This window comes from Dipteris shenzhenensis, chromosome 12 (genome assembly GCF_047967505.1).
Source record: "Dipteris shenzhenensis isolate YYH24624 ecotype China chromosome 12, Dip_SZ_1.0, whole genome shotgun sequence".
In the NCBI taxonomy this organism is placed as follows: Eukaryota; Viridiplantae; Streptophyta; class Polypodiopsida; order Gleicheniales; family Dipteridaceae; genus Dipteris; species Dipteris shenzhenensis.
The window spans coordinates 12,073,917-12,216,508 of NC_141607.1; the positions used below are offsets into that span (position 1 = coordinate 12,073,917).

Genomic DNA, 142,592 nt, shown 5'->3' on the forward strand with positions numbered 1-142,592 from the left:
TAGATGCTAGAAAACTAATTTTAAAGGCTACACCCTATCAACTCATTGCAGGACAACTATACAAGATGGGCAAGGACCAGGTATTAAGAAGATGTGTAATGCCTCATGAGATCATGCCAATCCTAAGTGAAGTCCATGAAGGCATTGCAGGAGGACACTTCCAAGGGGAAACCATAGTAAGAAAAGTCCTTGCAGGCTACTGGTGGCCAACACTATGGGTAGATGCCTATGAATATGTAAAAGGCTGTCATGTATGCCAACAGACTACTAAACCACAACACAAAGAATTCACTCCCCTAACAACAATTGTTGCACAAAAGCCATTTGAAAAATGGGGGATTTTTTATGTGGGTCCCATCCATCCACAAGCAGCAACAGCAAAGGGAACACAGGCATGCTACATCATTGTGGCCACTGATTACTTTACAAAATGGGTTGAAGCTAAATCAGTCAAAAAGGCAGATGCCAAAAGCACAACAAGATTCTTATACGAGAATGTGATCACTTGATTTGGATGCCCCATTGAAATTGTGTTAGATAGAGGCACACATTTTGTCAATGAGGTAATCCAGGAACTCTTGTCTGGCTTTATAGTAATCCATAGAAAAAGCACACCCTACTACCCCCAAGGGAATGGACAGGCCAAATCCATCGACAAAATATTATGCATTATCCTCACCAAGGTAGTAGAACCACAACGTTCTGATTGGGCAGGGAAACTGAATGCAGCCTTATGGGCATACAGAACCACACTCAAGGTTAGTACAAGAAACACACCTTTTCAATTGGTGTATGGCCTTGAAGATGTGGTCCCACTAGAATTTGTAATACCAAGCCTGTGCATAACAATACAGGAACGCATGGGAGACTAAATCCTTGAAAGAAAGACTCTATTAGTTGGAGAAGCATACAGAGACAAGACTAGTCACCTACCATGCCATGACAATAGAAAAATGCAGAAGCAAGGCATGGTTTGACAGAAATCTTAAAGCTAAAGACATCAATAGAGGTGACTTGGTCTTGGTATACAATGCCAAAGTACACAAGGGGAACTAAAGTATCTAGGGCAAGGAACCTACTAAGTAAGAAAGATGAATCCCATCAGAGCTGTGCTGCTAGAAACATTGGATGGAGTCCAATTCAACAGTCCAATTCGTCCAATTCAACACAACAATAAATGGGATTTGCGATTGAAGCGCTACTACTTCAACACGCAAGCCATCCCCGATAAAAACAAAGATTTTGCAAACCCAAGTCTTCCTTAGTTAGGATTAGATTGTATCACGAGCACTCACTTGCATATGTATGTCTTTGCACATATAGGTAGCATCAATCGATTTTAACCTAGGGCTCAGAAGTGATGCCTGAGTTCTAGCTGCCCTATGAAATCCCAGCAACAAAAAAAAGCATATAGTTAGTCCCTACCTAGCTACTAGGTCATGTGCACTCACACACTTTCGCTTAGACACACATATGATTGCATGAATAATTGTGCCACACACTTTCATTCCACACTCTCAAAGCATGTATAAAAATAAGGTCTCTCACAAACTCACACAAAGGTCATACCTGCATGCCAACTAATCTAATGGTCAATGGTACACCACATGCACATGGATGCAGGTTCATAAAAAATGCCGCCACTAAAGAGTATGTGCAGAAAGAGCCCACCACCTCAACCACGAGACCCCCTCTAGTTCGCAGCCATCTACATCCTCTCAACTACGGCGATCACAGGAATTTGTGGTCTAGAGCGATAGCTCTGAGGAGGATTTAGTGCATGACCAAGAAGAACAAATTCCACCCCAGTCACCACCGACCTACACCACCCCAATCCCCACCAACCTACACAACCATTGATGGGGCCTAGTCACTGGAACTTGTTTGGCCACCTACATTGACTTATGCGCTTTCCAAGGAAGCAACATCTTACTTAGAGGAAAGGGGTCTAGGTAGTTTGCATGAGAGCCTAAAATCCTTCGAGGATAGCCCTACAATGACCACATACATCAAGGAGAAAAATGTAAGATTCCACACTTATCAGGCCAAAAATGTAAAATTCCACACTTATTGTGCTTCCATCAGTAGAAAATGACACAGTATTTGATTTTGAATATCAGGATCTGGATAATCCAATTCATACTCCCATGCCAAGTTCCAATGGACAACTTCCCTACCAACCTTCATCAACGTCAAATTAGTGAAGATTGGATAAGCAAGTTGGATCCACAACTTGATTGGTGCCATCCCAAGCTCTTTGATGTAATCTTCTTGAAAGAGTACCTATGTGCACCTCCATGTCTCAGATTTGTTTCTTCTTCGACTTGCTTTTGTATTTGTGGAGTTGTCACTTTGCTATTTATGCTATTGTTATCAGCGTGAAGTAGCATGAACCAGAGACTCTAGGAATGAATGTTGGGAGGATCGCCAAATGTGTTCACAGTGCATTCAGCTAATGAAAACACAGAAGACACGTCAACTCAAATGCAACAGGTGCAAGGAGTTGGACAAGAGACTGACAGGAGTCGAATTGCATGTAGACTAGACTAAACAACGAAAGAACAACAGAGAACTTGTGAATTTGCAAAAACGAATATTTTGTATTATGCTTCAGCAGAGATAAACAAAAACTCAACCTCAAAATGGGTTGTTACAGGACTTTTATAGTTGTCCAGATCCCTTCCGACTATTATAAGTCTATAGTCAATTATATCTTTTAGTAGCAACCCTTGTTACAAAACATCATACTATTGCATTAGCCCACTACTTATCAGTTACAAGTAGTGGTATCCACTACATGCTTAGTAACTGCCTTGTGCCATGGGACTGGCTTATCCTAACCTATGCTAACCCTGGGTTATTGGCCATGTAGGTGGAGACTAAGTCTTCAACAAGATCTCTCCATTTATTTCATTGCTTACTCCTTGATTTCCCTTATTGTGCTTATCTTATCATGTTTCCTTCATTTTTTGCCTTGGTTCTTACTCGTATTTACAAATATTTCTTTATCTTTCCATGTCATTTTCCTTGTTTCATGTGATTCATGTCTCTAATATCTCCAATTGAATTCGGCTTATTTAATATGCCTACTAATATGGCTATAATTTAGGTTACAATTTGGGATAAAGGGTGAAAGTATATAAAGAGGCACTCCTATTGAAAATTTTCAATAGAATTAACTATTTAGATCATTCAAAACTTTTCGTACTAGAGCCATTATTCTAATTATTTTTACTTCTCGTCTTCATTGTTAATTTTCAAAAGAGAATAGAGTAGGTTGGCCATTGGATACATTAGTTTAGCTTGGCACCTCTCAAACAAAAAATAATGCAATCTTAACATTTTTTATAGCATAGTTTTCTAGGATGATTCTTTGAAAACCATGAGAAGAAAATTTAAACACAATTGACCACCCACATTCTTGATGCAAAGAGAAGCATGGCAACTCTCCCAAGCTTATTGGTGTAGGTCTGGCAAGTGTCTTTGCCTCTACATGTGCATGCATTCATGCCTACATGTGCAAGTGCATGTGTGATCTGTGTGTGCACATGTGCATGAGTGCATGTGCATGTGCATGTGCATCTACATGCATATGTGGATGCATGTGCAAGTGCAAATGCATATTGAATACATAACCACCAAAGTGGCAAAGAAATGGAATCATATCTAACAACCAACCCAAAAACACAACCCACAATGGAAGCACACGCCATCCAAATGCAAGACTTACCTAGAATCGGCGGATAGTCCACATAGGCTTTGAGAAGATCGACATGGAGTCACACTATAAAAGACACTTTAAGGTAAGCATATCAGAGTACATAAGAGCTACTGCAATTTTCACACATACCAACTTTTGAATACTCTACCCAAAGTGAATTTCAAAGACTCTATACACACAATGAAGAAGAAGAGATAGATAGCCGTATTGGCCATACAAATGTATACTACTCTTACACTAGAAATTACACAACACACTATATAGAGAACACTAAAAGTTTTTCCCTAAGTCCATAAGGATTATTCACATGAAGACTTTGGTCCCATATAGGATTCCCTATAATCCCTAAGCATCTACCCCATGTATAACATATACACCATTTATCCCACCATACGTATCTTGCACATGACTAGTGATACACTTCCCAATACTTGGATGATATTTGTGTCATAGAAAAAGAAATAGGGTTTGAATTTTTCAAGATTGTCACAAGGTAGGGATTTTGTAAACAACTTTGTAGCTTAATCTCAAAGAAACAATGAACTAGCTAGACAATTCCTTCTTCCACTTGATGTCAGATGAAATGGTATCACAAATGTCAAAGCACTTTGAATTTTCATGATCCTTAGGGTTCTTCACCAATGTAATGGAAATTTGATTGTCAAAAAAGATCCTAATAGCACTATCTTGGACTCCACTAAGATCCTTCAATAGACATCAAAGCCAAATGGCTTTAGATGCACACCAAGCAAGTGAGTGATACCTAGTCCAAGATGAGGTTACAATACATTGCACTTGCACATACAAAGAATACAAAGGGATAGCCATGTTTGATGACAAAATTAGGGATGGGAGAGAAAATGAGACAAAGTGGAGGATCACGTAATATATTTCTGGTTATGCAAACATTTGAGTTTGATTTAATTATTGCAAGGTGAATGATGAAACACCACACTATCCAAATTTATCCAACTTTGATTATCGACACTATTTTTAACACCGTGTACTCTTCCAGAGGCATCTCCGATGCTAGCATTGACATTAATATCAACACTTTTTCCAACATTCACATTAATATTGATGAAAATATCAATGAAAATTACGTTACATTTTTTGGCACAAATATCAATGGATAACTTTATCACCAAAAATTTAAGTAACAAGCATCAAAGAATAACATCAAAGTAGGTAGTGAAATAAGTGACAAGAATTACTTCTTGAAAAAAGTGCCAAATCTAGCAATGTATCTAGCAATAGGTGGTGCCTTATGTTCCTTGAAGGCAATCTAGGATGGATTGCTGCACATTCAAGGTAATGGTGCACTTGGAGTATCTAGTCAACATTGTGTAATACCCTCTCCTTTGGTAGCAACAAGATCAGTGCAAATTGCAGTAGTGGGTAAGGAAAAGAGAAAGACACGTCCAATCTAATGCCCGTTTAGAAGCTATAGTTGTACCTAAAAGAGGAGAAAAAAGTCCTTCACCTCAAAGGGTGGTCAAAAGAGCAACCAAATTACAACAAGGTGAGACATTGAATAGTGATGATGACAATGATAGTGAGGATGAAGAAGCTGCAAAAGCAACCATTACAAATTCTTGCTGATGCTTTTATAACCACAAATATACACATTGAAGGTAATGAGGTCTACATATGGATAACCTCTCAATATTCTATGCTCATATTACACATCTATCAAGCTTATTTGTTTACCAATCAAAGAAATCTTGATGAAAAGTTTGCACAAAAATTATACGAGGATGCAAGGCAAAGTAAAACACCAAACCCTCATAGTATTACTTTATGCCGATACCCTTCAAGATGATTCTAAGTGAATCAAATAATATAGAAAGTGTTGGGATCAAGGGATCACGATGTCACAAGGGGGATACTTGTGACCTCACAGATGATGTCACACAGGGAAGAATCTAATATAGATGTGTCAAATAACCCTACACACTCAGAAGTGGCACATCCAAAAAAGCCACATTCACACCCAAAATGAAGGAATTTTTTAGTGCTAGTTTTCCCACACCTTAGGCTACAAAATATCTCAACAAGACCATTGTTTGAATAAAAAGGTGGTGTGCATGAGAGAAAATCAAAACAAGGCCTAGCATGGTCTCTAGGTTGTGCCATGATAGAACTAGACATGGTTTTCATGCCAACTCAAAGGTTTAGTTTGATAATGGTTCAAAGGTTGCATTAAGCACTCTCATGGATTTACATTCAAACATGAATTAGAGGCTCTAAGTCAAAGCATGGATGCATGACAACTCAGAGGTCTAGGAAACCAAGGCACCAACATCTTGGTAATTCCCTCCTAGGCAATCCATAGGAGCTCCATCCATAGCCATAAATAGGTTTTTCCACAAAAACCCCTTGGCTCCTAATAACTGGGTACAAGGAATCTCTAAAGCATGGAACTAAGGCTCACAATAAATAAATCAATAATTTTTGGAGGGCTATTGAAGGCAAAGAACCATTCTTTGACTCAAAAAACATTCATTTTATGCATAACAAGGGTCAAGAACCCACTCAGATAAAATAAAAAGTACATCTCTTGAAATGTGAGATGTCCCCTATACAACTATTGCAAACAAGGATATGCACATCCTACATCTAAACATTGATGGAGCACTAGACATGAATGTCCTCAAATGATGTATCAAGAGTAGTTGCTTGGGGCAATCAAACCATGACTCTCAAAATGTTGGGCCAAAAGTCACCAAAGGTGGAATGTGGGCTAGAATTCAACAATTCTACTTAAATGGGCAAAACCCCCAAATTAATGCATAAAATCAAGGGCAATTTCACACTAATGCTACAAAATCCCTAAATTTTACATGCTAGAGGCTTCAATTTTAACCCTAGGAAAAAGAAAATGAAAAAAGCCTCAAAGCTTTTTAGAGGAGCTAGCTCATCTAATATGTCTTGAAAGATGATGTTTTTCTTCCTACTGGAAGAAAGGAAGGTGAGCTGAAAATGTAAAGTGTATTTACGCTATTGTAATCTTTAGAAAGGTGACTTTAGGAGTATCATGGCATACTAGAAATAAGGATGGACTAGAAATAACAAGGAACGTAGAGCATATCTTGCTGGTGAAGATAATCTTGATAATCAAAAACAATCACGGCATTTGGTCGAGCATTAATGGAATAGTGGATGAATTCTCCTTCAGCCAAGCATATGTGTCTTTGTAGAAAATGTCATATATGTGATCCCATACTTTCTTTTAGTCTTCCCTCTACTAATAACTTTAGATGTGACAATAAAAGCACTTGCTCCATTTCTTGTGATTGGTTTGGCCTACCATTTTGGTTCCATGATCTATTGCATTCTGCAATACTTTTGAAGCACTAGTCATTGATTGCCTTGCTATGTGTGGAGATAGAGTTTGGCAAGGGTCTCACATCCCTTATTCAGATGCTTTCCACAAACACTTGGAGGCATGAAAAGCATAGCTGTCAATGAGGCTCAAATAAAGCCACTCAATGGTTACACGCAAGAGCTAATCAAGCAAAATGATTGCTTTAGGAAAGTGTGGATGGAGATGCAAAATCAACATCTAATATAGCATGAATTAAATAGCTAGATTTAATGGTAGGAGATCAACACACGACCCATAAAAAGTGCTTATCTTAAGGGCCGACAAAAAAATATGCATGGGCTAGAGGCAACACCATTGAGAGCTGGTCATATCACCTACAAAATTTTGATGTAGTAGCTTAGGCTACATAAGCCACCATAGTTGTTGATTCTTCTACACATACACTTCTTGTAGTAGGTTAGCATGGGTACACAACATGAAAGGAAACAACATGACAAAATTCTCATCAGATCCCCCTTGGATATGGTAAAACTTGGTGCAGCTATAGCATTTGATACAAGTAGCAAAAGTGACACATCTCAGAAGCCATTTCTTTTAGGAAAGAAGGTGTAGATTGCTTCAAGAAGATCATGGCAAGCAAGACAGAGAGAATGTCAAGGTGCAAGGGGATAGAACCATGGTAGTTTTGAGATATCAATATGCCAGGGTGACTGTTGTGCATTTATGTCATCGACTTGTTAGCTATAGATGCGGTTGGTACACTACCCATGAATAATAACTAGATGATAGCTATCTTTATGTACTCTAGTTAGTGGCTCAGTTAATATGCCACCTAGGTTAGCTGAGTTTGGTTTGAAACCCACATATAGGGTTCATCTGTTCCTTTTGTACAAAAAGAGAGAGTTCTTTTGGCTTTCACAACTAAGAATAGGAAAACTGTTTTCAGCCTCCACCTTTGTGTGTATTCCCCCATTGTGTATGCGAGAAAGCTGCAAGTGAGACCCCTTACTTCTCTCCCACTCTCTTCACATGGTATCAGAGCTCCGGTTCATGGTAAGGAGCTCAAGAAAGCAAACCAAGTTCACGGTGTCTTGGTAAGAGGATCAGTGTTGCTTTCCTTTTTCAAGTTTGGGAGCAAATCTCTACAGGTAGCACAACCAAAAAGTGCAAGAGTGCACTGTCTCAGATTGGGATGCCCTTCATAGTGCGGTGAGAGGGCAATATATGCTGCCCTCTCAGTGACATTATTTTTTTGATTCGAGACCATTTCGGTGCCCATTTTGGTGGTGAAAGTTTTCCGCAAGCACTTTGAAAAGTGCCTTGTTTTTGCTATACGACCACTGTTCTACAGATCGCGGTGAAAAGTTGCCACAGAGTTTGCATCGTATGCCTGTGCGTAGAGATATTGGGAGTGACAGAATCATTCTTATTCCTTGTTGATGCAAAATCGTCACTAGGAAGTGACTGTGTGGTCAAATACCACTTTCGTCGATTTTGCAGATTTGCCCTTGTCAGGCAGAACTTGTGTTTTTTGCAGTGACAGAATATTTTTGCAGTGTCCTATAATGGCGTCTGATGCTCTTTCATAGATAGTCACTGAAATGCTTGACAAGAACAACTTCCCAGCATGGAAGTTTAGAATGATAAATTTCCTTAAGGGAAAAGGCTATTGAGAGTTCATTACTGGAGTTGAACAAGAACCAGTTATTCCTAATGTTCCCAATCAATAGGAGTTGTAGGCATTTGAAGGCTGGCATGAGAGAGCCAGGAAAGTTATGTACTGGCTGTCTATCAGTATTTGAGATTCTATGATTGTGCATATTCAGGATGCAAGCACGTTGAAGGAGGCATGGGATACTTTGACAAAAATGTAGAGCACAAATACGCAAGCCAAGAAAATGTAGCTCAAGTAGGAGTTGCATAATGTGCAGAGAGAAAATATGAGCATCAATGACTACCACATGAAGATGAAGAAGATTGCATATGCACTTGCTTCCATTGGGTCGCCAGTGGAAGATGATGATTTAGTTTCTATGACCTTGAATGGATGACCTTGAATGGTCTACAAAAGGATTATACAGAGTTCCGGACATCCATTGCCATCCATGAGAATTTTCCTGATTTTGGGGAGTTGATTGCTCTTCTAATTTTTGAAGAGCGGAGAAATGGTGGTGCATTTTCTTTTGGAGGAACTTCAAAAGAAACTGTCTTTTACTCAAATGCTGGAAAAGGTAGAGGCAGAGGTAGAGTAGGCCGATCTGGAGGCCATGGTAGAAATCAGAATATGCAGCAAATTCAAGAAAACCAGTCCTATGGAGGAGGACGTGGTAACCTTAGAGGCAGGGGGAGCCAAAGAGGTCGTGGTGGATGGCAGAGGCCAAAACGCAAACAGCAATGTTGAATGCTACTACTATGGTAAAATGGGTCATATGGCTAAAGAATATATAAAGCGCATAATGACATCATGAATGGAAAATTACAACAAGGCAATTATGCATCCTCTAGTAGACAGGGTGATGACAGAAATGAGCATCTGTTTATGGTGCAGCACATGACCAATTCTGTGATAAGTGTAGAAGAAAGCAATGATGTGTGGTATGTTGACTCAGGTGCATCAAAACACATCACAGGTCATGCAAAATGGATGCAAGATGCAAGGAAAATGGAAAGACCAAGATTTGTGAATACTGGTGATGATATTGCACATCCTATTATGCAGATTGGTAAAATTTCTTTGTCTATGCAGGATGGGAAAAAGAAATATCTGTCTGATGTATTTCATGTCCCGAATATCACCAAGAACCTGGTTTTTGTTGGTCAAATGGTTGAGCAGGGCTTGCACGTTAGATCTAATCCTCATGGAGGGGTTTCCATTTTTCAAGCAAAAACCCCCGAGCGACGAGCGGATAAAAGGTGGAAGGGGTCAAAATATATATGCTCAAGTCATTTTTGGGGAGCCAAAAATTCCAAATTATTTCAAGGAATATGTAAGTAAATATGAAACATTGATAAATAGATATAGATATAAATATACCTTTATATAATATGCATATATAATGTGCAAGTGGTGACATTTTATGACTTTCAAAAATCCTTTCTTTTGCTTTCACCATTGCTTGGATCATGAACTTTTCAGTAAATATCGTCTTTACAGTTCCTCAGGATGACCTAAGAAAAATAAATAGTATCTTTTTAATAGACCCTCTAAGTGTATTTTGCCAGAGGAATATGGTTTGAAGAGCTTGTCCCAACCCTATTCCACCGGCAAAATACCCTTGGAGAGCCTACGCAGAAGAGGTCATAACTTTTGCTCCTTAGCTCAAATTGAGGAGCTATAAAAAGGAAAAATGTTCAAAATTTTATTATCTATGCAATAGTAGGCTTAAAATTATACTTTTTATAGTTATAAAAGAGAAAAATTAAACATTTCAAGATATATATGAGAGTTACAACTTCTCCCTAATTCATATTATGGTAGGAAGGAGTTCAATAGAGACCACATTTCCTTAAAAGTACTTAGGTTTAGAGAATTGGGAATATTTTTAAAATCCCTACCTTGCCTTCCCATATTTGACAATGTATTAGAGATTTATTTATGATTGATTATGATGGCTTCAAGTATGAGGTTTCCAATATCTTTTTCCCGACTCATCCAAGGAATATGGTATACATTATTACATGAGAGCTTCAAATATGGGATTGCTAAAGATTAGGGAAACTCTTTTAAATTGATTGAATTACCAAAATCCTCAAAAGAGAGTATGGTAGGGAGGTATTCATAGGAGTTTCTAAAGTGTTCACTATTTGTTCATATATAGATGATGTTCTCTAAAATGAGGGTTATAATGAAAAATAAGTAAGTATATGGTTCTATAAATGAGAAACTAAGAAAGAATTTATATTCCTTTGAGAAATATACAAGCATGGTTGGTGTCAAAAATTATCGCTCGGACTTTTCTGCTCGTAGGTTTTTGCTCGAAAACTGTGCACATCCTCATCATGGATGCTTTGTTGAGCATATGAAAAATAAAGGTTGCTTGATAGCAAAAGGGAAAAAGAAGGGCAAGATGTTTACGTTGGATGCAGACATGCCTGAATTGAGTGCAGCAATGTTTGCACATGGGACCGGTGTAGTTGCAGATATTGATATCTGGCATAAACGCATTGGCCATGTTAATGTATAGCGACTTAAATTAATGCAGGCCCAAAATATTGGTACAGGATTGCCTAAGTTCAAGGTTGCAGAAATGCATGAGGTACATGAAGCTTGTCAATTTGGAAAACAGGCAAGGAAACCATTTCCTAGACATGTTCAAGAGAGTAAGAGGCCATTGGAATTAATCCACTCTGATGTGTGGACTACTAAATTTGCATCTGTTGGAGGCTATCATTATTTTGTCACTTTTATTGATGACTATAGCAAAAAAGATTGGGTGTATTTTATGAAAAAGAAAAGTGAAGTGTTTGGGCATTTCAAAGCTTTTAAAGCTATGGTTGAGAAAGAAACAAGCCTCCAAATACAATGCCTAAGGTCAGATGGAGGGGGAGAGTACCTTTCAAATGAGTTTGCAAGGTTCCTACAGGAGCATGGCATAAAGCGGCAATATTCATGTAGTCATACCCCACAACAAAATGGACTTGTAGAAAGGAAAAACAGGCATATTGGAGAGGTATCTCGTGCCATGATCAACGAAAAAGACCTGCCAGATTATTATTGGGCTAAAGCAGTTGCTATAGCAGTCTACATAATGAATAGGACTCCCACTGTAGTGATACATGGCATGATGCCAGAGGAGAGGTATACTAGTAGGAAACCAGATATTTCTCATATGAAAGTTTTTGGTTGCATTGCCTATGTTCATGTGCCAGATGAGTTGAGATCCAAGTTGGATCCAAAAGCTGAGAAGTGCATCTTTATTGGTTATTCTCTGCAGCAAAAAGGGTATAGATGCTATAACCCTTCTACTTGTAAGTTTACAATAAGCAGAGATGTTGTTTTTGATGAGATGAGCAGCTGGTATAAACCAGTAAATGTGATTGATGATATAGATGCACAAAATGGTAATGCTGCACAGAATTCACAGGAGCAATCACAAAATATTAGTGGACCTGTAGTGTCCTCTAGCAGTGGTTCACATACTTCACCATGGACAGGCAGATTGAGATCAGGAGAATCTCCTCAAAGCAATGCAGATAGTGGTATGCAAGTATCACGAAAGGGAAAAGAGAAAGTAGATCAGCCCATGGTTGATGTGAATGCAGGTCACTCTTATGTGGATGGTGAATCCAGTGGCTTAGAACAGAGCCGGGTCGAGCGATGTCAGACAAATCATTGACCAAGACGAATTCATTCTTGTACTTGGTGTCATCAACTAGCAACACCTCATATGTTCTCCACTCAGGATGCCTCGCAATCAAGTCCTTCACATGTTTCATGAAGACTGGCTTGTTGTGGTCCTTTTGATCCAAGACTGACACTTGTGCAAGTGTGAAAGATGCCTCCATACAAATCTCATGTGATGATAGGATATCGCTCCACATACTTGGATGCAAGTTCTCAAAGCAATCTTCCAGTGTGCATTGAATATTATTTTTCATGCAGGATGACCATAAGCATAGAATAAACTCGCTAGAGCAAGAACAAACAAATTGTTCCACATTAGGCCGGATGATGTAAGTGAAGGCATGACTTGTGCAAAATTTCTTTTTTACATGGTGAACCTTGTATTTAAGTGTAGCTACCTTGAAATCAACATTCTCCTTCACGCCCCAAATTTGTGTGTACCTTAGCAAAAGTAAACCATTCATATCTAGAACTAGCACCTTAGGGGCTGCAATGTGAATAGTCTTTTTGAGAGAAGAAAGTGTTGTAAGAAAACAATACAACGTTTGTGCTCAACAAATAACAAGATCTCGTATGCAAGAGAGAAAAGCAAATAGTATGGAGAATCAAAAATTTAATTACTGTAAAACTGATACAATAGATGGCGCTGCCTCCCACAACCGTGCGCTCCTATGTGAGAAGCTTCAATGGCATGCTGGAAATAGTAGAGGATGGAGGTTGGATGCTAAGGAATCAGGGTTGCTGTAGCCAGTGATGATGATGGGCTTCACGGGCTTGCTCTTATATAGCCACCAGTCGTAGTTGGTTAGAACCAATTGGGAGACCGATCCAGTCAGCCCAAAACGACTGACTAGAGGTCGGTCTTGAAATAGGCCACTGACCACATGTTAGAACCGTGGCACAGAATAGAGCAACTAACCTACGGGGTCCACTCGGCCCAGAGCCATCTGGGATCATTTGGGGCTCCAAACGAGCCTCGCAACCCGAGAGTGGGCTACCCCGGGAAATGCTTCATCTACCCTCAATGCGGTTAGTCATGGGATGCCTTCCTGCACTTGCATGTACCCTAGTTGGTAGTGTGCCAACTCTATCTAAAGCCGTCTAGCCATCAGGCCACACATGGCCTACATCTAGTGTCCAAACTAGGACCTACCGGATAACCGAGCTACTTAAATGCCTTCTCCTCATATGGGGGGCTTACAAGTAGAGTTAGCTGGTTCCTACATAGTTACACGAGAGTGGAGCATTGATATCTAACAAGTGTTGCCACACTCTGCTCCTAAATTTCATCGGCATTCGCGATATGAGCAAGTCTCCTTTCCACAACTGCAAGTGGGCCTTGTGGGGAATCCTGATCACTTGCTTCTCATTTACTCTTTTGTGAGATTTCTGGGGAATCCACAATAATTGCTTCAAGTTTATTCTTTGGCTGATATGCAGCCTGCGTCCCCCTTGCGTGCATGGCGGATCACACCCAACAGCCACAACTTTTATGGAACTGAGTACATCCCTGCATTCCCGCAACATGTGTAAGCCAAAAACTTGGTCCTTGCAAGAGTCTAGGACCATTGCCATGCCTCTCTATCCCCATGGCAACTTCCAGGAAAATTTTGGCGCAAAAATCTATGTGCCTTCTAAGCAATCCTCAACACTCCCCTCTTGTTCATTGCTTTGCTGATATGCATCCTTGCCTTCCTCTCGTGCGACATGTGTATCACACCCTACTGCTGCAGCTTTTATGGCACACAGTACATCTTTGGTTGCATGATGCAAGTCCAAGCCAAAACCATTGTCCTTGCAAGTGTCCAGGAGCACTGCCATGCCCTTCACTCCCCATGGCAATTTCCAGCAGTAGTCCATAACATAAATCTCTGTATCCAGACACATGACATTATTTTACAACTACTTGTACAATCAAGGTTACATATTCATGATGTACAGGATAGGGAGTACAAGGAACATATGTCAAAGTGCTACATTACAATGCACAAGACAGATTTATTGGATAGTGGGCTAGAAAAAAAAACATTGAAAAACACGAAATTCCATTGAAAATGATTGTCGGTGGGATATTAAAAAGCCAAAACGTAGCCATAGTCTTTTGATAGAGATTTTTTTTACAACACTAGCTTTTGACAAAAACAACCAGGAAGGCAAGCATTTTTTGGCCTTGGAAGTAGCGTCACCTTCCCTTGCATCTTGACTAGTGTCATTCTTCGTGGTAGGTTCAATTGTCATGGTAGTTTCTCCTACAGGAACAATCAACTAGCAAATGGACAGAAGACACGTCCATCATTACCAAAGAAAGGAAAAGGCCAACTGAATTCACCTCTTCCAAACTTCAATTTTGTTGTTTTTCACAAGAGCATCAAGGTCTCTACAAGTGTAGGGCTCCCCTCGCTTCCATTTCCCGATTTTGAACTAGCAAGTGTCTTCTCAAAAAGCTGAGGGACCCGTCACTTATATCTCTTGAATTTGAACCACCCAATGTCTTTGTCACATTGTCTCCCAACACCCCCATGCTGTCGACAAGAGAGATTGGATTTGGTGCATCCACTTCTACTCACTCCATTTCACTAGAAGTATGATTGCCATCTACCTTGTCTAGAGAATTCGGCTCAATTGAAGGGATTTCATTTCTCAAGTTTTTGAGAAAATCAAGCAAATCTCCATCAACAGTAGCAGTCAACAGTAGCAGTATTGATTGATTCACCCATAGTTAGATAGCCAAAAACAAAAGATGTAAGGACTACTTCAAGTAACATTTGTATACATTCAATCATGCTATCAAAAAAGAAGAAAGAATAACCAGTCATGTCTTATACCATTTTGAGGACCCTCATCAACAACAGCTAGTTTTGGCTCACAAATTTCTTTTTTAGGTGTCTGTAGTTCTACAATCATGAAGATAGTTGTGAGATATGGAATTAAAAAGTATTACACAAGGTACTAGTTAGACAAAAATCTACTTGCCAACCAAATCACGAGTATGAATGTAACAATGTCATTATAGGGAGCTACAGCTATATACAGAATCCAACACTAGTAGACCTGCACAAAATAGGCTCACTACCAAGTGCTCTCAAAACATCCCTTGTCTTCCTTACTCCAGGTTAACAACAGAAGGAATACCCAACTCATCATCAATGGATGATGAGCAGGACCCTTTCTTCCTCACCAATGCTTTATTGCCATGGCTACTTAAATGGAAAGAAGTAGAATATCGAAGAGCATATGTGCAGTAGAATATGCTATGTAATGAAAAGGATATGGAGTCCATGTATGTAATGAAGCATTGGCAGGACTTCGAGTCATGTTGCAATGTAACGAAAAAGCTTGCAATCTGTTGATACTTTTTGTAATTGCTTTTTGATACACCCTTCTAGGGACTATGTGATCCAAGGCAATGTATTTCACTTATACATAAATGAATGGTGCTTTTTTAGTATTCTATCGACATGTGGTATTTAATATTCTCTCGAAGAAAGTGTGTGTTGCATGGTTATGCACAATTGATTAAAAGATTGAGAATTCTAGAATCTTAGGATTATTTGTATACATGCCTTTTTTGGAAGGGGTTTGAGTTAGTCAATAAATTAATTGGCTACTAGATACCATCATAACAGAAAGCTAAATTTATGCCAAGTGGTTGCTAGTGGTCTAGTTGTAGGTGCTACCATCATAACAGTGAGCATAATTTTTGCCAGGTGGTAGTTACCACCACAACAGAGAGCATATTGCCAGGTGGTAGTTACCACCACAACAGAGAGCATAATGTTTGCTAGGTGGTAACTACCAACATAATAGGTGGTAGCTACCACCACACATAATTTTGATACAATTTGGGGACTATGTGATCCAAGGCAATGTATTTCACTTATTAATGAATAAATGGTGGTTCTATAGTATTCTATCAACATGTGGTATGTAATATTCTCTTGAAGAAAGTTTGTATTGCATGGTTATGCACAACTCCTTGAAATATTAGAATCTTAGGATTGTCTGTGTACATGCTTTTTTTGGAAGGGGCTTGAGTTAGTCAATTGGTTAATTAGCTAGTAGTCACCATCATAATAGAGAGATGAATTCATCCCAGGTAGTTGCTAGCGGTCAAGTTGTAAGTAGCTACCATCATAATCGTGAGCATAATTTTCCAGGTGGTAGCTACCACCATAGCAGAGAGCATAATGTTTGCCAGGTGGTAACTACCAACATAATAGGTGGTAGCTACCACCATACATAATTTTACCTAGGTGGTCAAGCCATAAAATAGCTGGTAGCTAGCATCATCTGAGAGATCACCTACTTTGGGGGAAATTGATAGCAACCACATACAATGACATTGCTGACAATATTAACCCTCTTCTTTGACACTAGGGTAGCATGAAACACCTTGACTCCATGCACCTAAATGTGGACACCTAGTCATCACAAATGTGTAAACCCATTCTGCATTAAGGGCCCCATTTTCATGTATTGCAAATGAGATCAAAGTCATGAAAAGAACCAACCAAAATAGAGAAAAAAATGTATTTCATTTAATGGAAGTTATCAAGAAAGTAAGCGGTACCCTACACTTGTTCCTATTTTTGATCTCTGCTAACTTCTCAGATTATGTGATAGCATTGTGTTACATGATGCTTGTTCTACATATCAAATGGAATGCTATTATAAATAGCTTCATACACTTCAAAGGACAATACATATGTTCTCACATGTCCTTCTCGCTCCATTGGAAACTCGATAGCTCTGAAAAGGTGGGACTCGATGAAGACTTCAAGCTCCAACCTTAAAAGCATGTACTCATATGCATTTCCTTGAGTTTGCTTGAACCAAAATCCCTTGACTACTACAAATGAGCCTCGACTACAAACATTCCCCCATGCGTCTTTAAGTGGAATGTCTGTCTTTTCCTTCCCCTCTGTGCATTTTAGAATATAGAAATCCACAAGCTCATCATTGTCAGGAGGAGCTATAATAACAAAATTATCACCAACACAAAGTGCATCACTCAAGGCATCATGGTGTCCTTCAAATGCTGGATCATCAGTTTCGTCCTCATCTTCAATGATATTCTTTGAGGGTTGTAGGGTAACATACTCCCAAAAGGGCACGTGTGATGTATTGGAGCCACCTCCTCCATTTGCCCCCTGCATGCAGGCACTACAAAAACACAAAATTTTCCTATGCCTTAAAGCTATTCCATTTGTTAAAGAATAGCCCAACACACAATGCAACTCATGTGAGTTAGGCACGGCTTTACAATCCCAATTCTTGCTTTTGTCCATATCACCTTCCTTGATTTCCCAAAACACTCAGGTAACGGGTCGAGCCTTTGATGGGTATGTGGCATCAGCCCCTTGATTTCCCAAAACACTCGGGTAAAGGGTCGCACCTTTGAGGGGTATGTGGCATCATCCTCTTGATTTCCCAAAACACTCGAGCAACGGGTCGAGCTTTTGAGGGATACGTGGCATCAGCCCCTTCGGATAATGTCTCTCTTTGAAATTACACTACTTCCTTTGCACATTGGAGCTTTGCACCATTTGGCTGTGAAGAGAGTGGGAGAGAAGTAAGGAGTCTCACTTGCAGCTTTCTCACATACACAATGGGGAATAACACACAAAGGTGGAGGTTGAAAACAGTTTTCCTCTTCTTAGTTGTGTAAGCCAAAAGAAGTCTCTCTCTAAGTACAAAAGTAATAGATGAATCCTATATGTGGATCTCAAACCAAACTCAGCTAACCTAGGTGGCATACTAACTGAGCCACTAACTAGAGTACATAAAGATAGCTATCATCCAGCTATTATTCATGGGTGGTGTACCAACCGCATCTACAGCTAACAAGTCGGTGACATAAATGCACAATGGTCACCCTGGCATATCACGAGTGGAGCTCGATATCTCAACACTCCCCCTCAAGCTCAATCCCAATTCCTACACACCAAGCACGTCTCTAAACTTGCGCAGCTTCTCTGCACCCAATGCCTTCATGAATATGTCAACTACCTGATCCTCTGTGCTGACACAAACTAGATCAATAAAACCTACTAGAACCTTCTCCCACACATAGTGATAATGCACCTCAATGTGCTTTGTTCTAGCATGATAGACTGGGTTATTTGCCAAGTGTATACTGCTCATGTTGTCACAATAAATGACAACTAACCCACATCTATAGACTGATGCATATCATAAAGTAGCTTACGCAACAAAGCTACCTCACATGCAACCATTGCTGCACCCCTGTACTCAACCTCTGTGTTTGACACAACACCTATAGGTTGTTTCTTGCTGCTCCAAGTGATTGTAGCACTCCCAAAAGAGAACACATATCCAGTAGTAGATCGTCTATCAAAAATACTACCATCCCAATCAGCATCAGTGTATCCATGCAACTATATATGAACCCCAGTCTCATAAAATAGTCCATACTACAATGTGGACTTCACATACCTCAGTATGCATCTAGCCACATCCAAATGCAATTTCTTTGGAGCCTGCATAAACTGACTTACCAACCCAATAGCATAGCTCAAATTTGGCCTGGTAATAGTCATATAAATCAAACTTACTACTATGCGTCTATACATAGTAGGGTCTTCCAGAAGCTCACCTGCATCTACACTCATCTTTACATTCTGCTCCAAAGGAACTAAAATAGGCTTACAGCCTGTCATCCCATATTTGGACAGCATGTCCAATCCATACTGCCTCTACAAAAGCCATATCCCACTTGTGGATCTAATCACCTCAATGCCCAAGAAGTAACATAGCTCTCCCAAATCCTTCATCTCAAACTTCTGCTTCAATAGCATTTTCACATGAAGGATATCTTCATCACTATCACCTGTGATGATCAAATCATCAACATAAATGACAAGTAGGATAATACCTTTCTCTGTTTTTCTCACATAAAGTGAGAAATCTGCCGTGGAAATCTGAAAGCCAATAGTGACAAGATATTGTCCAATCTTGTCAGACCATGCTCTGGGTGCTTGCTTCAAGCCATACAAGGGTTTCTTTCACCTGCAAACAAACTCAGGATGAATAGCATGCACATAACCTTTGGCAGCAGAGGATATGGAGCTTATGTAGATGGATGTCAAGATAGCTTTCTTGCATGGGGATTTGCATGAGGAAATTTACATGGTGCAGCCGGAAGGCTTTGAAGAAAAGGGCAAAGAGCATTTAGTTTTTGCAAGCTGAAGAAGAGTCTCTATGGTCTTAAGCAAGCACCTAGAGAATGGTATCAGAAGTTTGATGCTTTCATTCAGTCCGAGGGTTTTAGAAGGAGTGAAATTGCTCACTGCCTCTACACTAAAAGGGCTAAGGATAATAGCCTAATAATCTTGGCACTATATGTGGATGATATGCTATTAGCTAGCAAGAATACTTATGAGCTAGATGCATTAAAGTGCAAGTTGCATGAGGCCTTTGATATGAAGGATTTAGGACTAGCACGTCATATTCTTGGTGTGCACATCACGCGTGGTCGGAGTAGGAAACTCCTTTGGCTTTCACAAAAAGAGTATGTTACAAAAGTATTACAGCATTTCAATATGGAGGGGAAGAAGGCAGTGAGTACTCCATTACCTCCATATGTGAAACTAAGTCATACAGATAGTCCCAAATCAGATGAGGAAAGGGCCATGATGGCCAAGGTTCCTTATGCATCACCAGTTGGGAGTCTTATGTATGCTATGATAGCTACTAGACCAAACATTGCATTTGCAGTGGGAGTTGTTAGCTGGTATATGGCTAATCTAGGAAAGAGGCATTGGGAGGCAGTTGAGTGCATCATGAGGTACATGAAGGGTACCAAGGAGATGTGCATCTACTTGAGCTTCATGCAAATGGGTTGGAGTAAGAGCTCAGGAAGCTGTTGGGTCAAGAATGAAAGCGCAGTGAAACCTGCTTAATTGCCTACAGCCCTACCGTGGAACTTACTTCAGAAACGTTGAGGTGGTGGAAGAATAGTGGAAGGAGCAGAATGTAGTAAGAGGGAAGAAGCTGTAGAGCTTCATGCAAATGGGTTGGAGTAAGAGCTAAGGAAGCTGTTGGGTCAAGAACACACTTCAGAAACGTTGAGGTGGTGGAAGAATAGCGGAAGGAGCAAGGAAAGCACGTACCAAATTTGTGAGCTTTACTAAATTAGGACCTCGAACTAAGGCCTCTGTTACCTTTAGCAATTAAGGATGGCATTTTCTTTGGGAATACATGCTCATTGTGCTTAGGGTTGGTTTGTTTGTGCAAAATAAGTAGGCGGTAGCATCAAGTGTATAGGTTGTTAGCATATGGAATTGATCGTTGTGATGTTTTGTTGTTCTTGTGTGTTTGTTTTGAGATTATTTATCTTACCGCATGACATTGGGAAGTGGACTATGCATTTGGCATAGTCCTAACTCCTTCTACAAGATTATTTAGAATGGTTTCCTTTGTCGAAGAACCAAATCATCCATATGTAAGGTAATTGTATCAGCCTCCAATTATAACATCTAGCACTCCAAATGGAAGGTAGTGCACTTGTTTAATAGCACATAATTCCTTGACTATTTCTACAAGCAATCTTAATATATGTTCTTGTTCGATGCTCCAAATGGAAGATAGTGACTTGTTTAGTACCATCTAATTCCTTGAAAATATATGTTCTTGTTCTGTGCTCTACACTTTTGAAAGTTATTGATGGCATCTAGTTGTTCATATTTTCTTGTAGTTGAGGATCTTTCTTACTAAAGAGCTTAAGTACATATGGTTGTCATTTCTGTCAAGGTTGCCTAAGGTGAGCAAACCTATGTTCTAAAATTAAATCAATCTATGTTCTAAAATTAGAGCAATCTTCCAAGTTTGTTATAAAATTAAATCAATCTTCCAACTGGTTGTCCTTTCTATCAAGGTTGCCTAGGGTGAGCAAACCTATGTTCTAAAATTAGATCAATCTTCCAAAACTGCACTGCAACTTTTTCAACCACTAACTAACCATACTTGTGATTCAATATCCCTAATAACGACACAAGTAATTTAATGATTACTCGCTCAATAATTTTAGCAAGGGTTGCACTTGTAGGTGTTTACTTAATCCATCTTATCATGTATGATGTACACATCTTGGGCATTCAAAAACTTTATGTACAAAGATCTAAGTGCCTATAACTAAATCACAAATTTCACTCCTAATGGTGTCTATGCAAGTTTCAATTGTCGATTGGAAAAAGTCTCTACACTAGACATAGGGTAATTGGCTGATGCAAGATCCTCACCACAATCCCTCCACAGACACACATGTGCATATGTGTGTGCACATGAACATTCACATCCACATGTGAATGTGTGCATCTTGCGGCATGTACATACATGCTTACACACACACACACGTGCACGTGCGCACACACACACACACATGCACATGCACATGCACATGCACACGTACACACACATGCACATGCACATGCACATGCACTCGCACACACACACACGTGCGTGCACACGTGCGAAAACACACACATACAGTGGTAGGGAATGGCCCATAAATGTCAACCTTGATGACCCCACACTATATATAGCTAGATATATTATCTCTTAATGCATCTTCTATGTTTTGATGTCAAGAATGTGACACACTTATAGTGGATTAGATCTCAGTATTTGTATGGCCTTGAGCATCCCACTTTAAGCCCTCTTGAGTAGACATGTGGTTGGCACACTAGTTTAGACAATTTTTTTATCGATTCTTTTTTATCTAAAATCAATAAGTGTTAATATGAGCATGAATAATATCTTTTCTAAGATGAATTGTGCTTGCAAGTTGATCAAAAGGCATACATATGTCTTTTACTTTAGCAAGTTTTCTCCACATTCCAATCATGAGATATTCAACTTTAATTGAGCCCACATCCCATCAAGACACTTATTATTAAGATGTTCACATATATATGTCCCAAGGTCAAGATATTCAAAAGAAACCTTCTCAAATATTGAGACGACAAAAATGATCACATCCATGATGTATAGAAACCATAGATCTCACTAATTTGCTCAATGCAAACTATGTATAAGTTGTTTGGTAAAAGAGTAAAAGCTGCAATATAAGCATGGATATAAACAACTTTGGGTGAAAGAATGGATAGGTGGTACTACCTTTTTCCATTTTTGAAGGCTTTCACAATTGGTTTTGGGGTTTAAAAGAACATATTTTCCAACATGTGGGACGAGGTTTGAAATTTCAAAAAATGATATTATGAGAAGTGGAGGGCATTCAAGACATGCGACTTCACTGCACTCTCCACTTCACTCTGCTCTCACTTGAAGCTTTTCTCTCTCTCTCTATCTGTAGTCTCTCATATTGGTAAAACGTCATGGAATTTGTCAGCTTCCCCCTCCTCCTCTGCTCTCTCTCTCTCTCTCTCTCTCTCTCTCTCTCTCTCTCTCTCTCCCCCTCTCCCTCTCTCTTCGACTAAGGTTCTTATTCTTCCTTGCCTGCAAATCTCTCTCTCTCTCTCTCTCCCTCTCTCTCTCTCTCTCACACACACACACACACAAAGGTAGCTGTACAGAAGAGAACTCCTTAGAGAAAGTGTGGTAGCAAGTATTTACACCTTGATGACACTGGTGATTCTAATAGAGGCACGCAGCCCTTATTCAATCATGAGTCTTCATTTTGTTATATGGTTTTCTGTGCAGGAATTTCTAAGTGATTTGAATATCCTCATCTCACTCGATTTTGCTATACATCTGCTGATAAATGAATGTAAAGTAGGGACTGAGGTTGTCAAACGAGCTCCTGATACATATAAGTGAAACTAATCTCCCTGAGACTCAGTAACACTGTATTAGGGAATTTGGGAATTTTCAAATAGTTTGGAATTCTCAATATGGTTAAGATTTGGCTACATGGTCAAATCTAAACCCTTGAATCCATCCTAACCACCATATTAGGGAATCCTCTCAAGGTCCACTTTCAAATAAGGGTTCAATTTTTTGCCATATAGTCAAATTTTAACACCTTACTTGAAAGTGGGACTTGGGAGATTCCCAAATTCTCCAATATAGTGTTCAATGGTTGACAGTGTTCACTAGCAAGCACATAAAGGGTAACAAAATTTTCCTTAGCATGGTTTACTCTTAGTTTTTGGATGAGTGTCAACTACCTTATCAAAGAGTTTACCATGGGATTTTGCCCAACAATGAGCTTACCACCAAGTTCACAAAGTGCTTCATCATTTGAAAAATGCAAAGCAGCTAAATATGACCTAGAAATGCACCAAATTGCCTAGGCAATTTTTGGGGGAAAATATATTGAGGTGGTTATGGCCCAAGAGGCTGGCCTTGATAGGAAGCTAGACAATTAGAGGAAGGCCAATGGGCCAATAAAATCTTACTCTAGTGCAAGGAGGTCAATGCCCATGCAGAAGGCTCCAAAATGCAAACTTTTCATGTTAAAGAGAAGAAGCTCAAACCATCTTCAATAAAACATGTAGAGCTCACGGAGGCAATACTGGTGAGTGTCAAACTCATCTCTACTACAAAGAAAGAAGCCTCAAGGATAGCAAAAGATGAGTACAAAGAAAAAAGAGATGCTCTGCTGCAGTTGGAAGGTGCTTCCAATAAAATAAAATTGTTCTTGTCAAAGCTAGAAATCTTGAAATGCAGATGGTTGCAACACACACATTGTTGTAGCCTGACTTGGTGGCATCCAAAAAACTAGAGGCATAAATTCAGTCGTGTGAGAAGGGTTTTGCGGGGTTGACATAGACAGCCACTCACAAGTGAAGGAAATTCTTGAGTCACTACAAGTAACCACACTCACAGTGCTTATCTCTATTTTGCATTAAAGCTTTTAAAAGTAGCACTTTTAAGTCCTATAAATTGGAAGTGCTTCCAGTAAAATGTATGGGATTTTGTACACTTGAAAATGCTTTCCAACACACACAAAGTACTTTCAAGTGTTGGAAAGCACACTCAAGAAGTAGAAAGAGATGACAGACATCTAAAAGTCTGTCCAACCACTTGAAAGTGCTTTCATGCACCTCAAATTGCTTGGAAGGGATACCAGTCACTTGAAAGTGCTTTCAATCATTTGAAAGTGCTTTTTCTTTATTGTTCATAGCACTTAAAAGTACTTAGATTAGCTAGCGAGCACATTTTAGAGCATAAAAGCACTTCAAGGTGCTTTACTCATTTGAAAGTGCCTTTCCAATGTGCTAGAAAGCAAATTAACTCGTTTCAAAGTACTTGAAAGTGCTTTTATGTACCTCAAATTTCTTGGAAGGGATTCCAATCACTTGACATTGCTTTCAATCACCTAAAAGTGTTTTTTCTTCATTGATGTTCGTAGTACTTGAACGCACTTAAATGTGTTGGCAACCATGTTTTAAGGCTTAAAAGCACTTCAAATGCTTTTCCCTAATTCTAGACACTTGAACGTACTTTACCTTTTCAATGTGTTGGAAATCACATTAACGCATTTCAAAGTACTTGAGAGTGCTTTCATGCACCTCATATTAGTTGAAAGTGCTTTTAAGTACTTTAAAGCACTTCAAAGTACATGAAAGTTCTTTAGACTCACTTTAGAGTACTTCTTCAATGTGCTGCAAAGTACTTAATGTGCTTCAAAGTACTTGAAAGTGCTTCAGCATACTTTTTGAATGTGTTTCAAGGTACTTAACATGCTTCAAAGTACTTGAAAGTGATTCAGTCCACATTGAAAACACTTTAAAGAACTATGTAGGTCTCATCACCACTTTTCTTGATTTTCTTTCTTTATTTGTTCCTTCTCTCTAATAATTTCTTATATTTAATATGCCCATGGAGAAAAGATATGAAGCTGCTATGACCACAATTGTAGATGCAGAGAGACAATGTATGTTTATAGAGGCATTACTCCTACATCTCAAGGTTGGTGATATGTTTAATAAAGAGCCCACACCCTATAATCTGTATGGCCTCAACAATATTACTTTCTATGGGTAATGTTACCATTTGAGGGTAAGGATGTGGTTAGTGTCTACGTGCTTGCATGTAGACACCAATACTACCCTTTGTGCATCACTAGTGCAAGTCCAGTCCAGGTGACACCTCTAAAGCCTGGTTGTGTAGCCAGAGAATCCAAGAGCTTGCTTGGTTAGTTCCCCCCCGCCCCCCCCCCGGGTTTTCTATGGACTCCTCTACATGCAAGGAACGTTTTGAATTCAAAGGGATTGAGAGAATGCAAGGGAAGGGAGAATGAATGTGAGACATGAAGGCCGGTACTATGCTTTCATTAGTGGCCCTTGGAATCCAAGGCCCACATACCCCATTTCACCACCCTTGCCTATGATTCATGAAGAGTTCATGAATGCCTATCATTCATATGCACCCATGCATCCTACCCATTCCTACTCCCTAGGACCTACATGTGTGAGTTCTATAAGTATTAAAAAGTGGAATACAGAATCCCTTGCTCTTTGCCATTATGCCTACCTAGCATATCTTCTATTAATATATTTCATCTAATAGTCTAATACAATCTAGACCATAAATTTGTCGTGATAGCATGTTGGTACCTCACAAATGTGAGTACAGTAGATAATAATGCTTGCATGAAAGAGCTGCACATTTGATGTTTCATATATGTTTGAAGAAATATGAGACACTCTATGATATATGTTGATACATTTAAGTGATGAACATTATATAATGTGATACAAGTTAATAAATGTTAAACTCACTCGGGATTGCAATGGATTTTCTCCATTACAATGACAATGTAAATACTATAACTTGGTGGGTATATAAACTGAACTCTTATTAAGTGCAAAGTGAGCAAAGCCTTATTAATAAATATTGTGTTGCATCTAAGGATCTACCATTCTTACAGAGATTGCTCGTACTTTAATCTTCACCTTTGTATACATGGGAAATTGCAAATTTGTATGTATGTACATGGATACATGCATGCATACATACATGCATACATACATACATACATACATATATATATATACATACATATTTGATGCATATGTTTGCTCACAAACATATTTCTGCACAGAAGTGAAGAGAAGAAACGTTCAGGAAGTAAGAAGAAAAATACTTTTGCGCAGGGGGGGCGCGAGAGAGAGAGAGAAGGAAAGAGAGAGAGGGAGAGAGAGGGGGGGGAGCTCTTCTAGTTTTGATGGAACCCTTTCAAAAACTGTAGTGCACCCCTCTCCTTCCACATGGTTTCCTCATGCTCCTCGCTCTTGGAGCTTGAATTGAAGACAATCTACTCACCGATCTCTTTCTAGGGATATGCAAGGTCATGGGTAGCTTCACCTCTCCAAAAGCCATGAGCATACTCTCATGCAATTCTCTTCGTTTGCTGCATCGCTATACCGTGGGCAGATAGATTGAAACAATCCTTTTGACATAGCCAAATTACCATGCATATTGGTACTTAGCTTGCAATTGGTGAGATTCCACACCTTACAATATAGTCCCAACAGCTAGAAATGGCGATAGGTTTGGTTGTTGCAGGAGAGAATCTCACGCAGCTGACCCAGCTAGTGTGAGCATCGTCATCGTGGATGGTGTAATTGCAGTTGCCAAAGGTGTTCCACAGCTTGATGATGCAGTCTCTAGAGGTAGAAACAATCTTCATATTATCGACGACAAAGAAGGCAACGCCAAGCACATCGAGCTATATTGTAGGTCCTTCACTGCGGTTTACCCCCTTTGAAGCTATGCTGGCGCAATTGGTAGAGAGAGATTAGGGCAAGGCCATTCACTCACCACACCTCCCGCCACCAACATGAATTGGAGCTTCGAGTCCGAGAAGGGAGTTGTGTTTCTCAAGCTATTGGAGAGGTATCCTCGAGTTCATACTTGCCCATGCTACCTAAGTGGAGGATCCGATTGCAAGTTAGATGGGAAACTTATATGCTATTACATTATAGACCTATTGGGAGAAGGCAACCGACAAATCATTTCATGGAGGAGGTTCCAAAGATGGAGCTCGCTATCCCAGGAGCTAGACAGGCTCTATCTATAACTTCGGAGAACTTGAAAGGCTCCCGAGATATGCTTCTACCGTTTCACACAAATGTGATTGCATGATGTTCGAATTCAACGATGCTACTCTCTTTTTGTAGTGAACCATGAGAATTTCCCAAGACATCAGGATTCATCGCAAGTCAAAATTCCCCATGAGATAAAAGATTTCTCCTTCTGAGTTCAGATGCAAAAGAGGCGTTTTCTTTCGAGTTGAAATTGGCGTCAATAACTCTGGAGAAAATAAGGTCCGTCTATCAAATTATCTTTATGAGTAAAGAGATAATTCCGCTCCATCACGCATTTTTTATTTTGATTTTAGAGCTTCTACACTTCTATCTTTGGAAAATTTTGGCTGTGGGAGTATAACGGACTGCTTACAAACCAAACTGAAGATTGTCAGAGCTTTCTATAGACTCATTCTCCACATCCAAAGCAGATTTGAAGATTGAAAAGTTTGGGGTCACAAGTATTTTTTGTAAACTCGACTAATGAAGAGCTAATACTTGCATTTCCTCCCGAATATCGTGGCAAGGATGCTCTACTAGAGGAAGACGTATTCAAATCCTCTTTCACAACGCGAGGAGTAGATTGGATTGCAGGGTCGTGGAAGTGCCCTAATTGAAACGGTCAACCTGCCCGTGCAAGGAAAAAATGCGCATTTTGGATAGAGAGACCTCGGCCTCAGAATCCAAAAGGTAAGTCACAAATCCAAAACATGTGGATCCGCAAGTGTCGGGGCGGTCAAGCTGTTCTCAGATCTCTCAGTCAAAAAATTCACTGCTTGGGATGGTTAGGCTGTTCTCTCAGTATGTACTAGCCCGCTTTAAGTTGAGATGCAAAAGGGGTTTTCTATCATGAGTTGGGAGTGGCTTGCAGGATGAGCATCAAGTCTCCCAAAACTTTAGAAATATATCCTCTTTTGGCAATGTAGAGCTCAAGAACGTCTTCAGCAACCCTTCGTTGACTCCCAAAACTTTAGAAATATATCCTCTTTTGGCAATGTAGAGCTCAAGAACGTCTTCAGCAACCTTCATCAACGAAGGGATGCGACAACTTGAGGATCTCTCCATCAAGTAGAGGAAAGAGTAGCATCGTCAACTTCTACATTGCAAAGCAGCAGTAGCTATGCATTCATCATTCTTCGGAATTCAATTGATCATGGATGATTGTCCGGAAGGCAGCTTCCCTTTGAGGAGGAAGAGCTACTGCAAGCTAGCCACATTGAGCAGAACTAGCCATTGGGAGCTCCATTGTCTCCATTCCATGGTCTCTCCCTGCTCCCATTGCTTATACTTCTATTTTTTCCCCCTTTTTTTCATGTCTACTTGGTTTTGACACCATAGCAAGGCGACACCTGCCTTTTGGCAGCTCCCATACTATTTATATCTTCTATGCATTGTACTCTTTTGGCTGAGAGTGGGCTTTTCATCAAAGACTCTTGGGTTGCTGCTATGAGACTACACCTTTCCTTAGTCCTCATGACAGACATTAGGTTCTCTACCCACATGAGAAATAACTAAAAAAGCTGTAATTGAGATACCTTTCTTGGGTTTGGTGCTCATCTGTATTCGTTTTCATATATAGCTAAAATAGTGGTGAGAAGAAAAATATCTCCGGATGAAATATTGGCAAAGGACACTATAGGTGTGCTTTATCCAATGAAATCTATATGCAATGTTGCAATGCAACATCTACAGAATGTTGTTCAAATCAATGGATTTCTTTGACAATTAGAACCATAAGGCTTTTAGCAAATTTTTAGATTGTTTCTTTATTTTTATATAAGCGTTCTTTGTATGTATAATCAAATCCATCTGATTGTACTGAAAGGATGTAGAGCTAATTGGCATTATTACAAGAAGTCCATTTATGATCAATGTCCATGGCTGCAACATGGAGGAAGGGGGAAGCAAGAGCAAGTAGGAGGAAAGGTTTGATGTGATAAGGTCATTGATTTCATTGAAAGAGACTCCACCTCACATGCAGAACATAAGATGTGGATCTATTCGTATGGCAAGCTTTTGTTTGCCATTGGTGGAGATTTGGCAAAGGGCAAAGAGTAGTTCTTAGTTCTACTTCTTTGATGCAAAAGAGTATCATGACATGATGGAAACTCTTTTAGGTAGAGATCTACTTGAGCAATTGCGAGATGATTTCTATTAGGCATGTGGAGAGTTTACAAAGAGCACTTCAGAGGTTTACTTAGACGCCATAGTACAGCATGCACGAAGCCAAGAGAAGATGGGCCGATCCCTATGATTCCTAGAAAGACAAGAAAAGCAAGGTATTATTCTCGATAGCACTTTGGTGGGTGCCAAGCCTCACCTCTGCCTTGAATTGATTTGTAATCATTTAGAGAATCTATGTTACTACATCTATTGTCCGTTTCTTTTTTCCTTTTGAATTACGTGATTGCTTATATATGAATGTAAGCATCCAAGCATTGTAGCTTGAGCTTACATTATACTTGAGATGCATACATTGAGGTTGAAACAGTTGAGAAGTAGCCGAAGCATTTGGAAAGTAAACACCTCAGCCTCTGCACAACCCCCTGTTCTTGATGTGAAGAGATGTGGCCCTTACATTGAGCTTCTAAATAAACAATACTAAAATGGAATCAAGTTTTTAAATAAATGTACATGATGTGGTGTAGTTTGAGCTAAGAAGAATCTAGACAAAGCAGCAACCTTGGGATTAAGGTTGTGCGGTAAGCGTTCAAAGGTTTTGGCCAACTGGACTTCAAATTGTGGTAGGTATTATCATTCACATGGGGCATATCTTGGAGGATGGAGACAAAATGGTCAAAGCCAACATAATGGCACTTGAGGGGTTGAGTACCATCACAAATTTATTCTTTTAATAGTGATGAGTAACCTGACCCGTCTACCACGGGCTAGCGACCCAACACAAATTGCATACAAATATATATAGCCCGTGTATTTAAAATTGCAAATTGAGTGAGCCAAGCCAAGCTATGCCTATGGTCGAGGGGGTCTTGAAACTTGAAATATTTATTTCTTTAAATTAAAGACATTTTAAGATCCCATCCCACCTTGAGACCCAACGGAGTGGGTCGCTAGCCCGTCGTAGATGGGTCAGGTTACTTGTTCTTTCATTATGTCCCTTAATGGTCCACTTTGTGAACTTGATCCTAATGAAGCATACTAGTGGGTTTACTAGGGTAAGTTAGGAGATTCTCTTAGATCTTTTAGAGTATATTACCTATATCCTAGTATTAATTAGGGGCATAGTGGTCCAATATGGGTAGGCATCATTCATTTTAGGGGCCTTATTCCATTAAATAGTATTAGAGCCCATTCACAATATGGTGGTCTCTACGGTAATTCTGTATCATGTTCCTGGCCAAATATTTGTAGCGAGGGGGAAGGAGATGTACCCCCAAATGTAGTCACTAGGCCATATTTCTTTATAAGGGGATGGGACAAATGGGATAAGTAAAATATGAATGCTCTTCCGTCGAGATGAAAATGAAACACATCAAGTGTACAATCCCCAATGCTAAGGTTCCCAATGGGGAGGGGTGTGTGTGTGTGTGTGTGTGTGTGTGTGTGTGTGTGCGTGCGCGCGTGCGCGCGCGCGAGAGAGAGAGAGAGAGAGAGAGAAGCAAATGGATTCCTATGGATCATGATGTAGTGGACACAATAAAGATTTGATTTGATTCCTAGGCTTTGTTTGATTTGAATTTATTTTATAAATATTCTGATTTCTATCACTAAGTTAATAATTTTAAGGAAATACTAATGATCTCCTAATGATTTACTTATTGCAATTGTCAGGATGCATCAAAATTGATCATTTAGGGACGTTCCAAGCACCGCTACTACAATATCTATGAGAAGTGAATTCATGACCACAATGGGGCATGCCTTATAATGAGTATTATTTTCTTTTATAGATCAAAAAGTTAAAGATTAAGAAGTTATTGGAAAGGCACATGGATGTTATACTATCTTTCATTGAATGGAATCATTCATGTACATTGGCTAAAAATGATTTGATTGAATATACCAAGAAATTTTTATACCACATTGGATATCTATATTTTGTTCTTTAAATTATCGTATTAATTGTTTCAGAATGTATTACTTTAGGTTAATTGTTGTATTTAGTTAGCCAGGACAACTTTGAATTACTACATGAATCAATGATGAAGAACAATAGGTTGTGCATGGATGAGAGTAGCTAGGTTGTTTGTGGGATCTTGTCAATGAGGTGTAGATGTAAGTCTTGAAAACAACTAATGGGGCATGGATTCCTTTAGAATGAATTCCTTTGTTATTAGGTAGTAGGTTGTCTTTGGGATCTTGTGGATGAGGTATAGATGTACGTGTTGTGTTTGGGATTTTAAATCAACAGGTATATGGTCTTTGAAAATGTACTACTTTTAAAGATTATGTAGGTTCAGTTAGATATGAATCTTTATTTACTTAATAAATCCCAATGGTGCCAAAATTCCTCCTCCCTCCTCCTCCTCCTTCTCCTCCTCCCTCTTCCTCTTCCTCCTTCCTCCTCCTCCCTTCTCCTCCTCCTCCTCCTCCTCCTCCTCCCTCCTCCTCCCTCCTCTCTCTTCTTTCCCCCATGCTCTTACACCTTCTTCCTCTCCCACTCCTATGCTCCCCCTAAACCCTTAGTTTCTCAACCCTTAACCTTCATGATCTACAAGGGAGGCGAGCTCTCCACCATGTACTCTACCCTGAAACTTGGAACCTCTTCTAAACTCTGGAACCTCTCTCTAAACCTTGGACCTCCTTCTAAACCTTGGACCTACTTCTAACCCTGGAACCTCTTTCTAAACCCTGGAACCTCTTTCTAAACTCTGAAACCTCCTTTTGGAACCTCCTCCCTTCTCCTCCTCCTCCTCCCTCCTCCTCCCTCCTCTCTCTTCTTTCCCCCATGCTCTTACACCTTCTTCCTCTCCCACTCCTATGCTCCCCCTAAACCCTTAGTTTCTCAACCCTTAACCTTCATGATCTACAAGGGAGGCGAGTTCTCCACCATGTACTCTACCCTGAAACTTGGAACCTCTTCTAAACTCTGGAACCTCTCTCTAAACCTTGGAACCTCCTCCTAAACCTTGGACCTCCTTCTAAACCTTGGACCTACTTCTAATCCTGGAACCTCTTTCTAAACCCTGGAACCGCTTTCTAAACTCTGGAACCTCCTTCCAACCCTTAAACTCCTCCTAAACCCTGTAACCCCCAATGAAGATGAAGGCTCATTACCTCAACCATGATGATACACGTTCCTTTTACACATGCATGCACTATGTTTGCTTACCACACTTAAGCCTACATCTCTCACCGGAATATGACTCGAGGTCCTAAGCTACGCGTATACTACAAACGACAACCTCGATATATCTATAGGTGACTAAAATCCTCAGAACCCTGCATATACTGAGAATACCCTGCTCTTCTTGCGGAAGCTGTGGGAAAGAGCCAACATTTGGCATCACTGCCGGGGAGACTAGCGTCTCAAGTAACGAGTAAACATATGCAGGTATATGTAAAAAACAAACTACTTCGAACTTTCATGAACATATCACTCAAGAGCTAGGAGAACTAAATTTTCCAACTCAAGTAAAAATAATAATAATAATAATACTTTCCTAACTGAAACTCTTCATTATCGGTTTAGAAAAACGCATGAATCCAGGAAAAACAGCACCTAAAGAAATAAATTAGACCATGTGATGGTTGTCAGAGTGTAGAGCTTGAAATTTTGAACATTTCTCGTTTTTACAGAAGCACATTCTAACACAACCACCAAAAGTTATGAGCAATCGATGATTAAAAGTTCTAAATGCCATAACCCAAAAGAAAAATTAAAACCACCTCCTTACTCAAACATGGACAAATTCAAAGGTGCACATGTGTTTGACTAAATCCACATCCCCCCTCCTTCCCTATAAAAGAGCACCCATCCCTCTCATACTTTTTCTTCCACATCTTGCCTCCATCCTCTTGCCCATTCTGAGCCCTATGCAAGACACTCCTCCCTCTCCATCGACCACCACCCTACTCCCATCCTCACATGGTAAGTTACTTTGAGCCCATCTCGCAGCAATAACCTAGCCATCCACCCACCATCCATTGGTTCTCAACAATCCCGTTACATCGAGAAAGACTAGAGAGTGTTCAGGTGACCATATGTTCCTCCCTTTGGATTTTCGTCAAAGTTTTCCGTCCGTCAAGTTTTTTTCCTTTTTTCTTTTTTCCCCTCCCCCTCCACCATTCCCCCCTCCACCACCATCCCCTCCACTTTCCCCCCTCCCTCCATTCCCCCCCCCCCCCCTTTTTTACCCCGCCCCCCCCCCCCCCCCCCCCCTTCCATTCTTTCCCCCCCTTCCCTCCCCCCCTCCCATCTCCATCCCCCCACCCCCTTCTCTACCACCCTCCCCTCCATCTCCACCACCACCCCTTTCTTCACCCCCCCCACGCCCCTCCTCCATCTCCACCTCCCCCCCCTCCATCTCTACCACCACCCCTTTCTTCACCTCCCCCTCCTCCTCCATCTCCACCTCCCCCCCCTCCATCTCCACCACCCCCTCCACCCTCCAACACCCCCCCTTCCATATCCTCCACCCCCCCTCCTCCATCTCCCCCTCCACCACGTCCTCCCCATCTCCCCCTCCACCACCACCTCTCCCCCCCCCCCCCCCCCTCTCTCTCTCTCTCTCTCTCTCTCTCTCTCTCTCTCTCTCTTTCCCCCCTTCTCTCTCATTCCCTCCCCCTCCCCCCCCCCCCCCTCTCTCTCTCTCTCTCTCTCTCTCTCTCTCTCTCTCTCTCTCTCTCTCTCTCTCTCTTTCCCCCCTTCTCTCTCTCTCTACCCCCCTCTCCGGCCCGCTCCAATTACCACAAAATAAATCCTAATAGCAAGGGCTTAAAGCCCTTCTGCTGCTAATGCACGGCACCCGTCGGTAAGGCGACGCGCGTGCGCAACGCCTGCCAAGGGTGGCATAGCCCGTAGCAATGTGCCAGCAAAGCCGCCAGCAACGGTGCTTGCCCGCACCTCGCCTCTGCCTCACGCCCCTCCTCGAAACCATGCCCCTCCCCTCCTACCCTCGCCTCTGCCAACCTCCCCTCCTCCCCACTCCATACTCCCCTCCCTCCCCTTTCACGAAAATGCCCTCCCCCCCCTCACAGACTCCCGTCGGCCGCAGCACGACCCCCCCCCTCGAATTTTTTTAAATTATTTATCTATTGATTATTATTTATTTATTTTTAAATTTTTAAAAAACCCTAACCTAACTTGACCCTAGGACTAACCCTAGCTAGGTTAGTTTTACCTAGGTCAAGTTAGCTCTAACTTATGTTAGATTAAACCAATCTAGTTAGTTTAATTGTAGGTTAGTTAGATGCAGTTAGGTTAGTTTAACTTCTAATTAGTTAGCCTAATTGGACTGTTAGGTTAGGCTAACTAATTGTGGTTAGTTTATTTAATGGTCCTAATTTTAACCCACAGTTAGGGTTATAGGCTAGTTAGACTAACTGGAATTCAATTGATTCAAACCCCTCAGTTGGACTTAAATTTCATTCACACCAACCTTAAGACTAAGCCCCCCCCCCCCAAAAGGCCAATTTTACCCCTACTTCAACACTTTGTATCGCGCCCCCGTTTGGGACCCAAACTAGACCCCGTTTGAACCAAAATTTCACACATGGAAACCACGCTATGGGGCATTTTTCCAGCCCATTGCACACCATTTTTGCATCCCTAGCACTTGCTCATTCACACCCCCGTGTGGGCCTCGTTTCGCACTAATTCGCTCATATCTTTACGCTGTGACCTCCGTTTGATGATCCGTCTGCACTGACACATTTCCCTACACATGTAGGACAATCTTAGGCACATTATTAACGTGACGTTCCCTACACAAACTAACACCACTCTAACCCTCCCAACAAAACTACATCAACACCTGCACTTGTGGGGCAAAGATACCCTTTGCAAATCTCTCCCCATCTGCATGCAGCTACGTTCCGCCGGCCAATGCCTCCAACCCCAATGCTCGTCGAATCCACATACAACTCCACTACAACCACTGCCCCCGACAATCCTCTACCCCGAATCCCCCCTTGAGATTCAATCACTCCCTTTAACTCCTCCACGCCACAACATGGATGGATGCCATTGCGACAATGATTGGGGATATCGACCTCGATACAGAGGCTGACAATTTCTTTAATCAAAGAAATAATAACAATCAAGGCAGGCATCCCTTGGGAAAACTAGAACTTCCCAAATATAATGGTAGGGGAGATCCAGCCCGATTCCTCCAGCATTTTGATGCCACATGCCGAGCAGGTGGAGATCAATCCCATGAAACCAAGGTGGCTTGGTTTCCCATGGCCTTAACTATTGCTCTGCTGATGAAGCATTTGAATGGTACCAAAACCTTGTAGTGGAAGAGCGCACCACATGGGACCTACTTCAAACGGAATTTAAAAGACGCTTTCAAACAAAGAGGCTACAAGATGATCTTGCTCTTCAATTAAGCAAGATCGAACAAGGCCAGCAAGAAGATGTATGCACGTACTTGGGTAAAATGAAAAGATTAATTGCCAAATATGACCCATGCCCCGATGCAAAGTACCTCACAGCCTGGTTCATTGCAGGTCCAAGAAAGAAAAATCAAAAGGATATGAAAAAGATTAGCCATCTATGAAACATTTAGTGCTGCTCATGCGGCAGCCATTGACATCGAGGATGGCATGACCGACTCTGACATTAGCAATGATGATGGCAGATCTAGTGCACGAGATAAGCGCTCAAAAAAGAACAAATCCAAGTCCACTACCGAAACATCAAATGAAGATCACCTAGAGGCTATGACCATGAAGCTGAAAGAAGACATGATGCAGGCCATGGAACAAAAACTTCACTTGTCTCAGCTGTCGTCAACTCAAATATATCCACGGCGAGAAAATGTCTGGTGTCCACACTGCATGGCCAATCATACAAAAATGAGTGCTCGGTCCTAAGAGCCAGGATCATTGCACAAGTAAATCCACTGCCAAGGTTATGGTGCCATATCTGTGTCATTGGCGACCATGATGAAAATAGTTGCATCTTCAACATGTGCAACAACCCGCCTCGACCTCAACAATACCAAGTGGCACCCATGCCAATGTACAGGCAACCGACACTTGCACAAGCGCCCCCAGCTCCGAGACTAAATTATGTTCCCATTCGGACACATGTCCCACAACTACTCAGGAATCTGAATCCACAACCATATCTAAGAGCACCAAATCTAGCTCCTCAAGTAGTTCCAATACATCAATTACAAGCCGAGGAAGTAGACTCATCATTTGAATATGAAACAGAGTACCTAGTGTACTATGTAGAAGGTGCAGAGGGTCTAATACCAGTTTATGCAAATCAAGTACAAGTGCTACGGTTGTGGAGAAAATAACCGGATCACAGAGTGCCCTCATTGTGATAGCCCCGCTACTTTCCAACCACTCTGCAGAGATTGTGGCATAGGACATGCCTATATGGATTGTCCCATGAAAAATAAAGTCCCACAACAAATAGAGGTTAAGCCTAATGTCCCAATCAACATCATTGGGGCAGACCATCAAAGTCTGGGTCCCCGGCAAGTGTAATATAACAACCTGTGAATGTAATTACACGCCAACAGAAAGAGGCCACCAAGGACCCTAACATTCCAATCCAACCAAAGCGACTTCTTAAAATAAAGCACAAGTACCTCCACTGTCATCACCAAGCAATGTGAGTAGCCAAGCTCTGTCCACATCAACTCCCGAGACTCAAATAAAAGAAGCTCCATAGCCAAATGCAGAGGTGGAGAAAGCTCGTTTTCAAGCACTTCAACAATGGGTACAAAAGGAACAAGCTCAATTTGAGGCTGAGAAGCAAGCTCAATTTGAGGCTGAGAAACAAACTCAAGACCCAATCCATGACTTGGCCCCACAAAGTATTGATATTGTACTTGAGCCTCTGTTCCAACAACAAACTCCACAACATAATGTACAGCCACATCAACTTGAAGGAGCCGCTCTCTAGCATCCTGAGTTGCCTTGTGTCAATTCCCATCGGAATCCTCCTACGGAATTGTCCCAATCTCTAGCAGAGTTTTAAAGGATGGGTTGAACTCGCAAATCCCTCCCCACCTATGAATGACATCGAAGATATCCTTGTGCGGATGGGTGAGAGAGATGACATATGCAACATTACTGTGCCTTTGATCCACAAGGCATATAATGAAGTCCAAGCCATAGTGGATGGTGGAGCATTTGTAAATGTCCTATCAAAGGGCTCTACGATGAATGGGGTCTCCCACCAATGCAAAAGGCTAATTTCAACATATGCCTTGCCAATGATTCATGGGCTAAACCTTTGGGAATAGTAAATGGAGTGTCCACAAAGGCCGCAGGAGTTCGCTTTTCCCTTCAATTCACAATCTTGGATCTCCCCAAAAAATCCTATCAAATCTTACTAGGATGTCCTTGGTTACGGGAAGCATCAGTCCTCCATGACTAGGGAACTGATAGACTGACAATCCAGACTCGTGACACCGCAGTCAAGGTGAATGTGGGAATAGAAGCTATAAAACCAATTGTGCCTAGAGCATTGGATGACACATCTTCAATGACAATCTCAAGCAAATCGGCTCCCTTACAACAGCATGCCATAGCGGGCGATTCACAAAGCAATGTCAATAACTGGATACAAACATTGGTAACCATTGACAACTGCCATTCATTAGACCCCATCTTCTCACAGATAGATGCTAAGGTACTACAGGTAGATCCTCCACACACATGAAGAACCAATCGATTAAGAGATGCCATTCTTTATGGCTGACCTCAAGTGGGATAATGAACCTGAAGAAGGTACCCATACCAATGATGACTTAGATTTTCCTTGGGACCTTGAAACTGAGGCTGAGAATGCCGAAATCGAAGATCAAATCTTTGATAATGACTTAGCCATTCTGCATGCCCTAATGGCACTCGAGCTCCCAAAAGTTGAACCTCCAAAGTTGAATAATAGCAGAAGATCCTGTAAGAAAGTTGAAGGAGCCTAATAAATTGGTAAATGCAACTATGCGACCCAGTACACATGGCACATGTCAGGCTAATTCAACACCATCAGAGGCCGATCTTCAAGAAGTGCCAAAATACTTCAAGAATTACACAAGTGGCAGTGTGCCAATAGCAATGCCAAGACCATTAAGAAAATCTGAAGTTCAAGAAACTGATAGCATTGGAGAAACTCCAATCTATGAGGGACTGGCAAAAACATGCACAATAAACCTTGCCCTTGAAGGGAAGGAAGAAAAACTAGTTTTCATTGGGAAACAGCTTCGACAAGAAGATGAAACCAAACTCAAAGCACTCCTAATGGAATACCATGACTGCCCAGCATGGTTATACAAAGAGATGAAAGGAATTTCACCAGAAGTGGCAGTACACACGATACCTATAAGGGAAGGTGCTCACCCTAAGGTATGTGGACCTTATCACACAAATCCTAAATATGGCACCATGGTTTATGACAAGCTGGAAAAACTCCTGGATGCTAGATTCATCTACGAGATAGAGACACTAATTGGGTTCACGACAGCTCCAAGGACCTTGCGACCAGTGTCACCACTTGCCCAGCATTACCATATTCAATTGTCACGATAGTGGATAGCACAGCAAGTTGAGGGAGCACAATTGGAGGACCTGTAGAGAGAGAACGAGAATTTGTGGATGTAGAACGCTGTGCTCCAGCAAAACAGTTAGCACAGACTCCGCACCCTTGAAGAGCAGATCTAGAATGCAGAGCTGTCTGCGGAGCAGGTCCACATGCTACATGAAGAGAGCCTCCACCACCTTTGGATAGTGGATAGCACAGCAAGTTGAGGGAGCACAATTGGAGGACCTGTAGAGAGAGAACGAGAATTTGTGGATGTAGAACACTGTGCTCGAGCAAAACAGTTAGCACAAACTCCGCACCCTTGAAGAGCAGATCTAGAATGTAGAGCAGTCTGCGGAGCAAGTCCACATGCTACATGAAGAGAGCCTCCACCACCTTTGTGGAGTTGCACGAGAGGCAGATAGCGAGAGGTGTAGGCTGAAGCATGGAAAGCAACTCTCATACTCACATAGGTGAAAAAGAGGGCGTAATCACAATAACAATGAGTGGAGGCTCTCGCCTCCATGGGAGTTCAAGGGTTTAGAAGGAGGTTGCAAGGTTCAAAAGATCTAACTAGGAGTTCCAAAGCTCAGAGAGGGTTGCAAGGTTCAAGAGGAGTCTAGGGTTGAGGAATGGTCTCCTTTGTGACTTCAAGGGATAAAGGGTTGAGAAGGAAGATCAAGGAAGGAAGGAGGAGGTCGAGGGAGGAGGAGGAGGAGGAGAGCGAAGGAGAGGGGAGGAGGAGGAGGAGGAGGAGGGAGGAAGAGGAGAAGTATGGGAGATTGCAAGGTTAGAGCATGCTATCACATGATAGTATTGAGGGGCATGGACCCAAGGGAGATCAATCACATGAACACAATATCATGTTGAGGGAGCATGGACCCCAAGGGAGATCAATCACATGCAAACAATAGTAAACTTGAATATTGAACCCCAAAGAGTGGGAGCTTCACTCCATTGAGAGAGATTTATGCATGTTGCTCTCTACACAATTTGTAGGTACCTCTGAGGTGGGACATTTTTTTTAGGAGACCTTTTGGACAAGAGTCCCTCCACTTTTTGGGGGGACCTCTTTGGTCTCTACACAAAGTGGGGGAACCTCACGAGGGCCTCCACAAAGTGGGGGCACCTTTTGGGTCTCTACATAAAGTGGGGGAACCTCAAGTCCTCCACAAGGTGGGGGAACCTTTTGGGTCTCTATATAAAGTGGGGGAACCTCATGAGTCCCTCCACTAAGTGGGACGACCTCCAAAAGTGTAGGCTTTTAGTCTTTTTCTCTCTAGTTGTAGTATTTCTCTCTCTAGATCCTTATTTTGCAAGTATTCTTGGATCTTTTATAGAGAGGATTTTGGCTATCCTCATCCTTTAAGATTCATCATACCATATTTCAAGCTCAAGATATTACTTTGTTGCTATTCTAAAAACACACAATGACCTCATCTTCGTTGCTCTAGACTATACTACTCTTCCTTGTTGGCCACATAGTGAACATTCCCCCAAACCGATGTGATTACCTATCCTCGGGTATCAAATGCTTTGAGTGGGAGGCTTGTTGAACTTTGTTCCATCCATGGAGTTTTTGGTTGTCGGGGTTTGGTTTAATGTACCTTCTTTTGATGTGATTTTGTCATCGAAGTAGTCCTGCCTTGTTGTTGAGTGTGTGCAAAGTTTTTATTCTCTTGTAGATTGCAGGTATTGCAAATTTATCCTTTGGATAATGCTTGGCATTTCTTGTCTTTGTCTTGTACGTAGTATGTAGATGCACATCTCGAGAGACATTTTGTTTGATTACCTTGTCTAGCATCAAATTTGGCTCACAAAAACATACTCTTTTACTTGATGCATTCTTTTTGTATAGAATGGTTGTCTCCTTGGATCTTGCGTTCTTTTTGTATAGAATGGTTGTCTCCTTGGATCTTGGAATTTGTTCATTGTTTTTCAAGAGGAAAACGTGTAAAAGAGAAAAGGATGAGGTGTTCAATGATGAGATTTAGGACATGCATATATGGCTTTGGAGCCCATGGGTGAGTTTTTGGTATTGAGACAATGTCAATAACTAGAGTTGAGTGTACCTAGTTTTGTACTGAGTTGCATTAATATAATATGTGGTGCTTATATCAACTTCTTATTATCACCTAAAGACTGTGAAAAGTGCATGCTTGGAGCTTGTTAGGTGTCTTTGCTACTCAAAGTAGATATTCAATATGAACACCTATTCACCTAAGGACTCCTAAGGAATGTACCTTGATTGGAAGGACTCTATGCCATTTTGTATTGCTCTAAAGTAAAATTGCATGCAAAAAAAATGGAGACTTTATTATTTGAGGGTGGGCACTGATACACCCAATCTCTCCACCCCATGGTGCAAGCAAGACCACATCCTTATACAAATCTCGTGTCAGAGTCCTTAACTAAACCTCGCATCCTCTCTTGGCACTTTTGCAATGGAAGGGCCTTGAGGGCTTCTATGAGCTCCTCATCTACCCAAATTCGTCCATGTTCTTCATCAAGAGAGTGATATTAGCCATACCAATGATTTAAGCTAATCAACATTGCTGACTTGGCTAATTCAACATCGCTAACTTAGCCAATGCCTATAAAAGATTCCCCGAGAACCCTAGCTACTACTGCTTAGCATTTTAATATTATGCTATCAAATTCATGTAGGATATCCCTAGAATTTAAATTTCCATATCTGCCTTTAAATTAGATTCCAAAGCATCCTCTCTAAGCACCTAGTTATTATTCCATGTCATCAGACTCTTCTGATTCTCTAAAACAACTCCCAAGGAATCCTTTTGATTGTGAACTTGATCTTCAATTTGAATTTGAGGAAGAGATTTTGGGGCCAAATGAGTATCATGTAATAGCTCAATATTTTGAGCCTACTACCTCTGCTACTCCTTTCATGTCCTAAACCCCCTCCATAAATTTATCAGGGCAAATGACAAAAGAAGAAATTATGCTACAACCAAACCCCAAGACCTCAGCACAACTCTCCATGTCTTGAACCTCGAAGAAAATCTGGGTTGACACTCTACCCCCTCCGCCCTCTACATTGAGCATGCCATCTAATTTTCCTTTATCCTCATTTAATGGGAAAATAGTGGCTTGAAGCCTTGGATGGAGTGGCAATCCATTGTAAATTCAAATTCATTGCAACTTTGGACTTTAAGGTTAGTTACCACAGTGCCAAATACTATAAGTGTTTGGAGGATCTAATGGTGTGACAACACTTGGAGGGCTTGGTTTTGAGTCCCACAAAACTTCCATGTCACTTGGATCTTCATTTCCAATTCCATGTCACTAAAATTTAAGGAACAGTTGTTAATGCCAATACAGTCGTGAGCACCAAAATTAATCTCAGAGTTGATAGAGTGGATGAATACAAATTGTGTGTGCTGCTGTTAGGACTGGGTTTTCAATGACCAGAGATCACTACATAGTGGGCAAACCGAATTCTAAGTGGCGTTAAATGACTTTTAAAACCATCGCACTCTGCTAGAAAATTAGATGGCGCTGATAACTAGTTGGAGAGCTTGCACATTGCACAAGATACCTCTACTCATACAGCTAGGTTTGTGCATAAAGACATTTGGAATTCCTTTTCAACAGCAAACATAAGAATGTGCAATGAGTCTCGTCGTCGAGCGAAAATGAACAATAAAAAATGCAAGAATTATGATTTCGTGAGTCAGGTTTGCGTACAATTAAAAATTTCCCAAAACAAACCCTTAACTTTGGATATTGAGTATACATATAGGTCACACACATTGTTTCAAATGAATTCTGAGATGGAGAGTGACCTTACCCATAGCCTGTGTCATGCAAAGTATCCTTCACTACAAACAGGAAAACACATGATCATCGACGAGAAAAAGAGACAAGGATGTCTTCATGCATGGATGACAGCATAGATGATCCTACCTTGCCTATGTACTTGCTGTGCCATAATCTTGGATGCTTTTTATTGGGTGTTTCTCGACTTCTTGTGTATTGCAGGAGAGTTCCTTAAACCATCATCCTTCTTTATTTTCTTTTTGGCTAGAGCGATAAAGGAAACGACTTCTTCTTCAAACGGCCGAAGCTCTTGATTGAGCATGTACCCTCAGCAACAACACCACCACCTCGAGGTAATATTCAATCACGAACATAATGAATTGAGAATGAATTTGTTATCCAATGAAACAAGTCACGAAACATCAAATGGGCAAGAGATGGTTGAACTATTGGAGTTCTCTCCTTTGCTATTGTCGCACACCATGCTATCGATTTTCCCCTCAGGGTCTTCTATTCCAGTAGGATTGGAACATTCAGCATCTGACTTTCAGCATCAGCTGCCAAAACATATTCCACCACATAAGGCCACAACAAAACAAGCAACAGCTTCAAAAATTCTAGCTTCAAGGGCACACCCACAAAATCGTTACCATTCAAACATGATATAGCATCGTCAGTGAAAGCACCCATTTTCTTACAACCAAGCTTCTTCAACTCTGCATGCAAATTAGGAAGGACATGATTTCAGAAAAGGGAGTACGAATTCAAAGAAACGAAGTGGATTCAGAAAGTGGAATATGAATTCAACACCATGCATACACCTCCGCCGAAGGTGTTACTCTCTGTGTCCATAGATTCACGGACACAACATGAACACCAAATTCAGAAATGACTTCTTATGGAGCAGGCATCATTGGTGGAGGGCTGGCATAGTGTGACAGAAAAACATTACATTTTCAATGACGAAGACTTGCATCCCCATCACGTTCTTGTACGAATTGCAAACCGTCCACACAGCCACATCCAAGGGAGCTTTTCGGACCATCGTCCAACACTACCATGAGCTTTCCCAAGCAGGGACCAATACCAGCACATCACTAGAGCAGTGTGGGGATTGACTAGCAGTAGCAAAGAGAAAGGCAGACAAAAGGAGCACTGACTCTAGAAAGCCATGCAAGGTTGCTGGAGACGAGGAAGGAAGACAAATGTTAGTGATGGGTGCCAACAAAGCAGGTGGAGGAGGACACGTACAGTCTATTTGTTGGCAGAATCCATGCATGCCAGATATGAATTTCAAAATTGGAAAGTTTGATTTTTTGCTTCTCGTCTTGGAAAACTTGAATAAGAAACCCCCCCCCAAGGGGATGTAGGCCAAAATTTTTGTCTTTCTCAAATTTTACAAAGACATCCAAAGTTATATGCTCATGTTACATCTTTCTAGCCTAGGAATCAAAAGGTCAAGGCAGTTTATGCATCACTTTCCTAAGTATTGCAAACCCTGATGGCCTCATCACAAGATCCCTTGTAATTAGATGGTGATGTCGTTGAAGCATGTGTCATGATCCCATTGGAGTAAGTCCTTTGCCCCCTTTGGCTACACTTGAGGTCTAAAGTTCAAAGTTGTCCTATGCACAAGACACTTAGGTTCAAAATTTTTGGATGTTGCTACATCTGGGAGAAATGTTTTCCTGCCTTTGCTATGATAAATCTCCATGTCAACTATCCTTGCACCTCCCTGTCAACCTTCCTAACAACTTTCCTCCCTCTCTCGCTTGTCCACCTCAAGAGATCATAGATGTACGCATGAACAATTTGTCAGATAGTGGGAGAAACAGATGTGAGTGTTTATCATTCATGGGTTGATCATTTCAATGGAAACGCTGGATACTTGTGACCCTATTTCCCTATATATTATGATTGCGTTAGAAATGGACGTTGGAAGTTGTATAATATAGTTTCACTCAGTCATAAGAACCTTATAGTTGATGGAATTTGGTAGAATGGATTTACAAGTCATATTCTTACGTCCATTCTAGCAAGCATGAGTCATATTTAAAAAAAGGCCACCATCACAGAACCACACTTTTTACCATCTACAAGTGATAACACCAAGAATGCGATACATCATTGTAGAGCTTTAGTGCCAATCACAATGCATGCAATCAATTATCAGACTACATGGAACATCTCTTCATGTTAGAGGGGAAAGGATTAGCGAAGTATGGAACGTTCAAGCAAGCAACCCGTCATACTCCATGTACATGAGAGTAGAATTCACCTATAGTGACTGTTCCCAGATGATTACAATGCATGTTCCTCATGCGTAGCAACATCTTGCAACTAGCTATTTTCCCTGGAAGAGAGCCGAAAGACATGCACACAAACAACTTCAACATGAAATTGACAAAATTGTGGGGGGCAGACACAAACATTCAGTTCGTACTAAACCCACATGGTGCAGCATTATACTTCACAAAGGTAGCATTGACCCATAGCCTCTAGACAAATGCCCTAGCAAATGAATGAATAAGAAAAGTGGAAAATGCCATACTAAACACACACAACACATCAATGCACAACAAGTAGTGTGGTCTCTCACTACCACTTATTAGTACTACAAGAGAGTTTGTCTACATCAACACTAACACAGCTGATGAGTGAGCTATGCTACTAAGGTGGCAACAACAACTGGAGAAAATGGAACCTACAAGCACCAATATTTTCTTCGATGACATCATACATAAATACTTAAAACGTAAAAAGTCATCCCAACATTTGTGCCTCGCTACCTTTGCAAGTGAGGTCATGGTAATAAAAGAAGGAGAACGAGAGAGAAGAAGACCCAAAATAATATGATTCAATAATTACAACAAATACAAAGACCGAGAGAACCACTACAGGGAGCTATCCATGTTCTACTTGCCATTCCAGTCAACGGAGCATGCTACAAGCGATGAATTTCCAACTTGGCATGACCTCTACAAGCATCCCAAACACACCAGTGATGATAAACAAAGAAATTTTAACAAAACGTCCTCCTTCACAGCAGTATCGACCAACAGCAGGCAGGCAAAGCACACATGCATCTTTAATGAGTGACAACTCAATATGGACTGTCGACAAGTTCGACTTGGGAAGGGAAATGAATAATTAAAAGAAAAACACTCCAGCTATGGACTTGAGGCCTACCAAATGCAGCGTCATTCCTAGAAGACATTATGCAAAAAGAAAGGATGGCTCCAAACAAACCCTTCCACTTGTTCTTGTCAGGGAATGTAGGAATGGGTAAAACGTTCACATTGATGCTCATAGTACAAGCCCTTCTACTGCTATACTGGTGGCAAAAGGAAACTACGCAAATGCTGACTTACTGAAAGTTCTACTTCTAGCATACATAGGAAAGGCTACACTACACTTGCCACTCATGGCAAGCACCTACACATGCCTTTGGGCTTACACCCTGTAGACATTGTCACATCTTTACAAGGACGTGGAGCTCATTGTGCTGGATGAGGTCTCGCTAGTCAGCTAAAACATGTTCATAGGAGCCGACATGCATATGCATGAAATCAAATGCAACCACCAGCAGCAGTCGTTCGGTGATGCTAATCTTCTACTCCATGGGGACTTGTGCCATGCAAGCCCAACTAAAGACTCGTGGATTGTCACCAATGAGGCAACACCATCCTGCAAATACTGAATAAGATATGAGTGGGATCTCAAACGAACGAGGACATAAACACATTGAACGGCCTCTATGATGGTTAACTAATAATGAAACACACAACACCACATCTATTCTACACTAACGTCGATAAAGATGTACACAACAACTACATCTACAATTTGCTAGAGGCCAAACGGCTTAACCTATAAGCACACGATGTAAGACCTAAAATGTGCAACAAGAAAATACGCATATTAAACGACCCAAAAAACACAAGAGGGCTCCATAAGGAACTATAACTAAAGAAACGAATGATAGTGGAAATCTGCTTAGGAAACTTGAACATCATGGATGGAATAGTGAATGGCACGGATGGCATATTCAAAGGCTCAAACACGGCAAAAAAACCATACGTCAGATGGATCAAATTCAATGACAAGAAAACAGGATCAAGAACACGTACAGAGAATAAGTTTCTTTACACTACAACAACACCCTCATCTTGGACTCTAATCTTCCAAATTGCATGTGAGTTCATTGGGAAGAACCACCTAAACTCCGTGATATGCAAATAATTTCCAATCCAACCAACATTGGCAAGGACAATACATCACTCACAAGGGCTGACAATGGACTCCCTAGCACGACCCCATGAAGATAAAGGCACATATGCTTACTCCAACAAAGGACATTCTACAACCGTGCGTCTCAATATATTCTAACAATATTCAACACAACGAACAGTGGAAATCTCGCTATTATCAACGTTTATAAACACCCAAGAACAAATATAAACAACTTGCTACAAACAATGGAAACAATACTTAGACAAATCCCCACGGACAGTCCGGCATGCGCGTTGGGAGGTTTCAACATTGACTGCAACAAAAACACATCAAGCGCAATGCAAATGCAAAAATTCATGTCGACTTGGGAAATGAAACAACTCATAAACAATCCATGGCTCCACCATTGACCACATTTGGGCAAACAAAAGCAACAAAAATAACATAACTGGAATAAACTTCATGTATGGGTTTGATCACTCACGAATATACACTACGAAACACATCAAAACAAATAAAGAACAACATTCAAAGTGAACCTAAAACAAGGGCAAATTCAAAGTGTATACATGACAAATACATAAATGGGAAAGGCCATTGGCCAGCAAATAAAAGGTGTAGAAGAAGAGGGCAAGCTGATTTTGGAGCATTGTGGGTTGACGAGAAGTCTAATGTTGAGAAGACAATTCCTCACAAAAGTGTTGACCAATAGTCAAAAGGTCCTTTACGCCTATAGAAGTGCTACTACTCCATTATCAAGGCGACTTCTGATCTTGCCTCTCTGAAGGTGGGTTCATTTGGGGCAATCCTCTGCCTCCAAAACCCATCACAATTTCAGCTCCTCAGATCTGCGCCACTTGTTTCTGCCCGATCGCCACTGTATTTTGAACCAATTCGTTGCATACAATTTGCATGATGAAGCCAGCGGCACTCACAGTGAAGATTGTTCTTCTAGGAGACGGTATGTCCCCCTGTGCTCTTCTCTCAGCGGTTGGATTCTCTTCGTTTTCACATGAAAATATAGGCCTGTTTTCACATTCTTCGAATAGAAGCCTTCTGTCCCCTTTCCGTATCTGGCATCCCACTTCATTTCTTTTGATGCGAACTTTAGAAAGCTTTTGGATTTAGAGGGTTAATTCTCCTTCAGCAGATGGTGATTTTTTTTTCCTCATGGAGTCAGCATATTGCTCCTTGATTGTCTCTTCAATGTAAAGCTCAATGCAATAGTCTTTCACTCAAGTGATTTTGATCTTATGTTTTTCTTGTCATCTACAGGTCGTGTAGGAAAAACTTCTCTTGTATTGCGATATGTAAATAACATATTTTCTGAAAAGCAGACGGCCACTATTCAAGCTTCATATTTAACGAAACGTCTCAATGTGGGTGGTACCGTGGTCACCTTGGCTATTTGGGTCAGTTGCGAAACTCCAATCTTTAATATTCTGAAGTTTTCTGAAGTTTTGTTCCGGTAACATAACCCTTGAACATATTTCGAGTGGTTTACTGAAAATATGGGGGAATCTGTAAATTAATTCACGAGAATATTTTTAGTAGGATACCAATGGCAGTGTTATAGTGGGAGGTGAGATGTGACATTCAAATATTGCTCTCCTTTGATGCAGGACACAGCTGGACAAGAGCGTTTCCATGCTTTAGGACCCATCTATTATAGGGACGCTGATGGTTGGTTCTCTAAACTCTTATTCCTATGGTGATGTAGAAGTCTGTTAAGAAATGCATCTTACAATTTTTAGACTTAGGATTTCAATAGTGGCCAATAAACCTGCAACGCAACATCAAAATACAGAGGCATTTATGGTTAGTACGTGCCTTTGTACTTTGGTGTATTTAGATAAATAAAATGAGCTGAATGGGTGGAGCCGCCAAGCGGGCATCTGCACCCAAGACAAATACAAACACGTATACTATATATCTGAACCCATGGGAAGAAGGAAAGATCTGTAGTATGGTATCACTGTGGTGGTCCTTTGTATGCTGTCTAAGGAACCAAGTCTACCGGGCAGCTGAGGATGGATAAGAGGGTCTCCGCAAAGAGAGGCTTTGGCAATGATTGATGCGGTGGGGCATGAAACCCATGATAGAGCACTGACACCAGTCAATCTACTTGGTCCACTGTGGTCTCCTAGCGGGAGCTCTCCGTTGGCTATATCACTGGTCTGTTGAGCAAAGAGGGATGATCTCCAAGCCTCATCTATGCATCAACATGGTAACAGATCTATTGTGTGTTCAGCTCTGAGTCTCAGCTAAGCCATCTCTCTAGGGACAACCCATCCACGCTATTCAACCGAAAAAAATCATGGCCAAGTCCCCTGATCTCGTCTCTGTGTCATGAGCAGCTGGTCTCTGTGTCATACAGCCTCATGAATGAATATTGCTAAACATCTCTTATCTGGATGAACCAAGAGGCTAGAGAGAGTCCGAATCCATCTCTGAAAAGACAGTGGTGACGGTCTTAGATCTCATAGTACACAGGACATTTGAAGGTGAAGTGCTCCTCAGACTCAATTTGACGGGTATGCCCTTAGTCTGTCCAGTATCAATGCGTAATTGGTGTCAAAAAGTCTGAATCGAAATCCTCAAAGAGTGGGGGATTGGATCTGTGTATCACTTGGCGCCTTTGATATCTGTAGGCAGTGATCTTTGTAGAAGCTACGATTCACAGGGAGCTCGCTAGGAGCTAACCAAGTCCTCCATGTGTGTAGCGAGATGAAGTCCTCCCGAATGACCTAGTTAGTGAGCAGAATAAATTGGGCCTCAAGGCTATGAAAGGAGGCAATCTGTCCATGTGAAGTCTAAGGCTCGCAAATCATCTGCATATACGAGCATACCAACACCTTTGATCGCCTCAAATGCTAATGTCATGGATGTGGATAAGGCCATTCATGGTTACCTGCAATCGAGGAACGAAAATCTCTAACTCGGTGGGGGCTTGTGATCACTTAAAATGTGGGATCAAGAGTGGCGGGGATCTCGAACTCAACCGAAATGATCTGATGTGGAGCTTATGGCTTACTACGGATCCTCTCCACGTGAGCCAAGTCTAGTTTTGATAGATCAAGGTCCCAATATGGCTGCCATACATACCCGTTGGGTAGACCAAAGAATCGAAGAGAAGAGACTTGGTCCGGGGATCGTGGAAGTGAGATGAAAACACCGTCGCTCAAGCCTAGCCTGCACGGCGTACCCCATGCTTGATCGGGCCTACATCACTAGTCCCATTGTGAAAATCGAGCCAGATAAAAGTACTCCCAGATATGTGTACCCGTCAAAGGTCTATACATGACTGTCCTAGATGTTTTTTAGATCATAATCTTGGCTTTTCCAAGATTGACCTTTCAAATCATGTCTTGCAGAAGGTGTGGAGTGCATCCAAGTGTTGATGTAGACCCTTTGCTAAAGAGGAGAGTAAGACCACATTGTCTCCATACAGGAGAATCTAAATCAAGGAGTCGGTGAGATATGAACTGACCCCTCCTAGTGTCTCGATGAAGGTCTCAAGCTTGTCGATGTATAGGACAAACAAAATTCGTGATAATGGACAGCGTTGTTTAACCCCGATAGTGCTCCTGATCTCCTCTGTCCACCCTGTAGTTGTCTGGCCTTGCCTAAGACCCTCTCATAAAGTGCCATGATTGCGCAAATGATCTTCTGTGAAAAGCCTAGTGAAAATCCACAAAGCAGCAATAAACCCTCTGTCTTTGAGCTCCGGCATCCTCAAAGACCCCTTGGAGTATGAGTATGTGATCTAGAGTCATATGATCAACGTGAAAGCCTACCTGTGCATTAGCTCTAAGTCTGTGGAGCTCTAAGGCATAAACCTTGGACATGACATGCTCAATCATAATGGCCCTGAAGTTATGAAAGTGATGGTCTCAAGGGTCTAGGTTTGGGGAAAACTTGTGCAGACCACTTCGTTAAAAGCTTTACCAAGATTAGAGTCAGGTATATTCAGTACATAGCCTCTCATGATCTTTGGCTCAGCCATGATGTAGCTTCAAAGTTGTATGTTTGATATCATCGATGGTGAACAGTGCACATGAGCTGGGTTTGGGTAGTTCTAAGAGGTTGAGTGGTGGTTGGTGGGAATGACGTATAGTGTGCGTGCATAAGAGTGCTAGAGTTTGGTGTTGGTGAGAGGAGAGGAGCTCACCACCCGAGAAACTTCCACCATAAGTCCTTGGAGTTGTTGCTAAATAGGATTTTTAGTAACACCTCATTCTGGGAAAAGCATGCCTGCTTCTTTCAACGAAGTAGATGCCATTACTCATGCATCGTCTCTGTCTCGTTGAGAAGATAATGCTTAGTCTTGAATCGGAGTTTCGGCATAGTGCCTCACACTCATCATCATAGCAACTATTGTGTGTTATGTGGGCTTACTGTCCACCCAGTGTTAACTTTGGAGTGAGAATCTTGGAGTTGCCTAACTAAGGTCCAATCCAGAATCAAATCTTGGAGTTGGTAAACGAAGGCCCAACCCAAAAATCACCATGGGTAGGTGACCCGTTCTGGTAAGGCGGGCCCACTCTATTTGGGTCATAACTTGTGATGCAGTCGAGATGATTGCGAGGTATCACCAGTACACACCTACGTACACGTCTCTCCGAGCACTAGTACTCGAGGGTCGCTAGAAAGCCTAACCTGGTGCACCCAAAGTAGGTATAGGTTTTGGGGCGTGTACCAATATCCCGGAATTGACGGATGGAAAACCAACACAATCCATAAGGTGCAAAGACTCGAGGTTATAGTTAAGGCCTCGTAGGGGCTTCCTCGCCAAGACTCTGCACTAATTGCACATTTAATGATAGCACATGGTGTATCAACGATAAGTCATGCTTTTATAAGCTACCTAAACCTAACCCGTCTTGATAGTACTGCATCCTAGGTCCCTGCATAAAATTTTTATAAGGATTAATTCTGACTAAATTTTAATGCACTTAGGAGTTTCTCCACCACAGTAATGGAGGTGTGACTCACAGGACATGTTAAGTAGAACAACACCAAGAATGCCCAAAGAAGGTGAACATGTCTACCCTTGGAAGGAGAAGTCAAATTGGCCCTGCAATGGTCACTTACTATTTTTAGTGAGTGGCAAAATACTACACCAGAAAGATAGTTTCAATGAAAAGAGGACACTACTGAGAAGCTCCTCAAGAGCATTAAGTTCTAGATACTTGATGGGGACCAATTGGACGACCTTCTATTTTTCACCAGTGGACATTAAATAAACCAGCCAAGTTTTTTTGCACTAATAGGTCTCCCCCTTGGGTCATATGAAGAGGTATTAAGGCAATTCATGGCTCAGCTGATGCATCAGAACTCAATTGTACCTTTAATTTACTCTATTACTATTTTTAGCAAATAGACTACTAAAATCAAGTTGGGGATAAATGAGGGTCCATGTCGAAGAGCTCGAGAAGGCAAACATCGTATTCCAAAAGAGCAATAGAAGGCACAATTTCAAAATAATGCCTTTTCTTTGAAATCAAAGGTTGGTGATCACAAGGCCCATGGGGCATTGATTAAACCTTACAAGAGAGGGGACTCGGGTGAACTGAAACACCTTGCCTCACATTCACATACATGTGAGACAAGTGTATGGGGCCCTAGCTCCACCTCAACCCCTCTCCTCTCCTATAAAAGAACACCTCCTCTCCAACCCATTCCTCATCAGCTCCAATGTTGGATTCCAGCCCATTTTCCTGCTGCAGCCTTGCTGCCCCCTTTACTCCCTCTCCATACCCTGCTGAAGCATCTCCATACTTTGCTGAAGTATCTTCAGACCTTGTTGCTGCTGGCCATCAGTCCCTGGAGAATTCAGTGCTGATCATCAAACAACTCGCTGTTGCTAAGCGTCAAATTCTGGAGAATTCAGCACTGATCATCAAACACCTCGCTGTTGCTAAGCGTCAAATTCTGGAGAATTCAGCGCTGATCATCGAACACCTTGCTGCTGCTGAAGTACCTCCACTCCCCTGTTGCTGCTATTCGTCAGCCTTTGTGCAGTACATCAGTCCCTCTGTCACGAGGATGTGAATTCTAACTTAATTGAATTTACATGTGAATACCTTGGACCTTGGTGGCACGGAAATTTCCGGACTCTTGGTACGTGTATCAGGCTCGGTGAATTAATTTTTAGTGATACCAGGCAAATTGTGCACTTGTTGGTGTATTAAGCGTGCCTTGGGGTAGTTTTCTGGTGATCCTAGAAGAGTGGTAAAAATCTATTTACCATTTTTGGCTTAAAATCTGCCAATTGTGCTCAGGGGCCAAAAACAGCCCAATTCAGGTGCACCCAAGGCCAGGTCAGGTCAGTTGCATGCAGGCAGGCATCCAGAAGGAAGTTTCGCCCACTTGGGTGTGTGCAGGAGGTTGCCAGGAAGATTCTGAATTTATTTCTGCTGTCCCTAGGCTGATCCCGGCCAGATGCGATCAGGGTGAGCTGATACTGGACGTCTGCAGGTTGTTTTGGAGCAGGATCTGCCAGGACGATTTCACTTGGAGCTGGATTTTACTGATTTCCAGGCCAAGGAGGTAGGGCGATTTCATCTAGGGCTGAATCCTACTGATGTAAGTGCCATGGAAGCAGGGCGGTTTCACTTGGCGTGGATTCTTTCTGATCTAGGAGCTAGGAAGCAAGGCGATTTCACATGGAAGTGATTTCTGTTGGTTTCTGGGCCAGGTAGCAGGGCGAATTGACTCTGGGGCTGCGCAGGTGCTTCCGAAGTGTGCCAAGTCAGGGGCGAACTGATTCGCGGCAGTTCTAGGCAGTTCTAGGGATCCTACAGGCTGGATGAATTGCTTTTTGGGCCCTTCCGGGCTGTGATTTGCGTCTTTTGCTGATTTCTAACAGAGACCAGGTTGTGGATGCTGTGGTTCGTCTGTTGTCGGGCAGTAGAAGGCTGGTCATTGAGATTTTGGGCTGGTTCCAGGCTGGGGCTGCTTGCAAGGTGATTGTGTAGTGAGATTTCTTTCAATTGGTCAGCTGTTGAGCATTGCTGCGCATTGCAATTTACTGGTTGTCAGTTGAGGAGCACAGTAACAGCCTAGGGCTGAGTGCAGTCCTTGCTTGCCAAAAGATTGATGCCGTAACAGCTTGGCGGGGTTGAGATTGTTGGGCAATTTCTACTGTGAGAGCTTGGGCAGCTTGCCAGATGGGCTATGCCTTGGGATTGGATGCTTGTGAAGCCATGATTGGCTGAGTTTGCTGAAAGTAGAGGTTATGTTGTGACTTGGATGCCTACAGGAAGGATTCAATACTTGTTGTAATCTTTTTTCAGTGGAATAAATAATAAAGAAATACCGCAAGGAGCGCCAGCTGATTTGGGGCCAATCGGTGTACTGTGTTCTGAATAGTAGCATTCTAGCTCTCTTGTGTATTTTTTTTCTGTTGGTGCTTTTGCCAATGGGAGAATACTTGCTAAGTTGTGATTTTACCGCCCTTGTTTTATTATAGGCTAGCTACATGGTTCCGCTGCTGAGACCTCACAAACTTTCCTAAGAGGTGAGCCCGTGGCCTTGTTGGGGAAGCAAGTATTACTGGTTGAGTCATAAATTACAGCAAAGTAATTTCTAGGAATCGTGGCGCACAGTGATACTCAAGTGAGTAATGATTGGGAGGATGATGACCTAGAACAAGGTGATGAGGTCTTTGGTGAAGAGCAATCTATGCATGGTGGATCTGCTGCAGGTGAGCAATATGTGGATGAGCAGCTGGAAGTGAATCAAAGTGGCTCTCGTGTGTCGCTATCAAAGATTCGAAGCAAGAAGGTGATGAGGTAGATTCGGATGCTTTGCTTCGAGAGCAGATGGTTACGGTGATGGGAGCCATTACTCAGCCCACGCAAAACCCACGATTTGCTGAATTAATGCAAGGCCCGTCAAAGGCCCAGGGGCGAAGGCCTCTTCAAAGGAAAAGGTGTCAAAGGGTGATCCAAAAGTGTTTTCTGGCCCATGCCACAGGGGGGACAGCAAGCTGCTGAGCAGGTGGCACAGTTGGCCTCCATGTAGCAGGCTATGCCAGGTTTGGAGTTGGTTTGTAGGGCCCAAATCAGAATTTTCAGTTTGCAAATATGGGATAGCAATATTTTCCTTATGCAGGTACTCAACTCACTAAGGATATTTTAGGGGTGGATCCGCGTTTCAAGCTATGGCTGTTCAAGCCAGAAGGGGGCCTGTGTATGGTAATTACACAATGGGTGTCCAGCCAGGTATGCAAGGCATGTTAGGGTGTATGCAGCCCAATATGATGTACGGTGATGTTGGCATGCAGCTAGGGATGCAAGTAGGTATGCAAGAGATTATGGGAAATCCTACTGGTGTGCCAAACATGCTAAGTTCTGGGGCTGCCATGCCTAACACAACAAATGGGTAGTGATAAAGCGAACCGGAATGTCAGTAATATTGCCCTGATTCCTTTGTTGAAACCTCATATGATAATCTGACTCTGAAGGAAAAAGCTAAGGATTTCAAAGAGTGAGGTTCAGCTATCAAATTTGAAACCTTCAACGGTGTACAGGAAAGCTTTAAATTTCTTGTAGCAATTTGATGCAGCCTATTCAAGGGGAAACTTTACGGAGTCATCCAAGATTAGAAAGGCTGCTACTCGCTTGAAAGGGAATGCATTGCAATGACGAATCTTTTGTTGCAGAACAGTGCACGTACCTCTTGGGTAGAGTTTAAATAGGTATTTTCAGCTTCCTGGTTAACCACTACCTTCGAGATTGATGTTATGGCAGCTTGGAATAACTTGAATGCAGCCAGCTGCCATAATCTCAAAGAATAATAAGGACATTTTGGCAAGCACTGTTACCTGTTAGTTCATCTCTGCATGTGCCACTGGTTGAACAGATTGAGAAATACTGTTGTGGATTGCCTAAAGAGATCCGTGACTATTGCATGAAGACACGGGTCACAAATATGTCACAATTGATTGAAACTGCCACAACAACTGATGCCTTATCGTAGGGAAAGTGTAGTGGTTGGAAGGTTTCTAAGAAAAAGGATGTAGGAAAGTTTGGAAAGATTGGAAAGCCTGATAATCTCAAAGAATAATAAGGAAATTTTGGCAAGCACTGTTACCTTTTAGTTCATCTCTGCATGTGCCACTGGCTGAATAGAGGGTTGGAAGGTTTCTAAGAAAAAGGATGTAGGAAAGTTTGGAAAGATTGGAAAGCCTGGTAAGGCTAATGTTGTTGCAGGGAAAAGGACACGCAAAGGCAGTGGTTCAAAGATTAGGTGGATGAGTTCGGAAGAGAGACGGGCTCTCAAGGATGCGACAAGTGCTTTCATTGTAAGGAAGAAGGGCATGTGGCTTGTGATTTGCCCTAACCCAAAAAGGAAAGAATCTAATGATAGTAGAGCTGACAAGGGTGATAAGAATGAGAGGGCCAAAAAGCCGAAGCCCTTTGCGGGGTTATTACCGGATGTGATAAGTGAGAAGGCACAGGGAGAGGATATAGAGTTATGCCGTACTTGGGGTAAAGTGAGAGATATGACAGCATTGATCTTCTTTGACCTAGGGGTCAAAGCTAATTTCATCTCCCTTGAACGTAAAGCTAAGCTTGGTATCTGTGCGAAGGAGATGGGACCCTTGTGTGAAGCGGGGATGGCTAATCTTGAACTCACTGGCAACTCCGATTATTGGGAAGCTGCGTTTGCATATATAGAGTCTTGTGGACAGTGACGAGTTTTACATTATGCCATTACATGATTTTGATGTTTTGCTAGGCATACCATGGATGCTGTCATAGAAGCCCATAAGAGGAAAATTACAGTTACTCATCGAGGGAAGACTCATGTGATTGATGCCAAATTGAACGGAGAGTTAGTTCCTATTGTATCGGCTTCTGCCATTTCTGTAGTAATGAAAAATCATCTTTCTGCGTACATGGTTTTTGCTCAGGAACCCAATCCTATTGATGAAAAGTCCACTGTCTCTAAGTTGGAGAAAGAGTGGGCAGGTTTTTAAATCAGTTTGCTGATTGCTTTTCTGATGCTTTGCCCGGTGAACTTCCGCCCGAGAGGCCAGAGGATCATGGTATAGATATAGTGCCAAGCATTAGCCCGCCTAATAAGCCACCATACAGGGTCAGTGCGGCGTAATAGGAAGAAATAATGAGTTAGGTCAATGAGCTATTAGAGAAGGGGCTGATTCAGCCCAGTACATCTCCGTACTGCTTGTTCAGAAGAAATATGGCGTATGTGTAGTGATTACTGTGTCTGAATAAGATCACCTTTAAGAATTGCTTCCCGATTCACAGGATTGACGATATTTTGGATAGGCTGGAGGGCTCGGCGATATTCAGCTGCATAGATTTGAAAAGTGGTTATCATCAGATTCGGATACGTCTTGAGGATGTCTACAAGACATCGTTCAGGACCACTTTTGGCTTAGATGAGTTTCTGGTGATGCCCTTTGGGCTTACAAATGCTCCGGCCACGTTCAATTGTATGATGGACATGATTTTTCGGGAGCACAAGTCCTTTGTTGTGGTACGTTCTTTGATGCTATGGATGTGTTCTCGAAGAATGAGGCTGAGCATAGGAAGCATTTGGCTATTGTATTTGTTGAGCTCAGGAAACAGAAATTGATTGTCAATCCGAAGAAAAGTGAATTCTTCATGCAGGAGATGCACATTTTAGGACATATTGTTTCCAAGGATGGGGTACGGATGGACCCAGCTAGGGTCACGAGGCAATCAGGAGTTGGTCCCAACCTAGGAATTTGCGTGAGTTATGGAGCTTTCTCGGACTATGTTCATATTATTGTCGTTTCATTTATCACTTTGCCGAGATAGCCGGTCCACTACATGCTTTGCAGAAAAAGGAAACACCGTTTGCCTGGACTGAGAAACAAAATGCTTCTTTTGAAACACTGAGGAAAAGCTCTCTTCAGATCCAGTGTTGATTTTACCTGATTTACGGAAGGCTTTTCATGTTCAAAGGGTGGCCCTGATGCAGGAAGGACGGGGTTGTGGCTAACGAAAGTCGCATTATATAGCCTCCAGAAAAGCATTTACAGATTTATGAGAAGGAAATGTTGGCTGTAATTCATGCCCTTTCTACTTGGAAGCATTATTTACTAGGAGCTGATTTTACAGTGCAGATTGATCATCAATCTTCGCGGTATTTCCTCACACAGTCCAAGCTATTGGAAAAGCATATGGGATGGGCAAATTTCTTGTCCATGTTCCATTTTCAGATTATTCATGTGGAGGGCAAGAAGAATGTGGTTGCAGATGCTTTGCCCTGAAAGCCACAGGTATCTACACTCTCTATTGCTTATCATGATGCATTAGAGCCATGAAGGGCTAGTATGTTGAGGATGAAGATTTTGCTCAGATTTTTGATCGGTTATCAGATGGGCAGCGACAAGAACATTATGCTCTTAAGGAAGGATTTTTAACGATGCATGCTGCTTGTGTGTAACCAAGTAGTTAAGGGCCAAAGTGATCACAGAGAGTCATGCACCGCCATGTGCAGGACATAGGGGCATTGATGCCACAATCAGAGCGGTGGAGCACTACTTTTATTGGCCTAGTTTGCGCCGAGACGTGGAAGAGTATGTCAAGACATGTTTGGCATGCCAAAAGGTTAAAGTATGATCGACAGAAGCCACCGGGCTTGTTACAGCCGTTGCCGATCCCTAGCAGACCGTGGAAAAGTATCGCCATGGATTTTATTTTCTTCCTTGTATGTTGTCGGGACATGATGAGCTCATTTTATTCCCATCAGGAACAAAATTACATTAGATCATATGGCACGATTATTTATGCAGCATATCTTTAAGTACCATGGGATGCCCCAATCAATTGTTAGTGACAGGGATCCTTGCATGACGAGTCTTTTCTATAGAGGGCTGTTTGACAACTTGGGTACTACATTGAAATTTTCATCTGCATTTCATCCACAAACTGATGGACAGTCAAAGCAAGCAAATTCCACGGTGTTGGATCTTTTGAAATGCTATGTTTCTGACCATAACGCTCAACGGGAGCAGTATTTACCTGTGGTCAAATTTGCATATAATAATACGGTGCATACAGGGAAGTGTTGGAATGGTCACCTCCCCATCTATAAGCTCCCATATGAGGAGAGCATGGGGGAGGTAAACCTGGTGATATTGGGGCTGTCACATGGGCAGCACTGAGCTGCCATGTGGGCAGCTGTCAAAGAAAAGGACAGGCGTATGGCCTGCAATAGGGCCCTGTGAAGGGCGCACTGATATCAGCAGGGTACGGCCTCACTGTACGGGGCTGTAGAGGCTAATCGGATCTGTACAGTGCTGGAGAAGGGCTTGGCAGAGGCGCAACAGAGCGGGGGTTACCAGCAGCCTAGTCAGCCAGACATAGGGCTGGTTCCACCCAGCCTGAGGGCATCTGCCCTTGAAAGGAGGGCCAAAGCCCTAGTATTGTGGGCCAAGGGCCCTTGTAATGAGGGCCCTTTAAGGGCGGTTTTTCAGCAGACTGGTTGGCCTGTTTGGGTTGGCCAGAATGATGCTGCTGGTCGGTTTTTGTGGAGCAGGCCTTCGGCCTATGTAAAGAGGCCATTGGGCCTCATTCATTCATCACTTGAAGCAGCAGTTGGGGAGCAGACAGCAGCAGCCACAGGCCCACCCTTGGACCTACACACAGGAGGAGGAGGCTGACATAGGGCTGCAGACTAAGCTCAAGGTGCTGCCCACCTAGGCTGGCTTCCGGACAGCAAGGTGGAAGGGATCTAGACGCAAAGTCTACATATGCTCGAGGTGGAGCACTCGGGCTTAGAGATCTAGAAGTGCCAGGCTTGTAGAAGGACCTTTTGGTATTGTATCCTGTCCTAGTTTCTGGGCGGACGGAAATATAAAGTGTTGCTTCTATATTTGTCTCCAAGCATTGTCTATTTACTGGCTTGCACATCTATGCACATAAGGTAAGAAGTTTGTGATTTCACACCCCACACCACACTGTGTGAGCTCCTAGTCTTCCGCTGTGCGTACCCTCTGTTGCATATAATAATACGGTGCATACAGGGAAGGCTCCGTTTTCAGATTGTTGAAGGAGGGTAGAAGGCTCTGCCTATATTGCATATCAAAGATAAAATCTTTGAGGCAGATAAGTTTGTGGAGAACTAGGAGGGAAGCTTATAGAAAAGTCAAGCTTGCTCTTCAGAAGTCTCAAGAGAAGCAGAAAAAGGCTGCGGATAAACACCGCCAGAATTTGTAGTTCACAGAGGGTGATTATGTCTTGCTGTGTTTTGCTAAAGGCAGGGTGAAAAACAGTAGAGGGAAAGATAGGTTGTACCCTAAGCTGAGCCTCCGATACCATGGTTCTTTCAAAGTCATTGAAAAGATAAATGACGTGTCTTACAGGTTAGAACTGTCAGATGGTTGGAGAATTCACAATGCCTTTCATGTGAGTCTCCATTCCATGGTCAATTTCCAGAGGACATGCTTGCTGAGGAACTGCCAAAGGTTGAAGAAATGGATGAGCTCCTTATTCTTGAGCAGATTCTGCAGCATAAGGAAAGAATAGTTTGAGGTAAAGTATCATGTTGCTACTTGATGAAATTCAAGAACTAATCTTCACTGCATGCAAAATGGTGGGATGGGGGGGATTTGGCAGATTTGCCCCAGGTGTTGCAGCTTTATCCCGAAGCTTTTCAGCTTGAGCCGACCTTGGTCGGCGCTCTTGCTGAACCCTCCTTCAGGTTCAGCAGGGCGCAGGTCCAAAGTATTGCCTAGTACTCAAGAGGGGGGTAGTACCTCTGCTCCTTGGCGCGGATAGACCTAGAGGTCTAGAAAGTCACTTGGTGACACTATATGTTTGACCGAGCTGACAATATATCTGCCGTGGGACTTCTATGACCAGTGTACTAGTCACTTGGATGTGTTTTGCATTGATGTATGATTTGTTATCCATGGCTCTATAGAGCGTATATGCAATGTTAGTTTTGAGATACATGCGGACATATGTGAATTTGATCAATTCTTGTGTTCATGTATTTCAGTGATGGCAATCGAGGTCGATTGCCTTGTGTCAAGAGGGAGGTATGTCACGAAGACGTGAATTCTAACGTAATTGAATTTACATGTGAATACCTTGGACCTTGGTGACACGAGAAGTCCGGGAGCCTTGGTACGTCTATCAGGCTCTGACCCCAGAAGAGGGGTACAAATCCATTTACTATTTTTAGATTAAAATCTGCCAATTGTGTCCAGGGGCCAAAAACAAATTGTGCACTTGTTGATCTATTAACTGTGCCTTGGGGTAGTTTTCTTGTGACCCCAGAAGAGTGGTCAAAATCCTGCCAGGAAGATTGAGATTTGATTTTTGCTGTCCCCAGGCTAATCCTGGCCAGATCTTGATCAGGACGAGCTCATTCTGGAGGTCTGCAGGTTGTTCTGGAGCAGGAACTGCTAGGGCGATTTCACTTGGAGCTGGATTTTACTGATTTCCAAGCCAGGGAGGTAGGGTCATTTCACTTAGGGCTGAATACTACTGATTAGGTGCAAGTAAGTAGTGTGATTTCACTTGGAGTGGATTCTTGCTGATCCAGGAGCCAAGGAGCAGGGCAATTTATCTAGAGGTGATTTCTGTTGGTTCTTGGGCTAGGTAGTAGGGCGAATCGACTTGGGTTGTGCAGGTGCTTCCGGAGTGTGCGAGGTCAGGGGCAAACTGGTTGTGGCAGTTCTGGGGATCCTACACGCTGGATGAACTGCTTTTTGGGCCTTCCGGGCTGTGATTTTGTTGGCTGGTCTGTCTTTTGCTGATTTCTAATAGAGACCAGGATGTGGATGCTATGGTTGGTCTGTTTTCGGGCAGTAGAAGGATGGTCGTTGAGATTTTGCGCTGGTTCCAGGCTGGGGCTGCTTGCCAGGTGATTGTGTAGTGAGATTGGTCAGCTGCTGAGCCTTGCTGCGAATTGCAATTCACTGGTTGTTAGTCAAAGGGCACCATAAGTGCTGAGTGCTGGCCTTGCTTGCCAAAGGATCGCTGCTGTAACAGCTTGGCGGGGCTGAGATTGTTGAGCGATTTCTACTGTGAGAGCTTGAGCAGCTTGCCAGATGGGTTATGCCTTGGGATTGGATGCTTGTGAAGCCATGATTGGCTGAGTTTGCTGAAAGCAGAGGCTATGTTGTGACCTGGATGCCTACAGGAAGGATTCAGTACTTGTTGTAATCTGTTTTTCAGTGGAATAAATATTAAAGAAATACCGCAAGGGGCCCCAGCTGATGGGTCAATTGTTGTACTCCCTTGTGTTATTGTTTTGCTGTTGGTGTTTTTGCCAGTGGCAGAATACTTGCTAAGTTGCGATTTTACCGCCCTTATTTTATTATAGGCTGGTTGCACCCTAAAATTCAAAATCTTATCCTAGACCCTTTACTCCTCAGTTCGGTCTGCTGCCTCCCTTTTCTTCTGTTCTGCTCATCATAGCTCTCTCACGCTGCCATTTGAATTGCTTCCCAGTCTCATTCCTGCTTGCTGATCATTCCCTGACAGTGATCTCTATGCAGAGCTGAGTTTTGGCTGCAAATCTCGCCAGAAAACTCTGATTTGACAATACTCTACAACAAGTATTTGCTGCGCTGCAACTGCCCTATAGCCTCTACTGCTAGATCACTCCCTGCTGAACTAAAATCCCTCAGAGCAGCCCCTCAGTTAAATGGGACTGAATTGAATTTTTACTGATTATCCTCATGTAGGGGCATTTCGAGGAAAGATCAAGGGGACCATATCTTTGGTCACGATTTTGCCCATTGATACTTCCATGAAGATTCTTCCATCATGAGTTATGAACGGATACCTAATTGTTCTGTGATGGAAAGTCTGTCATGTATTTCAACCCAAGAATTTGAATTACAAGGGTATTCCGTTGAGGGATTTTCGGAATACTAAATAATTCAAGAATTAGGGTTGATAGAAATTGCAACCCAAAAATTGGCCTCGAGGGGTTCAATTGATGGGGTTGTTCGAATAATGATTCCTCGATCTCAACCTAAGATTTTGAGTTCAAGGATACTCAATAGATAAGGTTGATAGAATCATTTACCTTCAGGTATAGATTTTACCATGCTTGTGTACGGGATATGTCAACAGAACTAACTCTGTGGATTCAGGCGTTATTGGATTTCTCGAGGAGAATACTCGACGATACGTAACCTTGTTTAGATTGAGAGATTTACTTTCATTGGGTTAGTTATCAAAGATTGTGGCTTTGGCCTTAGATTTTCTTTGATTTGAATCTCATGGAAAGTATAGCACACTCAAACTGATAGTCAGAGTATAGTTATTGGCATTGACACATCTTCACAGAGAGTTTTCGGGCTTTCTAGTGAACTCAGGAGTGAGTTCTTAGAGGAAGGGGAGTATGTCATGTGCATGGTGTACCTAGGGTTGGATAGCAGGTTAACGTGGGTTACGGGATAGCATAGGGCTGGATGGCTATTTTTAGCCGAGATTGCTATATATAGAAATAGATTCATATATAGTGCTCGCTTTATATGGAGGGAGCTATTCATAGCATTGTGCTATCTATAGCGGGTTTCCTTCTATATAGAGGGAGGGCCAGTGCTATTGTGCAGATCAGTTGAGCGCTCCTCGATTGATGGATGGGGCTTGGACCCAGGCTGGGACTCTGGCCATCTACATGGGGGATCATAGGTGGTGTATCGAAGGTCCTCTGGACGGGCTCAGGTGGTATGGGATGCCTGGGTTAGATACGGGCCTATGGATGAGTCGAGCTGTAGCCCACGTGCTCGGGGGGTAGTCAGGAGGATCGAGGCACCTGCTCTATGTTTCTGGTTGTATTGAGGACAAGATTCTAGGTTAGTGATAGGGTCAGATCTTGCGAGGACGAGATTCTAGGTCAGTGATAGGGTCAGATCCTGCGGGGTCGTGTCAATGGGACAAAGCACACACCAAAAAAAGATGACTTACAACATCTGGATATACCAGAGGGTCGAGGAGTGCACATGGCATCTCAGCTCGAGGTTATCATAGCACACATCAGTACTATGATAAAAATAGCCTTCATTACATCAGTTTAAGACTGAGTGTCTTTGGGTTTGGATTTCAAGTCTTTAATAAGTGCTTTCCCATCTCTGTAAATATTTACCTTCCTTGCGAGCTTCCTTTACTTTAGTTAATTCCGTGGCTTCCATCTTGAGTAAGTTGGGATGAGCTCCTCTGATATCCATATCTTGGTGCCTTTTAGCTTGTTGGTTTGCTTGAGAATTTTACTTCTTGCTAGCTTGTCCTTCAGAACTAATTGGGCTTATGTCCCTTGTTGGAGAACACCAACCATATCTTTTGAGTCCCATTCAATGTGGGGGATTGCTTCCGTGATATGTTTCAGCTTTTCTGCCATGTTCCCATCATGCCAGCCCACAGTAATCCTCCTATGCGTAGAATCCATCTGTTTTGCTCTTTTCTCCTCTTCTTGTAAACATCCCATGTGTTGATTTTGTTGTCCATTTTAGCTGTAATTTTCTGTTTTACTGATTTGACCTGAGTGGTAACCAAGTCCTGGACTTTGGTTACCAGCTTTGGTTCAAGCGCTGCTTCACTTTGTATCTGTAATACTTCTTGTATGATTTCCTGTTTTCCTTTGTTTTCCATATTGAACACTCTCAACTCTAGAGAGGCTAGTCGAGCCTTGCCTCTTAGTTCTTGTTGTAGATAATAGACTTGTTCCTGGAGGCTCAAACCTGTGAGTTTGCTTCGTTGCCTTTGTTAGTTTAGATCATAAGGAGAGGGGGTCGGGGCAAAGCCAGTGATGGCAGCAAAGGAGAGTTTCCTTGTTGCAAGGGTCGGGATCGAGGTCTTCTCCATGGTGGCTCGGTTGTAGAATGACACCCCTCTCCTATACTCTAACCCCTAGAGCTAGGTTGGGGGAATCAACCCAGCTCAGGGTCTGAGAGGTGTGGACTGACCCCCCTTCCTCTTGAGCTACTCTGGTGGCTGTTTGGGTACCCGCCGGCTAGGGTTTGTCAGAGACCTGCTTGTGTTGGCGGCGGTTAGGGCTATGGTGATACTGCGCGACGGGGCTTCCTTACTGAACGGGAGGTGGTGGCTAGGGCTAGGGCATTGACGAACGGGAAGTAGCGCTCTGTTTGTTGGCGGCAGCTAGGGCTAGTGCTACAACGAACGGGAGGCGGGAGAAACTATGACGACGACAGACGGACGAGAGGCTGCGACGATGGACGGGGGGTTGAGAGAGAGAGAGAGAGAGAGAGAGAGAGAGAGAGAGAGTAGAAGGGAGCTGAAACAAAGCTGAAGGTTTTTTATTTAAGAAAATAAGTAAGCAAAGCTATGCTTTTGTTCTCATAAATACCCAAGCATAGGCTACCATCGACGTGAAAGATCCAGAATCTCTTGGGTAAAACCACTGCTTACTAAGCTATTAAAAATCCAAACCAACATCTACAACAACAAAAGAAATGCAAGAGTAAGAGAGAGAAAGAAAGAAAGCTTTACTAAAAAACCGTGAAAGGCCTATGAGACAAAAAAACTGAAATATGTCATACTCAATACGCCGAGTGTATATGATGGGTAAGAGCAAAAGAAAAAGACTCTAAAATAAATACAAAAACTGCATCTCAATACTGGAGAAGAGTCAGGTGTCTAGCTAGGGCCACTAGGCTCCCTAGCCCCTAGAACATGTGTGATATTTGCATATGCCACAATATTATTGTGTTTTCAATATGGTATCGAAGAGTGTTTTGAGGTGATACATGAGTGGGTTTCCTAATATCTTGAGCCCCAGTTCAAGAAGATGATTGGATCTCCACATTGCTCTATTCCTAGCTAAAATTATATTGGACGAACAACTTCTAACCCATAGAGGTGCCGGCAAGACATACAGGAGTCACAAGTATTTGCAAAGCTGCAATCACAATTCGTGTGAATCAACCAATGGTGATTATGTTCAATGAGTATGAGCTGCTAAAATTGATAAAAGCTATTTGCTAAGACGATTCCCTACTCAATCAATGATACATTTATCTTAAGTGGTGTGTTATCCTATCAGCTGGATTGTCTAAGCATTTTTTCGCTTAGATGCTCATTTGGGAGAGACAAATGAAATCGTATGGTCTTCACAAGCCGTTTTAGCTTAAATGAAGACAATGTGGACTACTTTTTGATTAGCCTTCTCCACCACTCTTATGTCCCCCCTTCCCCTCACCCAGCAGCCTTTCTCCACTCCTCTGCCATATATAGCCAGCCTATTGCCCACGCCCCCACAGCCATACGCCATGTCCCAGTTCGCACCCTCCCGAGTCCCACCTGAGACGATAGATTACATCTTTACGGAGCTACATCGACTACGGGATCATACCGTAGCACAAGACCAGCTTATTCAGAGCATGCACCAGGAGATCACTCACCTCCGTCAGGAGGTTGTCTCTCTCACTGCTACAGTCACAGCGGCCCCGCGCACTACACCAGAGGTAGAGGAGCGGATCGCTACTATCCAGACTGCTATTGCGGAGACTACCAGATGGGTGGACGTTGTGAGACGGGTACCCAAAGTAGCAGTCTCAGCCACCATCGCCGAGCAAGAACAGAGGGCCAGTAAGGCTCTCAACATCCGAGTACGAGGTATCCCCCGCGCAGATTCACTCACCCCCTTAGCGGACGCGACTACTTTTGTGACCTCTACCCTCGGCCTCGTCGAGCATGGGATCGAGCATGCATGGCGCACAAGACGGGACCCCACGCGCCCACAACCACTCATCATCCGATTCAGGGATACTCAGGCTCGACTTGCTACACTAGAGGACCACCCTACTATCTTCATGGATGAGGATCTCACACCTATGCAGGTGGAAGAGCGGCGCACCCTGCTTTTGAGCAGCGAGATGTAGCCCGTCAGGAGGGGAAGTGGGCTGTCGTCCGAGATGGCCGCCTGTTAGTTGGCCCCCGCCGCCGAGCCCCACCAGGTACTCCAGACACGGTAGCAGACTACCCCCCCAAATAGGGAGACATGGTCTATGAGACTTAGACTCAGCACATAGTACCCTTGGCATGCACCGTATGGAACTGTAATGGTACCCTATGGTCTGACCCTGGGAACTTCTCAGAGTCATACACTGGATGCGACATCGTTTTCTATACAGAGACACATGAGAGCCCCGAGCACCCTCTCCCCTCGGTGAGTGGCTATACCTGGGAGTTAGTATTCCGTGAGGAGACTAGATATACTGGGGGGGTCCGAGGGTCAGGCGGAGTTGCAGTACTCCTTCGCTCAGCGCTCACGAGCTTGACATCCGTGGTTAGACGGGATGTCCATGCCCGTTACCTATGGCTCCGATTCCGACGCCCCTCCACACGCGACCTCTTTATTGCAGTCTGCTACTTTCCTCTTGAGACGTCACATTTCGCACGGATGCTTCGCGAGGATACGGGGGTATCCCCCTATCTAGATCTCTACTCAGACATTGTGAAGTTCTCCAGACGCGGAGAGGTCCTCCTAGTTGGGGATTTCAACGCAAGGACAGGTGCACGTTAGACATCACTCCTGGACTTCCACTCAGATCCGGTCCTATTACCTGAGATGGACACAGAGGACTCGGACTTTCCCCGCTCCTCGGCTGACAGTCGCGCTCTCGTTACTGGGTATGGGCAGGCTCTTTTGGACCTTGGGCGTATACATGATCTGGTCATCTACAATGGACTAGATCGGTGGCCTGCCTCCTCTGGTTTCACATGTTTCCCACATGGTGGAGGAGCCAGTGTCGTCGACTATATTCTGGGATCTCCTACTTTAGCCCCACAGATCACTGACTTCCGCACTGCACCCTTACCCCCAGGAGCCGATCACACTTACCTTTTCTTTCATATACTTGTGTCCCGAGCCCCTCCTAGCCACACCCCGCACTACACTACCGATCATGGTATACACTTCGATCATAACCTCTCACCTGATTACTCAGCCCACCTAGCCTCCCTCCTCAGACACATAGACACCATACCCTCTCTAGATCACCGAGCCACCCTTATCACCCACTCCCTTCACAATGCAGCCCGCCACATCTTTCCTTCCACTACTCGGTCCACCCGCCCTCCACCCGCTGGCTCCACCCCTTGCAACAGATGGTATGATGACGAGTGCAAAGCATTACGCCGCACACTCCGACTCACGACCCAGCGAAACGCTAGGGCCAACCCACGTCTCACCAGGGATTATCGTCGACTAGTCCGTTGCAAGAAGCTAGCCTTCCTGCGCCAGAATGAGGATACGCTACTGAACATTCTGTTTAGTAGCAACTCCAAGGATTTCTGGAGGAAATTCTTAGAACGCCGATCCCCCTCCCCCCTCACGAACACTTCCCTCTGGCACACCTACGCACGCACACTCTATGATATCCCTGATCAGCCTCCTCCCGACCTCTCAGCCACCCCCCGCCCCAATTCTTGTATCCTCTTCACAACCCAGGGAGTCACCCACGCAGCGCATAAGCTTCATAACGGTCGAGCTAAGGATCATGAGGGCCTATGCACAGAGTTTGTTGCCTATGGCATCAAAACTCTGGCCCCCATCCTGGCAACGCTGTTCAATGAAGCTGTCTGCCAGGGGTTCCCCAGAGCTTGGACCCTGAACACTATCACACCCATCCACAAAGCAGGAGATCCCATGGATCCAGGGAATTACAGGACCATCATGGTTGGACATGTTATGTCCAAGATCTATGCATCAGTGTTAGATGGCGAGGTCAGTGCTCACGCAGAGGTACAGGGGCTCAAGGCATCCGGACAGGCCGGCTTCAGGACGGATCACTCGACTTACGATCACATTTTTACACTTAGAGGGATCGTTGAGGAGGCCAGACACAGGAGACAGAGAGTATATTGTTGCTTTGTGGATTTTCGCAAGGCATTCGACACCGTTCCCCGCGCCCGACTCATCAGACGTCTGCAGGAGTTAGGCTACGACTCGGCGATTATTTGGGCAGTAGTAGCTCTCTATGAGCGGGTGACGGGGCAGGTCAGGATTGGCACCAGCTGGACCCCAGAGATCACGAGCACTATCGGAGTCAAACAAGGATGTCCCTTGTCACCGACTTTGTTTGGCCTCTACATCGACGAGCTCGAGACCACCATCAGGACACTCGGAGGTGCAGGTTGCTCTCTTGCGGAGACTGCCATCCAGATTCTCCTATACGCAGACGATGTAGTACTACTATCCTCTTCTGCTACTGGTCCTCAGCGACACTTGGATGGACTTCAGGTCTTCTGTGATACACATGACTTGAAGGTCAACCTTGGGAAAACCAAGGTGATGATCTTCAACACTTCCAGACGCGCTATGCACTGAGAGTAGTTCCTCTTCGCCGGCGATCCTGTTGAGATAGTTGACTCCTACACATACTTGGGCGTTGTCTTCTCAGGCCCGATCTTCACGATGCGTTCGGCCATGCAGGCCAGGATCAGCCGGGGATACGCCGCTCTTGCCAGGCTGGAGCGACAGTGCTACCACTCCCACTTCCAAGACCCGCGGACCAAGTCTCTCCTTTTTGATTCTTTGGTCCGCCCAGCAGGCATGTACGGTAGCCCTTGGTGGGGAGTCGACCTTTCAGACACAGAGTGGGCTCGAGTTGAGCGCCTACAGATACTGATGTTTGCTCGGATGATCCGTAGCAAACCATCGGTACCACACCAGATCATTCTAGCAGAGTTCGGCGCCTCACCCCTATAGCTTGATGCGGCTTTTCAGGCTATCACCTACCTCCACAGAGTCAGGGATTTTGGCTCCTCCGCTGACGGTCGCCTCCGCCTACCTTGGTTAGCCCTATCCTCCTCTATGGCCTTATCCGTTGATGGGGACCAACGATGCTGGTATAGTTGTCTTTCCAGTTGGTTCACCCGACTGGGCCTCGACTTAGACCGGTTGCCTCCCTTTCAGTACAGCCTCGACGCTCCACCATCTCCTCTCTTCCCCACTAACCAGGAGGTCAACCGGCTCATTCGGGCGGATCTGCTCCAGCTCCACACTTGGCGGACATGGTTTCTTCACTCCGAGCTTTCTGTGAAGCTCGACTTCTACCGCCGACACTGCCTCCAGATCTCACAGGAGGGCTTCATCACACCTCCGGGTTATACACAACTTCATCTACCACATGCGCTCCGGATCTCCCTCGGTCAGTTTAGGGTCTCGTCACACCGATTACGGATCGAGAGTGGACGCGCAGAGGGTATCCCACGAGAGGACCACCTTTGCCCACTTTGCGACTTGCAGGAGATCGAGTCGGAGGAGCACTTTGCTTTCAGATGTCCTATCTATTATGCCATTCGAGGTTGATACCATTGCCTTTTCCGCAATGGATTCGGCTCCCTCCCACACATGCTACAATTCTCGAATCAGCGGTGCCTAGCCGCTTTGTTACATGAGATGACCCGCCACCGAGATACTTCTCTCTGAGCACGGCGACACGAGCAGCACACACAGCGTGAGGACACCCAGCGGCCTATCACTGACTTCTTTTAGTCACAGGATACCTCTTCTCAGTCTAGCCGACGACGCGGACGTGAGCGAGAGCCAGAGCCACGACAGCTGCGTCAGCGGACAGACTCACACATCCAGGTCCATGACATCTCGTCTTTGCTCTCGGCCCGCCCCACTGGGGTTACCGTTGCCCTCATCCACAGGGCCACCCGCTGCCCCCGACAACCGAGCTCGACTAGGCCGCGTGACGTCAGAGGCCAATCATCTATCGCAGGGTTTTTTTCGACTTCCCATTTGACGGCCCCTCTATGATTGGTCTTTGACGATCACCACCTGCACATGTATACTGTATCTCCCCCCTCTGCCCCATTTTTGGTGCCCCCCCCTTCTTCTTCTTTGTATCATCTGGAGGTAGACACATATTTTTTGTATCAGGAGTAGACACACAGTCCTTCATAACCTCTTTTTTGTAGAAACGGTTGGTTGGCCCGTTTTGAGACCACCACCGTTATGCTCATTGTATCAGTTATCTTTAGTCTCATAGACCTTCACGGTCTCCCGAAGACTTTAATAAACTTTCTTTCTTTCTTTCTTTCTCCTTTAGTGCTAGTCTTTGTCACGGCTAGGTTTGCCCTTGACCTTCAAAGTGCTGATAGAAACTCAGTACAAAGACCTTTTTATACATGGATGCTCAAGTATGTGTGGGGGTGTGGATTTGTATGTGTTAGACCAATGTTTATACTATGGTTTATACCCAATGTTGGGCGTTGATGACATCAGTGGGGATGTCATAGTAGCTAGTCCCTGTTATGCGTGATGGAGTTAACCTAGAATCTAACTATCATGAGTTTGAAATTGCACAATGTGTTGTCTTTTAGAGGATGAGTTTGGGCATGTTTTTGGATTCATCTAGATGGTTTTTTCAATCTCATACACCCTCCGGTCTGTCGAAGTCTTTAATTATCTTTCTTCCTTTCCTTTTCTCTCTCTCTTCTTGGTTAACTAGGTTATCCAAGAGGATCTGTTACAGTTACACATATTCAGACCTGGTTAGCCCCCAACAAGCTTCGTGTGCAGCTCAGCTTGTGCAGGGACCACTACTTATGGTTATTAGAGGAGGAATTCATTGACTAGCAGAATATAATTAATCCACCTCTCTCAATCTTTAAGGATATCGATCGGGCTACTCATGTCTCATTGCATTGATTGATGGCATACCTAGAGAGGGTCATCTCTATACTCTATGGATTGGCAGGAGATAGCGTTGGAGGAGCACTTACTTTTAGATGCTCTATGTACTACAAGCTTCGAGGTCGTTACCGTTGTCTTTTTAGGGATGGTTTCGGACCCCTCTCCAATGTCATGTCTTATCCGGATCAGAGATGCTTGGCGACTTTCATTCTTGAGGTGGTCTAACACAGCGACCACCTACTCACGGCACATAGACGAGATTAAGGTGCATAACTAGATTCCAGTTTGAGTGTGATCAAGGGGTTTTTCTAGCCAGATGGCATAGACTAGTAGGTCATAGGGAGATGGCAGGCCTAGGGTGAAAGAAAGAAAGAAAGAAAATTTATTAGAGTCTTCGGAAGACCGATGGGTCTATGAGATTGAAAGAAAACCTGATACAAATCACAATAAGGGTGAGAGACATGTGATGGACTCGCTAACGGGTCGATACATAGATCAAGCCCGGGGATCTTCCCTCCATGTTCACAAGACTAGAGGCACCGCCGAAGGGTGTGACAGTGGCAACACTCTATCATAGGTTTTATGCCACTACAGCCTCGTACATCATTGGGATCTCTTTTGGGCTTGACCCCTCTGCCAATATCTAGCCATCGCAATGATGCCACACCATAGCTTCATTGGGATCTCTTTTGGGCTTGACCCCTCCGCCAGTATCTAGCCATCGCAGTGATGCCACACCATAGCTTCATCCTTTCCATGGGGTCAAACATTTTACGTACTAATGTTTCTATGTTCATGTTGCAATTGTCTTGGGTGTATATGCCTCCACCCATTCAGCTCTTTGTATCTGTTTTTTTTCAGTCTCATAGACCCTTTGGTCTTTTCAAGACTTAATAAAATTTATTTATTTATTTATTTCTATTTGCTGCACTTTGTCCTATAGGCTAGTGAGGCCTCCTAATCTCTCTCTCTCTCTCTCTCTCTCTCTCTCTCTCATATTGTTCTATCGTTTGATTTTCAGAAAATTAATTTGTAAGTAGTAAGATCAGATATATTCTAGTCTTATGAAAGTATTTGCAGCTCTTTTAGTAATTTGTTGTTGATTTTTTGTCTTATCCACTTCGTTCCTATGGCTATCATTCTGAGTGTTTTACACATGTTCTTGGATTCATCTAGGTATATGCTTCTGCTGTATTAGCGGACATGCAAATTTCACCTTGTAGAGTTTTCGTCCAAGTTGTGGCATGTTGGTATTGCGATAATTCTTTCTATCTTAAATGGTGCGTTGCCCTATCAGCTAGATTTAGATGCTCGTTTGGGAGAGACTAAAATGAAATTGTTTAGACTTCACAAGCAGTTGTAGCTTGAATGAAGAGATTTTGGATCTACTTTTTGATTAGCCTTCTCCTTTAGTGCTAGCCTTCGTCATGGCTGAGTCTGCCCTTCACCTCCGGAGTGTCGACAGAAACTCAGTACGAAGACTTTGTATAAATGGATGCTCAAATATGTGTGGGTGTGTGGATTTGTATGTGTGAGAGCATATTTTTATACTATGGTCTACCCCCACTGTTGGGCGCTGATGACGTCAGTGGGGATGTCATAGTAGCTAGTCCCTGCTATGCGTGATGGAGTTTATGGTTTTCAATCTTATGAGTGACTATCGTGAGATTGAAACTGCACTATGTTGTGTTTTTAGAGGATGAGTTTGGGAATGTTCTTGGATTCGTCTAGGTATATGAGTGTTTTACACATGATCGTTTATGTTTATTAGTAGCTTGTTTTGGCATGACAGTGGTATTTATGCATTGCAATGTGTAGGATGAGTTTTGATTTAGTGTGTAATATCTCTTTTAGGAAAGAGGTAATGAGATGTTAGGTTATGGTTGTATTGGTTAGGCTTTTCTTGTACGCTTCTGTTGTCATATCCAAGGTAATACAAAGTCAATTAGCTAGAAACGGATAGAATTAGCTATATATTCTTGAGTCTCTCATTGTACTTGTTTTCTTTCACCTCTTTCTTGCCGAGAATAACTGTCCTTTGTATTACTCTCTTCTATTAAGTTATAAGCTTATGGAATGCCTCACAGCTTTATTCATGGCAATCTCTTTTCTCCAATGTTGAGGTTTGCAAGCCTTGCATTAACCAAAGTGATTCCAACCTTTTGGGGGTGCAAATTTACTTTCTGTTGTTGTTTCATGTGCAAGCTTCTTCAACATTGCCAGTGGAATGCCAATGTAAACATATTCCCTATTAATTGTATGATATTCAGAAATATAACAAGTGAAACTGTTATACAATCTTATTGGCCTTACATTATTTCTTCTCTGTTATATGCAAGCAAAGACACTGCTGGACATCAGTTCATTCTATTCTCTGATGTTGTGTCTTTTTCCTCATTTCTTGAGTGCAGCGGCGTTGCTAGTTTATGATATGATGGACTCTGACAGTTTCAACCGTGTAAAAAGTTGGGTGAAGGAGCTTCGTCAAATGGCTCCTAAAAATATTGTTTTGGCCATTGCCTGTAACAAGAGTGATCTAGTTCGGACTCGTAAGATGGATCTACAGGAATCAGAAAGGTTGGTTTTTGGATTATATTGTATTTCCTGCTGTTTGTCTTTTGAAGCTGAAAATTATTGTGGGTCCCTCTGCTTCACATTGAATGGCTGACACTGACCTCAAACCCAATTGCTTGGAACAAGAGTGATCTAGTTAAGTGGATCCATAGGAATCGGTTTTGTATTATGTTCTTTTTCCTGCTGCTCTTCTCTTTTGAAGCTGAAAACAAGAGTGTCCCTTTCTGTTTCACATCAAATGGACGACATTGATGTCAAGTAGCTAGTTCCTGCTATGCATGATGGAGTTTATGGTTCTCAATCTTATGAGTGACTCTCGTGAGATTGAAACTGCACTATGTTGTGTTTTTAGAGGATGAGTTTGGGAATGTTCCTGGATTCATCTAGGTATGTAAGCTATTAAGGAAAACACTCAGGATTTCCATGTTGCTGTTCAAAGGCTCGATGCGAAATTTGAGCATTGAAAGTTTGCTGGCTTCTTTTCACGTACCTTCCGTTTTAATTTGGCAATCTATAAAAACATTTGATTGATACCTATATACAATCTTCGTGCATTGCTATATTACTTGTATGTCTATGAATGCACCATAGCAAGAAGGACTTCAATGTGGCTATGGATGGTCTTGGGAACGAGCGGGCCAAGGTGAAAGCCCTCTATAGAGGACTCCAACGAGGTTTGAATCCTCATGATATGTGTCAATAGAGTCATTAACAAAGGGTTGCCTCTCTATTTGGGGGATGATAGTTGCTTTAAAATTCTCATCATGACTGGGCATACTTATAAAAACTCATAACTTAGGTACATCATAAAAATTCATAACTTTGGGTACACAATAAAAATTCATAACTTTGGGTACATATAAAATAAAAACTCATAGTTTTTTGGATACGTAATACAAATTCATAACTTCGAGTACGTAATAAATTTTAAGACTTTGGACAGGTTTGGACATCCCTTCACAAAGTTTTGACCTTGTAGACAATGTAGGATCGAATGAAAGAGAGAGAATGCAGGTTGCAAAAGAGTCGATAGATTAGCCGTCACGTCAAAACTAGGATAATAGAAAAAAGAGAAGTACAAGTTACAAGTACCTAGACCTAGGACTAAGTGTCCTAGGTGTCACATAGGACTAAGTGTCCTATGTGGCCTAAAAGGCACTAACTCTACAAGTGCCTATATTTTTATGCCTACAAGGCACATACCATGGCCTATAGGGCATCACTAGAACCACCAGAAGATGGCCTACAAACCCCCCTCCATGGGATGGGCTGAAGTATTTTGGAAACGTCTCAGAATACTTGGTATTTGCTGGTCACGGTGGCACATGTTCATCCAAAAGGATATAGCCACCTATGAATGTACAAGGGATGTCAGGTCATGTAACAAAGGGAACCAAGTGTAAAGCCTGTCGAAAGACTTCGAACTTGGGACGAGGAAGTGCCTTTGTAAACATATTTGCTAGCCTTCTCCTTTAGTGCTAGCCTTCGTCATGGCTGAGTCTGCCCTTCACCTCCGGAGTGCCGACAGAAACTCAGTACGAAGACTTTGTATAAATGGATGCTCAAGTATGTGTGGGTATGTGGATTTGTATGTGTGAGAGCATATTTTTATACTATGGTCTACACCCACTGTTGGGCGCTGATGACGTCAGTGGGGATGTCATAGTAGCTAGTCCCTGCTATGCATGATGGAGTTTATGGTTTTCAACCTTGTGACTATCATGAGATTGAAACTGCACTATGTTGTGTTTTTAAAGGATGAGTTTGGGAATGTTCCTGGATTCATCTAGGTATATAGTGCCTTTGTAAACATATCTGCTATGTTGTCCTCTATGGGAAGATAGGACAACTCTATGTGTCTTGCTGACAAACGCTCCCGAACATAATGATAATGAACTTTAATATGCTTGGTACGCGCATGAAACACTGGGTTACGTGCAATGGCCAAAGCACTCTGGCTGTCAGTGTAGACAATAGTGGAGGATGTCTGGCGAATACCAAGATCTGTAAGTAACTGTCAAAGCCAAACACACTCTACTGTAGCGGTGAAAGCTGCCCTGTACTCAGCCTCACAGCTAGATGTGGCAACTGTTGGTTGCTTCTTGCTGAGCCAAGAGATACATGAATTGCCAAGCAAGAAACAATTGCCAGTATGTGACACTTTGGTGTCGGAACATCCTGCCCAGTCACTATCCGTGTAAGCATGCATGGTAAGTGAACCCTGATCACCATAGAAGAGGGCTAAATCCTGAGTGCCTCTGAGATATCTGAAGACTCTCTTCACTGCCTGCCAATGCTGTGAACTGGGCATGTGCATGAATCTGCTGAGCTGAGATACTGAATACTGTAAGTCAGGTCTGGTGTGACATAAATAAATAAGGCATCCAACAGCCTGTTGATAAAGAGTGATATCACATGGTGGGCTCCCATCATGAGCTGAGAATTTGAAGCCAGGGTCCACTGGAGTAGAAATTGGTTTGCAATCCTTAAACTGAAAACGATCAAGGAGCTGTCCAATATACTTGGACTGAGACATCATGATACCCCCCTCAACATGAGCAAATTGAATGCCCAAATAATAGTGGAGCTGTCCCGTGTCTGACATTTCAAAAACTGCTGCAAATCAGCCTTGAAAGCTGCAATTTGCTGAGTATCTGGGCCTGTGATGAGCATATCATCCACATATAAAATCAGCACTAAAAAATCAGATCCACTCCCACGGACATAAAGAGTGGGTTCTGTGGGACTATTCTGAAAACCAAGGGATAGTAAGTGTGCATGAATTTTGGCATACCATGCCCTGGGTGCCTGCTTCAAGCCATAAAGGGCTTTTCTAAGCCGGCATACCTTATTTTCAGAATTAACAACCTCAAAGCCAGGAGGTTGTGTGACATATACTTCTTCCTGCAGATCCCCATGAAGAAAAGCAGTCTTGATGTCAAGTTGGTGCACTTGCCAATGATGATGGGCTGCAATGGCAATGACACATCTAATGGTAGTAATCTTGGATGTGGGAGCAAGTGTCTCCTCAAAGTCAATGCCTTGTTGTTGGGCATACCCTTTTGCAACAAGACAGGCTTTGTATCGATCTATGCTGCCATCAGATTTCCTTTTTAATTTGTAGACCCACCGAGTTCCAATGGCATGCTTGCCGGGAGGGAGATCTACTAATTCCCATGTGTCATTTTTAGCAATGGAATGTAGCTCAGCTCTCATTGCATCCATCCACTCTTTGCTGTCAAAAGCATCTTTATGGCACAGAGGCTCTTTATTGCAAGTTGTAGCAAGGAGTGCAAACTCAAGAAAGTGACCATGCTGTCTATTCCTTGATCTTGTCCGGGCAGCAAAAGGCTGATCTTGTTTGCTGTCCCTCAATGTATCAAGAAGTCATCTGGGAACTGTCTATTGACAGCTCTTTCTTCAACGACTGCATCATGAATAGTGGGATCATTTTGTGCTGGAAGAGAAACCTGCAAATCAGCATGAGGTAATGGCTGATTATTGCTTGGTGGAGGGCCTGTAGGAGGCTCATGTTGCTGGTCAAAATCCTCTTTTGAGGATGGCAGAGGTAACCAAGATTCAAAGGCATCAAACATGTCAACATCTGGCTTAGCTTTGCAGTCCACAAGAGGAGAAGCTGAATGTTCAGCAAAGATTACATCTCTACTGACAATAAATTTCCCAGTATTTGGTTGATATAACCGATACCCTCTGCTCTCCTGGCTGTAACTAATAAACATGCATTTGATGGCCTTGTCATCAAGCTTATGTCTCAGCTGAGATGGTACATGAACATATGCAAAAGACCCAAAAACTCTCATGTGTGAAAGTGAAGGCTTCCTGCCTTTCCATGCTTCATAAGGTGTAACAGTCTTCAATGCTCGTGTAGGTGATCTATTCAGCACATAGTTGGCACACATTACTGCATCAAGCCAAAATTTATTGGGCAAAGACTTGGCCTTAAGCATGCATGTAGCCATCTCCATTGTGGACCTGTTTTTCCTTTCAGAAACAGGATTCTGCTGAGGAGTGTAAGGAGTAGTACATGAGTGAATAATTTCCCGTGAAGACATAAATGCATCAAACTCCTTTGACATATACTCTCCCCCCCATCTGAGTTGAGGGTGACAAGCTTACATCCTGATTCATTCTCAACTATATTCAGCTCTCTGAAAGCATAAGAAAACTTTAGATTTGGCTTTTAAAGGATATATCCAGCAATATCTTGTGAAATCATCAATGAGAGTCATGAAATACTTGTACCCCCCAATGGCATTTGTCCTCATTGGGCCACAGACATCATTGTGCACTAGCTGCAATTTCCTTTGTGAGAGTTTTGTTCAATTCTTTTGAAAAGGAAATCGATGCATCTTACCCAAAAGACAACCCTCACACACATGTTTGGAAACTGTGTGAGTTTGAGGTACATCATTTGCCATCTGCTGTGAATGTAGCTTTACAAGAGCTCTATAATTGAGATGGCCCACTCTCTCATGCCAAAGATGAGTTTCAGCAAGCTGTGAATTCGAAATAGCCAATGCTTCAATAGAAAGTGCAGCTGAGTGATGATCAAGGTGATAAAGCCCTTTTTGCAAAGTGCCAGTGAGAACTATGGCATTGTCATCACGAAGATCATAAACTAGGCATCTGTAGCCATAAAAAATAACTCTGAAACCTGAAGTGGCAATTGCTGAAATTGAAATCAAGTTGACTTCAATTCCAGGCACAAAAAGAACATTTGTCAGAGTAGCAGGATGGCTTGAAATGGATGTGAGCTGCACATCTCCGATTCCTTTTACAGCATATGAAGCATTATTAGCACATGTGACAGTCCCCCCTCGAGGTGCATCAGCTAAAGAATGAAACAACTGTGTGCAAGATGTGACATGTTTGGAAGCACTACTATCAAAGTACCAGGACTGAGCATCATTAGCAGGAAAGAATGCATCAGCTTTGGAGGGATCAAATGAGCAATGGACAGCCCATGCCCAATCATCCTGAAGAGCATGTGCATGTGAAGCATCTTCTGGCTCATGGGATTAATAGCACGAGAGGCATTAACTGTCAATCTTGCTTTCTTTTTCTCCGAAGCAATGCGCTTCCTGCATTCTGAAATGTCATGTCTAGGCTTGCGACAATAGTTGCATCTTTTCTTCTTTGACTTATCTGCTGTATTTTTAGATGCATGGGAGGAATTGCAGTTGCTATGCGCAGATTTTGGCTTGCCCATAGGCTTGGAAGCCTTGCCTCTTCCTGTCTGCTGTGAAGCAAATGCATGATCATGAATAATGACTTGTCTATTAGCTCTACTTTGCTCTTCCTGCAAAAGCAAAGTCACTAGTTGATTAAAAGAATAGTGGTATGGATTACCCATGGCCACTAATCGAAGGGTTGTAGCAAACCCTTGATATGTATCTGGCAGTCCATTCAATGTGGTACTGACAAGCTGTGAATTTGGCACCACCTCATCAATGTTGGCAAGCTGTTCCATGAGGTCCTTGACCTTTGTCAGGTATGCATCCATAGAGTCACCTTCATTCATACTAACTTCTTGTAATTGCCTTCTCAAACATGCAACACGAGCTTCATTGTGAATCTGATAGAGAGAAGCCAATTTATCCCAAGCATCCTTTGCTGTCCTGCAAGACCAGATGTGTGGAATAATGATTCTCTTGCATGATAAAGCAATACATGAATGTGCATTTGCATCTCTTGGATCCCATCTTGACTGTTCTTGAGTTGGAAGAGCAGCAGCAGGAGTGCTAGAGGAAGAGACATCAGGAGGAGTACCCCCTGCAGAGGGACCATATGCAGCGGCGCATGTACAGAGCTGTACGGCTAAGTAAGTACGGAGCAAGATGTAGGTATAGTCGTCGTACCGTACGACTGTACGGATGAAGGGCAGTGAAGTTGAAGAGAGCTGATGTGAGTCCAGGTGCAGGAGAAGACGAGTCAAGCCCCGCTCTGATACCACTGTAGGATCGAATGAAAGAGAGAATGCAGGTTGCAAAATAGTCGATAGATTAGCCGTCACGTCAAAACTAGGATAATAGAAAAAAGAAAAGTACAAGGTACGATAAATCATAGCATGTCCACGCCATACTATCCCCAATGTAATGGCTTGGCTGAGAAAACAAATGGATTGTTGTGCAATTCAATGGGAAAGCTTGTAGACACCAAGAAAAGGCATTGGGATAGGCACTTGGCAGAAGTTTCATGGGCTTATGGAACCACACATAAGCTAGCTATTGGATTTATACCATTCCAACTAGTGTATGGAATAGAAGCCATTTTGCCCATTGGAGATACATAGTCTTCGCACTGCTATTCCAAGAAAAGAAGGACAGGAGGATGCCTATGCTCAACGCTTGGTACAGCTAGAAGCCTTGGATGAATGCGAGAGCACAATGAAAGAAAGATGGTAGATCTCTATTATGATTGTGAGAGAGAAGACTCTCTTTTATAGAAAGGGGGAGAAGGTAATACCTTCCCTACATAGTGGCTATCAGTCCCTACATCAGTGGGAATCAATCCCTACATCAGTGGGATTCCCTATGTCTTACATCATCACTTAGGTCACACACTAGACACATCACTTGATGTGCCTTTACAACACACACACAAACACACATGTGACTACTCCCCTAGATGCACATATGCACCATAGAGCAAGCCCTTGATCATACTTACCCCAACAGTTGCACTATGTTGACTCTCACAACCGGAACGCCCAAGACCATGAGGGGTTGTCGACGGAGTTCTTTGCACATGGGCAGGAGGTTTTGACCTGATCACCACATCAAAGTGGTGCCCATCAACTCTTCAACTACAAATTGGGTTAAGTAGAGGCTATCTGCTTTGAAGTAACCTTGAGTTTTTTCAACTACATGGATGCAAAAATTGTCCTTAATTTCTTTTGGATAGAGCCTTAATTGATAGAGTCTAGTAAGCCAAAGCCAATGCTATTGTGCTATGTGCACTCTTGTTTCACACACTTGAGCTCTACCACTAAGCTATAGAGTAGCATGGCATCCCTAAATATAAATATAATATTATAAATGGTCCCTCCCTCCCCTCCATGTCCCTTCCTCTTTAATGCCCCCTTCATAAGTGGTCCCTTTCCCCCCCCCCCCCCAATCTCACCTCACTTGGATCCTTCTTTAATGCCCCCTAATCCATTATTCTTTAATTGAAACTCCTTCCCTCACCCCTTTATCCCTTAGTTTATAATCATGGCCTTGCAGCCACCTTCCTTTCCACCCCTCTTCTTTTCCCCATAACTAATTAATAGGAATTTCCATTTTTTCAATGTTATGGGGACATAACATAATGTCTCTTAGCGCAAATGTTTCTCCCCCCTGCTTAGAGTACAACCACGATTGTGCCGATACACAAAGTAGGGGACTCGATGGACAAGGAGAACTACCGCACACTCATGATAGGCCACGCCCTGGCCAATATCTATGGGTCAGTGCTAGAGAGAGAGAGCAGCTCATACACGCCTAGGCAAAATCTACACCCTATGTGATGTCATCAAGGAGGCGAGATCGATATCCCAAAAAGTTACGCTTGCTTTGTAGACTTTTGAAAGGCCGATGACACAATCCCACGAGCCCACATGATTCGGAAACTCCAAGAGATACACCAACAGTCATGATCTGGGGGGGTGATGAGCCTATAGAAGTCAGTGAGAGGGAGAGTACGCACCCCTGGAGGTCTATCAGATTGGATTGAGAGAACAATCGGAGTGAAGCAAGGATACCCCCTCTCACCGACACTCTTCGGGCTCTACATTGATGAGATCACGACTTTCATTGATCACATAGGAGGGGAGGGATCCTTGCTTGCTGATCTGATGATACAAATATTGTTGTATGTAGATGACATAGTCCTCATCTCCTCTTCAGCAGCAGCAAGCCTATAGAGACATCTAGAGGCCCTCAAGGTGTTTTGCAGGGAGAGAGCTTGACGTAACCTTGGCAAGACCAAGGCCATGATCTTCAACAATTCACGAGGAGTACTTCATTGACACAAGTTCACATAGAGAGGAGAGCCGGTGGAGATTGTACACTCATATAGGTATCTTGGGGCAGTCTTCGCAGGGCCAGTCTTCATGATGACTCATGCAGCTAGGGCGCACGACTCACACAAGGGCAAGGAGCTCTAGCTCGACTAGGGAGACAGTGCTTTCAAGCACACTTCCAAGACCCCCAGACACATATGCCGCACCCTTCTAGGGGGTGACCTATCGACAACCGAGTGGTAGAGATTCAAGAGGCTACAAGTGGCTATGGGATCCAAGATGAGAAAAATGTTGCCCTCAAAACATTTGGCCACAACGTCAAAACTTTTCCGCATCTTGTCCATGAGGGAATCCCTCAAGTATAGGTTTGGATGCCTCATAAAGATTTGTCTGTAGACCTTCTTATGGTGGTTCTAGTGATGCCCTATAGGCCATGGTATGTCTTGCAAGATGCATCTATTCTATCCTACGGGATCCTACAAATGGTATTAGAGCTTTAGGTTCTAGATCTAGCCTAGCCTAGCATTAGATGCTATCTCTAGCATAAACTACAAGTTTCTTCATCTTCTCCATTTTCCTCCTTCTTCTTTAAATCTTTGAGAGCTCTGTTCTCTGCCTACAAATGACCATTGCCCAAACCCTCTGAGCTGCAAACTCCTCTTGTATGGGTGAACTTCCAGCTGCAAGCTTTTGGTGAAATTTCGACTGTACGTGAAACGCCAACACTCACACTCTCTGACGAAATTTCGCGCAATGCCGCCTCTGTGCTTATCCTTCTGTCAATTCCTCTGAGCCCGAGTTGCACGACACTGAAGGGAACCTGCTATTGAAATCTGAGCTCATTTGGACAAAGAATGGAGGCGCAACAGACGAAAAACCAGTTGGTCTTCTCAAGCTTGGCTATGGCGACCTGACGCAACATTGCGCCTCTCCTTGCTGGTAGCCCTTCTCTGGTATAAGGCCCTTCTTCTTGCATAAAAATCCCCTTGAATAGAGCTATGAGCTGTGAGAATTGCACCCTCCAAGTTCAGGTCTCTGTTTTGGACAGTTTTGACAATGTTGTGAGTTTGATGCTACATTAGATGCTACTTTAGCATTTCTGATGTTTTAAAGTATTGAATAGCTTCAGTACAACTATGGCTACAGCTTTGCTTTAAGTTGCTACACCTGGATTTGCTTGGAATGCTTTCATTTAGCCACCTCTATGAAGCATGCAAGTGAAAACATCATTTCCATTATGTTTTGTGGTATGGAATTTGGTTACAAGCCTTTGCTACTCTAAATGCTTGTATTTTGAAGCTCTTCAACTCTTTCTAGCCTTGTAAGAGAGTAGACACTGCCCATTTTGGGTTAGACCCTCTCATGGCTACCATCTTGAATATGGATAAGTTCAATGGTAAAGGCTTTCACACATGGCAGATGAAGATTAAGTTTGCATTGATGAGGGAAAACCTCTGGGGGCTTGTCAAACCTGCTTCAACTACTTCTTCAACAGCCTCTAATGCTGGAGAATCCTCAGCTCCAACACATCTGGCAAGAGATCCTGCTAGAGAGGAGAAAGCCTATGGCATCATTGCTCTTGGCTTAGGAGATGACTATATTCATCACATTTCTGATTTAGAGTCTCCTTCTGAAGCTTGGCAGAAGCTTGACATTATTTTTGGTGCTAGCTCTCACATCTCAAAATTGTCACTTAAGATTGCTTTCTTTGAATTGAAGATGGCTAGTGGCACTCCTTTGGCTGCCCATGTCAATTATATGCGGAGTCTTATGACTCAACTTGCTTCTATCAACTCTCCAATCACTACAAATGATGCAATGGCAGTATTGCTCAAAAGTATGCCTGAAGATTATGATCATGTTGTTACCACTCTGAAAAATCTTCCTAATCCTACTCTTGAAGGTCTTATTACTGCTCTTCAAGAAGAAGAAAGGCACATGGAACTCCGAAGAGGCAATGACACAGCCTACCAGAGAGGCAATGACATAGCCTATGTCATAAAAATTCAAAGGGGCAAGTTTTCACCTTGCAAACATTGTGGGAAGACTAATCACCTCTCAAAAGATTGCTTCAAGATCAATCCATGCAAACATTGTGGCAAAAACAATCACCATGAAAAGTATTGTAAAGCCAAAAAGGAAGAAACTACAAAGTTAGAAACTGCCAATCTACTTTCATTTGATGAGTCTTCACATGATGAAGACTATGCTTTTTAGGCACTTTGTCTTTTTGTTTATCATCACTTGGTCAAATTTTGAGGTTCTCTGCCTGGAGTAGTACTCCAAAAAGAATATGTAAATCACCTCTGGTTACCATATGATGTAGACCATGTGATATGTGTTTTGACTATCCCATTTCTGTGAAACTCACACCCTTGGGAACCCTTGGTAGCATGAGATCCTAGCCATAGATTAATCCTTGACCACCATGAGATGGCATGAGAAACTATAAGACTAGATGAATCCTTGACACTGCAAGAGGCAATCCCTTGAGGGGGGTTGGTTGGGGTAAGTATGATCAAGGGCTTGCTCTATGGTGCATATGTGCATCTAGGGAAGTCACATGTGTCTTTGTAAAGGCACATCAAGTGCTATGATGTGTCTAGTGTGTGACCTAAGTGATGATGTAAGACAAAGGGAATCCCACTGATGTAGGGATTGATTCCCATTGATGTAGGGACTGATTGCTACTATGTAGGGAAGGTATTACCTTCTCCTCCTTTCTATAAAAGAGAGTCTTCTCTCTCACAATCATAATAGAGATCTACCATCTTTCATTCATTGTGCTCTCACACCTCTTGCAAGATGCATCTATTCTATCCTACGGGATCCTACAGCAACCTGCACATTCTATGCTGTGAACAAGATGGATGTGGTGGGCCTGGGCAAGGAAGACATATCCGGTGGTGCCTATATCGGGACTTCATAGAACTAGGTCGCGTATGTGTGCTAGACGTCCGGATTAGTGATGGGAATGTGTGACTTACCCTCAGAGAGAAGCCCCCATGCAAAAGTGGGATCCCGTCCTTGAAAAGATCTGATCACCTTATCCATCCCATGTGAGGGGAAAGTTCCTCTCTTTCGGCGTATCAAGTGACGTGACATCAGATGCGCCTCAGTCCTCGTAAGGTTTGCTCACATGTGAGGAGGGATCTCATCTCTGGACACTCATCATCGAACCATGGGTTCTAGGGCATGTTTCCAACTAGAGAGCGTGCTGTAGATCGAGTTGTGGGAAGGGAACTGATAGTGGCATCTTGAACCACTTATACCAGGGTGTTTGAGGCATGGGCAAGGTCTACATCATCTCCAAGGGAGGCCGGTAGCTTGCGGTAAATGGCTCATATACACTGTATCAAGGGCATGGTCAAAGTGTACTTGAACACGAGTGGGGGCTGGTGGATCCCATCTTGTGGATAGCATGGAGGTCGAGACGCTGAAAGTGAGATAGGGAGAGGCAGGAGAGGTCAACGCTTGGGGAGGGCGAGGGGGGAAACAGTGAGGTGATGTATAAGTTGGGGATCGCAAAAGTCAATCCATTGTATTCGTCCCTCCTCCATGTGGGAGGCAGGTGAGCCCTCCCAATAACGACCCTCTTAGGAGATTGTTGTCTATAATCAACTCATGCATTGATCTCGTATCCAGCAGGTGTCGGTCATATCGCGTGACATGTGGTGTATCCTCTGAGTGCCTTTCTATCCCAAGCTTTGCCGGATCTATGTGTGGCTTGCCTTCTCCCTATACGTGCATTAAAGGCACTTGGGAGGAGGATCTCTCCCTTCTGGAGAACTCGTCTCGTATGGGCTATGACCCTCTATGGTGACCTCATGCGCGTATGATGATGTGTTTAGGGGGAAGTAGCATAATGCAATGAAGCTTGGGCATGTGTCAGGTGGTTGAACTTGTATCCACATGTGGCGTGCGTGCTCCTCCTTCCACATCAAAGATATGGAAGGATCTAAAAAGGACTGCCACTCCTCCAGAGCCTTGTATCACACTGTGGCTCTGCATCTCCCTCCTATAGGCTGACTCCTTTGTGTATCCTATCAACTGTGCGCAATCTCCTCTTTTGGCTCGTGGGTCTCGGTGTAAAAAATCACATCTCTGTTGGTGTATGTTTCTGTAAAAGCCCCTGAGTCAGAGGGTATGATTACAATTTCACATAGCCATGTGTAGTCTGTTTTGTGCTCTCATCTCCGGGCGCCGAGAGTGTCATGTGCTATCCACTTCCTTCCTTTCTTCCCTCCCTTTCTGCTCTTTGGATTCGCTCTCAGATGATCACTTTACCATCTCTATATGCAGTCCATTTCCCTTCCTGCCTTGCTGACATCACTTTTACCATCCCTTCCCTCTGGTGTTCTTGTTATAGGAGAGTGAGATTATCATCCAAAAAAGTCTTGGCTCCCTCTAAATGTGCCCTCATGCTCAGAAGGGTAGACCTATCTGTTTTTGTACGGAATCTCACCACCAAGGTCCTTGTCGGTGGGTCTGCCTTGCCCACCCTCCAAGCTCCGTCACAACTGAGGTTGATAGCCATCTTGGTGTATAGGGTTTTGGCGTCCGTCATGGGGGTATCTCCTGTTGCCAGGCCTTTGACCAATGGCATTCCTCCCATGTATCAACCAATGACAAGCGGAGAACTCGTGTAGAAACTCTTGTGTGGAAGTATATTGAAGACACATGGCAAAGCTTCAAGGAAGAACCTAGGAACTTGAGACTTGGATTGGGTATGGACGGTGTGAACCCATTTGGTCTCAAAAGCACCTCTTATAGTGTATGTGTAATCAAGAGCAGAAATTCAGCTAGTATTACCTCTTGGGCCTTCCGTGAGCATGTGGGAAGTCTTTGGACTGTCCTTGTGGCCTATAGCAGTCCAAGAGCCTCTGGTATCTTTTCACAGCTGCCTTCAATTGGTGCGTCCACCTCTTGACAGCATTTCTGGTACCTTTGTGTATGCAGGGCCAGTGTTGGCTGCATCTTGTTGTTTGTTTGCAAGTTCTTGCAGGTCTGGGGTGGTTCGGAGGGGTCCGATAGTTCCCAGGGGGGTCTTTTGGGCATTGCTCATAGCAGCCTATGCGGGGTCTAGGCAGACCCTAGAGCTACCCATAGCAGCAATGTGCTGTTTGGGCAGGGGCTTAGGAGTGCTCCCAGCAGTCACATAACTAGAAGGTGTTCCCACGGCAGAGGAAGGAGGTGCGAAGGCAGCTAAGGCTGCTTGGAGCCTACTGGAGGCGCGAGAGGCCCTCGGCCAGCTGAAAGCCCCCCGCAATAGAGACGACTGGCTGTTGGGGGCAGGGGAGGGTTGCAAGAGCTCCCAGCTGCAGGAGCTTAGGCTCCCCCGATAGGGGGGGGGAGGGTGAGGGGGCTGGGGGATTTGGGGGGGGGGGGGGGGGAAGAGAGAGAGAGAGAGAGATCTATTAACATCTCCGGGAGGCCCTTGAAAGTACTGTTAGAGTTGTGCTTATGCGGAAACACAATTTTCAGTTACAAGCTTGGAACTTCAGATAGCCATTATTTTGAGATGAACATCCATCCACACACATATAATTCAAATTTCACACAAAGGAAACAGGAAAAGAAGGAAAAGAATAGAAAAGAGTCCGGCACCCCCGATGTGTGAATGAGGTGCACCCCCTACCTGGGCTAATCCCAGGTATATTTCTTTATTACAATGATGCTCAGTTTCAATTACAATAGTAATGCAGAGCCTCGGACGGAACCTGGGGTAACCTAGAAATCCTACGACATGAATAAGTAGTCCAAAACATGTACAATAATTTTCCCCATGGATGAGAATAGTGTAGAAAAAGTAACCTTTGGTAGGACGTGGTGAAAACCAGGCAAAAACAGTCCCAAAACTTGGCAGTCTTTGTAGTTGTTCTCTGGAATTGTTATTTTGGCATCAACCTATCTCTTAGGCTCTGAAACACATAAACCACATCAGAAATCGTTAGCGTTTTCAACCTTAACGAGATATCATAGCCAAAGAGTGTGGTGATGTGATGTGTTGGTGTGTAGTACTAGGAGTTCTAGTACTAGTTCATGTGGTGCCACTATGGGACTTATCCCATATGCACTTGGTGCAAGTGTGTGAGTGTGGAGCCTATTTAAGGCTTGTACTTCACTTGTCATCATATGCTTGATGAATGAATGAAAGCCTTCATTATGTCTTCATTTGAGTATCACTTCTTCACTCCCTAGCCTCTCTCTCTCCCCCTCACACCATGTTTCTAACATGGTATCAGAGCAGGTTCACCTTGCCATAGCTGCCACATCATCCTAGACCTAACCCTAATTCTGTTCAAGCCTTTCCTCCTGCAGCCGCCTTAGCTCTGCTCATTTCTGCCTCAGATTCAGCCTCATTTCCGCCTCAGATTCAGCCTCATTTCTGCATCTGCAAAGCTGCCTTCTACCCGTTTCAGGTTTCTGCACAGCTGCCATCCTTGCTGCCCTCATTTCGTCTCTGATTTGCATCTTTTTGTGACCATTTCTGCCTGTCTAGCCTCTCCACAGCCTGCTGGCTGTCACGTTTTCCAAGAGACGCCTCATATGAGCTAATTCGGAGCTGTTTCATCCCCGTTTTTAGGGTTTGTAGTGTGCTACAGAAGAAATGGACCACCTGGACACATTATTTGCAGATTTTCGAGGTCTTTTGGAGGTTTTTTGACCTGTTTTGGAGCTGTTACTGCAATTTCGAGCTGTTTTGGTGCTGCTGCAGCATAACTATCTACATAAGAGGTGTTTTCCTCATCTGCTCCAGCATTTCAAAACCCTAAATCACCTTGGAGCTGCATATTTAGTCACCCTCGAGCTGCTCTTAGCCTCCAACTCTTCTACAACAGTCAGTTTGTGTTGTGGAGGCCTGCTACTTCATTTCGAATTGTTCTAGGGAGCCGTCTGCCACATGGACAGCCAGTTTTTGCACTTCAGAGTGCTTTGGTGAGCTGTTCTGAGGAGTCTAGACCTACTACAGCACTCAGTTCTACATTTCAGGGCATATACTTGCTGGTTTTTGATTCGGGTTCATCCAGTTCTCCATTTCGAGGCGTATTGTTGCTGCTTTTTCATTAGGGTTTGCATTTTGGCATCTCCGAGGTCATCCACCAGCAGTTGGACACATTTATTCACACATTTCTCAAGCTGCTGAGTCATTTCAGAGCCCTAGACAAGCTCCTTTGTTGGCTGGTTATCTTGCTGCCTTTGCTACCCCAGTTTGACACGATGGAGCCTAGTCCTCATGGTGAAGACTCATCAGCACCACGTTCTGCTAGGGATGAGCAGCATGACAAAGCAACGTTTGTTGGTGTGAGGTTGGTCAACAAATTGCTTCATCAACTTGACCTCACTATTTCAGCCAAGGAGAACATGGACGAGCTCCAGAATATTTATGCTATAGCTACTGAACCTGAGCAGGAAGCTTCGTCTGCTATGTTGCATGATCTATTCCTCTCTGAGGAGGTAGATGATGCAGTTCTATGTGTTTGTGTTGAGTCAATAAAGGTTCTCAGCTTTGAGTTGTCCCTCTAAACTAAATGTATTTGGAGTCAATAAGAGGAACTCTGCCCTGGGTTGTCCCCCCAAATGAATGTATTGTCTTTTACTTTGGTCTGAGATATTGACCACCTAGTTCAGAGTAAGGGGGAGTGACGAGTGATGGTTTTCCCTTGCCGGTCGCAAGTTGACCGAGAAGTCACTATCACATGGGAGGTGTTGGATAATTGGACTTGCTCTTTGTAGGATTGCGGTGGAGGGGGGATCGGTCTACTCCTTGTGTGTTGAGTCTCACACTCTTTGCTCTGAAGGGGGGTGTTGGAAATATCATAGCCAAAGAGTGTGGTGATGTGATGTGTTGGTGTGTAGTACTAGGAGTTTTAGTACTAGTTTATGTGTGAGTGCCACGTGTCACTATGGGACTTATCCCATATGCACTTAGTGCAAGTGTGTGAGTGTGTAGCCTATTTGTTAAAAATTTTGCCCCATGACCCCTCTACCCAGGTCCCATGCACACAATTGATTATATTAATAGGCTTTGAACAAATGCACATCCTAGGTTTGCTAGGCTCATAACTTGACCCAAACTGAATCCATCCTTTACACCTCGATATGCTCTATCTAATGTGCATGTGAGTGTTTTGAAGATTACATCTCCCTTATGCTTAAACACTACGTGACAAAAAAAAAAGTACCTACTACATCTCTGAGCATCAGAGAGTCGAGGAGTGCATATGGCATCTCAGCTACCTCTTGGTATTTCCTTCTTGAGGCACGCGATTTTTTCGTCTTATGTGTATCCCTCCTCGTCACCATGTCAGCCAAGGCAGCCACCGTGCAGCCCCCAATGCGTAGGATCCTTTGATTTTGTAATATGGTTTCCTACTCTTTTACTTCCACATAAAGATTCGCTCTATTGACTTTGTTGTTGGCATGAACAGCCGTTTCTTGCTTGATTGATGATCATCTCCTCCAGTGTGGAGAAGCATTGGTGCTGGTGGAGATGTACTGCATTTATGTATGACCTCTGCAATGATTTCTTGCTTTCCATTACTTTCCATATCCTACACTTTTCTCCCAAGGGTTGCAAGCTGAAGCTTGAGCTCTCTTACTTCTTGCTGCAACTAGTGAATCTTCTCGTGGGTCTGAAATGATCCCTTGTTTGTATGCCTTGCATAGGGGGTGGGTGTTAATAGGGCTGCAATGACTAAGTATGAGGGCTTGCTTAATGGGGTTGACGTGGCAAATTTCTTCTTCTTGGGAAGCTGCATAGTGGCTACGCAAACTGACCCCCAACTTGGGCAAGGAGGTCAGCCCAACCTAGGGTGATCTGTTTGTGAACTAAGCTGGAAAGAAAGACAGCGCACTGAACTTGAATTGAGAACTGAGAGCTTGCGAACTGAGAACTGAGAATTGAGAGCTTGCGAACTGAGTTAGAGTTTGTGCTGGAACTGTAGATTACGGCGTGAGAGCCTGGAAGGGACTTGGGTGGCTTCGCAATTTGGGAATTGGAGCTGGAGTGAGGGCGCGACCTGGAGTGGTGGTGCAACCTGCCGGCGACGCGACCTAATTGCTCCTTGCGACTAGGCCTTGTCCTCACGATGTTTGTGTGTGTATATGTGAGAGAGAGAGAGAGAGAGAGAGAGAGAGAGAGAGAGAGAGAGAGAGGCCTCATGCGCCTATGAGATTCCTCATACAAGCATCCATGGGTTGGTGGAAGGGCTTGCTGGGGCCCTTGCTAAGCGCTATACTAAAACCAAGATCAAAATCTAGAGAGAGCCAAAAGATCTAGAATCTAGAAGTAAGATCTTGGGGCCTCAAAAGTTCAGGAGTGCCTATTATGATGGAGTCCTCTGGTGGGATATAAGGATTTCTCGTATTTGCCTCTGTCGGGTCGTCTCTTGAGGTGGTGGAGGGTATAGCCTTCGTGATCTTTGTATGTGAGGGGCCGTATCAAGAGTGATACCTCTCTTTTGACAGTCTCCTCTTAATAAAGATGGGATAGACTGGACCTCCATTTGTTGTCTCTACGGCTTTGGCTCCATTGCTCCTTGTCTTCTCTTCTTGCCAGTCTACTATGTCCTCATCTCGCCTAGCTCCTCCTACTCCTATCCACTGTAACCTGGCATTGACACGAGAGAGAGAGAGAGAGAGAGAGAGAGAGAGAGATTATTAGAGTTTTCGGAAGACTGATGGGTCCATGAGGCTGTGAGAAAACCTTGTAATCTCTTCTTGCTGAGATTTTCTCACTCTGTATGGTGGTCAATCAGGTGGTGCACTTTGAGGCACTAAATCAATTGTCAAATCCTTCAGTCTTAGGTCTTAGAGAAATGTATCATTTAACTCTTCGAGAACCATCCCACCCTTCTCTCTTGGGATAGTGTGAATATGTCACACCATAGGAGTCAAGATCCCACTTGAAGAACCGGGTGCCTATTCTCTCTCTACCACTACATTTTTCTTGTAGTATAGGTAGCTTTGAACTATTGCTTTATGCCCTTTTCAAAGGCAATGTATTTCCCTTGTTTTCACCCCCTCTGTCAATTGTTACAGTCTTGATTTTTTTGTGTGTACTGGGAAATAAATGTCTTGAACTTTTTGAGTTTGAAAGGTTTTCGCAATACGTGGACCCAAACTTCATGAAAAAGTCATCTATGAACTCATTACATACTTTTCCCTTCAAAGGATGAATTGTTTAAAGACCCAACAAAGTCTATGTTAAAAAAAGTAATAGGGACATTTCCTATGCATTTTCCATATACATACCCATTACAAAAGGACATGTATGTTCCCATCCTTACATGTATAGATTTTTCATGCACTATTTTGTAGTGGCACATTCACTTTCTTTCTTAATTGCTTTCCCGTGAAAGTGATTCTAGGGCTAGTGCCAACAGATGTCATGCTTGCATCCCTTATTATACAGTTTTCTTTGGAGAAATAGACATCAAGTCTTCATCACGCATGGCTGCAATAGAAGTCAATTGCTTCTTAAGGCGTGGAACCTCTTTCAGTTTCTCCTTACATTTCCATGTGATGCTAGCACAAATATGATCACTTCCTTTTACTTTGTGTCGGTAGGCATTTGCACCTTCAAGTTGCACTTTCTACCACATCGTTGATAGACTGATTTGGTTTCAAGTTGCACTTTCTATGACACCCATCAAGTTGCACTTTCTAGCACACCGTTGATAGACTGATTTAGTGACTCAAACTTATTCTTTCCTCCGTCATATGCTTGCTTCAATCTGCCACATTTGAGCTAGTGGTGTTTGAACTTAAGCAACACTCATATGCAGTCAGTAGGTGCTCTTTCTCTGGCTCTTTTGGAAACTGATTTTTGTCAAAGTATGCAGAACAAAATCACTCTATCTCTCTGCATAACTCTTTTCTGCTCACCTGTGAGTGGCGTAAGCTCATCATCCATCCAATGGATAGTTTTCCATCATAAGGCTGAATACAAAAGTTGTCCCTAAGGGTTCGCACCAGAGTGTAATAGATTTCTATTATAAGAAAATTTCTCGCACACATAGTATTGTTCTCATTAGTGCTTTGCTGTGAGGCATTGTTTGAAGCATCTTGGAGTGTGTGTCCATGCTGCTTTTGGCCTTCGTCCTTTTTCAAGCATTCTCTTTCATAATGGTCACAATATTGGCATTATCATTTTGGTGGGTTTGCTTGGATCCAATGTTTGGCATTACGATTAACATTGTCATTGCCATCACTTGCATTATAATAATTCTTTTGCATGACTCGGCCTTGTCTTTGGTACTGCCACATGGTGCACACTGCAAAGCTCAATCGTTCTTATTACACTCCTCAATGCCCTCTCTTATTTTCTCTTCTTGGTTCAACATACGAATCATCTCTTGCATTATGGGCATAGGAAAACGTGGTTGTCATGTTGAAGTTGGAGAAGAGGTTGTAAGAACGTGTCAGATGATAGGGTACATATTTGAAACTCTCTTTCTCCTCTATTACAACTAGTTACTTAATCATCAAATGTAGGTTCTACTACAACCAGTTGCTCAATAATCTCTGTGGGTTCTATTACAACTAGTTTCCTAGTAATCTCTGTAGGCTTGGTGAACTGAGTGGAGTTTGAATTTCTCTCATCCTTAATGATTGAGTGTGATTTTTGAGTTCCAATATTGTGCTTGTGTTGCTAAAGCATGTATCTATTGGAAATCATCACAAGGCTTCCAGCTTGTGGCTAGTCAACATTTAACAAATAAATGTTTACTTTGACACATCTCTCAGCATGAATTAGGCTTCTACTATAGCTACTTAGTTTTGGGGGACTTAGAGAACTGTTTGTCAGAAAAGGAAGTACAAGGGTAGGGTTGGGTCACTCTTACATGAATAGAGCAAGGGATCAAGTAGCTCCCTTGATCATTGGCTAGTTAGGTTCTAGATGCTGCCCTTCTTTGCATGTGCAGCCTTAGGGCTGATGCTTAGGAAGTGCCCACAATGATTGAGAGAAATGTGAATTGCATTAGTGTAGACTGAATTTGTAGTACAACTGAAGCCCCTTTATACACTTTGAGAAAAGTGGGCCAGCACATGTTTGCTTATGGGATTATTACAGCGTCTTAAACACTGTTTAGGCCCTTTTAGAACACTGTGTAGAGAAATTGTTTAGATGCACTGTTTGAATATTGAACTCTTTGCCAAGAGACTGTATAGGAGCACTGTAGAGTCACTGGCGGGGAAGGCTCTGTCTGATAGAAAATACCAACTAGCCAGGGCAGCATATTCATTGCCATGCGACAGATCCACAGATTTGTCCCAATTTTCAACTTTGCAGGCTCATTATCAATGTACGCTGCAATTTTAGATTTAGGCAGGATAGAATAGAGCAGGGTAGCATGTAGAACTGAAAATCCCCAATTTCCAGGGTCTGTAGGTAGAGAGAAACCCTAAATTGTACCAGCTGGAACAGATATCGAGGCAGAAACAGGGGCAAATGAGCTCCTATCAGGACCATACTTGGAACAGGGTTATCTGCAGCTGCGGCGACTCCCTAGATGTAGTCAAAACACCATTTGGAGCTGTAATTGTCCAGATTGCAACAGATTAGGAAAACTGGCAGCGCACTGATTCCTAAGCGATTTCTGGCTTAAACGTTGGAATTTCACTGCAATTCTTGAGGGCTTTTAATTAGGGGGTCAGCCTGATCACAATGATGAAAGAATCATTCACATCTGCGAAATTTGAAATTTTGAGCGAATTTGAGGCTGACACGTGTCAATCAGGAGATACAGACACGTTCACGAATGGAGGTAGGTCCATGGCTCAAGAGTAGGTGCTCCAAATTTCAGAGCAAAATGATAAAAATTTGACCATGAAATCCCATGAAAAGTGCTATGATACCAATTGAAACCAGCCTTCTACTATAGCTGCTTAACAATCACTAGTTTTGGGGAACTTGAGAGAACTTTTTAGCTGGAATTAGCAGAAAAGGAAGTAAAGGGGTAGGGTTAGGTTACTCTTACATGTAGAGGGCAAGGGATCAACCAGCTCCCTAGATGGTTGGCTGGCTAGGTGCTAGATGCTGTCCTTCTTTGCATGTGCAGCTTTTGGGCTGATGCTTAGAAAGTTCCAACAATGATTGAGAGAAATGTGAATTGCATTAGTGTTGTAGTACAGCTGAAGCCCCTTTATATACTTTTAGAAAGTACTAAAAATACAAGAGAGTACTAAAGTGTTTACAAGGAATAAGACCTGGGCCCATTTAACTAGCTGACTGCTAAATGTAGAACTCCCTACTGTTACACAGTAGTCTTGAGTTCCTTCAACCAGACTTTACAGTGGTTATTGGCACAATAAAAGTAATGGTTTCTTTCCCAAAAACACCGTGCAGGAATCATCGTTTCTTTAAAAGGTTGTGGTAATTATTTTGCCCTCTCTGAAGAGGAGAAAGATACTCTTTCCAAGGAGTAGGAAAATACTTATGGAGGCTAACTTTCTTCTTTGTAAGGCAAAAGGTCCCTAGAAATTTTTGTACTTACGAATACAAAGGACTAGCCTTGGAGGCTTGGAGAAGAAACAATAAAAGGCTCATGTGGCATAGCAATCTGTGATGTTGGGATCAAAAGTTGAAATGTGGAAGGTTTATTCTGACAAGGTACTTGTTTTGAAATTGCCGTGTTTTAAGCTCTTGAAACATGGAAAGGTAAAGGACCTTTCAAACAAGCAATAGAATGCTAGAGTTCAATGTATTGTCAAACTATTGAATCAGGTATAGATTCTCCAATGGGTCCAAGGTTCACACATGTGATGCAAAATCAATGTATATTGCTGCAGGTCTCTCAAATTGAATAGTATTTATAAACACAATTCTTTGCAGTTGAAAGATTCACACAGCCTGTAAAATGTATATTCTTGCGGTTTGTTGTGCACCTATCGATACAATTTTAACTCAGATTACATATTGAATCTGTTTTACGTTGAGATTGTGTGTTGAAGGCCGAAATCTCAATTTTGAGCTATGTGAAGTTATTGTTGCAGACTTTGTGAAGCCTTGGAATGCTGCAACTTGCTAATTCCTGCGTGCTGCCCAGCTTTATAGCTTACTTGTGCAACACTGCTGTATATGATACCACTTGTGAAGTTAGCAAGAGTAGAGAGAACACATCCCTTGGGAGAAACCCGAAATGAATTCCAGCATTGTAAAATACAAAGGAACGTTGCATTTTTAGGAACCCTAAACCCAAGACTAACATGTAGTCCTAGAGTTACATGCGGCATAGTGCAAGAACAATGCAAGATGTAGTTCTTGAATTGACGTATGCAGAACCTTAGAATCCTTCATTAAATTGGGGCTAGATTCTAGATTTAAAATCTACAAATTGTATAGGACCTTAGTGATGCATGTTGTAATTTTGTTTACACTTTACCCTCTCAAGGTATTTCAGCTTACAAATATGCAATGCTGCAGTTCTATTTGCAAATAGGGGCTCACACATATATAACTCAGCGTAGTGGAGTATCTCATCATCAATACACATGCAGCCCACATCATAAAGGAATTTTTTTGATGCTAAGACGCCAGAATCTGATCATAGATCAAGATCCTTCACAGGGAAACGCTGAAGTAACCCATTTGCAAGGCAAGTCCATATACAAGGATGGACTAAACAAAATCAAGCATATGCAAGCTAGCATTGGAGAGAATTCTTAAACAATGATATACTGGCTGACCGATCGTAGAGATGAACCAAAAAGGGACAGAGTCTTTGCTGATGAGATCCTATGAATGCTTCAAAGTTAGCAAAGTAAAGGAATGCCATGCAACAAGTGATATGGAATGCAACGCAGTTAGAAAGGCATGTAAATTAGCACATGGAAGGTATAAAATTTGGGGATTCATAGTCATTGGTCTTGGCCGGTGATTGCTTTTGTGATCGTGATACTTTTGCAATCGTAGTACATTGGAAGTTCCTAATCCACATGGTGTTTTAATTTTTAATTTTCAATACATTAACTACATTCTTGTATTTTAACCATTTATTTGAAATTTAGAAAATACCTATTTTCTCCACTGTAAACCGTGAAAAAATTACTCCCCTTTCATAAACGAAGAACCCTTAAAAATGTGTAGATATATTTGTCACACCTTGTAGTATCTTTTGAACATCATAGGCCAATCAAAGGTTTTTTAAGAGTAGGAATTAGGGTTGTGCATTTTCAAAGTATACGAAGGACTAAATAACAGCAAACCTTTTTACTTGAAGTCCATACATAAACTGTAATTTCAAAGCTAAAATATTATTGATTATTTTTCACAACTCCCCTATATTGTAATAAATTACTTGGTAAGTTCAGATTCACATGTCAAGCACGTATTATGTAGATATGGGTTTTCTCTAGAGTCCACATCCCTTGTAAAGCAGCACATGGAAATTGAAATCAAACCTGAGCCAAGTGTTGAGAGAAACAATGATTCTCTTTTGGACGTGAAGCATCCATGAAATACTAGAAAAGAGTCGAGGCACTGGAAGAGTTATTTTCTTATACTATGGGTCAAGACGCTCTATCTATGGTTGGGATTTCTAAAACTTTATTTTTCATTAATCTTTTCAAATTCAGTACGGCTACCGCTATCCTTTCTTAGCATTCAATGAGATTGTGGGTACGTGTGAATGTTTGGTTACGAGAGTTGTTGGCATCTTGCTGCAGTCTCCTTTGTGGTTTGCTTGTGGCAGGTTGGGCAACCTCTTTTTAAATCAATTGTTGGCCTGAAGGGAAAATGGATTCAATGGGTCTTGGATGTGGCAGCACAGGACTGATATGTGAATGTTTGCGTCAATTGTGCACACGTTTGGCTTGTTCTGAGTTTTCATGATTCCTCAATTCGCTCCTAACATTCTTCTCCTCTGATAATGTGTGGTGCAGATATGCTGCTTCTATCGGAGCAAGCCATTTTGTAACATCTGCAAAACTGAATGTTGGAATTGATGATGTGTTTTTGGATATTGCAAATCGTAAGTTAATGTCTTCCACACCAAAAAGGAGAGAGAGAGAGAGAGAGAAGTTTTATAGGTTTCCTCTTTAGACCAACCAAAGGCTACTTTGTGAGTTTTGGACATTGCTGAAAGTTTCTTTCAAATATTCACTAAAAGAGATTTGGATGCAGGCATTGTGGAGCAAAGAGGACAGAATACTGAGAGTTCTACACCTTCACAACAGAGGAGAGGCATGGTAATAATAGATGATCAACCGAGCTCCACCCCCCAATCAAAATGTTGTACTTGAAAAAGGCAATGTATATCTGTGGTTTATAATGGCTCAGGATATGTCGCACAAAACTTGTATTTTAAAGCCATGCCTTCTCATGTATCTAAAAAAATTATCCCGCATGCTACTCTTTCAAGTCTTTACAGAACAGGAATCTTTACAGGACAGGAATGTGTCTGTTGATTATACTAGGCCCCATTATTTGTTGGCTTTTAATAACATATGTCTTAAGACGCATAACAAATTTTTACTGCCTTTACACTGAGTAACCTTGGGAAGATGTAGAGCATTCTTTCTCTTGTATAATTTTTTAATGGGAACTTCTCAATTATTGATTATCCTCAATCAATGGGGGGACATTGATCATGCCTTTTCCTCCGCTGTCATCACAAGAAATGTCCTGTTGTCCCAGGAGTGCACTACATTGTATCCATTGTTGGATCTAGGAGCTCCTCCCCACGTGTGAGCATATGAGGAGGACGTGGGGGAAGGTGATCAGCAGCGTGAGAAGGGATGAGAGGAAGCCATGTGGGCAGAGGAAGAAACCTGCCACGGGGGCAGATCTGAAAGGGACAAGAGTGCAAGAGTGGCTGCCATGTAGGCAGCATGGAAGAGTATGACATGGGCAGCACATGGAGCCAGAATTGGTCAGCCTTTGTGCCTGTTAATGGGCAAGGCAATGGGCCTTTAAAAGGCCTGGAATCCAGTCTGCCAGCAGTAGGTGCAGTTGGGTGGGAACCTGACAGGAGTTTGGCCAGTAGCAAGAGGTCGGCTCTGCGATTGTCCACTAGGGCTGACAGATCATCCTGGTTATAGGTCTGGTCGGCTAGTTGGGGCAACTGCTTCCCTTACCTATATAATGGAGGGCATCCAATCCAAGAGTCCTGCAGCCCACTGAGAGTGTGCAGACTGCCAGACTTTGAAGTTGTCCTATTTTGGAACATTCTTTATACATGTTTTGGCTGTACTACATACTGTGTACTTCTCGGATCTAAGCTTGTGATTTATGCTATTGTGTGCACTGGAGTGAGTGTGATCTCTGTTAAAGTTGTGTGATCTTGGGGAAGTCTTTTGCTGTGGGGAGTTGTCTGTAGCAAGCAAACTCTCTATCTGACATGCTTGGTGTGGTAGTGCCTAGTTTCTCTGACATATTATCAGAGCCAGTTTCGTGAGTCAGCTCAGAAGATCTATGACCATGATCTAGTCCAAAATGACGGGTGGTGTCCTTGCCAAGAGGAAGGAGCTCCTACATTCAGATGTGTCTTTTGTCCAAGCTTGCAGTGTGGAGAGGAAGGATCTAGACTTCAGGTCATGTACACCTTGCCATGGTGTCTAGCTCAACCATCCAAAGTTGGTGAGGCTGAAAGTCAAACTCAGCCAACTATATAAGATTTGGAAAGTGATGATTCAGAGCCACTTGGTGGCCAGGGAGATGTAGGAGGTGATGGAAAACGGAGCTGAGATCCGTGATGGTTACGATTCTGGCAATCCAGGGAGTGGAAACTGGAGGATGCAGTTGCAATTTCCATGCTTTTAGGGATGCACATATCTAGTTAGCAGAGATCTGCATGAAGCATGGGAGACTCGAAGGATCTCCATGAAAGCAAAAATATAGGGAGTATCAACGTGCTTTCACCAGATGATGGACGATGTTGAGTCTAGACATGACTACTTTGTAAAAGTGAAGGATCTTAGGGATCAATTGGCGGAAATTGGTCATAAGGTGGACTGCAGCCAATTGGCCATGCTCTGGGTGAGTAAGCTTCCAAGAAACTCCAGAGGGTTGGTAATAACTATTACAGCTAGAGAACTACATTAAATGGTACTTTGGGGGTGGAGGGTGAAAGCCCTCCGTAGAGAGAGAAAGAAAGAAAGAAAAAGAGTTTATTAAAGTCTTTGGAAGACCGATGGGTCTATGAGGCTGTGAACCCTGGTACAAACGAGCTGTGAGGGTATTCTCATTGCGGAGGCTTTTGGTGAGAGAGGGTATTGTCATTGCGGAGGCTTTCGGTGCATGCTGCAAGATTACAATTGAGGTCGGTGATGAAGCCTTTAAGAGCCTGAGTTGCTGACAACTAAAGGTTATCAGGAAGCTTCTCCATGTTGCCCCAGTTACAAGATGCCGGAAGTTATAGGAGGTGATTCAGTTGAAGGCTTTGAGGTGGTGACTAGGGAACCAACAGATTCGAGGAGTCTACATATGCTTATGTGAGATCAGGTAACGAATTTAGAGTTCCAGAGTCAGCTGGAAGAATTCCTGCCACTGGGGATCTAGGTGGCGCAGCCACAGGGATCTCAAAGTATGAGGTTTCATGAACCAGGTTGCGGATTGTATCGGTTAGTTGATTGGTTGAACAGACCCCGGCTGCAAGATCCAATATGTTCTCAGTTTCCGAGGAGGACAGCTGTTTTTATTTTGTAGAGTCGTGAGATGGTGACTTTGTGGATGAATGTGTCGGAGGGGAGGCTGGCATGTTTGTGATCTGGATTTGCGGTGCCATAGGTGGTTGGTGCTGCATAGTTACCTGTGTGCCAAGGGTGGCTTACCTGTATGGAGTAGGAGCTGCGGGTATGAGGACCAAAACCTCGGGTCTATTCTTCTGTGGGAGCTGATGGAGCATCTGCGTTGACCAGTGGGTCACGTGGGTCAGTGAAAAGTGTTGGGATCTAGGGGTCACCTCCCCATGTGTGAGTTGCATATGAAGAGGATATGGGGGAGGATGACCACCAGCATGGGAAGGGATGAGAGGAAGCCAGGTGTTAAGAAGCTTGCCACTTGGGGCAGAGAGACAGGAGTGCAAGAGGCTGCCATGTGGGCAGCTCAGAAGTCTCGCACATAGGTAGCACATGGAGCCAAAGTAGTTAGCCTATGAAGGCTGGTGCATGGCCATTGTAAAGGTCACCATGGAGGGCAAGTCTGGTGCACATCAGCCCAGCAGCCAGTGTAGCATAATGGGCTTTATAAGCCTGTGGCCAGGAATAGCTGCATTGTGTGGCACCTGACAGAGGGTTTGGCCAGTGGCAGGAGGTTGGCTGTACAATCAGCCATTAGGGCTGACAGCTCGGCCTGTTTAGCCTGGTTGGCCAATTCCAAGGAAGCGCGCGGGGGGGAGGGGCCAGCCCTCACCTAGATGAAGGGGGGTTTCCAGTCTCCCGTTTGGCATCTAATCCAAGGTCCTGCAGCCCACTGAAGCTCAACGCAAGAGCGCACAGGCTGCCTGCTGACTTGAAGGGGCCAGGAGGAGGTAGAAGACAGCAGACTGAAGGTCACAGTGGTCCACATCAAGGCAGCACCCTGCTGCTTTGATGTACACTGAGACCTACCTTTGTACCTATTTTGGAGCATTCTTTGTACATGTGGCTGTATGACATGCTCATATCTAATCTTGTGCACACGGATTGAGGGTGATTTCTTTTAGAGCTGTGTGATCTTGGAGAGGTCTTCCGTTGGAGCAAGCTCATCCCTCTGTCAAAACCAAGATGAAGATTGACAATCCTTATATAGGCAGTAGAAACCCCTCTAGGTTTATGTACAAGGGGTCTTAGAGAATCTCGTGATGCTCAACATGATACATCAAAGTAGGCCTAGGCACTTCAGTGACCCTCCTGTTCTGCCGTCTGTCTGTCTGTCTGTCCATCTGTACGTATGTATATTAACAAGGAGGTGAGTCCCACAGTCAAGTGGAGCTCAAAAGCTGATAGGCATAGATCTCATTTACATTTTAACTCTTGTAAGTTTGTTTTTGCCATTGTACATCATGGATCAGTTGACTCCTTTTTTGTCTATTGATGCACTGTAGTGGGTTTCTTGGATGAAGACGTCATGAATGTTGGGATTTGAGCCAACTTGAACTATCATCTTGTCACTTGCCACTCTTATAACGAAATCACAGGCCACAAAAAGGCACACTATATTGCTAGTGATTTGCATATTACTAGTTGGAATAAATATATAACCATTGATAATAAGAATCGTATCGATAGCATCATCTTGTGTTGGGAAAGTGCCATCGGTACTAAGGCTTTTATCATTGGTAGCAAGGCTTTTGTAAGTGATATACGAAGAAAGGGCAAGATAAATTATGATTGATGAAGGGATTGAATGATGATGTCACAATCCAATGTATCATACGTTTTCTCATTAATGAAACAAATATCATGCCTAGTTTCTTTGGCATACTCATTACTTTCCCACAAGACTACAATCGCATCCAAGTGGTTTCTATCTTGTATAATCGTTTTTGCTCTTATCTAATTCAAAAGTTTATTTTATTAAGTAATCTAAGAGCTAATACATTTTGCAAAGATGTTTGAGCTAAAGTTTAGCATGATCAATGGTGTCTAATTTTTAGATCCTACTTAGGATCATCTTTGGGAAGAAGTTTGGTGCTCTAGAAGCTCACAACTTGCAAACTTTCATTCAAGGAATTTATGGCCAATCATGTCTCAAAACTCTTTGGAGGAACGTCCTCTTGAAGAATCCCTTATTTTAAAAAAAGCAATCCTTGGTCGATCTATCGAATATTATTGGCCATCGCTCCCTAAAAGAAATTTCTATTTGAAATATATAGACACTTTTTTTTTCCCTCAATTTCCTTTTGAAACAAGAGAAACTTCAATCATGAATACACTTGGATATATGATTTATGCTCAACCTAACTTCGTTTTGGTTATCACAATTTGACTATTAGACTAGTGAACAACTCTTCTTTGCTAGCACCTAAAAGATTATTGGTCCTTTTTAGTGGTTCCCAAGTAGCAAAACTCAGAATCTCAAATGATAAAGGGTGCCCTCTACTCTGCCATTGCTATGCATATTAAAGTATCCAAGAACTATTAAATTGGTGCATTTCCAACTCCAATTTTTCTAAACCATTTTCCTTTCAATTAGAGTATTTGATGCATAGGAAAGTGGATAATGGATAGATTGTCTATATGCCTACCCAATAGGCACTAGGATCAATTTCTGCTTGAGATGCACAAGAGGCATAAATGCTAAGAATACTAATTAAAATACCACATTTGCCTTTGGTATGATTTTTGTAAAAATCTATTGTCTTCGTCTGTCAAGTCGATTCAAAGCAATCATAGCTGGTAGCTTTCACAAGCGTGAAAATCCAAACCTATACCCATGAGCTAAATAAACTTATCGATAGTGAAGCACATACTAGATCTCATTAAACAAGATGTTCCATAGACTGCTTAATTTTCACAATAGCTACATACCTCTTTGGGTAGGTATATATCATGAGATAATGAAGGTAAGTTCATGAGGGTTGAGTTATGAGATAGTAGATGACTAATGAATCAACAATTTGATGACAACAACAACGTTACTCCATGTTAGTCAGATCAAGATGTTGAGATTATCATGAACTATTCTTTGAGCTTTTGGATCAACTATTATTCACAACAAAATTGCATAATTTTTTTGTGAAGGAAAAGAAGGGGAAATGGGTTGCTCTAAGGAATTGTAAATGTTTTGTGAAAGGCCAACTTTTTTAGATGCGGGTATTCTTGTGGGGTTTGATGGTTTTGATGTATCAATGAAAGCAAGACAGGGATCAACTATTGTTATGGGGTTTGATGTCTCAATGAAAGCAAGATAGGAATAACTAAGAATTGCATGCTTTACCTCTTTTGTTGGATGTCTTGCAAGGGAATCCCTAGGAGCTTATTCTATTTGGTATTGGTAAGGGCAGTTTTATAGCCAAAGACACTATTCCGTCCTCCTACACCCTAGAGCAATATATGATGAAGAGAGATTGTGGATTCCCTCAAGCTACGAGAAAAACATTTAGGTGTGAGAAGTCCTATGGCATAAAGGAGATGAAGGATATCAGGCAAGGTTTTTATCTAAGGAACAAAATTAACTTCTATGAAACAAAAAGTAACTTTTCCTAGCAAAGAGGTATCACTATGGGATATAGGTAAGATCATGAATGGCAAGGTGGCAACTAACTTAAATATTAAACTTATAATTAAGTTGAACAAATTTTGGTTGGCACTCAAAACTCCTACCCATCTCTACTCTACACAAGGAGAACAACAATCTTACTAATACTCTGAACAAGTAAGTGGAGAGATGTAATATAATGGGTCTATAAGTTCTCGTTAACATGAAAAGGAGACCCTTGATAGAGGTCTACAAATGGAAAATTTGATGGCTTTTGTAAAAGATTCCCTAGCGCTCGTGAGGATATTTTTCATTTTTTAATGGCATGTCCACAAAGGTATGGAAAACAATGAGCTATAGATATGGGTGCAATGCAACTGCCATGTTTTCTTAGGGGGTGATTGCAAAGGAAAGCTACAAAGTGCAAGGTCTCTCTATGTGCATTTGCTCCTTGGTTTTGGGATTTTTAAAACAACTACCACTTTAATGGTGTTTTCAATAATCCTTCTCATGGAACGGGATAGAGGATTCAAAAGCAATCATTGGAAGTATCCTTTGGGACACAATGATATTGATCATTGGTTGGTGTTTGATTGATAACCTTCTTTATTGATGTCTACATTATACAAGATGGCATGTACATTCATTAGCTTTGAAAAATGTGTGCAATACAATTGGGATGTTTGCTTATGGGGCAATTGCAAAGGAAATCTCCAAAGTGTAAGGTCTCTATATGTGTATTTGCTCCTTGGTTTTGGGATTTTAAAAAACAACTACCACTTTAATGGTGTTTTCAGTAATCCTTCTCATGGAAAGGGATAGAGGATTCAAAAGCAATCATTGGAAGTATCCTTCGGGATACAATTATTATTGATCATTGGTTGGTGTTTGATTGATAGCCTTCTTTATTAATGTCTACATTATACAAGATGACATGTGCATTCACTAGCTTTGAAAGTATTTAAGGATGATCTTTGGAACTTGTTGGGTTATGAAATTTTTAAGAATTATGAATTTGCGGATAGTAATCACAGAAATAAATTATTTTAAAATCACATCATGTTTTTTCCTCCAACGATTTGTTTAACAAATTGCCTCTAGTAGCAAGCCTTGATTTGAGGAAATGAGAGGGAACCGATATTAAAAAATTACGTTGTTGAATTAAAACAATAAAAGTGCAAAAGGGAAATTTTGCATGAGGGAATTGTTTTCCTTTTGTCTATGTTGTGAGCTTTTCCATGTTTGTGTACTTTTTGGATCTTATTCTTAGTTTGAGAGGGTTGCCAAATGGGTTCTTCGAGGTTCCCAAAAATTCCTCTCAAATACTCATATTCTATCTCTCTTTAAAGAATATAGCACACATCAAAGTTGAGCATCCGTATACTAAATCAAATTCTTACAAAGGCCTTCATTTCAACCTTTTACCATATGTTGTACCCCCCCTTACAAAGTAGTGGATCTGAATAGAGGTCTAAACACGAGTAGGCCATCATGGTGAAATTTCAATCAAAAGTTCGAGGTCATGGGAAGTCCACGGAAGAGTGTTGCAGCCAAGATTAAGACATAAGTTTATCCAATGATTTGGATGGCTAATCGGCTAGAAGGTAGTTATCTAGTGGAAGATATTAAGAGTCTTTTTCTCTGTATCGTAAGTTCAAGTTGAGTGTTGCATTACATTAAAAAATAGATTGATCCGATGATTGAGATGGTTGCAAGGTAGTTGTCCAGTGGGAATGTAAAGAGTCCTTCAATGTATACCATTACTTCAATGTTTAAGAAAGCTTAGACCTAAAGATCCCTTAATGGATGAAAATGATAAGAGTCCTTCCCTATGTACCATTACTTCACTATTTGAAAAAGCTTAAACATAAAGATCTCTTAATGGATCAAATAGCTTTCACACTAGGAGGTATGTGCAAAGTATTTCTTGGATGGAAAGATATTGGGCTTCAATCTATGCTCAATATTTCTTCCTCTTTATCCACAGAGTGAGTGTGTATTCACATTTAAGGCAAACAAATGCCTTTTGTTTATATCTCAAACTAGCTCAACATATAAGAAATTGCTCTATTTCCTTTATGCATTAACCATGTAGGAGCTTTGCAAGTAGGAGAATGCAACCATCTTCAAAGTCCAAACCTTCATCGATGGATAGTCCACTTGGCTATAAATAGTTTAGTATGCAAAACAATGGATGAATTGTCCATTGCCATGAATTTTGATTATAATTTATCTTTTGACTAGACCTTTTTAACTATCAACAAGATCTTGAGATTGAAGTTTACCCCCATTCTCTTATTTATTAGATTGCATAAACTCATCTAGTGTTGATGAAGGTATTGAAAATAGTAGAGCTATGATTGAGTGTGCTAATTCCATGTGGCATGATAAAACCATATACAAAAAGCAAGACATAACATTAGGGGGGTATTTGGAGGCAAGGAGCCATCATAGGATATGGAAAAAGAGAGACAATCTCTTTCCCCTTCGTGCCCTTAGGGATCATCTAACCCATCGTATGATTCAAGAACTGTTCGAAGACTCTTGAAAGAGCCCATCTCCAATGTCTCATTAGAATTCATAGCAGCGGTACAAGCATTTCTAGAAGTATTAATCATGCACCCACTTCCGTACACTTCGATATTAAGCACATATTAGCCCAAACACTTTATGAGTGCATATGCTAATGAGCACTCATTAGCTTGAATGCCACATAAGCACACTTTGATATTAAGCACATATTAGCTCGAACACTTCATGAGTGCATATGCTAATGAGCACTCATTAGCTTGAATGCCACATAAGCACGGAGTAGCATGAGCTCAAAATGGCAACATGAGTGCTCTCAAGGAAGAGTGAAGGGAAGAGATTTGTATTATATGAGACGTGAGGAGTGTAAAACTCTTGCGAGAGTAGGGTAGTGATACATGGTAAAGTACAAAGGGAAAAGAGCCTTAGTAGACCAATGGGCTTACTCTGTTGAGAGACCTATGGAGAAAATCTCGGGAATGCACCCATGAAGCCACCCTGTTGTTGCTCATCGTCTTCAGCTGATGAGTCAAAGCAATTTTTGAAAGTGTAGTGTCTCCATTGCCATCCTCAACCAAGATCTCTCCTCCTCCTGCTGCTGCTGGACGATAAGCATTCGCAACCCCCCCTTCCTCTCCCCCTTCCATCGCCCTTTTGTCCAAATCGGCTTCTTTACCTTCATCTTCATCTTCTTCTTCTTCGTTTGCGTTCTCTCGTGCTTCACATTGCTCGCCTTCATCAATTAATTGCAATCGCAAGCGCCCGCTCCCACGTTCTGCTCGCAAATACCTCTGCGGTGACGACGTGGGTAGCGCTTCCAGAATCAATCGGCCATTCCTCTTTATAGATCGTAGATGGACCCTCAGCAAAGTACTTGGGAAACCTGCGTTTGTACCGCATCTTACGGGGGAAGCGAGAGGAGGAGGAAAAATGTCATATCGTATTCTGATCTTGGTATCATCTTCTTCTTGCTGATGTTCGTCTACATGCGCGCTGGGCTTGCTGTCCTCCGCATCCTCTGCAGACTGCTCGTCGGGTCCGCCCAGTTCCTTGTGAACTGGACACGGCGTAAATTTGCCTTCCTCCCTCGGTTTATCTAAAGCCTCTACATGTACATTTTTTTCATTCGGACTTGGGAAGCCGGACAGAGAGGGAGCCGCGTCTGCCCAATAATCTGAATGAGCTTCAGAAGCTGGGACACTCGACTTAAGCGCGCAGGCTTCCCACAATTTCGGACCCATACGAAACGAAGAAAAGCCCATCGTAGGAAAGCTCATCGCGTTCTGTGGGGAGTTTGCTGGGTGAGATGTGCATTGCTGTTGAGGGACAGGGCAAGCATCGAAAGGGGGGAGAAGGATGGCATCCTGCGTAGGGAGGGCAGCTGCTGAGCTGCGAAATTCCAAGCTGAGAGGGTCATGGAAGACGAGAGGATGGACTGTCATGGTGTGAGAAGGAGGCAAGGTTTGTCGGCTTCTGTGGAGAAGTGAAGGGCGCCAAAACTAACAAATAAGGGAGGCTGCAGAAGTTACAATACATATAAGCTTGCAAGAGAGTATGTGCTTTATAGAGCTTGAGCTCCCATAAGAGTTGAGAGAGCCTCTCTTTCCGGTAGGCCAAAGCCTTCCTAAAAACTTTTCTTATAACTTCCTCAGCCGCCCCATTGTGGCCTTTAATTAAAGAGCCTAATCCGTTTCGTGCTCCCTTTACATTTTATGTTCCACTCCCTTGTAATAAGTTTATTAAGTTCCTCACATTGTGGGTTTTTTCTCCAAAAGTGGAGATCAATAACTTGCTTTTAAAGTGTGGTAGGGGCACATATTAAGCTTCTCACATTGTGGGTTTTTTAGGCATTGGTATATATATCAAAATTTATATTGTGGTTTCATGGGACCATGAACTACTCATGTGAATGCAAGACTTGGCAATTGATGGCCCATATGCCTATCGATACACATAGTTGACGTCATGTATGTGGGTGAGTCGGTGTGCATGCGTGTTTGTCTTTGTGTATAAGAGAATGAGAGAGAGAGAGAGAGAGAGAGGCCAACAAAACAAAGGCACTAAAAGTAAGAACTAAGGAAAAAACAATTGGTAAAAAAACAATGTTTAAAACATAAAGCATGTGAAAAATCACACTAAGCCCACTCCTCTATGCTAATAATTATTTCAAAGCACTCTTGCCCCACACAAAGACTAATATAAGTTTAAAATGTTGTCTCACCTTTCCACTAGTTATTTTGGAATGACAACAATTACATGACATGTAAGGCTCTTATGGCACACATTGAAGACGTACTTAGGGCATCTCTCTCTCTCTCTCTCTCTCTCTCTCTCTCTCTCTCTCTCACATGGACACGTGCAAGTGTGCATGCACACACATTGCATGCAAAAACTCATGTGTTTATTATGTATTTAGAAATATTCAAAGAAAAGCAACCGATTGCTTGCAAGCTCTCATAAGTTGGACATGAAGGAATATTCTAGAAGTAGAATTGAATATTGTGCAAGTGGTATTGTAATGAAGAAGCATTACATAGTAGAGTATGTTGCATTAGGATTAACTCAATTTAACTAAGTTTTGGAAGAATGATTCAAATTATCTCAAAGAGCCACCTTATTGGAGAGTGTGTTGCATTAGGATCAACTCAACTTAACTTAGGTTTGGGACAATGAACTAGATACAATCAAAGAGCCACTTTATTGGATTGAAATGCTATATCAATGTTGACTAAATGTACACGATTATTACTTTGAGTGATTTTTCAACTTGTAATTTGGGAAGGTCGAACTTTGGTCCCATTTTTTGATATTTGAGCAACTTAGTTCCACTTTCTTTCTAGCGAACAATGTGTGAAATTATGCTAGTCTAAACACCCTTTTATGAAAAAGGAAAATACATTCATGTCCAGGCTTGAAGATAAATTATAGCCAATAATGAAGATAGGCTTGTTTGAATACTATATGTTTCCTTTGGGTTCGCTTCAAATTCAGCGCTCACTTGATAAACAAGAGAAGCCCTTACTTCCAAGAAAGAAGATGGTTTCGCTAACTCTAAAGAGAACTTGCAATTGAGCAGTTTTTGGCACCCACAATGCAAACATTCCAAGTGTATATGGATCCTTAATAATTTGTTAGCTCAAATAGTTGTTGAGTTGTTGGTACTTTGCAATTGTCTCAAAGAGTCTATTATGCACTCCAAGGGATACACTTTGTCCCACCAATTACTGGTCATAGGAAGGCTTTTGTGGTGAAGGGTCCCAAAGTGTTAGTGTACATTTTTGTTCATCTTTAACTAGGCAAAATTCAAGTACTTTGATTTATGTAGATTCATAAGTTACAAGTTCCATCATATAAGATGTTGATGCATTGTAAATTCATAGTGACGTTTAAAGGCAAGGGAAAGGCATTGATGATACTAGGATGCATGGTTGGTGAGTGCAAGACGACCAATTTCGGGAGAAAATCTAATCCAGAGCGATCTCTCGCTCTTTGATATAGTATCAAAAGGATTGGAGGCCAAGAAGAAAGCACGTTTATTTAATTAGCATATACTTTCACAAAGTCATAGAGAATTAAATGGGACCCAGGTGACCCGAGGTTTGAGAAAAGGCAGTGTGCTCATGTGTAGAACATGCTTATGTAAGGCAACATCCATAGATACTCAAATTATAGCAGTATGCATGCTTAATTAGGAACTACATGAATTGGATAAATGTCCATGGGTCTTCACAAGATTTGGAGCAATGCAGAGTTGCATAGTTGACATGGGTCGTTGCCACATAACAATGCTAGCATGGATTATAGTCTCTTGATAATGATGTTGATGGATATTATCAAAACTCAAATAAAAGATTTAGACCATAAAGTTCATCATCTCAAAAGGTCGTTATCGCATGAGAAATCTATGGAGTGTGGTCATGATTTGGGCATAATTTTATCACAGGATGGCTAGAAATTGCTAGTGAGCTGGGATGAAAAAATTATAGTCGAAGTTTTCACATGTCATGCTTGTTTTTTTGTAGTTGAAAAAAAGTGTATTATTAGTATCAAAAGCTACAAAAGAGAAAAAAGAGAGCGTCTAGCAGTAGAAGACATCTCATACTTGTTCACTCTCTTTTTCCCAAAAGGCATGGAATGAGTTGCACAACATATGACCGTGATTTAATGCAAAAGTAAACGTTACAGTTCAACTATCCGATCTCTTCGTAGAAGATATATTGATAGAATAAGTTTTCACGTGTCATGCTTGTCAGCTCTCTTCTTCTAATGTATGACCATGATGTGATGCAAAAGTAAATATTGTGCAATGAAACAACGGTTCAACTATGCGATATCTCTTCATAGAAGATATGTTGATCTCCTACAATGAGTATGCACTAAAGCTAACTTATTGAGCATTGTAACATATTTGCAATAGGTTGTTTATGGTAGCTATACCATCATCAATTTCTCTTCTTTCAACAAGTTTTTTATGATAGCTATGCCACTAACAAAATCTCTAAATATACCAAAAGATCTAATCCAATTCTTATGCATTGTATATGGTCCAGTCTAAGCTTCTAGTCTTTTCCCTTCCTAGTCCCATAAAAATTACTTTCTTGCTCTTTTCCTCCACTGTTTGGATGTATATTGTAGTGATTTTCTTTTCTCCTTTTGTCCTTGCTCCTTTTCATCCTTCTTTTATTTGCTCCTTTCCTTGCACCACTTGGATGTATATTGTAATGCTTTAGTTTGTTTTTAAGGAGATTCACCAACCTAAATCAATGGTTGCTCCTATTTATCATATTGACTCGTTAGGAGTGCTTCAGTAGAGTTTTGGAAGTTATTAGTGTCGTCTTTTACTTTTCTAAAATATTTATTTGTTGTTTTTTAAATCTTGTTTCTCTCAATCTCACATTTTTCTCAGTCAAGAGGAATTACCATAGGGTTGTAAGATGCACCTAGTTCATGTTTTCGTTTAAAACGGTTTTTTGCACCCAGATGACTCATGAATCGAGGGTATTTTTTTGTTCTTGAGATAGAGAATAATTCAAAGGTGCAAAGAAATAAGAATCCTGGACCAAGGAACATTGAAAGTACGTAATCAAAAGATACCCACAGTGTTGGTTGCCTTGCATGGCTTACCTCTATTTGGGGCGACTTGGGAATCTGTGTATCAAATGTGGAGAGCATTCATTGAGGACATTGATGCCTAACGAGGGACGGAATATTATGCTTAAGCTGAGTAACACGACCTTGGAAAGGTCAAGTGGCATTTTCCCTTTAGAGTACCAATAATTGTAAATATTAGCATTGCACTTTATGCATATGGTTAAAGGGATTTAATGCCAACGTCATCGATGAGGGTAAATAGCACAGACTAGATGTATCTAAGGTTAGATGTATCATTGATGAGGGTGAATGGCATAGACTAGATGTATCCAAGGTGAATGGCATAGACTAGATGGTTAAAGGGACTTAATGCGAAGGTCATCGATGAAGGTGAATGGAACAGACTAGGTGTATCTAAGGTCATTGTGAAATATGCCTGGGGGCTAGTGATTGCAATGTACTCCAAGAGGGGTGAATTGTGTATTAAGGAAAGGTCTCATATTTGTGACATGTGGCATGTAGATGCATTTAGGGAGTTGTGGGATTTGTATTGAGCGTGGAAGAATCAACATAGAATTATTATGAGTTGGGCACTAGAGAGGTTGGCTAGGAGGGACATGTGAAAGAGGAGAGAAAAGTTCACATTAATTGTGTTTTCTTGTTTCATTTCATTCTTGTTAAAAGAAAGCTCTCTCATGAATACATAATTGAAAAGTGATTTTAAGTTTGTGCACTCAATTAAAATTTCTATATGTGCTCCTCTTTATTTTTTAGTTCTTGCCCTCTAGAACTACAATTTCCATATGTGACAAATTCAACTATCCTCCTTAAAAGTCTCTTATTGATGCACAAGAAATCATTGCATTGCATGGGATAGCTTGTGTCATCATCTATTTGGGAAAACTTGCTGTCATATTATATTAATTTTATGCATATGTGTAGTCATACTAGACAAACACACACAACGTAGTGGCAGTGTTGATCTTGATAAGTATTTGATTGTGCATGCCATTGAGCTTCAAATGCTTTAAGATACTTTTCATAAAGTTTTAGTGATCCATGTTGATATCAAGTGTGACTTGCAAGTGCTTATTATAAAGACATTGCTTAACATGAAGGAAAAAGGTAATAATTTTCTACCCTTTGATGCTTGCTTTGTATTCGTTTTTATAACTCAATAACATTATATTACAACTTTTGTCAATTCTAAAAAATTGTATTACTTTATACCTCAATACACTATATTACTACTTTTGTCGATTCTAAAAACTTGCATTAAAGTCACATTCGAAGTGCTTCTGATTCATATGATAAAGTGACCCTAAACATTGCATTCATAGATGTCAACTTGCCAAAAATATTTTTGAGGAAATAGAATAAATCTAGCGCCTTTTGTAAGTTTATCTAAGAGTTATGCCAACTATGTTAACCTCAATCAAGGGAACTTGAAATCCATTGCTAAAATTATTTAAAAATAAAAAAACATAGCCCCTGGTGTCATTCAAGTGTAAGCTATTTTACCGTTGTTTGTCTTGAGTCCCCAAGCATTACCCATTGGAACTCAAACTATCGTGGCTGAAAATTGGGCAATTTAAGTCTTTGTTTTTTGCATGCTTATGTTGTCAGGGTGCCCAATAAGAGGAAAGAGCATGGAGGAATACCTTTCTTTGATTAATTAGTAGAGAGTCAAAGTAGTGAAGAATACCTTTCTTGCTTGAAATTGGGATCTAAAGGACGTATGGGGAGCAATGTTCATGTGACGTTGTTATACAAATGACTCATGCTGAAAGCATTGATCTTGTCGTTGGGTGGGAGTGACATATGACCTTTGTGCCTGTGGTGGAAATATTGATTTTGAGAGCAAGATTTCGAAAGGACAAAGCAGAAATTGTGCGGTGGAGTACACCCGGGCCTTATCCATTGTGGTAATGGCGGCTATGGAGGGGGGGATTGAATGGGTTGGAAGGAGGGGGAGGCACGTGGCAAGCGAGTGGTGGTCGAGGAAAATTTTAGTGGTCAGAAAGGGGGAGCCAACGAGTGACGGGCTGCCACCAAATTTAGTAGGCCATAGTTGGCGACGTGGACAGCCAACTTTTGCCACCTCAATCTTAGCAACGACAACTTCATACAATCCTCCGCTCTTTGCAAATCTGCGGACCCAAATGACTCCTTTTTGTAGACAGGTCATTTCAGCATCATCTTTCTCCCTAAATCTGCTTGTCGCCACTACTCCCCTTTTCCCCCGGGGCCTACCTTTCTTTGTTTCCTCGCCTTCCCCTTCACATGTTCCACTTTCCACCTTTTTACGTTGGCTCCCTGTCGCTCCTGATCACCGCTTCTACTGCCTTGACGTTCGATATCCTTACACTCTGTTCCCTCGAGTCTGGACCTCTACCAAGCGTTTGGATGATATGCGTCCCCCTCTTGATCGTCAGGCAAGTTTAAATGGCAATGAAGACAACCGGCGACAAAGATTGATCTCTCTCTCTCTCTCTCTCTCTCTCTACTATTAGCTACCTTGCTCACATTACACCTTCAACTATAACTAGCAAACCCAAATTCAAGCGCGACATCTAATATGTTTCAAAAGTGATTTCACTCCACGCGTTCTTTCTGTATGACTAAAGGTGCGCTCTTACAAGCTCCAAACGAGACATATATAATGAAAACAAAACACATAACTTAGTGCTTTCTATGTATTACACTTTAGCTTGTATAAACAACTCATTACGTTGTTTTCATGCTACATGAGAAGCACGAAGAAGCAATATGGAACACGGCTCACATTTATCTTAAGTTCAAAGAATGTGAAACAACCATAAGAGAAATTATAAAGAACGTACGCCTTCCTCTTATGGTTAGATATCAAGAAGAAAGTACATTTATGTTTTGTTCAAAAACTGTGAAACAACCATAAGAGAAATCATAAAGAAGGCATGCCTTCCTCTTATGGTTAGATCTCAAGAGGAAAGTACATAGTCTTGTTTAGAGTACAATGACATATAACATAAAAATATAAGGTGCAACACATGATAGAAAGTGATGGACATAGACTCACTTATAATATTAGTGTTTACTACTTAGGTACCGTAGGATATCACGTGAAACTTGTAAGAGTCCATCCACATGTACCTCAACATGGTGAGAAGCCATGAAGAAGGTTTGCCTTCCTCTTATGGTCAAGTACCTGCAAGAGTGAACTACATAGTCTCATTTAGAGTATAACGACATATAAAATGTGTAGCACATGATAGAAAGTGATGGACAAAGACTCACATGTACTATTAGTGTTTATTACTTGAGCAATGTAGGATGGAATGTGAGGCTTCTAAGGGACTTAGCATGCCTTTTCATGTATTTGAGAACGTTGAATGAATAAAACCTAACTATGATTACAAAATATTTGGACTAAAAAAGGGACCTTATAAGAGAGCCCTTCTTGTGGAGATATAGCACGAATTCAAATAAAATTGGTTTGTTGAGGCTCGGAGATAACAATCTCCCCGACTTATGCCCTCACCTCTCCTATAAGATTTTGAAGTGTAACCAAACTTGCAAAGTAAATTTCTCAACCAAACCTAAACCACATCTCTTGAAACCAATCCCTCCCATCCAACTATTTGAATTAGAGTCTCACATGTGATCTTATATGTGTGACTACATGCATACATTCTCACATGTGATCTTATGTGACTGATTTTGTGAGAGTGATGGCCCTGGGTGTGTGCAAGGGTCAAGCTTGCTTGGTTCATAGCTCGTGTCATCGTTGGTGTAAGAGAGATTTTAGGGAGTGGATTGTAGGAGTCATGGGTGAGGTCGTATCATGTGAATCTCAAGGTCTATAAATGTCAATCACCTATCTAATGGAATTATCAAAGTTCTTTTTGCACCTCTACTCCTTGCCTAATATAGCTCCTTGTTGCCTTTATTCTACCCTCTTTGAGCTACTCTTTTCTCAAATTGGTATCAGAGCTAGTTGGCTCATCCTACTTATTCTCCATCAATTAAGTTTCCCCCTCTATTTTGGTCATTATCACGTACGGAGAACTAGCCTTGCTGAGATTTGCCACTGCTTACAACAACTACAAATGTCGTAGTTTTTTATCATGATTTTCCCAATGTTTTTTTGTGTGCATTGACCTTGAAGTTCTGTTATGCTTCAATGCATCGTCTCCTTTGATAGCCTCCTAGTCTCTCTTCATCCCTCTTGATTCAGTGAATGTATTGGCAGAGTCAATCTTTATCCTCTATGCCGATGACAGTGTGGATTGGAGACAAATTTGAGGGGAAGGTTTATTCACTGATGGGCACCATGCTCAAAGACAACAAATCTTCCATAGTATTTTTCCCTCTATAGTTAGGCGCTATTGAGTAATTGCTACTCTAATGTTTTCCAGAGTGTAGAAACTCTACCTTTACCTATCTTTTATAGCTATAAGCATGTACCAAGGATGGAATGATCATGATGCAGAAACTCAACCTTTACCTATCGTTTATAGCTATAAGCATGTACAAAGAATTGAGTGATCATGGTGGATACAAAGGCGGAGGAGGCTTTGATGCTAGCAATGGTAGTTATAGTGGTCATGCTGGATTAGGTGCCAAAAAGCCCCGTCTATGTGCTAAAGTTTCCAATCTTCAATAATAATCAAGCGTTGCATGGGTGATGCAAGAGTGGAAAAATTAGCTTAAACGATAGAGGCCATTGTAGGTTCAAAAACCTTGATATTGAGTACTGTTTGTCTTCATGCCCATCCTCATCAAATTTTGAGCCAAATGATGAGCTATGTATATGAAAATACTATTCTCTTTCCAACCAGAGGTCTGCTGTGAAACTTTCATTGCCCATTTTTCAATGCCTAGGAACGAGTTTTCCACTTTTTTCTTGATAAGTTGATCATGCAATAATCTATGTTTTGTCATGGGATCTTTTGTGGAGCTATTGTGCAAAAGGTGTAGTACTATGTGTGCAAGAGGAGATTTTATACTTTCGAGCTTCTTGAAGGATTGACCTACTATGAAATGATTCATTACTTGCTTATATGACGTAGTTGGTCTTCAACAGCATACTTGGTTTCCACCTATGCGAGCACCTATTGTAGCCATCATCTACGCCTCACAGCCTTCATCTTGCTACTTGTGGATTGGTATCCCCTCAGCATATCATCATAAAAGATAACATTATTTAACTTACGGTTAAACTCTAGTTTCTAAGGGGTGTTCACATGGGTAATGTTAAACACATTGAACGTAGATGCTTTATAAAAAATTTCACATTGAGTTCATCATGGGCTTCTGCATTGTGATCTCTAATACTGTTTTGGGTCTTCATCAAAGTTATCATCATGGGATGTAATCGCAACACATGGTATGTTAGATCATACTTCATCGACAAATGCCTAGAAAGTTATTAAATGTCCAAAAATTATCTTCCTTTATGTGTGAGTCATATCTCATGGGTATGTCCCCCGAAATTGTTTGTAATAAATTTACGTGTGATTTTCTACCTTGTATTGCCTTAATGTTATAAAAGGCTTGACTAGGTCCATGTCATAACTTTATTTAGAGTGAGGGTGATATTTCCAAGGCAGACCAATGTGTGCTATTGTCAAGTAGAGAATACTATCAAGCCTAGAAGGGGATTTAGAATATAGTTGCCTTGGTCCCCTTGACATTTGAGTTCTCATCCATCCATGCTAAGACTTGGAGCTTGTGATGCTCAGTTGGGCCTCTAACCCCTGCTCAGACTTTTAGCCTTTGAGTTGGCATCATGAAACATGTCTAGTAGAGAGATATGGTATAGTTTGAGTCGATCTTAAAGCATATTTAAGGTTGTCTCAAGGTACTCCACCTTCACTTTGAAGGATGGTTTGCTAAGAATTGGAGTCTCATGTGTGACCTTATTTGTTCTTGTCTATGTATGTGTGTGACTACAAGTATGCGTGTCACCATACATGTGTGTATGCATGATTGTGTGAGAGTGATGCACATTAGTGTGTGCAAGGGCCACACTTGCTTGGTTCATAGCTTGTGTCATGGTTGATGTGAGTAAAAGATTCTAGGGAGTGGATTGTAGGAATCATAATGAGGCCATATAATGGAGAAATTCGTGGATCTCATGGTCTATAAATCTAAATCATGTATCTAATCACTGTACTCTTTGCCTCATGTAGTTCCTCATTGCTTTCATGTTTCCCTCACTGAGCTACTCATTTTTGAACATCAGCTACTACCTTCCTTCTATCTCCCATGTCTTCCTCTTCCCTATGCTCACTTTCGGGTGCCCTTTCACCTCCTCCTCTCTAGTACCCTAGTTTTGAATTTTCATTTCCTTTGGGTGATGGTGTTCTTTCTTTGTCTCTCCTCATCATAATCTCACCATTTTTTGTCTTGTTGCAAATTCCATATTCATTCTTTCAAAAATTTAAAATTCATTGAGTGAAGTGTAACTTGCTTACTTTCTAAATATACCTTCTCCACATCTTGCCATTTCATTCATGTATGTTTCACTCTTCATTTCACACTTTTTAAAGTCAAGATTCAAAAGATCCTTCTTTGTTTGGATTTTTGGCAAAATCTATTAAAGCTCATATTTTCTTTGTTAGCACTACCTTTAGGTAGTGCTCTAGGTACACTTTTGTTAAAAAAGTGTCCCACACACTTTGTTGCCATGTGGCCCCTTCTATTTTGGTTTCTCTCTCCCACACACACTCACTCACACACACTTTCTTTTTTTGAGAACACACACACACACACACACACACACACACACACACACACACACACACACACACACACACACACACACACACACACACACACACACACACACACAGAGTTTGCAAATCATTCAAACTTTCCTATACAAGGCTTCCATCACATGTGTTGCAAATTAATCATTTATTCATCTTGACAATTGTTTTCCTTTGACAAAACCAACTTGAAGGCAGTGCTCACGAGTACTTGTACTCACTTGTTATAGTTGCTTTTCTCTTAAGACAAATCATTCAAACTTTCTTATACAAGGCTTCCATCACATGTGTTGCAAATTAATCATTTATTCATCTTGACAATTGTTTTCCTTTGACAAAACCAACTCGAAGGCAGTGCTCACGAGTACTTGTACTCACTTGTTATAGTTGCTTTTATCTTAAGACATTTAATGTTCTATTTTATTTTTTCTAATTTGGGCCACATTTGTTAATGATTATAGTTCCTTTTTTTGGACATTTATTATACTATTTTCTAAGATTCCTATTTATATGCGATTTGCTACTATAGAGGTTTTATTTTATGTATTGAAGTTTGTGTTATTGTAAGAAGTTTGACATTTTTGTATTATTTGCTAATATTATTGCTATGTCTAAATTAAGGGAAAAATGTATGAAACTAGGATGGGTATCGAGAGTAAGAGAAAAGTCTACTCTCATTTTAAAATTGATGTTGAGACTGCTCCCCTCTTAAAGAGGATTGAATCATCATCCTTGGATAAAGGATATTTTAAAACTCTTCAAAATGAAAGAAGAAAAACTATGGATCCATGGCTTGATGGTAGGATACATCCTTTGAATCTAGTCTCTTCACAAGCTCCATAGTTTCACGAGTTGAATAGTTTTATAAATTTTGACAAATGGCTTGTTAGGATATTGTTAAAGGCTACACATTCATAGAGACAATGTTCTTCATAAACACTATGAATCTTTGGTGTTTGAAAGCGATGCAATGACTAGAATGCTAGAGATGCTCAAGACAAGCTCTGAATTCCTCATCTACATTCAAAGATTCTCACATCCATGCAATGTATGAGAGCTTACACCCTCTCATGCCTTTTGGGGTAACACCAATTGGCATCCCCATTTTTCTAGGCTTAGGGTACTATACTTTATGCTGACCTTTTAAATGCATCTATGCATTGTACCCATTCCTAACCCTAAGACCTAGCACGTGTCAAATAGTCAAATACATAATCCATGGCTCTTGGTGATTATCACTACCTAACCTACCTTCTATTTTAAATTTTCAAAAGTTACCTTAATATAGTCTAGGCCCTAAATCTTATCATGATAGTTCAGGGATTGGGGTTAAAGGTCTTGCTAAGAGTTTTAGGTTGAGAAGGTTGTGCCTCTTTTAGGATGAGTTCAAGGTTGAGGAAGAGTGCTAGGGTGTGGAGTGAAGATACTTCCTCCTTCATGGATCCAAGGGATAAGGGTTGAGAAGTCTAATTTAAGGGTGAAAAGTGTTGGGGCCTAGGGGGTGAAAGGGTAGATTGGGATGGGAGAGAAGGCTATTGAAGCTAGCATGGAACTAAGGATTGAGGAGAAGAGTTCATCTAAGAATCCTTTGAGAGAGGACAAAAGAGAGGAGGAGGAGGAGGAGGAGGAGGAGGAGGGAAGAATTGGGAGACAACACAAGAGAGGAGGAGGAGGAGGTATTGGGAATGCAAGAGGATGGTTGCAAGTGTTGGGGCTTGTTGCAAGTGTAAGGGCATGCTGACACATATTGAGAGTGTTAAGATCATGACCACAAGGAGATAAAGCACATAAACACAAGAAGTGGATTAAACATTGAGCCCTCAAGAGTGGGAGCCTCATTCCATAAAGAGAAATTTATTCATTTCTCTTTATGCTAAACAGATATCAATGGTTTTCTATCCTGTAGCATAGAATTTCTCTCTCTATGCTCATTTAACATGTTTTTAGATGATTCCTTAAGACCAAGGATTACATATTTACTTAATCACACAACTTTTTTCATGATTTGCATTCGTGAACATCCTTTTCATGAAATAATGCATGCAATGATGACAAAAGATTATCGATCTTTAAAAATGAAAAACTTCTATATACTACCGATAATCTATAAAATCCCATCAAGAAAGTTTGCACTATTGTTAGTAATAGTAGTTCATACTACCAATATTATCGGTGGAAAATTGCATCACCGATAGAAGTCACTAACATGTCTATTATTGATGATATTGTTATTATTACTGCGGTACTAATGCCACCACTTCTATATAAAGACCTTGCTAGTTTATTTGCAACCTCTTTTGATTTGAGAGATAATTATCCTCTCCTATTATTAGCCCCATGCTAGGGCCTAACATATACAGTAGTCCTTGGTCCCTATCCCACAAGTAACAAGAGTTGGATGAGACCACTCCTAGCATCATGTCCTTGGAATCTCTCAAAGGGGGAGGTGGTCTTTGTTATTTTTTTCGTTTCATTATAGTTGCATGCACACAATATGAGAGAAATTTGATGATCATGTAGTTCTTTAATTTTATTTATTTATGTAGTCAAGCATCCTTGCTAGGGTCATACAAAAAAATCCAATAAGGGAAACAACTTGTAGTTTCTATGTTTGGTCTTTGGCATGGAAAATGAAAATGTCTTCATGTCTCCAAGAGTAAGTGCTTTGTGAAAATTAATTTTGATAGTTGCAAGTTTGGTGGTGTCGGTTCGTATCTCTCATTGTTAGGTTTGTCAAACTAATCTGCTATATAACTACAATTAAGTTAAACATAGATAGGTTAGCTATACTAAGGTTAGTGGTATTACCACAGGTTAGGCGAACTTGACCCTACTTTTATTTTCTCCACACACCAAAAAAGAAGAAGGGGGAACTTTATTAAATATTGCCCATATTGTCCCTACATTTGGCCCTTATCTTGCGATTTGGAGGCCAAAATACACCTTAACTAATCCTAGAGAAAAAAGACTTTTTGGATCAAGTTACTATCATTTAAGGCTCTACTAGAAATCGTCAATCTTCATACAAGCACTAACCTTGACCTATTGCTCTCTTGTATTTGGCCATTTCTGGGCCTTTGAAGGTCGAAATCAAACTCAAACTTCATAGTGCTTTGGACCCACTTAAACGATGCAAATAATAATTTTGAGAAATTTTTTATACCCTTGATGCTTTCCAACAATTTAGCCTCTCTTCTTTGATGAACAAAATGGTAGAACGAGAATGTGATGAAGGAGAGCCATGTGAAGATGCTGATGCCGATAATTTATTCAATCAATGATGCAACAACACTAGAATAAACAATGGGAGATGACACTTTGGAAATTGAAAGTGCCAAAGTATAATGTATGAGGATATCTTGAAATATTTCTCCAATTGTTTCATGTAGCATGCCATGTAATCACATGAAACAAAAGTAGCATGTTTTCCCATGTCCTTGATTGATGAGGCCTCTGAGTGGTATCTTAACTTTCTTCTGAGAGAAAGAGCGACATAGGATCTTCTCTTTGGCCAATTTGAAGGGATATTCCAACTCAAAAGCTTACAAGGTGACCTTGCCCTCCAACTTAAGAATATCCATCAGGTCAAAATAGAGAGAGTTAGAACATACTTGGGAGAATGAAGAGGTTGATAGTCAAATGTGTCCCTTGTCTTGACCAATTAAGTATATGATTGCATGGTTCTTTTTGATCTGGAAATTAAAAATTAAAAAATTGAGCATCTATGGACATTATAATGATGTGCATGAAGCTGCAATCGACATCAAGGATGGTATGTTTGACTTTCATATCGATAACGATGACCATAAATCAAGTCATAATGACAATAGGTCTTGCAACAAGAAGGGAAGTACTTCCTACAATGATTGTGCCATTAAGGATCGAGCAAAATCCATGACCTCAAGAGTGAAAGAAGAAATGATGCAAGCCACGGAGTAGAAGCTATGAGTCTCTTAGACACAATACCCAAGAAGGAAAAATGTTTAGTTTCCACATAGTATAGCTAACCACACTACAAATGAGTGCCTGGACTTGAGAATCAAACTCAACCTACTAGAAGTGGTCTAGCCACAAGGTTATGGTGTGCAATTGGCAATGTTTCAGCTTGCCAAGATGTACGTGCTTCTACGGTATGAAAATCGCACAACACCGAACCCACCAATCCCAAGAGGCACCAATCCCAGTGGATAGGTAGCTAATACTTGCAATGAATGTAGAAATTCCAAGCCTCAAGCTCATCCTTGTGAGGACACAAGTGCCTCAATTGTTGATAAATCCTAACCCTCCACACTACCCATGAGCTCCCAATCTTACTCCAAGCATAGTCCCAGCTCAACAACTCCAACTTGAAGAACTACAACTATAATATGAGTACAGACCAAAGTACCACATGTACTACATGGAAGGTGAAGAAGGACTCATCTGGTGTATGCAAATCAAGTGAGACCACCCACATATGAAACACCTATCAAGTGCTTTGAATGTCATCAAAACCATTATATAACAAATTGCACACACAAAATCAGCCGAAACACATCCCAACCTATGTGCAAAGATCGCAAAGTTGGGGTTCCATGGATAGTTGCCTCAGAGAAAAGTTGGCATGCATGCATGGATTGTTGATTCAGAGTAAAGCCACATCAATCCAATGAAGTAAAACCAAATGTGCCACTTGGAATCATTGGCATTGAAAGTCAAAGTGTGTCAGAAGAAAGTGTTGCATCCCAGCTCGTACTGGCATCCAATAGTTTTTCAAGTTCTTCATAGCATGGGTGCCATACTTTGAATTTGTCCTGTAGGGCCACATACCTTAGGTTTGGATCCTTCCCTAACTTTGGGGGAAAATCCCTTTTATTTCATTGTAGGACCAAGCCATATAATCCCTATACTCCATCAATAGTGCTAAGCTTCAAATCTTGCTCTAGTAGTTTTGCTAGAGCCACATATGAGGGCAAACTATAGTACCCCATGTACTACATGGAAGGTGCAGAAGGCTCAATCTAATGTATGCAAATCAATTGATACTGACACAACCAAACAATCGTCAAGCTCTTTAGACAAATGCTCAAGGTCAATCCCCAATCATTTGGCATTGCCCAACCATCAAAGAATATAAATTCTTTTAACAAATTTAAAGAACACAAGGAGATCAATTGATGTACAACTAGGGGAATCAAAGGTGAAGTTGGACCCAGTGAATATACGATATCTCTTACTGTTCTAGCCTCAATGATACAAACACCTAGCCATTGTCTATTTGGGTAAGGATTTGAATCGTGTGGCATTTAGGTCCACTAGCAAAATGTTCCTCTCCAAATTGCTGCACGGTCTCCTAGAGAAATAGTCCCAGGAGGCTGGGTTATCAGGGCCATCTGCAGAGTCATTAACGCTTAGTAAAAGCCCGCTTCACTAGTTGGTAACTGATCTAGGCATGAGCTTTACGTAGAGCTTCTTAGTCTCTGAGCTAAGAGGGACTTTAGTTTGTTGTGAGCATTGGCTCGATATTGAGTTTGGTTGATGGCTCAAGGTTTGCTTATGAGCAAATCAATGAAACTCAAAAGCTCCTTGAGCTATGACAAAGTATATCGTTCCTCAAGACATTTTTGTGGACATGCTTAGAGAGCTATGGACCATAATTATGGGTTCAGTTGCTTAGGCTTGAAAGCTTCCAATAATGCAAATTTTCATGCATTTGCTAGAGCTAGTAGCACTCCTGGCTTACTGTGTTAGGTGCCTGGTTGCGTGAAATTATGTTGGCTCTTTACTTGTATGGCATTTTCCTGTCTTAAAGCTAGACTCAATAAAAATATATTGCACTCTAAACCCATTACTTGAGGGTAATCCCTTCATTTGCACAAGTTACGCTGAGCACTATTGTAGTGCATTGATATCTCCAAATGTATAAGAGAGATAGGGAGGAAATATTGTTCTCTATAATGGATCCGAGGTCACGTAGTTCATTTGACTTAGACTAAGTGCTGCTTCCTAAGGTTCTAGCCTGAGGAAAAGTTAACTATAGCCAATGACAGATTGTATGCATGATGAATTTTTGGTTACTATGCTCTCTACAAATGAATATTTGTCCTACTAGCTCTCCTACATGACTACGAGGTCTTCTTAAACGATTCTCCTTATGCTAGCCACTTTACCATAAAACCTTCTACTTGGCTACCCATGCCATTCCTACATGTTAACAAAGTTTGTGTGACAATGACCGCCAAAAGTTGTAAGCTCCTATATTTTACTGCGCTCAGTTCAATTGTAATGTGTTGAGACTTAATGAGTTGATCTCACATGGAGCCTAGCATTCATAGAGCCTTCCAACTAAGAGCAAGATTTTAGCAGACTTTTGGTCATAGTAGAAACACTGGCCTTCAGTTTCCATTCGCGGTGACATTCATTAGCCTCTTACTTCCTTGGCGACTCCCTGTCAATTTTTTATGTAAGCAAAATGCTGTTAATTTCCTCTTGACTTAACAGATCTTGCGGGGTAAGTACTAAGTCATCCTTAGTTGCATAAGGATGATTATCCATGGACTATATTTATTCGAACTCCTAGGGGCAATGGCTAGACTATATTTATTTAGACTCCTAGGGGCAATGGCTAGACAAACAAGATGGAAAAGTATAATGCATTACTTTGAAAAATTTCAAGCCCTTATGATTTGATGCCTTTCCAAGTAACATGGGAAGCATGGATTTCGACAGGACTATGTTTAATAAGGATGCTTTTTATATGATATATGTATGTATAAGTATTTTCTAATGGTTTGATTAAATAGAGGTGCATCCTCATCATTGAATATTGAGAAATGGCTAATGGCATAACATGCATATGGGGTAGAAATCTTTGTTTTGTTTAGGACTTGAAATAGAAAAAGATGGATTCTTCCTATATAATCTTTGAATGGAGACCCTTTGGGTAATTTTATGACACTCTTGGCCAATTATTTGCTAGAATTGGAAATGGTTGGGCCATCCATTTATTCTATTGGAATGCTCATAAGTAGGTATTTGGCAGATTTAATACTCCAAGATTTACCGTTAATGGGAGTAGATTTCCCTTTACAATATTTTGGAATTGGTCTATTAGGCATTTGGAAATTTATTGCATTCATTTTAGGCCCGAGAGGCATTCACAAGAGCTAAGCATCTCAACTGTCTCACTTAGATTGGGATAATGATGGAGCTCTTGGCCATATATTCCTTTTTTACAAAATTTAAGGAGTTGGATGGAGAGAGCAGAAGGGTTAATGCTTTAAGAAATCAAATAAAGTAGTGTTCTAGGTGGATCTTCTTGGGAAAATGCCTTAAGTTGTATTTTAAAGGAGAATTCTTTTGCATATTACTAGTGAATTTTAAATGGAAAGGAAGTTTTTACACCCTTGGCCAGTTATTATTTGTTAGTTAGAATTGAAAATGGCTGGGCTAGATGTAGAAATCTTGACTTTGACTATCTATCTCTAACCAAGCTCACAATGTTTCCATTGTGACTTTATCTCATGAGAACTTGTATGGTAATAGGTACACTTTACACTTTATGCTTTGATATTTCACACTTTACACTTTATACTTTGATAAATGGAAAAGGTCATCATTTCTCATTTATTTGCCATGAGTCGATAACTTGTTATAATTAGGAAAATTGGACTTGGAATGGGACCATGGCCTTATAGCATGGAGTCTGTCCTTCAATATTGGTAATTAGAAAATGCCAACAGGAAATCAAGAAAAGGTATAAGTATACAGAGGTTATATTTGGATTTTATAACACCTTGGTACTTCCCATTGTTATAATTTTGATGTATGCATAAATTTAATTATGATACTGGTAATTAGAAAATGTCAACAGGAAATCAAGAAAAGGTATAAGTATATAGAGGTTATATATGGACTTTTCGACCTTGGGAATTCCCTTGGACTTGGTTGGAACTCCCATATTTATGATTTATTTGAATTTCCCACTTATTACTTGGATTTCACTGACATTTTATACACATTTCTTCATACATTTAATTGCCCACCTCTGATTACTATTGAATAGTAAAATGCCATGATTTGATTATGCTAATCTAGATCGAGAGTGACACGGATAACAACTGTGTGTGTGCTGGCATTGAAGCCTGCAGTCCCACAATTCATAGTGTACATGTTTTAACATGCTATGTTTGTGGATGGATGCAGGTGAGTCACCATATCTCTCCATCAAGTTTGCATTATAAAATCTAAGGCATGAAGACACAATGTTGGCAACTTCGAGATGCACTCTACAATGGATTTTCTCCAAGTATTGTTAAATATAATTGAACTCTTTATTGGAGACTAATCATCAGTAATGTTGTACTTTTTGCAATGTACTGATATAAATACGAGTGTAATAATTGACTCCCATTTTGATACCTTGTTAAGAGGAATGGCATGATATGGATTATTCTCACTTATGAGGTATTGAGGTTGGCTTATTAAATGGACTATTCTCACAAGTTGTTTGAAAAAGGGCAATAGTAGATGTTTGTAATTGATTTACTTTGACATTGAAAACTAGTCTAGTAGTATAATAGGATAGATATTTGATAGGTTAAAACACACACTAGTATATCCATTGTAAGATAAGAAAAATCTTACGACTGATGGCTATACTTGGATTGACTTGTTTCGGGTGATTGAAGTTTCAAGCCTAATTGTGGCATAAGGATTATGGGACCAACCCCTCCCCTTAGTTGCTATACTGTGATGTTTGGACTAACATCAACTTATTGGATACATCCATTGCTTATGATATGGAAGATTTATAAGGAGATGCAATTCCTCTTCACATATTTGATATTCACAAGAAGTCTCCATATGGTAGAGGTAATCTTTCTAGAAGCTCGAAGTGTTAATTATCATTAGAAGCATATTATTTTGATACTTTGGACTGATACCCTCGACCAACTGGTTGAGCGTCTTGTACTTGATACGTTCTATGAATGTCCTTGACCTACTGGTCTAAGGACTCTCTTCCATGACTATGCAAATTTGGCCACCCTCCATCGACTGGTTAGAGAGGAGTGATACTTTTATTTACTTACTTTTCATTTACTCATTGGAAATGATTGAGACACTAGTATATCCATTTAAATTTAATTTTATGTTTATGAATTAATCTAGGGCAGTTGTTTGACCCAATCCATTGTGACGGGCGGCGACTGCTGCCCTCACTTGGATTGTGTGTCGGACCTGTGGAATGTGGTTGGTGGGAAACACACACACACACACACACACACACACACACACACACCCCTTCGGGGAGCCTTTTATGGTTTAGACTTGTCAACATACTGATGGACCATTAAAGTAGGAAATCATATTAGATCATAAAAATAGGAAATCATAGAAAGAAAACCATGGAAAAGAGTGTCCATTACTTTGATTTATACAATACATGGTACATTACTTTGATAATTGGAAACCGGTGGGCCTTACCTAGGGTGCATAGTTATATCTGCAGTTTATTCTACCACATGTTAGGTGGTTTATATGGATTAAAATTGTGAATGTTCCCAAGGGATCCCTTGAGAGTGCTCTCAATGGAAGCAAGAATGGAAGAGGGAGAGAGAGAGAGACAGAGAGCCACACAAGTTTTGGTGGGTGCAGAATCACCCTAATCTTCTTTTTCATTCATTTATATATGTGTTTGAGTATTGTACATAACCGGGTAAAGGCACAGTGACCTTTAACCCCCACAACCTCCCACTTAAAGGAAAATGTGCCTTTAAGGGAGAACAACCACCAGTGAGCATACTATCCAATGCCCATCAATACACGACAATGCTCAAACCGCTGACTAGGTAGACTCTTCGTCAGCATATCTGCAGGGTTATCATTTGTATGAACCTTGACAAACTCTATGCGCTTGTCCTCAAGTACCTCCCTAATGAAATGGTACCTGACCTCAATGTGTTTGGTCTTTGCATGAAAGACCGGATTTAGTGCTAGCTGAATAGCACTCATGGAATCACTATGCAATGTCGGTACACCTGTATGAATCCCCAAATCTCCCACTAGCCGATCAAGCCATATAGCCTTCTTGTAACCCTCTGTGGCTACAAAATACTCAGCCTCTATGGTAGACAAAGCAACACACTTCTGTGTGCGAGACATCCATGACACTGCACCACCTGCAAAGGTGAACACATAACCAGAAGTGGATCTCTTACTATCCACATGCCCTGCATAGTCTGAATCTGTGTACCCAAGTATACATACCATGTAAATCACAAAGTATCAAAGTTGTAGCTTAGTCTAAAATCTACAACTCTCTCTTATAGACTTTTCCCAAAATCAATCATCTTCTTAAACATATTTGCCTTTCCAGAGTGCTCACTCAATATATGTTGATGAAATTGTGAAAACAAATCATGGAAGCAAAAGTACAGTGTAATGACCTATGGACTCACAATGGGAACTCACAAAAAGTACACATGTTATACTCTTCAAGGTTGATCTACAAATTCTATTCATGGTTTATATATGTCCCATGCGCATCCCTTTCACTTTTTCATGCATATGCATATTATACTCCAAGATTGATCTATTACATAATTTCAATCATATGTATTTCTTATGTATTATGTCCTCTAGTTATTGTTTGAGTGTTTACACTAAAATCAATAAGAGCAAATGTCATTTTTAAACTTTTAGAGACAATTTGTCATTACAGATAATTGTTATCTTATACAAGAATCATCGATATGATACATATGTATGCCCCTAATAATCTCATTGTACCTCAATTCAATAGCATGGATATGCATGGACATGTTCTATGCTTATGGTACAATTGATCTACAGGTGTTGCTTCTTTTAGATGCTCAAATACTTTTACTTTTGGATGCCAAACATTAGGAAATGATATGGATATCATTCATCGGGTCTTGATGGATATGTTAACTTTGAACCTTCAAAAGCTTTCACTTTTTTTAATAAAGAAAATTGAACATTTTTTTCCCACCCTTCTCTTGTCCTGTCTTCTTATTGAATCTTTGCATGCTTGATTTCCACATAATTTAAATTTAGAAAAGATGCAATGTGTTTATTACATCCAAATTTTTGGTACATTTGAAGATCTTTAAAAAATGTTATATAATTGACAAAAATTATAAACCCAAAGTTTTTAAATACATATTCAATTATAGTATCCCCTCTAACTTATATTATTCACAAGTCAAAGTTGTTAATTGAATTAAAAAATCAATCTAGCTCTAAATACAAGCAATACCTAAGAGTAGTACCTTCCCAAAATGTTACTTGGATATTCCATCAAAGCATGTATTACTTGGGGGTCCAGGTTGCCAACTCCCATTCTATGTAAATAATAAATACAAGTGGTCACATTCAATTATGTTTGATTGTTTTCAAATGTGATGTAATGTCCAAGAAGTAAATATAACTTCTAAATAGCTACATGCATATTTCATATACACAACATAATACATATTAATTTGTCTCATCCATGCATTTAATTTGTCTCATCCATGCATGAGGTGATGTATTTTGGCACCATTGGTATTTATTAAGTAAACAAAGACTCATATCTAATTGAACCTATACAATCTTTAAAAGTAGTACATTTTCAAAGACCATATACCCGATTTAAAATCCCAAACACAACACGTACATCTATACCTCATCCACAAGATCACAAAGACAACCTACTACCTAATAAAGGAATTCATTCTAAAGGAATCCATGCCCCATCAGTTGTTTTCAAGACTTACATCTACACCTCATCGACAAGATCCCACAAACAACCTAGCTACTCTCATCCATGCACAACCTATTGTTCTTCATCACTGATTCATGTAGTAATTCAAAGTTGTCTTGTCTAACTAAATACAACAATTAACCTAAAGTAATACATTATGAAACAATTAATATGATAATTTAAAGAACAAAATATAGATATCCAATCTGGTATAAAAAATTTTTTGGGTCTATTCAATCAAAGAGAGAGAGAAGAGGGAGGGGGAGGGAAAGAGAGAGAGAGAGAGGGGGAAAAGAGAGAGAGAGAGAGAGAGAGAGAGAGAGAGAGAGAGAGAGAGAGAGAGAGAGAGAGAGAAGGGGGAAAGAGAGAGGGAGAGAGAGAGAGAGAGAGAGAGAGAGAGAGAGAGAGAGAGAGAGAGAGAAGGGGGAAAGAGAGAGAGAGAGAGAGAGAGAGAGAGAGAGAGAGAGAGAGAGAGAGAGAGGGGGGGGAGGAAAAGAGAGAGAGAGAGAGAGAGAGAGAGAGAGAGGGAGAGAGAGAAAGAGAGAGAGAGAGAGAGAGAGAGAGAAGGGGGGAAAGAGAGAGAGAGAGAGAGGGAGAGAGAGAAGGGGGGAATGCATGAGCATATGAGCATATGCAAGCATAAGCATAAGCTTATGAGAGAGACACATAGACAAATGAATATGCTTATGAAAAGAAGAGAAAAGAGGACGAAAGAGATGAAATAAGAGAGGGGAAATGCAGAGAAAGAAGAGAAAGAAAGAGGGGAAAAGAGAAGGAAAAAAGAGAGGGGAAAAGAAGAAAAGAGAGAAAAAAAGAGAAAAAGAGAGAAAGCATATGCTCATGCTTATGCATGAGCATATGAGCATATGCTCATGCATACACATAGGCAAATGCATATGCTTATGAAAAGAGGAGAAAAGATGATGAAAAAGAGGAAATAAGAGAGGGGAAAAAAAGAGAAGGAAGAGGGAAAAAGAGAAGGAAAAAAGAGAGGGGAAAAGAATATGAGCACATGAGCTTATGCTCATGCATAAGCATAAGCATAAGCATATGAGCATAAGCATAGGCAATTGCATATGATTATGAAAAGAAGAGAAAAGAGGATTAAAGAGAGGAAATAAGAGAGGGGAAAAGAAGAGAAGGAAGAGGAAGGAAGAGGGGAAAAGAGAATGAAAAAAGAGAGGGGAAAAGAAGAAAAGAGAGGAAGAAGAGGAAATAAGAGGGGGAGGGAAAGAGGGGGGAAAGAGGGAGGAAAAGAGGAAAAGAGGAGAAGAAGAGGGAATAAGAGAAGAGAGGGAAAGAAAGGGTTCCTATGCCCATCACTGCAGCTAGCACTTAGAAAAGAGGGGAAGAAGAGGGAATAAGAGAAGAGAGGGAAAGAAAGGGTTCTTATGCCCATCACTGCAAAGGAAAATGCATATGCTTATGACAAGAGGAGAAAAGATGATGAAAGAGAGGAAATAAGAGAGGGGAAAAAAAGAGAAGGAAAAGGGAAAAAGAGAAGGAAAAAAGAGAGGGAAAAGCATATGAGTACATGAGCATATGCTCATGCATAAGCATAAGCATATGAGCATAAGCATAGGCAATTGCATATGATTATGAAAAGAAGAGAAGGAAGAGGAAGGAAGAGGGGAAAAGAGAATTAAAAAAAGAGGGGAAAAGAAGAAAAGAGAGGAAGAAAAGGAAATAAGAGGGGGAGGGAAAGAGGAGAGAAAGAGGGAGGAAAAGAGGAAAAGAGGAGAAGAAGAGGGAATAAGAGAAGAGAGGGAAAGAAAGGGTCCCTATGCCCATCACTATAGCTAGTGCTTAGAAAAGAGGGAAAGAAGAGGGAATAAGAGAAGAGAGGGAAAGAAAGGGTTCCTATGCCCAGCACTATAGCTAGCACTTAAAGCGCTAGCTATAGGCCAATGCAAATAACGGAAACAAAAAAAGGAAAAAAGAGGAAGCACTTTCTTACCTCAAAAAGTCCCACTCAGTGTTTCGTGCTGGCCCTAGAAAAGAGAGAAAAAATACTATTTTTTAGATAACTAGTTAGAGAAAGAAGGAGTTTGGAGAAGCAACTTTCCAAAGGGATTGGATTGAGGGGACAAGCATAAGCCTAAAAATAAGGAGAAAGCATGAAAGAAAGGAAAATGCATGTTTTCAAGAAAAACAGCACCTTAAGGAATAAATCAGACCAGGTGATGGTTGTCAGAGTATAGAGCTTTAAAATTTGAACGTTTCTCTTTTTTACAAAAAACACCTATTTCATTAATTTTGGACTCGTGCACTGTCCAATTCATTTTGTGAGATAATTTTGGATAAAACATTTTAAAAAAAGAGGCTCTTATAAAACAAAACATTGAGTCAAAAAGAAAGATTTTAAAAAATCAAATTAGAAAAAATGACGTGAGATGTTATTAAAACTAGAGTACATTAAAAATAGAGGACATCACATTGTTAAAAGAGACAAAAAGTAATATTTTAAAAAATCAAATTAGAAAAAATGGTGTGACATGTTATTAAAACTAGAGTACATTTCAAAAAGAGCACATCACATTTGTACAAGAAGTAGATCATATAACTCAAAGGCATATGGTGTCAAAAAACACCTTAATACAGTCTCTCTTATCTTCTTAATCACCCAAAGTCTAGAAGATCTCATCATTGGTCTCTATTATCTTCTCAATAACCCAATCTTTCACTGCCACCACAGCTGTATCCTCAACATAATTACATGCAAAGAAGAAATTTAAGCAATCACAAATTGTTTCTTTATAATTTCTCTGTGAGGCTCTTATTGTTCTCTCACCATCCGCATCAAATCGCCCATGACGAGAGCTGTGATAACAAAGGTTACTTAAGAAGTCTAAGAGATCTTGTTGTGCTTTTATCATACGTCTTAAAAGTCTTTCACTCTCTGCTATCTTGAGAGTCTCCTCCTTCTCTGCGTGCCTTTGTGCATCAAATTCCTCTCTCTCCATGTGTGTCAAAGGAGAACCTTGTCGAATTCTGGCCTCTCTCTATGCTCCTTGGTCAGCAATCCATTCTTTGAGACTGTTAATTCCGAACTCCACGTCTTCGACAATGCCAAGGACATCCGTGGGTGGGGAGATGATAAAGAAAGGGAGATGGACTACGATGGAAGAAAGAAGAGAGTGTTTGTGGAAGGACTAGGATGGAAGAATAAAAGTTAATGAGAAGCACTACGATGGATGAAAGAAGAGAGTGTTTGTGGAAGAACTAGGATAGAAGAATACAAGTTATCAGGATGGATGAAAGAAGAGAGTGTTTGCGGAAGGACTAGGATAGAAGAATACAAGTTACTGAGAAGGAATAGGATGTAAGAAATAAGAGAGTGTTTGTGGAAGGACTAGGATGGAAGAATACAAGTGCACTAAGGCACGATGTGTTCACTATGATAAGGATAAGGGTTGGAATAAAGTGAGAGAAGCATTGGTAATGCTCTACTTTAAGTGAGTGGAGATTGTCCAACTGAATAAAATTTTGCAGAGCATTGGGAATGCTGTACTTTAAGTGAGTGGAGCATTCGGAATTGATACTTGCGAGTGAAATATATTACAAGTGAGAGAGAGAGAGAGCGATAAGACGAATACAAGTTAATTAGAAGGACTAGGATGTAAGAAATAAGAGAGTGTCTTGAAGGGATTGAAAGTGAGGGAAGATGTAAAGTGAAAGACAAATACAAGTTAATAAGAAGGACTAGGATGTAAGAAATAAGAGAGCATCTATGGAAGGACTAGGATGGAAGAATACAAGTGCACTAAGGCACGATGTGTTCGCTATGATAAGGATAAGGGTTGGAATAAAGTGAGAGAAGCATTGGGAATGCTCTACTTTAAGTGAGTGGAGACTAGGATGGAAGAATACAAGTGCACTAAGGCACGATGTGTTCGCTATGATAAGGATAAGGGTTGGAATAAAGTGAGAGAAGCATTGGGAATGCTCTACTTTAAGTGAGTGGAGACTGTCCAACTGAATTAAATTTTGCAGAGCAATGGGAATGCTGTACTTTAAGTGAGTGGAGGTGGAATTGATACTTGCGAGTGAAATATATTACAAATATTACATCATCACATATTCATATCAAAATTCTCATCACACACAAGGATTTATTTCCAAATAATCACATCATCACACATTCATATCATAAAATTGTGTGCATGAAGAAATATATTACAAATATTACATCATCACATAATTCTCATCACACAAGGATTTATTTCCAAATAATCACATCATCACACATTCATATCATAAAATTGTGTGCATGAAATAATTATATAAATATAATTAGTAAATGCCACTTAAGTAATAAGTCACAAATTGGTGTATAATCAACAAAAACTACAAACACAACATCATACATGCATCACAACTCTTCTGATGCTTCTAGTGGAGACTGTGGCAACTCTTCTGATGCTTCCAATGGAGGCTGTGGTGCTCTAGATGTACACTCGGTCTCTACTTCTTTTGTAGTATGTAGTGCTTTCGGAGTAGACTCAATATCCTCTTCCTTAAATGCAAGTGGAGGCTATGGCAACTCTTTTGATGCTTCCAGTGGAGGCTGTGGTGCTGTAGGTGTACACTGAGTCTCTACTTCTTCTGTAGTGTGCAGTGCTTTCATAGTAGACTCAGTCTCCTCTTCCTTAAATGCAAGCTCTGATATTGCTTCAGTTGCACGTTGTATTCTAATGGCAGTAAGTAGGTCTCGAATGATTTCAGCCCTAAACAATTGTATATCCTCCTCTAAATATTTGAGCTCCAAAGAGTCTTCCGATGAGATCTGTGGCTTAAGTGAGAAAATTTCTTTGAAAATCAACATGCAATTGTAGGCAACTCTCCACCCACAACTATGCCCATCTTCTTGCTCTACTACTAAACGCTTTTGGAAGTCTACCGAGTCTTTGTACTGTCCTATTTCTCTGATAGCAGATACCAACTTCTCAATCGACCTGCTCATCATGACATATTAAAAAAACTTAGTGTGTCTATTACATAAGGCACATAATATAGAAGTAACAACAGATTAATAGAATACTTACATTTGCACTGAGCCATGGAAGCCTGCAATCAAGTTAACAAACCAACAATAGTTGTCTTCAAGGTCCCAAACCACCAGACTCCAATGTTCCCTACACGAATAATCAAGAACCATTATTATTTAACACAATGTTGCCAGTATAAGATGAAAATAAAGGTTGCCATGATACTTACATCTCCTGATATGCCATAAATAGGACTCGCACACCATGTAAATGTAAAGGCTGTAACCATTTACAAACATCGGCTATCGTCTTTCTGCTATCCCTAAGTATAGGAGAAAGGAGGGAATCCAACATATACACATGGTTTTGTACGGCTCTACCAAATCGTGTGATAACTATACTGCACCAACAAATAAATGAATATTTGCTTATTAGATTTAATCAAAATATTGAATTATCAAGCAGAGAAAAAGTTTGTATCAAACCTGAGAATGGCCATCATAACGTTGTTATTGACCTCATTTGAAGCTCTAGAGAGGATTGAAATCTCCTCTCCCCCAAATCCAAGATACTGAGGTCTATGTTGAATCATAACCCTAACATTAAAAGAGCTTCCCAATTCTTCCAATGAAGCCATGTTTGTAGAGTTGAGGTCTTCTATCCCCTTTGACTCTTTGACGGCATTCATTTCGCACTCCTCTGAGCCATTATCATCTATTTGCCTTGTGGGAGGGTCCATAATGTCTCCCTTAATGATTGCTCGAATGGTACATGTTATAAATGCATAGAGATGCAAATCCGTATATGTTGACAGTGTTGTGTCATTTTGTATCTCAAAAATTTGACCAAGTACCAAAAAGCAATTGTAGCCCACCCTCCATCCACAATTATAGATGTGGCTATTCTCTTGATGTGATACCTGACATGTTATATACTCTATTTGTTGTACCAAGTGACATTGCCGCATTACTGTGTCGATAGAACCTACTAACTTTCGAGCTGATCTGCACATCAAAACATATAACAACAGTGAATATGTGCATTGCATATCAATCTACATGTCAAGAAGTGACAACAAGTGTAGTCTATACTTACTCTAACACAGTGCCATGGACGGATGTCATTGAGTTGGCAAAGAAGCACTTCTTCGCAAAGATGTCCATGACTACCAGGCTCCAACGTGAGCTGCATTATCAATAAAGAATAATTACTGTGTTTGAGACAATTCTAGCAATGCAATAGAAAAAACAAGTAGGGTTTGATGCTTACTTCTCATAATATGCTGTAAAAATAACTCGTGCATCATTCATAGGAACATGCTTCAACCACTTGCAAACATCCTCTATGGTTTCTTCTTTGTTGCTAAGCACTTCCGAAATACAAGGATCGAGCATATATGAAACGCTTTGTATACTTTACGGAAAATTTGCTATAACATTACTATATTTAAAAAAAAAGTATTAGCTTCTTGGGTTTAATCAAAATAAGCAAAGTATAAAGCCAAGGAAAAGGCTACATCAAACCTGAGGATGGTTGTAATGACTTTGACATTAACCTCTTTCTTAGGATTCAAGAGGATTGAAATCTCTTCTTTACCAAATTCAAAAAAATGAGGTTATTGTCGAATTAATAACATAGCGGTGAATGAACTTCCAATCTGCTCCAATAGATTCATATTTTCATGACTCATCTTATTGAGAGAGTAGTCTACATCGTATTCTTCTTCACTTGCTATGTCTTCTACATCCTCCTTCTGCTATAAAAATATAAAAAAGTTATGCGATGTACACATCCCAAATAAAGGCTTAAACAAGCAGATAAGGTTTCATACATGCTTTCATTAGAGTGAATCTCTCCTCTGCTTGGAGAAAAAATTTAAAAAGTAAGGTTTCATATATGCTTTCATTAGAGTGAGTCTCTCCTCCTCTTGGAGGAAAAATTTAAAAAGTTATGAGATTTACACATCCCAAATAAAAATAAAGGTTTAAATAATCATAGAAGTATAAAGATAGCATGCTTTCATTAGACTCAGTCTCTTCTCCTCTTGGAGGAAAATATAAAAAAGTTATGAGATTTACACATCCCAATTAAAGGCTTGAACAAGCATACAAGTATAAAGATAAGGTTTTATACATGTTGCAATGTAGTCATATTTTCAAGTTGTTTCCCAATGGTAGCAATTAGACGCTGAATACTCTCACCCCGAAATGCTAGCAGATCGGCTTCTATATATGATTCCATTTTGACTGGTAACTCCAAATCAAAAATCTCTCTAAGAAACAACATGCAGTTGTAGGCAACTCTCCACCCACAACTGTGCCCATCTTTTTACTCCACTGGCAGGCATCTTTTGAATTCTACTTGGTCTTGTTGCTCCGTGGTTGTTCTGACAATAGATACTAGCCGATATGCAGCACTGTCCATCATGACATATTAAATATATTAATATGTCATGATCATAAGATACAAAATAAGAAAGTATCAAAAATATTAAGAGAATAATTACCTTGGGGAGTTGGCATGATAGCCTTCCATTGAATTCACAAACCACAAACAGTTGAGTTCAAGGTCCCAGACGATCAGACTCCAATGTGAGCTACACAACCATAATAAAAATGATTATTGTTTTACACAAACTTGCCAAAGAAATAGTAAAAATAAGGTTAGAGTTGATACTTACGCCTCATGAGAAGGCATAAAGATGACTCGCACCCCATCTAAATTCAAAGGGCTTAACCAGGTACAAACATCTTCTATAGTCTTTTGAGGAGAGCCAAGAATAGAATAAAGGAGAGCATCGAGCATGTAGACACGATGTTGCACTGCACTAGGAAGCTGAGAAATAACTACATTGCACCAAGAAATAAACAAACGTTAGCTCATAGAATTGATTTGCATTCTGCACTAGGAAACTGATATATAACTACACTGTAAATAAATAAACAAATGTTAGCTCATTGAAGTAGCAACAAATAAACAAACGTTACCTGAGAATGGCCAAGATAACATTGTCATTAACCTCTTTTAAAGGATTGGAGAGGATTGAAACCTCCTCTCTACCAAAGCTCAAATACTGAGGTTCTCATTTCAAAACGATCCTAACTTCAAATGAGCTCTCCATTTTATCCAATGCAGCTAAATTTGCAGAATGGGTCTCTGTCATAGCTTGTATTCTATGTTTGGGGTCATTTTGCTTTTCCATGGTGTCTTTAAAGCTCTTGTGCTCATGGGATTCTTCAATCAAATTTAGAGGTGGTTGCATTGTTGAAGTAGAAGGGAGTGCCTCCATATTGACTTCATCCTTTTCTTCTCCCTCTATTGCCTATAAACAAATATGAGAGATTAGATTCATTATCTTTAAATTTAAATCTTATTTAAAAAATTGTATTTAGTTGAGAAATAGAGAGTTCATACTGCTAAGTATTGTCGTAGTGGCCTTTTTTCATAACCCTGCGAGCCATAATTATCAAAGAAGGCATCATCATGTTTGTCTTCATCCACCAACCTCTCTCTGAACGGGTCATGTAAGTCCATCTTTTCATCATCATCAACTGGGACATTATGATCTTCAAGGTAATCATCCATGTCATCAGTGTCCTTGTGGTCTATCTCTTTTTCATAGCCCGTGGTTAGATCTGCTTGAAGCTGAAAATAAGCCATGAAATGCTTATTTTTAATAATATTTGTGGAGTTGCCTTTTGTGAGGAGATCCTCAAATAAATATCCCATCCTGCATAAGGTGACCTCCCAACCTACCGGTAGCAAATTCTCCATCATGGTAAGCAAGAGACTCCCACTTTTTGCAGGACTTCCATAGTTGTTTTTTTGATAATGTATGGACCTGGGAATATCTTGCTCTTCTAGCATCAATCTCAAATTATTTGAATTCCCTCTTATGTTCTTTTATAAGGAGTGATCAGGGTTGGGACTCCGCATACACAAAAAGAATGATTCAAGAGATTGAATCGCTATGCCACATTCTCTCTTGCCTCTCTTTGCTGCATAAACACCACTATAGATCTTCAAATCTGATGAATATGCTCACTCCAGAGTAACCTGCATGGCTTCTTTGTCTTTTTTATCAACAAAAATGACAATGTTGCAAATTGCCACTTTGCTAATGGTGGTATATACTATTCTATCAATGAAGTAATGGATATCATTGCTAGAAACTTCATTGATAAAGAATAGTTGTGGCTTATCCCATGCTGACTCATTCTTGAAGAAGTCATCTTCTGAGACTCCCCTGAAGTTCACAAGCTTTCCAGACTCTGCCATAACCTCTACATTGAATTGAAAGCTTTGGTGCATATCTGTTGGCATCCTTATCTCGCTGATTAATCTTTCCACATGTGCAACCACCTGTTGTGGGATTTCTTTTCTCATATAAGAGGTTACTATTTCTGACCCATCTTCATCCTTTTTAATCCACCTGTTTGCCCATAGCTTTACCTTGGTTGTTGACAAAGAAGCTATATGCTTCACCACATTATAGTCAATGTTACAATGAGTAAGTGGAATTTGTTTCTCTGACAGCAAATACTTAATGGCACTATGCACTGCATCACGCCTCACCTGTACATTGATGCATTCTTCCATGCAGTGGTCTTTGTCTTTTTTTCCAAAAAACCATTCTTTCTTTAAAATTTTTTGTGCTGCCATGGATGCATACTTGTCAGGTAAGTACTTTATAGGCCTCCACATCCTTGCCGTCAACTCCTTCTTATCCATTACCTTTGACTTTCCAGAGATAAACAAAGGAGCTTCATAGGTCAACTGTCCACGCTCACAAGCAATGCATGTTTCAAGCATCTCATTGAACACTTCAACAGGACGAAATATGATAGAAGTATAGTCAGCATATCTGTCCCTCACCACCTTGAGGCTTGTCATACTTTCTTCTCGCTCTTGAGTTCCCCTAGGCACAACTGCACTCAAAGAAGTATAGAAGTTCGTGAGTGTGTCGGCGTCTGCTTTTGTGACCTTTCGCTTCAAATCAGGATTTGGAAAACCAAATGTTGTCCATATAAGCCTTGCCTTCTGTAAGACCTCTGATGTTGAGGATATCTTACGCTTTCCATGGACATAATGATTAAGTCTTTTGGACTCAATCAAATACTTGATCTCATGCTTGAATATACAGATTGTTGCAGGATAATAATGGAATGAACTTATCTTTGCAAATTGTTTTGGAGTAAGTCTTTTGACCTCCTTTGCTTCCTTTGCGATCTGATTACAAGCATAAGCCCAATGTTGACCATCAATGGGCTAGAATCTGCAATGGAGGAATTCCTTCTTTGCTTCCTTTAGCATATTCTCACCTTGTGCCTCTTCGCCTTGTTCATGTGGAATATTTTTAAGAGTGTCTTTAAAGAATCGACTGAAGGTTTCCTCGAAATGTGTAGGCCCTATAAATGTTATTTGATCCAGAAAACTATTTTTGATTAGACAAAACATTATTGGGCGCAAGATCACATTGCTTGCCACAGGTTTCTTACCATCTCTCAAAGCCTCGTATATTTGCATTGCATAGGATATATCAAGGCTTCGACTATTAGTAAAGAGAGCTGCAGCTTCCACATCTTTCGTATTCACAAACCACGTCCTTTGACCCTATATATATCCCACATCATCATCTGTAACTGCTTCATTAAGACGCAGATTAAGATTTTTGATTGATGTGAGTTCATCCTGATCATCTTCAGCCTCGGGTTCTAAGTCTTCTTCATCTTTCTCTTCTTTTAATAGTTTTTCATCCACATTATCTCTCTCTACAGTGGGACGATGTCTTTTTTTACTGCTTGGAACCGTGGCTCTTGCAGTACTAGCCTTTTGCATTTCACGTTGTGGTTTGCTAGCAAGAGCTTCTAGCATAACTGCAGTGGATCGACCTTGATCTTCTTCAATTTTTTTAAATTCCCGTGCACTCAAGTCTTGTGTTTCATCGTCCTTAGTTACATCCACCATTTCTTGCTCTAGAAGTTTGTGCTCATGTTCTACACGTTTGTGACAGTGTGCCTGTTCTTCTTGTCCCTACATCGAAGTCTGAGCTTTTTGATCTCCTTCATGTGAAGATACTTGAATATGAGGAGCATATTGTGCATCCTGAAAGTACTCAAACATTATCTTTGCATGCATCCTTTTTGCCACCACACTAGGAAATTGCTCCCAAGTATATGAAAGAGTCTCCAATGCACTTTGCAGCTCTGGAAACTTTGATGGTTGAGGAGGAGGCATCACAAAGGTCTTTGAGTCTCTCCTTGACACAACAATATGAAGACCGCCAACTTCAGGATCTGAACTCTTTGTAAAAATATCCACAAAAGTCTCTTTTGGCTCTATCATTATGCCTACTACAAGGCTTGAAGTCATATCTTTTTTGAAGAAAGTAGCATCCCATGGATCTTCAACACCACTAAACTCCCTTTTTGACATAAGTAGAAAGAGTCTCTTTTCCTTTTGATGAAGAAACCAAGCTCTTCTACCCATGTGATATCGAGTCCACCTATTAAAGCCATTGGGGCTATATTCCTTTCCTTTGAAATTCAAAGTGACATCAAAAACCCATTCTCTGATCTCAGAGTCATTTACGATAGCCACCACATTAGTTGATTGCTCCATAATCCTACAAGAAAAGATAATGAAGAATTTAGATACATACAAGTAAAGTACAATATACAACGCTTGATACAATAAATGTGGGAAATAGCCCAAAAGGCTTTACAAGGCTTCATATGGCAATAAATGTGAAAAATAGCCTAGAAGGCTTTACAAGGCTTAAATATTTATACAAATGTAAAAAAATTAGTCAATAAAGCTTTACAATAATATAAAATGTCATCTAGTGATAAAGCTTCAATCTTCATGAAGACATGTAATCTGTCCATCCATTGATTTGCCCTCTAGTCATAAAGCTTCAATCTTTGTGATGACATGTAATCTGTCCATCCATTGATATCTGTGCACTGATACCCAACTGATGCAATCTACTCACTACAAACTATTCCACTGATATCCACTTATGCAGCCCACATGATAT

General features: G+C 41.5%; 2 protein-coding genes across 2 annotated transcripts; one reads left to right on the plus strand and one right to left on the minus strand.

The window, feature by feature from the left end:
- Positions 1-47,696: 47,696 nt before the first annotated feature.
- Positions 47,697-98,811, plus strand: LOC147895828 (uncharacterized). The gene is made up of 6 exons (XM_087382972.1): positions 47,697-48,049; positions 48,364-48,500; positions 48,711-48,771; positions 74,136-74,301; positions 98,210-98,298; positions 98,451-98,811. Exons 1-6 carry the CDS (start codon positions 48,001-48,003, stop codon positions 98,567-98,569), a joined length of 621 nt encoding a protein of 206 aa, XP_087239098.1. The 5' UTR covers positions 47,697-48,000; the 3' UTR covers positions 98,570-98,811.
- Positions 98,812-107,401: 8,590 nt separating this feature from the next.
- LOC147895829 (uncharacterized) lies at positions 107,402-108,511 on the minus strand. Its single transcript, XM_087382864.1, has one exon. It carries the CDS (start codon positions 108,416-108,418, stop codon positions 107,402-107,404), a length of 1,017 nt encoding a protein of 338 aa, XP_087238990.1. The 5' UTR covers positions 108,419-108,511.
- Between the last annotated feature and the right edge of the window lie 34,081 nt (positions 108,512-142,592).

Coding starts and splice junctions, on each gene's coding strand:
- LOC147895828 (XM_087382972.1), top strand. CDS start 48,001: ATGATGAAGCCAGCGGCACTCACAGTGAAGATTGTTCTTCTAGGAGAC. Junction 48,050..48,363: donor GATTGTTCTTCTAGGAGACG/GTATGTCCCCCT, acceptor TGTCATCTACAG/GTCGTGTAGGAAAAACTTCT. Junction 48,501..48,710: donor TGGTCACCTTGGCTATTTGG/GTCAGTTGCGAA, acceptor CCTTTGATGCAG/GACACAGCTGGACAAGAGCG.
- LOC147895829 (XM_087382864.1), bottom strand. CDS start 108,418: ATGACAGTCCATCCTCTCGTCTTCCATGACCCTCTCAGCTTGGAATTT.